Source organism: Sander vitreus, chromosome 10 (assembly GCF_031162955.1).
Source record: "Sander vitreus isolate 19-12246 chromosome 10, sanVit1, whole genome shotgun sequence".
Lineage (NCBI taxonomy): Eukaryota > Metazoa > Chordata > Actinopteri > Perciformes > Percidae > Sander > Sander vitreus.
In genome coordinates, this window is record NC_135864.1 from 31,081,753 (window position 1) to 31,192,620 (window position 110,868).

The 110,868-nt window shown below is 41.7% G+C and overlaps 3 protein-coding genes across 5 annotated transcripts; all 3 read left to right on the top strand.

Annotated features, from left to right (window-relative positions):
* The first annotated feature begins 17,628 nt into the window (after positions 1–17,628).
* On the top strand, positions 17,629–54,282 carry LOC144524681 (matrix-remodeling-associated protein 5). 3 transcript variants are annotated; one of them, XM_078261113.1, is made up of 18 exons: positions 17,629–18,168; positions 21,090–21,233; positions 26,899–27,024; positions 28,037–28,173; positions 33,468–33,597; positions 35,882–36,120; positions 36,454–36,605; positions 38,844–42,044; positions 42,243–42,493; positions 43,899–44,205; positions 44,327–44,527; positions 45,097–45,615; positions 45,753–45,924; positions 47,267–47,533; positions 47,660–47,786; positions 48,801–48,881; positions 50,969–52,115; positions 52,688–54,282. In XM_078261113.1, the coding sequence occupies exons 3-18, from the start codon at positions 26,938–26,940 to the stop codon at positions 53,239–53,241; spliced, it is 7,572 nt and encodes a 2,523-aa protein (XP_078117239.1). In that variant the 5' UTR covers positions 17,629–18,168; positions 21,090–21,233; positions 26,899–26,937; the 3' UTR covers positions 53,242–54,282. The 3 variants fall into 3 exon arrangements, with proteins under 3 accessions (XP_078117239.1, XP_078117240.1, XP_078117238.1); XM_078261114.1 differs by lacking the exon at positions 21,090–21,233 and having other exon boundaries at positions 42,243–42,322; positions 42,398–42,493; XM_078261112.1 differs by lacking the exon at positions 21,090–21,233.
* A 1,113-nt stretch (positions 54,283–55,395) lies between these two features.
* On the top strand, positions 55,396–79,643 carry rab33a (RAB33A, member RAS oncogene family). The gene is made up of 5 exons (XM_078261115.1): positions 55,396–55,541; positions 57,733–58,310; positions 70,234–70,374; positions 72,293–72,373; positions 73,313–79,643. The coding sequence occupies exons 2-5, from the start codon at positions 57,924–57,926 to the stop codon at positions 73,535–73,537; spliced, it is 834 nt and encodes a 277-aa protein (XP_078117241.1). The 5' UTR covers positions 55,396–55,541; positions 57,733–57,923; the 3' UTR covers positions 73,538–79,643.
* A 2,432-nt stretch (positions 79,644–82,075) lies between these two features.
* Positions 82,076–109,457, top strand: fmr1 (fragile X messenger ribonucleoprotein 1). Its single transcript, XM_078261116.1, has 15 exons — positions 82,076–82,518; positions 89,961–90,013; positions 90,120–90,213; positions 91,639–91,710; positions 94,530–94,678; positions 95,449–95,542; positions 95,752–95,868; positions 97,380–97,550; positions 97,990–98,068; positions 98,201–98,328; positions 98,570–98,656; positions 99,876–100,128; positions 100,973–101,179; positions 101,798–101,877; positions 107,275–109,457. The coding sequence occupies exons 1-15, from the start codon at positions 82,468–82,470 to the stop codon at positions 107,467–107,469; spliced, it is 1,830 nt and encodes a 609-aa protein (XP_078117242.1). The 5' UTR covers positions 82,076–82,467; the 3' UTR covers positions 107,470–109,457.
* Positions 109,458–110,868: the final 1,411 nt, after the last annotated feature.

A 110,868-nucleotide genomic window follows, 5' to 3' on the forward strand; every position in this document is an offset into this window, starting at 1 on the left:
CAGATTCAGAATTTAGTCACAAAATTTCACAATTAAAATGTGGCGTAATCACAGTGCCTCATGGACTGATGGCGGTGCACCATGCGCCACCCAATCCGGCTCGTTATGAGAGCCTATATCAGCAAAAATCTTCCTTAAGTCAACCACCTGAACCGGACCAAGTACAGAGACAGACTCCGTCAGCCGTCTCTGGAATGTGAGTGTGTGCTGCGTCAGAGAGGGGGCGGAAGAAAAGGTTGAAGGCAATGAAAATAAAGTTTTTGTTCAACTACATGTTTAGTGTTGTCTTGTCTTTTTCGTCAACGATATTACATGTTGATATCGCCACAGTCAGCATTTAAAGCAACACCAAAGATTATTTTGTACGTTAAAATAATGTTTCCAAAATAGTTTCAGTGGTTCATCAACTCGTAACAGGGTGAACGGCACTTCTGCATTCGCTTTGCGGCCCTCTATCGGCTGTAACCGCACTGTGCAAGTTTGCCAGATCGGGTAGCGGATCTGTAGTTCAAATGAGACATAAGAAACTACAATGGACAATTCCGCTTCCAACCTGTAGGGGGACCGAAGAGGAAAAGTGCTCTAGTGTTGCTTTAATGACAGCGATGCTGTCTCGTCTCGTCATATCGTTAACAAATGTATCACTGCAGCAGAGGTGTTCATTTCCAAACAGGCTTAGTGGCTTGACGGTTAACGTTAAAGTAGGGATTTGATCTGTGGGGGTATTTTGCCGACGATAATGTTATTAGCCTTATAAATTAGCAGCACGCTAAAAACAACCGGACCGAGGGTGAGCATAGATAGAGGGTGAGTCTGAGTGAAAAGGAAAAAGTGGTGAATTTACAGCTTACAGAAACTTAATACGATATAGTGTCTATACGATTTAGTGTCTATACAATAGTGTCGGTAAAAATGGCTTTTTATTTAGCTTCCTCTTAGCAAAATGTTGAGTGAATTTAAGCTAGACCTTTATTGTGAAGGGTATACATGGAACAGACAGAGATAGGGCAGCACTTTTCTTTTTTTTTCCCGCTGTAGTTTAGTTTTTATTCAGTTTTATATCGAATGGTGTCCAAACTGCTTCAAATTCCAAACCCCAAGTTCACTGGGTACCCAGGAAACCAAATGTGAAGTAGATTGGATGAAAAGCTCATGAGATATTTCAAAGACAGACGCACACACAGACACACACATACATACAGAGGTTCCCCGATAAGAGAGATGAAAAACAGACCCTTTTTGAGGTTATTTTAACACATGATGTAGCCTAACACCCACTTTACCCACTTCCAGGGTCCATGGAGAAGGGAAAACTATAACTCCAGCAACACTTGTACAACCATAGACTGTAAATATAGCACAACTTTGTTAGTCCAATGCGTCACAGCTTGTGGCCTTTATCAGGCTCATTGGATAAAGTTGTTGTGCATACTTACAAGAGTTACAGTACAGAGTTAAAGAGTTTAACAATAGGGCTAAATCACACACTGTAACATATCCACTAAAAACAACTGGGGGCAACCCTTAAGGGTTTGAAAGACAGCATCAGTATTGTGTTAAAAGTTTCCTAATTAGTTTTAAAAAACAAATACTGATACACTGCTGCACAAAACAAAAAGCCAAACGGCCTCAGCTTTGGTTTTCCCGAAACACCTTCAGACCCAGTCAAATCTGTTGCCACCCCCTAACAAAATACACAAAGGAGGGTTTAATGCTGAAATTCTTTGTCAGAAGCCTAGAAAATAAATCTTTTCATTGGTAACCAAATGGATATCCAAACAAATTGCTTGCGCTTATCTGTGATTGACAGCAGCAAAAAACACAGTGCAGGTGAAGAACGGGATTTGTGCTGGCAGTGTCCACTTGTGGATTTAAGTGTGGATCATGTCTACCTTCAAGCTATTATCAAAGGATTATTCATAATAGAATAGCACGTCACTGCAGGTTAAGGTGAAAATAACTTGAACATGAGTTGCCTGTGTGTTACGATATTTATTTTAAACACCTGTTCAATCTCAGACAATCTTCAAACAAGAGATGGATGGAGATTTTCCAGGTCATACAATGAGAGGAACCAGACTTCAGCTGTTAGAGAGTGAGAAGCTTCAGAAATTCACTATGGGGCTGCAACTACAGCTTATTTTCTATAATTTTGTCGGTTATTTCCCTTTTTAAATATTCATCTTTAGTCTAGAAAATGGTGTCCATCATAATTTTACATAACAAAGGCAATATCTTCTTCTACATCTTAAAACCCAAATATTTACAATGATATAAAACACAATGAAGCAATTGGTCCCTATATTTGAGAAGAGAACGTTTGGCATTATTGCATGATTAATAACTATGTTGTCTGACGTAGACCTCTTCTCAGGGCTACATGGGCGTGATTGAATTTCCTTCACCTTAATGTTCATTTTCTTGCACCTAGGGCGGGGCAACTTGCACATTTATCATTCTTATTAGTACATAGTTTGGCAACTTTATGGAAATGGAGCTTGAATTAGCAAATACTGTAGGTGAAACAACTGTGTGGGTGTGCAGAGCCTTTCATTATTTTAATTGAATAATTCAATTTAATTACAACAATTAAAGTATTTACAGAATTGAGTTGTTTTAATGAAATAATTAAAGGCCTTATATTGCACCCAAAGTCATAACCTTTAGTGTGCTTGTGTAAGCACAATCAGCAGCAGCTATGAGGTTTTGATGATTTACATTCTTGTTTAATGTATTCATTATGCTTCATTTTGTGCATTTTAATTTAATGTATTCTTTGTTTGCATTCCCAGGAAGAGCACGGACATTCCTACTGCCAAATAAATTATATTCAGTTTTGGCAATGTTCAGTAATAATTTGTTCATTTCCACCCAGTGATGGTATGTAACTCATCTCTACTGTTTGTAAAGCACAGAGTAGAGTCATCCGCATATATAAGTATAGTCGGATAAAATGCAAAGATTACACTAGGCATACCGCGTTTTTTCGGGCCCCCTCCAAATGAATAATTTTTTATTTGGTCAATAAATAAGAGTGCCACATGATTATAATGCTAATTTGTTTATCGGTATTTTAATGCATCTAATTTAGGCTTGCTTTGCTGCACCCGAAAACATCCCTGAAAAGTGGTACTTAACTGTTATGGCTAGCTAACAAATGGGACCGGAAACACATTTTACCGCAATTGAGCACATTTTTTTTTTACTTTAGTCAAACAGTATAATACTATAATAAATTATATGGCCTACAAATATACAAGTTTAGATGAAGCGTTAGATTGGGGGGGGGAAAAAACCTTGATATTTTGACTTTTCCCTCTTACTGGGCCCCCTGTTGGCAATTGGGCCCTAGAATGCTTAGAGCCAGGCCTAGATATAAGTATAGGGTTAGGTCGGGTTTGGCAATATGGTATACAGTATACTGTCAGGCCATTATGGGCAATGTTGCAAAAACAGTGAGCAGGTGTACTTCATGGTAATATTGAATTGTATATGATTTTCTTTTATCAATCTGATACGGTACCTTTTAAAAAAAAAAGTTTCATACTATAGCCATTGTAATTGCTAATCCCATGATGGAGGATTGGATCCATATCGACCATACTTTTGCATGTTACCAGATATTGGTTATGTGAAGCTCTCCTGTATTATTAGAGGATCCAACAATACATAATGAAATGGTTATCTGAACTGAATTCATGACACAACTTTGATATTGACGCAAGAAAAAAAATGATTACGTCCTCCATGGAAATTAAAGTTTGAGCCCCTGTGTGTGTGTGTGTGTGTGTGTGTGTGTGTGTGTGTGTGTGTGTGTGTGTGAGAGATGGGGACTAGAGTCTGAGACTCGGACTCGAGTCGCATTTAAGTCGCACACACAGCTGACTTCAGACTTGACTCGGACTCGAGCTTCGAGACTCGTCAACAACATGTTTTCATGCAATTATTGCTTTTTAAATCAAAATCTATTCATGTATTTCTATTTTCTTTTATTGGTGCATATACGTTGGGGAAACGTATGACGAGCTGCATGTCCCCTGCCCTTTGCTATAATGTGCAACGTAACGCATGCGCCTATGTGCGCGCACTCACATCTCAAAAAATGCATTGACGATGGCGACACCAAGTCCTCCCGGAGTTGTGCCTTTTCTCATTAGTTTTGCTTTCAATTACTTGGTAAACAGAGGCAGTAAGCCAACAGCTACATGCAAGCTGTGTGGCACCAAGTTAAATGATGCCGAATCAACAACGTCGAACTTCATCAGGCTTCTCAAAACGCACCCAGATAGGTCAGTCACTCACACACTAAGAAAGTGAAACGTTACATTTAGCATATATCGTCACAGGTAACAAGCTAACCATCGCAAAGTTTTGTGCTAATGCTGGGAACAGTCACATTGTATCTTTATAGTTAGTAGTTGCTGAGGCTCAGACATCCATGGCGCACAGGAGGCGGGACGCACAGATCCATCTCCCCAGGAACAAACGCTGTGCCGGGTGGGCAAACTCATGTGATGCGTAATTGATCCCGTGGATGATTTGTAGGCTATTAAGTGAACAAGGTGTACCCGGTCCACCAAACACTGGGCCGTCTTGACTGTCTTAATTCTGCACATATTTCTGTTACTGTAGTCCTATTTACTATTTCATTATTTCATCCATGAGTGGCACAGCGGATCCGTGCACACTGTCACCTGCCGTGGAGACGCTGGCCTCACTAACCTCTCCTCCTCTGAGTCGGGTCTCCCTCGCGCTGGACTCAGTTTCACTGAGCATACTAACACTTAGAAAATAAATAAATTGCAGTAGATCAGTGAGTTTAAACTGCTTATTGTGCGTAATTTGGACTGACACTGAGATGCATGTTGTTCTGTAACTGGTGTGGCGCTGCCACTATTCTCTTGATTTCCACTTCGACATTAGATTTTTTTGAGTGAAAGAGACGTTCCATTTAGCATATATCACCACAGGTAACAAGCTAACCATCGCAAAGTGTTGTGCTAATGCTGGGAACATGCACATTGTATCTTTATAGTTGTATCCATATGATGTGACAGACTTAGGTTAATATTTCACCAGGTCCGAGGTCTAGAGGGATGTGTTAAGTAGACCCCATAAAGTTATCCTACAACTGATTTTGATACTGTACTGTCTGGATGGTAGCTACAGGACATGATTTGAATTCATAAGATTTAACAATACAGTGTTAGGGACAGATCAGATGGCCAGAGACTTGAGACTTGACTTGGACTCGTGGCAAAAGACTTGAGACTTGACTTGTACTTGCAACAAATGACTTGTGAACATCTCTGGTGTGTGTGTGTGTGTGTTGGAGAGGCTGGCATAAATCGTGCACAGAGCAACACTGCCTCGCCTTCGCTCTACTTTGTGTTGGCTTGTCGGCTGATTTACTTTGGAATGTCTGATCTGGTAGATCTGACTCTCTCTCTCTCTCTCTGTCTCTCTGTCTCTCTGTCTCTGTCTCTCTGTCTCTGTCTCTCTCTCTCTCTCTCTCTCTGTCTGTGTCTCTCTCTGTCTCTCTGTCTCTCTCTCTCTCTCTCTCTCTCTCTCTGTCTGTGTCTCTCTCTCTCTGTCTCTCTCTCTCTCTCTCTCTCTCTCTCTGTGTCTCTCTCTGTCTGTGTCTCTCTCTCTCTCTCTCTCTCTCTCTCTGTGTCTCTCTCTCTCTCTCTCTCTCTCTCTCTCTCTCTCTGCCCCATGTTTCTCTGCCTGCAGCTAAATGGCAGATCTTACCTGGATTGAATGGTTTATGTGTTCCTGATGTTAGGTTCAACAGGTTTTTTTTTCGTCTTTTTTTCTGTGGCCATCAGGCATCAGATCATGCTCACTTCTTTAAGAATGTATACATTTTATTCATTTCACACAACAAATCAAGCCCTTGATATTGTGAAACTGAGAGCGCAGCTTGTTGTGTTCAATGTCACCTCATCTTTGAGCCTTTACCACAAAATGTGGAAAGCTCCAGAGTTTTCTTGAGTTTTTATTTTGTCTATTTCCAACATTATGAATGAACCTTTAAGCTCTGCTTAAAGGTCGTTATATTTATTTGTTTTTTTTACCAATACCAAAAAGTATACAGATGTTTGTTTGTTTTTTCAAAAGGAGCAGATAAGGCAACAAATTATCACTTGGATCTGTTTCTTCATGCTAGAAGACGACAGTAAACAATTTCTCCTTTCTAGAGGACAGTAAACCTTAAGGGAAAAGAATATATTAATATAACTAATATGAATAAATAAAAAATAAGAAACTGATTTTATTTTTACTCCCAATTCCTTGTGTGAAATAAAGACAGGCCAAGAAATCAGTCTGCATTTTTTAAGCATTCCTCCGAGCAGGCTTGTTAGTCCACTACAGCAAATGATATGCACTGTGTTGTGTAATAAAGGCCAGTTTTACGCCGTGACCCAGCAAATTGTTGACTCACAAAAAAACACCCACATCAAGGATCTTTGTATCGAATCCTATATGGACTCTGAAGCGACCAATCAATAGCGATTTGACTGATTCTCCAAAGCCTAACTTGTGCTAGCAGTACTTTGCTTCTAACTTATCATTGATCCTGTAGAGTAGACTGTCAGAAACTCTGTCTTGCACATTTTATAATTCAATAACAGCGTACCTGATGCAGCACACAGGTGTGTGTGTGTGTGTGTGTGTGTGTGTGTGTGTGCTTAACTATATTTGTGGGGTCTGCACAGCTTTGTGGGGCCAAAATGCTGGACCCCACAAGTTTAAAGGTCTGTTTGAGGGTTAAGACTTGGTTTTAGGATTAGGGTTAGAATGAGGTTCTGGTTAGGGTGAGGGTAAGGGTTAAGGTTAGGCATTTAGTTGTGATGGTTAAGGTTAGGGTAAGGGGCTAGGGAATGCGTTATGTCAATGGCGGGTCCCCACAAAGATAGTGACACAAACCTGTGTGGGTGTGTGTATAGACTCAGTCCTTGCTGCAGCGCCCCCCCTCACCCCGTCTCCTTTCTTGTTATCAACTGCAACCCAAAATGTGATCTTTGAAAAAAACACAGAAACAGCAGTGTGCAACTTAAATTGTGGACTGTGAACACTAGAATAGGTTTTTGTGTGACTATAGGGAGGAATTAAATTGACTGAAGAAGACAAGCTGCTAATACTTTGAGGAATATCACGGGCATGAGTAACATCGAGCTTTATGAAACAAAGGGTAACCTGTTGAAGCAGGCAGAGCTGACAGTTGTTTGGACGTGATCACCAATCTAGAGAAACTGTCAGGAGAATTTTTAATAAAAGGATATATCTTTTATTTATCAGATCTTGCCTTTATGTAATTGCTTGTGAACTATGCACACGTTATGATACCTGATCAGCTTACAAACAAGCAGTTTGTCTCGTCATATGAGCTCTTCTCGAATGGGACCTGGCTTTTCAGGGTACAAAAGGTATGCTGAAGAAATGTCAACTAGATATTGTTTAAAAATGTTTTAATTGTGATGGATGTACCGTAAAGTCCGCATGGTACAGAAATGTCCCACACAGTGACCTAATGCTTTGTGTCATTTCCACATAATGCTAATAATCAGATTTTGATAGATTATTAGCAAATATCTGAAAGGTTTTAACCTTCATAAAATCAGAGATTGAGCCAATTACAAAGTTGTCTTTAGGCACATGGGTGGATTCATTTTTACAGCTGACTCATGTAATTTGCCATCGCCATCATTTTCAAGGGCTTGTTTGGCCATGAGTGGAGACACATCGTCTATCTTTATATACTGTCTATGACTTCAACACGACAGCATTAGTTTTTAGGGGGGAAAAACTGTATTTACAAGCTTTTTCCACAGTTTTCATTCGCATCTTGCGATTCGACTGCTATCAAGTGGGAGCCATTGGACAGCCGCAGAAAAATTGAGGCCATTCACGTCCGACAGCAGAGACGGATATATATATATATATAACAGTCTGTTCATCATGTGACCAAGTTCCATACTTAGGTCATGTGATGACAACTGAGTAAACTCCATGTGCTGAAGAAGACAAGAGATTTATTTGGTTAAATTACCATTTCTGTTGTCAAGAATGAATTGAAATATCAATAATACCAGTTGAAAACTTGTATTTGCTGACCTCCAGTGGTTTAACATGTTAAATTGCTGCAGTGATGTAGAGGTGTACTCACTGACTGTATAATATTAATGGACAGAGCATGTGTGACGTCACCCATTGGTTTGCGGAGAACTGCTATGAGTCGTCGAGTTTGCCGTTGCGGATGTGACGATTTTAGACGTGAGGGGGGGAGCCATAGACTGTTGGGTGGTATCCGACTGTGACGTTACCTGAGAGTTGGCAACGCTGCTTACACTCTACGTTACACACTTTCACTGGCAATCTGGATGCAACTGCTGCTGAGAGCTAGCCTACATAATTCGAGGTAAGATTTAGCTTCGCTAGGTTTTAAATATATCTTTGTCCAATAGCTATATTACATATAAGACAGGCCGCGGACTGTCATTGACATCATAGCCGCGCCCTGAAACCTTAGCGTCGATTTTAAAATCGACGAGACCATAATTCAAAAAATGAACATCATTCTGCATTTGTCAAGGGTAGATGTAGATGAGTAGTCCTGAGCAGGTGGAAACACTCAGAATGAGTCGGAGATGAAGTTGAAGAGATGGGATTTTTATTATTTCATTCCCAATTAAGGCCACGGAGGCAAAATAGTGACACAAAAATTAACAAAATTATGGAAAGCAAAAAATATATTTTCAAAAAAATAAAGTAAATTGACTTGGGAGTCAAAACAATCACAGAATATTAACAATTGTTCACTAGTTGACCTTAAATCAAGTCATCACTCTGAGGACATCCAACAGACTTACGTCCTACTCCCTCAAGTATTCCGACAGCTCTCCCTTTTCAGAGCAAATACAACTGCTACTCTTTATAGCCTGAAGCCCGCCCCTCAAATTGGAACATACCAACACAATACAATGCAGGGGTGGCTCAGGTGAATAGACAGTAAAAGGCTCAAAACGGTCAAAATGAATACATCTATCAGGCTAGACATTTACCGAAGATTATTTACATGATTCAGAAAACATTTCACAAAGCCACAAGATAACTTGACGGCTAATAAAATAATGACTTCAAAATTACGGTTCACTTCCTGTTATCCCGGAAGTCCCAACCTCATTTAAACCTGAGGATTGCGGCAAACTTTCCCTTATAACAAAGAGCGCACATGCTGGTAAGACAAAGGTCCTGTTACCCTCTATTAGCTTTTAAACTCAATAAACAGACACTAAATAACAAAGACATACGGGTTGCGTGATTATTCTAACTCGACATGTTTGTGAAATAAACTGTATGGTTTTGAAACAATAGAGAATGATGTATTGATGGATGTTGCTATAGCATTTAAATCACAGCAGAATTAGATGTTAAATATGTTAAAATTTGTTATGCAAGAAAACTACGGGATTCCTATGTGGAATTAGATGAATGAATGGCTATGTTTAACGAAACGTATGAACCCAGTATGATAAGTAACAGAGCATATTGACACGCTAACAAAACATATACCGGCAACATTTACACTCAGTCTTTGAGAGAAAATAAGTAGCGCGTCGCTACGGTGGCGGCAGCCATGCGCCCCGTCACAGTATTGCAGAAGACTTAAAACTAGCGATTGAGAGCATAAATTCATTATGAAAATGGTTACTGAGGTAATAAATCAAGTGAGAAGTGGGTCACTTTCTCATAGAGTTCTACAGAAACTGACCTCCTTTTGCAACCGCACGTGTCGCCCCCAGCTGGAATTGAGGCAGAATGCAGGTTTAAGGCACTTCCGCATTTGCAGTACTGAACCGGATGCTTTGTCCATTACAGTAATATTTACAGTCTATAGGTGTACTCCAGGGCGTGCCAGTACACTGTGACATCACTGTTGGGCGTGGCTAAAGGTGCTACATACCACAGTTATGATCACACCGACAACAGACTTTACATTTTCAACCAGACAGGGCAGGGCATGTTGTTAAAGCTGAGGTAGGCTTTTTTTGTTTTGCTGTCATTTGGCAAAAGAATTGATAAAATCCTTTTAGCATGTTGTGGTTCAAGTAGTCTAAGATAAAAATAGACTTCTGCACCTCCTCCTGGCTCTGTTTTTTAGGCTTTAGAGAATCTAGCCCGTGACGAGAGACTTTGGCCAATCACAGGTCATTTTTAGAGAGAGAGCATTCCTACTGGCTGTTCTACAAATGCACGTCCCTTCAGATGGTGAAAGTCTGATTCAATGGTCGAAAATCCTGCAGAAAGCATTATTCCAGCATTGGCAACAGCTGCCTTCACTGCAAAGCAACCTAAACACAGGGAGATGGACTTATCAAAAAGACATTAAAAGCAATAAAACGTGCTAAAGGATCACAGCTGCGGCTAAACCTCACTGCTTAGGCATAGATGGTTTGGAACCGAGATACCCAAGCTCAGTGTAATTTCCTATACCTGCGTCATGTGGGCCCGCCACTGCCATGCCTCTTTAGTAGACTAGTGGCAGGTCCTGAGTGTTTTGATTCCAATGGGAGAAGTGAATGTGAACACAGACTATGAGCTATTCTTTCGCCCCATAGTCACCGTTGTAAATACTGGACCCGTTGGTCACAAGCCACATATCTCCAGAACATCAGCGATATGGGTTTCACCTGCAGGGAGTATGCACACTCAATCACATCTATGCATTGACCTTAAGTTGTATTTTTAGTTTGATTTGTAGAAGTTGTGACTTTTCACAGTCATCTTTCTCAAATGTAGTTCTGTTTCCCTTAAAAAGCAGAAACCTGAGCTCTTGGAAACAATAGTTATACCCTGCAAATGGAGAACATTAATGTTTTATGGTCCATCGGTTGATAGAATCTTGGCTCAGTAACGGAGCGAGCGAATGAGAAGACAGACAGTGCGTGACAAGAGCTTGCGAGAAATAGCTGAGAAACATACAGGTGCTTCAGGTCCTTCTGTCTCGCTGCTGACAAATCAACACAGCTGGGCTGGATAATCCATTGGAAGTACTGGGAGGATGGTGGACATCAGAGGCCCCATAAAGACAGTATTAGAGAGAAAGAAGAGGAGGAAACCCTTGAGAACACAAACACGCCATCATGTATCATCTGTAATCTGTGGACTGACATATTTTCAGTGGCAGCTTTCAAGTTAAGATCGGGTATCACGCTTGCAGCTTTCTCTGTGAACCTTAAAGAACCCCGGAATTATGTTTGATTTATAGCCATATGGCAAGTGAGGTCCAAGATGTTGATATTGATTAAAGTATTTTGTTGAAGTATTTATGGAGTGATGATATTCTGCATGACAAAATGTGATCATATGCACTTTTTGTAGGAAGTTTGGATTTTAAAGAATTAAATTCCATGCACGTACTAAGCATGAGTTTTTCATCTTGGTTGAAGCTTTGCCATTAAAGGACAAATCCGGCAGCAAAATGAACCTATGGGTTAATAACACGTGTACCGAGTCGACCGTTTTCTGGGATATGACGAACGACGTGCAACCAGTAACCAGTAACATAGCTCAAGCACGGTGTTCGTCGTTCAATTGGCCGTGACTGTTTTCCCAAGATGGTGCCCGCCTGTATACGTGAACGGCACTGTCTTTATAAACTATCTGTTTAATAAACTGTCTGTACACTTAGAAAGTTCTCAATGCTTCGGTTTACATGTAGGGACCCTCATCATGCTACCGTGGAAGTGTGGTGCTATTTTGAGCCTCGTCAGTGGTATAGAAATAGTGATTTCTTTTTACTTTACCCTTGCCCCAACGACTAGCTTTATAAGCTAATTAGCAATAAAAACGTTCGATTAGCATGAAAACATATCCCAGAGAACAGTCCAGAGAACAAAATCCAGTGAAATGAAAATAATGTAGGAGGTCTAAGTTATATATCTTTTTTTTAAATCTCCATTGTATCAAACCCCATTTTTGATACTGATTTCGATTTTTTTCTACAATGGTCATTCAGTGCATTTGAACCTGCCACTCTAAACAGTAGGTTTTTTGTCGTTATTGGCGGTGGCTGCTTTTCCTGTCCGCAATCAATAGGTCGTGCCCACCAGACGACAACACGGGCATACTGGGCAGGTGCCAACACACAGACTTTATTTGAACTTTTATATTATAACCTTAAGTATTCTGTATCAACATTTGCAGGATAATTGCGCCGGATGACCCTCACCTTCTGCTCTCTGTCTTTTGCCGTTCTCAAAATCCATTTGCTTCGGGAACCAACAAGCTACAAATTGAAAATGGCAACAACAACAAAAATATTTTTTCGTGCAATAAGGCAAGCCTGCTCAGTTCTTTCGGGGAATGATTGTAAAGATTTACAACTCTCTAACTGGGACGTTGTGGGACCGATTGGTGGGGATTTGCTATGGACAAAATACACACGGCGATACACTAGTAAGAGCAAATTACGTTTAACCATGTTTCCAGCTCATTTAAATAGCTCACGTTACTGTATTGTGTGAACAGTTAACTTCATTTAGTATTGTATGTGGCGTTTTCTTTTGAGGGGTGCAAATTTTCCACCAAATCTGATCTCTGCAGGGTAAATCCAGACAGATAGCTAGACTATCTGTAGAATCTGCAGACTGATCTCATTAAGTGGCGTATGTATGACACGCCAATTCATATGCCATTTTGGCGTGTTATTAAGATGCATAATCGCTTTTTAGCGTGTTTATCAGCGCCGTTTGGCCTCCATTGACCTATATTACAATGTGAATTATCGCTGTAACAAGTAGTATGAAAGGATGGAAGAGGTTGGTTGGGGTGGTGGATGGGTAAAACACAGAATTTTCACCCAGGAGAGCTGGGATTGTGTCCCGCGTGTGGCGTTTAATAAAGCCTTCCCCAATGTTCTTTTCCTAAACCCAACCGTTTGTTTTCCTAAGCGTGTGACGTTGGTCACCGTCGTTTCTTTGTCGTTTTTTTGTGTTACTAAAGCCTTTCCCAATGTTCTTTTCCTAAACCCAACCTTTTTTTGTTTTTTTTTACATGCGTGACGTTGTTCTCGCTATAGCATGGCACGTTCTTGCGATAACATGCAGCGTGTATGTTTATATCCGCTGTATACAGCGTAGACATACACGCGGATAGCTCAAAATGCGTACAGATAACACGCCACGTTGGAATCTGAGTGTTCTGTTGCACGACTAAAACAACATTTGAACATACACATGTTCCACCAAAACAAGTTCTTTCCCGAGGCTATTTTGCAGTGGCACCGTGGCTCCGCTCGGCGCTTAGCACCGCCCAAGACGAAGTAGTCACGCATACTAATTGGAAGAAATTGACGGACCCTGTGGTGTGTCATGGAGAAAAGAAAAAAAATAATTTGTATGTGTTAGTAATTCATGCTCTTAATTTAATAACTGGTGCACATAAAAATGATCTGTCTGATGTCATGTCTATGGGGGTATTTTAGAGGGGGTTTCTGCTTTCCATGAGAGAGACAAAGTAAGTTAACAATCAACACAGGTTTAGTGCCAGAGCTGGATATTGCTACATCAGAGCGCCATCAGTTGAATCAAGAAATCGGTTGAGCCACAGTCAACAAGTGTCTAATCCACTGGTTAATATTTGGAATGAAGCCTCTCCTGCACTAAAGCCACTCAAAATAAACTAGAGAGGTCCTTTTCAAAGGGGATAGGCTTTGAAATCTGCTTATCCGCCTACAGGACTGCAATAGACGGTAAAGAGAAACAAAGAGAGAGAGCAGGCAGATTATAGAAATATGGAGCTGGAGAGATTAAGTAGAGAGAAAGACTGTATGATAAAGTTTGGGACCCACGGGGAGAGATTTAAAAGGAACGACCTACATCACAGGCAGGTTAAGACAGAATAATATAACTGTTCCCTGAACTTTTAGCTCAGGGTCACAATAAAGTAAATTCAAATATACACTTAGGCCGATAACCAGTGGCAGATAGAGAACGTGGTAAATGGCTGAGCTGAGCAGGATCTATCTGTCTATCTGTCTATCTATCTATCTGTCTGTCTATGCTTTGTGCTATATGTGTGTGTGTGTGTGTGTGTGTGCGCGCGTGCGTGCGTGCGATTGCTTGCAACTGTATTAGAAAAATGTGGCACAAGAATGCCAGTGAGATTTGGCCCATGGAACTGGCATCACTCGCCATCATTACTGTGATGATTGAAGTGTGTGTGTGTGTGTGTGTGTGTGTGTACAATAGTGTTGGATACCAGAAAAGTGCAAAGGGAAAGTGCTGAGTGATGTCAAAGTGTGGTTGTCTCCTGTTTGAGACAACTAAGGATTAGAAAAGAATGAAAGAATTCATGTAGTAAAGCTGGCACACGTCTGATGAAAAACGTCACTCGATCCAAATGCATCATTTTTTCATCTAAATATAGTGAGCCCTCTTTTGGTATGAATGCCTTTCTATTCTGTCGAGATGTCGAGTTACATCTTGTATTCAATCTGACATTGTGTTCATGTGCCATTTAGTTTATTAGAAACGTGCCAAATTAAGAGTTGTTAGTTCTTGAAATCGCTTGTCGCTATTTTTAGCACATTTATGGTCACTATCTTTCAGGCTCTGGTACAGGAAGATGATGTTCTCCTTCTTAATCAACTAAACTAAATCTATAAAGCTCTGTTTGGCTCTGTTGTCTTTCCAACCAGGGAAACGGCAGTTAATGGCCACACCTAATGTTAAATAACATTGCAGACGTGGGCAGCGAGATCTGGAACCAGGCAATCATGATAGATGAATCACCTCGAAAAAAATACTTCTGTCCTTTTGTGGGTGTCATTTTATTACAATGGTGGAATTTTTTAACAAAGCTCTTCAGCTGCTGTTGTAATGGTGACAAAGAATCATTACTCCTCAGAAAATACAAACTACTAGCAATTAATAATGTGAGCATATACCAGACTTGTTCATGTATAAATATGTGTACCTATCTCATGGCATTCCTAGCGCTTTTCCCGAATTTTCCACAAAATGATTCTTCACTCATACATGAACATTCACTCATATTCCACTAGACACTCTAAGTACTTTTACAGTACAGAGGATCATCTCTTTGGAACAACCTACTTCCATCACTACAATCGACATCAACATTTTTGTTATTTAAAGGTCCAATGTGTAGGAATTTCTCCCATCTAGCGTTGAGATCACATATCGCAATCGACTCTCTCGCCCCACGCAATTCAAAGTACGTATTACAGCTACGGTAGCCTTTCACGCTTGGGCGAAGAAGAAGACTCCTGCTCCTGAAATTTGGATTTTGAATACGTGTGGTCCTCCATGTTTTTCTTCTTCAAACTTGCCGGGGCCGGGAAGCTACGATACCCATTAGCAGCATTAGCAGCAGCTGTGAGTTTATCATGTGACAGCGAAAACGCGAAAGGCGGAGCAGTATATCCTGTATGTCCCTTACCGGCTAACGTATTTCAAGATGGAGCATGAATATGGAGCGTCTACCCCAGTTCATGCGAATGCAAATGTCATATTTGGAAGTGATGGTGGTGGTAGATATTCATGAAAAAGTTTGTGAACGAGCAACACAGAGTTTGATAATGAACAACTAAACACGTTACACACTGGACCTTTTTAAAAAGATCCAAAAATAACTTGAATTAGCAGGATTTCCTTGTAATGCATTTCAACTTCTATGTAAATTCTGCATTTCTATCTTTTTATATTACTGCTTAGCCTTAAAACCTTTTAAAGTATGACTATATTTAATAGGGGCGGTATCTTCATTTTAGCTTCTAAGTTGTCCTGCACAATGTTCAAATCTTTTCCTACATTTTTTTTGTGTCTTTTTATAGAAAAGCACATAAAAAAATACAAAAAAAACCTATTTTGGTATAGTCCACTGTTTGAAATATGGCTGAAAACATGTCAAATAAAGGAATCATTGGAAAACGATCCATTTTAAACACAAACACATGGGGAATAAACCCACAAACTGAACAACTGAACTGAACAAAAACTCTAAAACCTACCATGGAAACAAACAACCCGGGCTCACACCAGTTCGTGAAATGGTCACGTTATTTTGATTCATTGAGTCGTGTACAGATCACGGTTTTCTCGTTTATTTCGTGTACAGGTCACGAGTTTCGAACGTGACCATTTCACGAACTGCCATGACACTGGGCTGCTCTGGTGGGACGCAACAACGGGAAATGAAACGCCACACGCCGGCCACAACAACAGGACGGTTATGGTTAGGAAAAGAAGAATGGGGAAAGGAACCGTAACACGCAGGAGACGCCGACAACAACGGGACGGTTGTGGTTAGGAAGAGAATAACGCGGAAAGGAACTGCAACACGCGGGACGCAATCCCAGGTCTCCGGGGTGAAAGTCCTGTGTTGTTTGACCCATCCACCCCTCTGACCAACCTCCCTGCGCGGATTTTCAGCTTCTCAATACTACTCGCTACCGTAATCGTTCTGTGATCACCAAATATGCTTCCCATTGAAATACATTACTTTAAAATTCGTTCTCACCACACGAAGATAACGACATGAACGTGTCCTGTACACGAATCAATAGATTCAATAACGTGACCATTTCACGAACTGCCGTGAGACAGGACTGAGACAAACCAGTGTGAGACAAATGCAGTTAGATAGTGATAAACTGGTGGAATTAACTAATGTAATTGAAATACTCAAATGTACTTCTGGTGGAGGTTTGCTCCTCTCTACTGAAGCATTACATATTCATTATTCGTATCTTCTCAGGTTTAGTTAATTTTCCCCCCGAACAACTATATTAAATTTGTCGTCCAATATGGCGATGACGTGGGAACAAAAAGAAGAGAAAAAAACAAACCAAACAAAAAAACATATACCAACAGGCTTTTGATAAATGTTTGACAAGCCTTGGCTTGTGTACCACACATGAATGGCTTCATCTCTTTTTTTTCCTCTGACTGAAGTAAACTAAATAAAAGTTGGCGCATTAACAAAAGAGCTCTGTTCCAAAAACCTATTCATATAGATTTGTTTAGAGTTTGACTCCGGCAACAAATGAGCAGGTCTGCGACTTTAAGTGTTCCCAAATGTGAGCAATAAGATCAAACCTATTACACAGTCGACATGCAAAATGACTAAGACTCGTATTTAGCCGTTCCGTGCCACCAGTCATGTTATGAAAAGCCCAGACTTTACATTTCTACATGACAAAAAAACAGTTTTCAACCCTGTAAACTGCTATCAACACAGACAAAGTATGGTGCTACGGTGTTTCAACGCTGGAGGTATTATGTATAGTATCAGGGCTTAAAAGACAAATGGACTGTGAAGATCTTCCCATCCTGTTGGATTCACTGTAGATGTTAATGAGGGCAGCTCACATGAATGATACTGACTGCCTGCCAACTTTTTGCAAAGTACGCGTCAGTGTATGTAGCTCCCGGCACCTGGCTCCATATCTACAGTATAGGCAGATTATTATAATTGGCTAATCTGTATTCAAACACCGAAATGTATCTCAAGAGAGGAGGAGGGAGGTGGAGGGTGCTGGAAAGGTGAAAAGCGTGTGAAGAGAAAAACAGGCAGAGAGAGGAAAGAGAGAGAGAGAGAGAGAGAGAGAGAGAGAGGACACAAACACAGAGCAGTGAGAAAGTAAGAAAACAGTGAAAAGGAAAGTGATAATGTTTCCACCAGGATCGCCTGTGTGAAATGGAAGTCAAGAGTCTCAAAGAGGGAGAGGAGATGAATGGAGGGGGTAAAGGAAGGAGCGTAGGTGTAAAAAGGGGATGGAGAAGCAGCATTCCTGACCGCACACTTACAGAACGGGACGAGAACGAGGGAAAGAAGTTAATCTGAAATCCAGATGCTTTACGGACCAACAGAGGGTCAAAACACACACACACACACACACACACACATACAAAGTGCTCCATCCCTTCTCCTGCTCTCTTTCACAGACCTCGAGACCTCAGTGGCTTTACAAGTCAGCAAACATCCACAGGACCAAAGCATCAACTGAATACTTTTTTACGCCTGTTTTTCTTGTAAAACTGTAACTTTCCAGCCTGCAGTGAAAACTAAAGGACTTGTTTTGGGATCTATTTTGTACTTACAACTGTTTATTCTTTCCCCTTCTGGAGGCATTTCCAGGTGAGTCTCTTGTGGTCTCTATAATGAGAATGTGTTAAATGCTCCCAGATGTAAAAGTAACTTTAACAGAGGCTGTTGTTTGAATTAAGGTTTACGTTTTCTGTGCAGATCTGTGATTTTTAAAACCGAGATGCTCATTTAAAAAACAAACAAAAAAAAACTCACATGTTGCAACCTCCCGAATGTAGGTAGATAGACTGAGTCATTATCGAGAGTTAACTGACAGATGTTGATGTATGGCTGGTGATGACTAATTGTCCTCATTAAAAAGTGTCAGTTAAATTATGTAAGGTCGTCTAATGAGTGTCAAAAGGTTGCAATAGTGACAGTTTTAGAGCCATAGATGTCTTTGCAACATCGAGGAATGCCATCCTGCTTTGAAATGTGATTTCAGACTGTGTGGTTGGTGTCCCAGTAACTCTGTTGATTGACTTGTGTTCAGTAGAATTAGGAGAACAGTCCAGTGCTGTTTATTTAGTGCTGTCTTTGTCCTATTGGGAAAACTGTGAAAATAGAGCTGTTTTCAAAAGCTCTTGTACTTTTCTGATCTAAATGAAACCTATTTTGCCCACCGCAAAAAGGCTGCACAAAATTCTGATATTATGTTCATAGAGCATCTGAAAATGCAAATATTTATGTTATATACTGTGCAACACATAAATCTCTGTCAAGCACAGCGTATTGCTGGGAAAGTTTGTTTACTTTAACCAGGTCTCTTGGCGATGGGCATTTCAGTCATATTGGTACCATTGAGCACTTCAGGCAAACAGACGCTCTGTATAAATACTCTTAAGTATTTACTAGCTACATGCAGCTTTGTTTTAAGGGGCCAAACTTTCAGTTATAATAAGCTACAGGCAAAAGAGAGCTTGCCCGACTTTGCCTAGACAGTACAAAGTATTTTAGATTTACTTAAAAGCCACCTGAGCCATGCTAAAACTTTGAGAGATTTACAGCCAATACTTTGAGAAAGGAATTCTCAAAGGAATCTGCCCATTAAAAAGGTTAGGTGATTAATTTACATCCAGGTCAGAGTATTTTGTTTCTTATCCCATGTAGTCGGTGTAAGTGAAAACAAAGAAAGGACATTTGTTACATATTTTTACCTTTACAGTTTTTATAACGTCCATAAATAAAATAGACTTCTAAAACCAAATTGGACTCTTATTTACCCTCAGAAGTCTCTAAAGAATATGAAAAAGTAATGTCGCTATACCATAAACTAGACGTGGAATAAAGTGAGTCATAAAGTAAATAAAGTGTAACTCCTCTGAATATTATAAACATAAATATTCCAAAAATGTCTGTCAATCATAAAACATAGCTGTTCAACAAGGTTGATATTCGATAGCAGTCTTATGTTGAAAGAGATTTCTGAATGAGTATATATGGGCAGCACATTATATTACAGACTTGCATGCAAACATATGGGAATCATATTGTAGTCTTCTCTTGACATGTGTTATCTTGAATAGAGCAGCTGTGACTTGGCTGGCAGTCAGCTTAATGCTTTGGACATAAAGCTGTATTGGCCTCACTCAGACATTCTTAAAGGAATGCAGCATGTATTAAAGAGACTGCTTGGGCTTTTGATCAGGTTTTATTGATTTTTAATCTGGTTTTATTGATTAAGTATAGACACCAAAAATTGCCAAGAGTGGTTGGTAGATAATTGACTGGTGGTGCTGCGTGCCGGCGCCATATTGGCTTAACATGGTAATGTTTTTCTTTACTGCAATTATTATTCCGGTTACAATGTGTTTTAGGCTGTGAGATATAGTATGTCTTGCTCGTGATAGGAACTGTATAGTTGACTCTTAGTTCCGCTCCTACTTATGTGCTAGCATAATCAATTCAAAACAGCTAAGTTCAAGCAGTCAAAAAACCTACCCAAAGCTCTTTATATTGTGGTAAAGTCTGTCTATTAGATCATAGCTTTATATTTAGTTATAGTTCTATGTTCTGGACTACAAGTTCAGTATATTCGTTTAAGGCAGAGATCTTCAATAGGGGGTCCTGGAACCCGATGGGGTCCTCAAAGTCACTGCAGGGGGGCCTCCAAAGTTATTGTCAAATTCATAAATTAAAATGTTTTAACACAATTCTAACATATTATTAGCAATTATAAACTCACTGATGATAGGCTTACTGGTCTATATGTAAGGTAGTCTCTAAGATAGCCACCCACAAATACAGTTAATCATAAAGATTCAATGTGCCACATGTATGTGTAACATTAAAATCATGCCAAGAATTATTATTTGAATAGCTTAGTATTCTATGCAAAAAAGGTATGTATAAAGGCTTTAGGCTGCCCGACATGTTATTGTAGGCCCAGTTTAATATGCAACTTCATTTTATACAATATATGTAGTATATATCTTGGCTTAAAAAAACGTTGAAGACCCCTGGTCTAATGTATAGTACGGCCTTTGCTGTTTCTGCCCATCGTTCATTCAATTATTTTTTGCTTCCTTCCCTTTCTCTTCGTGATAGCATGACGTTTACTCCTTGCATAGTTCAGTCACTGCACATGTTTAAAAGTACAACACAGAATAATTGGATGATAGTAAGATGGAAAGAAAGCCCATATGGAAAGAAACAAAGGAGTGAAGGATGAATTGCGGCAGGACTTAAGGAGTATAGGCGCCATGTACCAGTGAGCATATGACTTTGATAAGAAGGAGGTCGGACAGTGTAGTGCTTTGGCTCTTTCTCTGGAAGTACTTTATCTCTGTCTGGAAGAGTATGGGAGGAGTAAGTGAATTGTACAGGAAAACCCTTTTCTCATCTCCTCATCTGTTTTCTCTTTATATTCTGCTGTCTTCTCCTCTGTCATACCTCTCTTCCCTTCCTTTCCTCTCTCTGTCCCACCGTTTTTTTTACCTTTTCCTCTCATTTCCTTTCCTGTGTCTCCAAAGTGCTAACACTGGAGTGCTGGTAAAGCCATTAGTGGAGAGCAGGAGCAGAGAACCAACTGGCTGACAGCGTTTACCTGTGATCAGCATAACCCTTGATACAGGAGGCTGACTGAATGGACACCTTTATTGCTCTGTAAAGTCAAGGTAAGAGCTGTTGCAGCAACAGTCTTACCTGAGACATATTATAAGTGAGGGTCGCTGAACAGCTGTGTGTAACACCTTATAAAATGCATCCAATATCCTTTTAACATGTTGTTTAAGTTATAGAACTGATGACCACATTTACACAGACAATGTGGGACATTCATTGTGCGCCATTGGTATAGCCCAATGTCAGATACATGGCTTTTTAACAATGTTAAGCTTGAGTTTTTATGATCTTGGAAACAAGGTGGCAAAGTAATTATAGACCTGAAGCCACACGTTCATGCTCTTGTGACACAAAGCATCCCTCCTGCTGCTGGAGTATCATTGACCACAACAATGAGCTTCTGTTCTGTAGTTGATCCTGACCTATGATCCCCCTGTGGAGGAAGCAAGAGGAGAGAGGCTTTCCCGCTGTGGATCCATAAATATTAATCATATTGGTTGTTAAAGCGTAACTCTCGCCAAAATGCAACCTAGCGTCTTTTTGTGAATGTACCCGAGTCAAACTTTCGTTTAAATGCATATTTAGGATGGAATCGCCACTTTTAAGATTTACCGTATTTTCGTTATTTGGTCAAATGGCCTTTTGAATGGGAGTGCTAGGGGCACTTTTATGCTAGCCTCAAAATAGCTATTTTTAAAACACTAAGAAGGCTCGACACAACATGAGACTTTGCTCGAAGTATCACCAGGGGCTCTACACTTTAACGAAAGCATTGACAACATTGTTTGTGTACCCAGAGTTTACTAAAAAAGGTTTTGAACAACTCACCGTAGGTCTTGTTGTTTCCGGCCGTAGCCATTTTATCAGTCAAAAACAATCGATTTCCGAATGCAACATAACAGGGAGGAGAGTAAAGATGGAAAGCTCCTAAAGCTTAGTTCCATATAAATGCACGGATTATTTCTTGTTTTGTCGTTATTGAAAAACAATATTGACCTCGTAGTTGAAAAAGGAGCCTCATATGGAGTTCGTTCGTTCCCATTCGGATATCGACTCGTTTTGACTGCCGAGGTGGCAGCGGCCGGAAGCAACAAGACCTACGGTGGGTTGTTCTAAACCTTTCTTTTTAGTAAACTCTGGGTACACAAACAATGATGTATATGTTTTCGTTAAAGTGTAGAGCCCCTGGTGATACTTCGAGCAAAGTTTCATGTTGTGTCGAGCCTTCTTAGTGTTTTAAAAATAGCTATTTTGAGGCTAGCATAAAAGTGCCCCTAGCACTCCCATTCAAAAGGCCATTTGACCAAAAAACGAAAATACGGTAAATCTTAAAAGTGGAGATTCCGTCCTAAATATGCTTTTAAACTAAAGTTTGACTCGGGTACATTCACAAAAAGACCCTAGGTTGCATTTTGGCGAGAGTTACGCTTTAATGCACATACACGCAGTGAGTGCTCATAATTTGAGCGGGAAAGTTCGTTTTTGACATTGTACATAGCAGTTTGACAAAACAAACTTAAATTAAAGCTGCACTCATTTATATTTTAGATTAACAATGGTTCAAATGACTGTTTGTGAAAGGTTTTGCTCATAGTGACGAACCAACGGAGAATTATCATCCGACTACAGTTCCCCTCAGCTCTACTGAGCTTTTAAGTTTTTCAGCTCACTGTTTTGGTTTACCAGTAGACAGTAGTACTATATAGTGCCCAGCACGAAATGTCAGTCTGACAAAGTTGACTACTAGCTAACATTTGGATAGCGATTAGCGGATTAAAAAAAACCCAGATATGTTTCTCCGGAGTTGATGGAGACCAATAACAGAGCTAAAAAGAGAGTAAATATTAAACTGGAAGGTTATAATGAGACAATGTTGTGTTTACTGCATGTTTCCACTGCCCCCAACTGGCCAAATCAGTTAATGGAGGTTAGCTTTTTTTCAAATGAAAAGCTCAAGAAAAACTAGTAGATGGACCTTAAATTAACATTGTCAAATTTTAGGAATGATAGTGTCCCTCGGTTGGTCCTCTACTTTGGAACAGACTGAAATATCTCAACTGTCTCCATAAAGATTTGCCAATTGTTACAATGCTAAGCTATCCTAGGCTTGTTGAACACAAGTAACATCAATACCCATGTTTTCTTTTCCATGCATGATGCATTTAACGTGAGAGTGAGACCTAAAGAGGCCTGGATGAGTGTATACTTTCCTACCTAAGAGGGATTGTGCTGTGTTAAACTGACTCACCCTGCCGGTGTTTCAATTTGCGCTCCTGAGCCAGGCCGTCTTGAGCGACCTCCGCTCCGGGTCTGCTTTCCAGCGTCCTTCAAAAGTTGTGTTGTGGTAATCAAGAAGCAAGACTTTATGTCCGACTTAGGGTGAACAGTCATTATTTTGGTGACTTTTGTCATGACCGAAAGAACAAGATCCAGGGTACAAGCGCGAAATGGGTTTCCTCAGGAGGGTAGCTGGCGTCTCCCTAGAGATAGGGTGAGGCTCAGTTATCCGTGAGGAGCTCGAGATAGAGACCGCTGCTAGCCTTGCATCGAGAGCCAGTTGAGGTGGTTCGGGCATCTGGTAAGGATGCTCATCCTGGGCGCTCCCTAGGGAGGTGTTCCAGGCACGTCCAGCTGGGAGGAGGACTCGGGGGAGACCCAGGACTAGGTGGAGGGATTATATCTCTAACCTGGCCTGGGAACGCCTCGGGATCCCCAGCCGGAGCTGGTTAATGTGGCCCGGAAAGGAAGTTTGGGGTCCCCTGCTGGAGCTGCTGCCCCGCGACCCGACCCCAGATAAGCGGATGAAGATGGATGGATGGATGGATGGATTGGTGACTTTTCATCTAGTGCCATCATCAGGTCAAAATTGTAATTTGTCCAACACTACAATCTGACAAATGTTGCTAACATGCTAAACTAAGATGGTTAACATGGTGAACATTACAGTCGCTATTTGCATGTTAGCAAGCCTCGCAAAGCTACTAGCGTGGCTGTAGACTCTTAGTCTTGTTGTAACCCAAACAATGTAAAAAACAGTAGGCTAAATAGAATTCCCATTCACTCTGAAATCATCACATCTTCATTTTGCAAAGCCAACATGGTGTGTGTGTGTGTGTGTGTGTGTGTGTGTGTGTGTGTGTGTGTGTGTGTGTGTGTGTGTGTGTGATAATGAATATCAATAGCACATCGTGATCCAGGTCAAACTGGCACTTTCCTTCTGTCTTTCTGCCACAGATGTCAAACGCATGCACACACACACACACACACACACACACACACACACACACACACACACACACACACACACACACACACAGCTGTTAGGTGAATTATCCCCTCTGCAAGGAGAGAACACAGAGAAAGAAGAGGAAACCAGAAACCCCAAACTGGCCTCTAATGACTTCAAAATATGTATGTATGTGTGTGTGTTGTTTGGTTCTACCTGTGAATGCTTGTCTTTCTCTCCCTCCACCCATTCCTCTCTCCCCTCTGAGTTTGGTAACTGTGTGTGTGTGTGTGTGTGTGTGTGTGTGTGTATAATGTCATGAAAGGAGCAGGTTAACATTTAAATCAACATAGTGAGTGCCAAACCACCTGGGGGTGTGTGTGTGTGTGTGTGTGTGTGTGTGTGTGTGTGTGTGTGTGTGTGTGTGTGTGTGTGTGTGTGTAATTGGTATGTAATGTCATGAAAGGAGCATGTTAACATTTAAATTAACATAGTGAGTGCCAAATCACCTGGCACTGTAGAAAACCACAACTGCCAATGTTAAGTGGTTATTTTCCACTCTTGTGTTGTGTTGGATTCTAAAGTATGAGTTTGTGCTACCAGAGTGTGACTTTGCGTAATTAGTCCTCAGTGCTGACAGATGATGTGTCTATTTTTTGTGTCTTCAACTAAACATATATTCCTTTGGACAAGATTATGTTGGATAAAAGAAGATTTACACTCTGCTGAGTCCCCCCCAAGTAAAAGTGTAGTGAAGACGGGCCCAGATCTCTCCTTTTCCCTTGCTCTTCCTCTCCTCTCCTGTTCACTCTGTATCACTCACTGTGTGTGCAGTAGCAAGTTCAGACCAAAGATTCCCGATGTGATGAATCCTGCAGCTACTTGCAACGCTGTTTACACCAATGAGACGAGACAAGACGGTGTATCATCTTCATATTAATTGACTCTTTGTACTTAGCTGTCTAACTTTCGACTTTTGTGTTGTTTCTAAATATGAATGTGGATAACGTGAGCGATAGTGAGATGCTTGCTAGAGTTGCGTTTCGAGTGAGAAATCTGCAAAAATGTTTTATTTCTCTGATTTACTGCTTTGTTTTAATGCCGCCAGGCGCTCTCTCTCTCTTCAGTCACTCTCTACCTCGCTCGTCCACAATCGTTAGGTGTGCACGCGGGCGCTTGTTGAGCCTCTGTCTCTGCCTTTTCCAGCTGACAGTTTGTGAAGTATAAATAAAACATATTATTATTTGGGGTAGCTTAGGAACATTTTGGGGTAGCTTTGGCTTTTATACAAGCTAATGGACGTTAATATTAGAGCTGGCCTGTTAGGTTACGTTACAAGGCTCGTAAACATTGGCTGCGCTGTTTCTTACCTTGCTCTACGTTGACTTTACTAGTTCCAGCTTCACCGTTACCACCTTTTTTTTTTTAAATATTTGTTTAGAAAATCTCTAAGGCCTCTATTTTCTTCTTCTCTTCTTCTCTTTTCTTTCCTTTTCTGAGCACTGGACTTGTGCTGACCCGACATTTTAAGCGTACTGAACTTCAAAACAAATGATAACATCAAATTTTGATCAGTGGCCAAACCACAACCACAATTTTTGTGTTGTTGTATCACATTTCTTTCTTTCTTTCTTTATTTTTTTCCTCATCTTACATTTGCAGCTTGGGCATGTGTAAAGTGGTTATTGATTGTTCTGCATTTTGTTACTCCTTATGTAAATTTTCTCTTTCATTGTGTCTAATCTAAGCAAAAAAATAAATCTAGGAGTTAGTTATTGCCGTTTGAAGAACTCATCTGGTGTCAAAAGATGAAGTATCAGCTGAATATATATGTGTATACAATAAGGGCCCCATGTTTGTGAATGTGGAACTCTTTTAATATAGGTAATATCTAAAGATATTAACTTGCAAAATACTAACAGGAACAGAAGAAATATGAACAATGGCTCACATGACTACTTATAAGTGAAAGGGGTCACTGGGTTAGACTGGCCACTCTATTTGAAATGGTCTAGAACCGACACTGTATAAAGGTAGCTAGTTGGAGCATTTAGCAGCTGGTCAGATATTTCCCTCAAGAGATGTTGGAGACCAAAAAAACATGCAAATGAATTTAGCTCTATATCCGCTGGATGTGTAAACCTAATTTTAACTTTACATTTTTGACTGTATTGCCCCATCCACCTGTCCATCCAAAAACTGCTTCTCCTGATCAGGGTTACGAGGGGCTGGAGCCCATCTCATTATGCAGTGGTTAACAGGTATAGTAGAGTAGACCTTGCACAGGTTGCTAGTGGGTCACATCCTGTACCATCATCATCTACTGTGCACATGGATCAATAGCAATATGACTATACTGAGTCAGTCGACCATCGGGTACATTAAAAAATACAATCCACTACTTCAGCCATGAAATAAATCCTATCTATGTTACAGTATGTTTAATTTTTGTTGACAAATGTACATCTAAATCACTTCATCCCCTCCTGCAGGTGTTTCAATGACGTAAACGGTCAGAAGGCCATTCAGTCATGGCGCTGTGGTGGTGCGCCAACATCTTCTGCAGGTTGGCTGCAGCGTGGTTTCCCCTGCTCTTCTCATCACTGCTATGGCAAACGGTAATATATATACATAAATGTATACATTGATTTGAATATATCTTGATGGAACTGGGCACAGGAGAGCACAATGTTAAAGGAGAATTCCGGTCAATTTCAACACATAGCTCTGTTGTTTGGAAATTTGGAGTGCTGGAAGTAGCAACAAAACCGAAAACAATCGGTGCTGCCTACACCGTGTTATCCCCCTGCTAGCGTTAGCACCCAACAAGCTTAAACAGGGCAAGTTTTAAACGTGTTTTTAGCCTCTAAACATGCTCAAAATGTCATTACAAGTGCCTACCCATGTGCAGTGATTCCTTCCGAGTGAACACAGTGAATCTGACTGCAGTAGATGTGACAGAAAGGCATACAAGTTGTGTTAATCCAGCCAGTGCTCATACCTCTGTTTATTTCCTGTTTTCCGGTCAAGTCCACACTAGTCGATTGTCGAACTCATAATAATATATATCAATATTCCAGTCAAATTTGCTGCGTTCCCTCGGAAGGAATCGCTGCACATGGGTAGGCACTTGTAATGACATTTCGAGCATGTTTAGAGGCTAAAAACACGTTTAAAACTTGCCCTGTTTCAGCCTCCTGGGTGCTAACGCTAGCAGGGGGATAACACGGTGTAGGCAGCACCGATTGTTTTCATTTTTCTCGCTACTGACAGCACTCCAAATGTCCAAAAAACAGAGCTACTTGTTGAAATCGACCGGAATTCTCCTTTAATACACCTGGTGTATTTTATGTAAGCCCCAAGTCGATTCCCTTCACTTAATATTGATCTCTGTCCAAACTGTCTGTCAGTGCCTACACAGGTCTGAACTTATTTGTTTGCTTCTCCTTCTCATCTTTTCTGAATTTCTGAATTTGCCTCTGCTGCTCACTGCTTTCTCATACCTTCCCTCATTCATCTTCTCTGCTCGCTTTCATTTCATTCCTACCCTTCTCCATTCGATTGCTTTCTGTTGTTAACCATTCCTCTCATCCTATTGGCCCTTTCTTCTTCCTCCTCTCCTCTCTGTAGATCTCCCCCATACATGCCATCCCATCCTGCCCCCGGAGCTGTAGCTGTCCCGGCGTCAAAGAGGTCCACTGTACGTTCAGACACCTCACCACCATACCAAAAACCTTTCCTAAAAACACAGAGAGACTCAACCTCGGGTAAGACTCAATCACTTGCACACTGAAGCATTGAGACATTGTCGTCAATGGCAGCCCATGGGGAAGAAAACCAAACCCTCTACAGGAAGTAGTGCGGAATGTGGAGTAGGTGATTTTTCAGAGAAGTGTTTTCTTAGGCTAACCAATATCCAACACTGCCTCTAATAACTCACAAACCAAAATGCTGAGGCAAGGGCTTTTTAGTTGTTGAGGCTGTTCTTTTGTATGCCATGGATCCAACAGAGGAATTACTCTCTTGCCTTGAAGGGTGGGATCATGAAAACATATTGCTGCTTGCCATCGGTTTATCATACGTTAACCTTCCTTAAGAACAAAAGGAGCCAGTTTTACACCAGAGAGAGCATTCTCATCAATGAGCGAAATAGCACTTAGCCCATGGTACATTTAATTTGACAACATCTGCTTTAAACACAGAAGATAAGGGCTTAGCACCAGCATTTGCTGAACTGACTCTGGAGGTGATAAATCTCTGGATCACTTCCATGTGGACAGAGCTTTCACTGCCCTCCAGCACAGCGGAAAAATAGCCCAGCCACTGTTTTGTATATAACAAACTGCCTTGTCTAATAATTGGCCCCAAACAATACATATTTACATGGCAAACTACTTGGCAAGCACGGCCAGAGCTACAGCATTGTTCACAGAAGGCGTTCCCATTCGCATGTGGGGCTCTATTGTGGGAACAGCAATCACTGCATTTCAGCTGCATTGCATTTGGGCTTTAGCTCTCCAGCTCTTCATGACTGGATAGAATACTGTGATGTAATAAAGCATTTGAGTTGGTAAAAAGCTACGATGCGTTGCCAAGCTACAGTCCATAGGAGGTAAACTGTCTCCATATACAGCACAGTGGGAACAGTAATGTGGGAGCTATTAGTAATTTCTAGATCATCTCTTGTTCTTGAACTACAACAGAATGCTATACTGTTTTTATAAAGCCAGCATTACACCGCTGGGACTACATTAGGAAAGGTTTGGCAACAGCAAGCGTTTAGAATTAGAATTAAATTACAACACCACCTTCAGGTCCAATTGAATAAAGAAATAGATTCCTACAACTATAGAGCCTTCTCGCATTTGTTTTATGGATCTGATCTTAAGACATATTGCAGAGTGGAAAGGAAACCCATACAGCACATGTAAACAGACACATGGCATATATCATTGCACCACATAATAAAAAAGTTATAAAATGGACACTACATGATTTCCACATGGCAGCAAGTGAGAGGCTGATTCCACATTTCTATCCACTACAGAACAGCAACTGTATACAGCAGGCCTATCAAGCTTTGGATGTCTCTACTTTGAAGCAGTGTGGGGTTGTAGTAAAAAGTTACTCCATAAAGGATATGGAGGATGGCGTCTTTTTTTTTAGCCTGTCAAAAACCATAAACACAAGAGAAAAAGTGTAAGGAATGGAAAAAAAGAATGTTTGTCTCAGGCACGCTGGAAGTGCACTCAGCCTTGCAGCCAATTTTGTCCAGTTGCCACTCGCAGTATTGCAACAGAAAATTCCCCTGCGGCCCAAAAAGCATTTTTTCCCATAGGCCATCATTGTAAAACTATTGACAGGAAACCTCAAAATGCAAACAAGGTTGATTAAGACTCCTTCTGTTATGACTTTTTAATCCATGGACTTTTTATATTTGAAAAACTTCCCTTGAGCCGAGAAAAGTGATAAAAAACCTGTAACGTTACTACAATGTAAAGTCTGTGGGCCGAGCGGGAACTCGTGGTCAGGAACTAGTGGCCGTATACCACAGAAGTAAACCCGGAAGCTTCCGAACTTTTTGCCGTATGCACCAGGCGAGCAACTCCATTGAACTTAATAGGCGCCATTTTGGGATCTGGTATCCAGTTATTAGTTTACATCCATGATTTGTCTGCTCTAACGTAAGCTACAAACATTAGCATATCCAGCTAACTGCTAACTAGCTTATTATCTGCAGTAGTAAAGCTAACCAAGGGTTACTTCATACTACATTATTTTGTGGAGTTATGTTAAAGAAAACCATTAATGGTTCAATTCCCCATACGGACCAAAGTACGTTGTTGGACTGGTAGCTGGAGAGGTGCCAGTTCACCCCCTGGGCACTGCCAAGGTGCTCTTGAGCAAGGCACCGAACCCCCAACTGCTCGGGGCACCTGTCCATCGACAACTGCAGCCCCCTCACTCTGACATCTCTCCATTTGTGCATGTATAGGTACTGAGCGTGTGTGTGTGTATTTCAGGCCTGTGTATAATGTGTATTCTAACAGAGTGAAAACATTGTACTTTCCCTTGCAGGATTAATAAAGTATACATTATTATTATTATTATTATTATTATTATTATTATTAAAGTGCCCATATTATGCTATATTTAGCTACAGAGTGAGACATCTCACTTCTGTACCATCTTTGTTGGGATTCGCACATGCACAGTAGCTAGGTAAGGATCACATCAGCTAGCTAGCTGTTTCTCCAACTTCGGTCAGTACAAGGCAGGATTAGCCGGGAGACTTCTTCTAAACGAGGGCGCACTTCCAACTTTGCGTGGAATACCTGTAGAACAGGGACATGTAGGTAGTTCTTTTGTAGATTATGGTGAACTTGTGTGTGTTGTAGCAGTGTTTTGCCATTGAGAACGAGCTAACCGCAAGCATGCTAGCAATTAGCCCCTTTCGGCTAGTGACGTAGAAAGCCGTGCAGATTTTGAACAGCTCACCCGAAGACTGAAGGCAGGACACATTCAGAAACCGTATCTCACTCAAAACAGCATGGATGGGTTTTTTTTCAAAGTTTGTATGCATGTGGAAGCACCAGAGACACCAAATAACACCCCAAATACCAGAAAAAGTGATTTTTCTTTTTCATAATATGGGCACTTTAAAGGGACAGTTCACCCCAAAATCTAAAGTACATATTTTTCCTCCTCCCTGTAGTGCTAATTATCAGAGATTGTTTAGGTGTGCGTGCTCTAGTGTTGGAGATATCTGTCGTTTGTGACAACTTGGCACGCATAGCAACAGTAACTAAGAGGGGTGAGGCTTAGGGAACAGTCAATTACAAAACTGAACACACTGCTGTCACTGCTACTTACCCTCATTGATTTTAAATGTTTGATGTTTCACTTGTGTATGTATATTTCTAATTCCCTATTGTTTTCTGATGGTTATTATTTGTCTGGGGTAGAAGGCGGTGTCTGTTATAATGGGAACAAAGGGAATTTCTCAAGGACACTTCTCAAGGACATTTGGAAGGGGATCAAACCTTTAAGTAACTAACAGGCTCTTACTTTCTAAACATGAGACCACCCTGCTAACTGGGGTCCAGACCAGGGGGATTTAGTCTCTAATTCAAAACTGTTGGTATATGTTCACACCAGGCATGTTTGGAGTGTGTTATTTACAGTCTGGGGCCTGTGTTCCTTTTAGTTTGGAGCAATGGGCTTTGAATTTAAAAATAAACTGCTCTAATAAATGCAGGCATCCATAAGCTTTCAAAAGAACTGCTGTGCTGATTGTTCAGTGGCGTGGAGGATGGTATGGACCACCTAAGCACCTGACATAGTATTTCTTCTTATGGAAAACGGTCAACATACAAGTCTGCCATGATTAAAGCTGTAATCAAATAAACGTTTTCTAGGGATCTCTAATTGCAGGTTCTGTCCCATTGGGAGTGCATGTAATATTTGGTTGCCATGTCTAATTCACTTGGCTGCTGAAACTTACAATTTACATACAGAAGTGCAACAAAGGAAACTGGACTGACAACAATAAAGTAAAGGTAGTTTTACAGTTACAGCCTTGGTACACTTCAAGCTAAGTGCCTGGCATGCTTGTCTAACAGCTTCTGAAACCCCCCTGCACTTTTCACCATGTCTGACTTTGGAGTGCTGTGTCCAAATGTTTGTGTACCATGTGTACCATGAAATGTATTCTGCAAAAGCTTGCAACTACTGTATGCTGATGAAATGCAAAATTGTTATGGTATAAAAGCAAAGCACAAACACTGCCAGGGTTCGAAGTTCAGTTAACATTAAAAATTGAGCGTCAGCGTCAGTTCTGGCAGGCCAAGTAGTCAAGACGCTGCTAACCGCTATTGGCCAACAACACGGCCGCACATCAGCTGTTCAACTCCCCTCGCTGCTAAATGACTACTTAAAGCTGCTTTAGTTTGCTCCTAACTGCTCGCTGCTCACATCTCTGCTACCCACCTCCTCCCCAGCTCCACCTTGTCGTGTATAACGTAACATACGCTTCTATGTCATCGTTGCTGCTCTGTTCATATGGGGGAATAGTTTAGTTCTCTCAGTCTTAAACTGTGTGAGCGTCCCCTAATGTTGCTGCTGCTGTCAGGGGACTCCTCTGAACAGAGCCATACCGCCAAATTTAATTCGTAATTTATTCAATAAAATTTCTAAAAGCATTTTTATTGTCTGCATTGTTCTTGACTTAATGGACCTAACAGAACTATGTGCATCATGGTACTGAAAGACAATCTAAAAAACGCAGAATCTCCCTTATGTGTTCAATAGGGCAGGGATAACTGCTCCCAGGGATACTGGTGTTTTGCACACTGACAACAGGATTAGTAGACTGTCAGACAATACGGTCCTGATTCCTGTTCTTGGAAGGCCTGACTAACTCTCATACACTGAAACCTGTCAAATGCTGTTGGCCCCTGTCAATAGATAAGGCATTTACTGCTCTATACTGTACTTTGCAATCAGTCTGACTCTTGAAATGTCTGCTGTAATGTGCTGAAACCTGAAGACTTCAAGGAAGGTTTTTCTAATATTTATTTGTATTTTGATTGCTGATATAATTATCTACTGGGGCGATATGCACATAGACCCTTGCTGCTGTGTTACGTTAATGTTTACAAGAGGACAAACCTAATAAGAAATACTGAATTTCTAAACGCACGCTGGGCGAATGCCTACTGTACATTGAGGCTAACAAGAAGGTTGTGAAGTAGATGCAGCATGGTAATATTGGTGTGTGTGTGTGTGTGTGTGTGTGTGTGTGTGTTTCCTCTGGCTAATGATGAAATAACTGTGGGTCAAAGGTTGCCTGAGGTTTAGCTGTGATCCCTCTTTCCTTCTTTTCATCCATTCGTTCCAGATCTTTTTCCCCCTCGTCATTTGAAAGGTCACATTGCCCAGACACACACGCAAGCACTGACTGTTAACTAATATTAGTTTCCTATCCCTCTGACCCGCCTTATGACCCTCTCTTACTCTTTCATCCCAGTAACTGGTTCTGTTTCTCTTCTCTCTCTAACAGTTATAACAGCCTGACGGAGTTGGACGGGTCAGAATTCAGGTCACTGCGGCAACTGGAAATGCTCATGTTGCACGGCAACGACATAAGCACAGTCCACCCTGGGGCGTTTTACAACCTGAGGTCACTACAGGTAGGGTTTGTTTGTGTGTGTGTGTATTCTGGTAATAATATATTATTAAAACTTAACTTCTCGAAATGTCTCTTTAAAATCAGACAGACTTCTAATTCTTTACTAATTGTAGTGAAAGCCATTTCAAATATAACCTACTGAATTCATGAACCCAAATGGATCTAGGAGCAAGTGAACCTGCACTAAGGACTGAAATATCAAACTTAATTCTTAATCATGGCTCATCATTAAGAATTAATTCTTAATTCTTAATCATGGCTCATCATTAAGAATTAAGTCCCATAAGTTATTAGAGTTAATTCTGCGAGAACCTGGGTTTTCTCCTACATTCTGTTCAGGTCCAAACAGATGCAAGTCAACTGTTAAATACAAAGGGTTGTTGATGTGGGGTCTTTGATCTGTTATCTGGAGCAACTTGTAGCCAAAGCATATGTAAAAGTAGCGAACCACGCTGGGGCTGGCTAACACCACAGTGCATGTACAAACCGAGCCAAATCAAATCTCCCCAACCAAAGCCCCATTTAAGCCAATAATTAGTGGTGCTTTGATTGCTTAACTAAAAACGCAGTGTGTCTTGTTGGCTCCAGATGTGCTCAATCAGAACCTAAATGTGCATTGTAAACAGACTGAAGATCTATGCCAATGCATCAGAATTGGATGTGAAGCAGTAGCAGTTAGGGTTGGGGTTGAGCTTATACCGTATAAAGTATGGACTTAGTCTCCGTGACCTCACCCATGTTTCTGAAGAGCCAAAATTGAAGCTTAGTGTGGGCGGCTTCGGGTGGCTCCGGTCGTCACCATCTTGGCAGTGCCTGGCGTTAAAAAATGGGCAAAGAGGTGGAACGTGGGTGGAGCTGAGGCGAATGAAGCCTCCAGTCTATGCTCACCTCTTGTGACGGCAGCCCACCTGTCACTCAAAGCGGAACGCCCTTAATTAGAATTAGAGACCAAAATACCATGCCGTAAACATGTTTAATTCTGCTGTAAAGTTGGCCATTTTAACATGGGGGTCTATAGGGAATAGTCCCTTTCCGACCGGAGGGATTTTTGCAGTTCCTAGAACATAACGTTCCTAGAACCCTTCTTTTCTCGCGTTCCGACTGGACCAATTTGGGGATTATTAAGTTCCTCTGACCACAGTTCCTGTAACTCTATCAGCTCCTACTTCAGGGCAGGGTCTTTCCCTTTTCCCTTTTCCGCATTTTTTTAATATTGTATTGACTTCACTGTTTAGCATGCCTTCTACTTTTGTAAACAGGTCTTAAGTTTATCTTTGCACTCGAAAGTTTGCAGTGTTGTGTTTTACTTTGATATCAATAAAAGATTTAATAGAAAAGTGGGTTACTACACTTATTTGTACATGCACACATGAAGGTAGGCCTACCTGCTTGATTAAAAAGAGCAGCAGCAGGTTAAATGGCTGTGGTATCATAACAAGATATTGTGCTGGTTAGATGGCTGGTCTTTTGTGTTCACACAGCCATCTAATCACACCTGTTGACATTCTTGTGAAATGTTTGTGTTATCATAAAAGGTCTACACTGGCATTCAGACAACTTTGTCTGAACTCCCTTACCCCTCCTACCAGTTCCTATGGCCACTTGGCCAGTGCGAATGCAAATGGAAAAAACGGTTTTGGGGGAGAGTAGTTAGTAGAACTGTTTAGAAGTGGACTGTTCCTATAACTACGTTCCTGTAACCACTTGGTCGGAAAGAGGCTATTGACTCTCTTTTGGAGCCAGCCTCAATTCCGCATTGGCTTTATTTTTCAGCACCAGAGGTAGATGTTGGGGTTGAGTCACTGAGTTATTGGAGGAACAAATGTCCCCAAAGAACTCTCATTCTCATATAATGAGGATGAGATGCATGAGATGCAACTGATACAGTTTCTAAATGAAAATCTCACCTAGTGCACTTTTTAAAAAAAAATCATCATAATCACTTTATTACAATATATCTAACAGAATTAATAAATCTGAAGGTTCTACATGCTGCCAAACCCACTGAGAACGTGCTGCCTTCTCTGTAGCTCTGCACATCTATAAGCCACTATTAGTTACTTTTAGCTCATTTTATCCTGAGGCAGCCATTTCCAGCAAACACGCTTAGACAAGTCGGTGTACACTACCTGTCAAGCATGAACAATCAAAGACACAAAAAACAAGCAGCTGAATGAAACTTCATCTATCAAGCTAAAGATAACAATATTTTTTAAGGAGTTGGTGAATTTAAAGAGAGCTAGATGGCTGCTGAATATGGACTTACATTCTAATTTTTTCCCCAGATCTTGAAGTTGAGTTACAACAAGCTCACATCGGTGAACCCTGGTCTGTTGGAGGGCCTTGTTGGTTTGATCCGTCTCCATCTGGACCACAACCTCATTGACTTTATAGAGCCGTACTCCTTCTCTGGCCTGACCTCCCTAAAACTCCTGCAGCTGGAGGGGAACCTGCTCAAAGAGATCCACCCTCATACCTTCATAACGGTGTCACTGCTAGGAAGCTTTTGGACCTCTGGACTCAAGTAAGAAAAGAAAAAAAGACAGGGGATATTTCTCTTATTTTATTTGTTTAATGGGAGGTAAATATAACTTGGAAAGAATGTGAAGGATAGCTTTAAAACCACCACCAAGAGGAAGTTGCTTTGCTTACAGAATTAATGGAGTTTGTATGTCCAACAAGAGAGTCCCCTCCTGTTAAGACACATACAGTATACAGAGTTGCTATACCTGTACCTCATACCTTTTGGAAATGATAGCATATTTGTTCCGCTGTCTTCTGCATGGTGCATGCAAGGATAGGCGTCATCCCAGTGTCACCAATAGGTGAAGGAACTGATATCATGTTTTTGTCTCAGACACTTACACCTGTCAGACAATCTGTTGGAGCAGCTTCCTGCTGTAGCACTGAAGACAGCTCCCAGGCTTGAGCTCCTCTCTCTGCATGGTAACCCCTGGACCTGTGACTGTCAGCTCCACTGGTTAATAGAATGGAGCTCCACACACGAAGGTAAGGACGCATACGTAATTAGTCCAATCATATTTTCTCACATTAAAACACTATTCCCTACTTCTTCACTTCTTTGGCACCAAAAGGTTTCATCTAAACCGGATGACAAACGACTAAACGACTATGTTAAAGGATAATTCCGGTGCAAAATAAACCTAGGGGTTAATAACATATGTGTACCGAGTCGACCGTTCTCTGGGATATGTTTTCATGCTAATCGAATGTGTCTCTAGCTTGAAACAAGATACCGCAAACCGCTGATTAGCTTATAAAGCTAGTTGTCGGGGCAGAGGGTAAAGTAAAAAGAAATCTCTATTTCTATACCACTAACAAGGCTCAAAATAGCACCACACTTCAACGGTAGCATAACGAGGCAAACGACAAATGCCGTGCAACCAGTAACCAGTAACATAGCTCAAGCACGGCGTTCGTCGTTCGACTGGTCGTGACTGTTTTCCCAAGATGGCGCCTGCCTGTATACGCGAACGGTACTGTCTTTATACTACCAACTATCTGTTTAATAAACTGTATGTACACTTACAAAGTTCTCAATGCTTCGGTTTACATGTACGGAGCCTCATTATGCTACCGTGGAAATAGCGATTTACCCTCTGCCCCGACGACTAGCTTCATAAGCTAATCAGCGGTTTGCGGTATCTTGTTTCAAGCTAGAGACACATTCGATTAGCATGAAAACATATCCCAGAGAACGGTCGACTCGGTACACATATGTTATTAACCCCTAGGTTCACTTTGCGCCGGAATTGTCCTTTAAGGTTCGTAGGGGCGTGAAAAATTTAGAGCTGCATTAATCTATTTGTTGGCCTCCTTGGCGAAAGAGAACAAGCTTAAAACATAACATTGTCTCCAACAACTCCTGAGTGAAATGTCTGGGTCTTTAGCTGTTAAATGCTCCACTTGAAACTTGTTATCAAACCGTTACTTATACTTCACACATCCAGCACTTACAGAGCAACATTATCATTCATTCAGAGTTGTGTTTCTGACCAACAGCAAATATTCACTCTCTTTTAACTCTGTTTTTGGTTTTGACCAACTCCTGAAGGAAATATCTGGCTTTTTAGCTTCTAAACGCTGCACTATTTTCACCAGCTAGTCTCTATCTGTGTCTGCGTTCTGTTTAGTGCTTAATGGGTAGTGTGGTTTTAGAGCTGTTTCACTCGAAACAGCTGCTTGCTGCAGCTAAAAAAAAAACTTCATTAGAGTGGTGAGAGTGAACCAAAACAGTAAAGCTGTGGCTAAACAATGAGCTGAAACTCACTAAAAAGTTTAGGAGAGAGAGAGAGAGAAGGCCACAGGTCGGATTCAAACCCGGGCCGCTGCAAAGGACTCAGCCTACATGGGGCGCACACTCTACTGGGTGAGCTAGAGGCCGCCCCGACACATTGCTCTTATTAGGAATAAAAAAAAAATATAGCCACTTTAAGGATCAATATCTGTCACAATATAACTGGAGAATGTAGATCAAGACACTGAGCCCCATGACTGATTAGCTCCTGCCAAGGCAAAAACGTATAAATATTAACCTTTAAATTAACAATTTGTAAATTAGTCATCTTAGTGCAAGGCAAACAACTTAATACCTGGTTGTGACTTATTCCTACATTATTAATATATGCACAGAAAGAAAAATGTCTCTGGGCTTCAGACGTGTGTTTTTAACCAGAAACAGAGCATAGTACTGGCAGAAAATGTCGCAGGCCTGCCACCCAGCTTCTGCACGACATATGAAGGACACAGCTTCTCTCAATAAATTGACTGTATTTGATCCACATTCATGTAGAACATCAATTAAACTGTTTACAATTTCTTTATCCCTCTTTTTCAGTCAATATTTTTCATGACACATGCTTTTTCTCATTTGTCATTGCTTTGTTACGTTTAACCAGTTCCATATGCTAGCTGTTTGTATCAACACAACTGTTATTATATCACTGTTTTCTGAAAATAGCGGTCTGTGACTGCCAGAATTAGTGGATGCATGAACCTTCACTGAACTCAAACTGAAGAGATAAAATTGTATCGGCAGTTTTTCAAACCCCTATAATCCCAGATTCATGTTTTATTCTTCACCTTTTCCCCCTTCTTTTCCTTTCTCCCATCTTAATTTGTTCCTGACTTTTTCCCTCACAACTGCCGCTTCCCTCCCCCCTATTTTCCATCGTTCCTTCTTCTCCTGCCTTTTTATCTCGTCTACTCTCCCCCTCTTTCTCCCAGGCGTAATAAAGTGCAAGAAGGAACGTGGCTCCAGTGACACTTGCCCCCTGTGCTCCTCTCCTCAACCCCTGAATGGGAGCCTTTTGCTAGAACAGACTCCAGACAAGCTCACCTGTGAGCGGCCATCTCTTCGCTCCACCCTCAAACAGTGGGACAATCCTGTGTGGGCTGAATCTGAAGCAGAGCCTGACCTCCCGTACACACGGGACTTTGAAAAGCCTTTGGGCCATCTGACTTTTGTTCTCTCTGACAGCCATGGAAACAGTGCTCATGTGGCGTGTGACGTGCGACACCCTGAAGACAGTTCACCCATGACTTGGAAAGGAAATCCACATTCACCTGGGGAGTTGTCTGTCAATGTGTCACTGGTGACTGTCCTGGAGTGTGAGATTGATCGGGAGACGTTGCAAAATCTATGGCAATTGGTCGCATATTACTATGAAAGCCCTGCTATTTTGGAGAGGGGTCAGCAGAGAGGAAATGCAAGTGGAGTAACCTATCAATATGTCCAAGCCGTAAATGAAAATTCCCCATATTTCACAGAATTAAAAGGGTATTTGGTAGCAGAACCCTCGTGGCTGCTTCAACCCAGAGTCACTTTAAGGCTCAACAGACAGCAGACAACAACCAAGAAACTGGTGATGGATTTCACTACTGTAATCACCAAGCAAGTCAACAGCCATAGAGGGACGGGAGATGACAATGACCACACCATGTCCTGGGCTCTAATTCGCAGAGGGACAGCCGGGCGGATTCAGACTGCTCTCGAGGGTTCAAAGGTTAACTTGGAGTGCAGTGTTGTCACTTCAGATCAGGAGGTGAAGGTAGAGTGGATGCTTCCAGATTTGTCCATTGTTGAAGATGCAACTGATAAAGTTAAAATTTCTGAAAGAGGAGAACTGGTGATTTTGAATGCCACACTGTCCGACTCAGGCCTTTACCACTGTATGGTCAGAACCATAGCCGGTGTGGACTTGGTGCCTCTGAGGCTCACCATCAAACAACCCTCACTCAGCCCCACCGCTTTCAATGGTCAGAAAATTGTAGTTGAAAGGGGACACTCCTTTACCCTCCCTTGTGAGGTAACCTCAGTCCTGCCCAGTCAAACTATGTGGTACCTACCTAAAAACCAAATTCTTCTCCCCACGCAACAGACAAGGCGGACAGAAGTGATGGAAAATGGGACCTTGTTTGTAAGGAGGTTAACACAAGAAGATGCAGGGGAATATACCTGCCTGACCTCAAATCTGTATGGCGTTGACATGCTATCACACATGGTGGAAGTCACAGGAGAAAAGACTTCTGATAGGTCCAAAGTACAGACTGCGCAAAAGCAGCCGATCTTGACAATTGGCGTGGAGGAAGGAGAGGGTTCAGGGGGAGATTACCAGGAAATTATACGTCCTTTTGCTACACAGTTCCCGAAGACGGTAGGAACACAACAAAAGAGTTCTAATGGCCTTTCAAAAAGGAAAAGAATCAAAGATTTCAAGAGAAAACCCAATAAATCTGTGAAGGAGTTAGATCCAAATCGTTGGGCAGAGATATTGGCTAAAGCTAATGCTAAACCAAGTGTTGCTCTGCCCACAGAGCAGTCATTACCAGAGCCTAGCACTGTAAGCATCCAAACAAGTACTTCCAAACCTACTACTACAGCTGCTTCTACAATAGCTACTACTGCTAACAACTTACCCCCTACTACCTCCCCTCCTGATATTCGTACAGAGCCAAAACATTTCCCCATCGACACAAAAGCTAAGACTGAAGCCTATTCTACAGAGAAGAAAGGGGATAGCTCAGAAACATCTGAAAGTCTGCCAGAGGTTTTACAACCACCACCTACCAGACGTACACAACCAACCTCACACAAGGTTGGTGGGATCGTAATAAAAGCAGAAGCTGTCACAGACCCCACTGCTGTTGGAACTCCTCAACCAGTCGATCAGTCAGAAAATAGGCACTCTGGAGAGGGGAGAAGGAACAACAACCTTGTTCCTGGTCAGTCAAACAGGAGAAGACCACCGTATAGACGTAGAAAACCCCCAATGAGAGCCCGACCGCACGGACAGCCCTTCTACCATTCATCAAACAAGCTCCAAACAACTGTTCCCCCAACAACAACAACAACCACCACACCAACAACAACAATGACCATACCAACAACAACGATGACCACAACTACTACTACTACTACTACTACTACTACTACTACTACTACTATGATAACAACACCTGTTCCAACCACAGTGGGAAACCATGAAACCATATCTGCCGAGTATCAGACTGAGGAAGATGAAGGCGAATACTATGAAGAATATAACTACAAGGATAGTGGTACTTTGGATGCCAAGGAAGATTTAAACGGTGAAACCCTGCATACCACTCATGATCTTGACAGTAGCCTTACCAATTTTCCATCAGCTAGAGAAAAGGATGTAGGTAGCTCTCCACCTAATCCAAAGACGATTGTCACTCCAAAGATAGATAGTACGCCTCATCCAACTGATAGGACTGTCGAAGAGAAGGAGACAGACACCGTAAACCTAAAGGAGTCTGAGAAACAGAGGGTGAAGATAGGAACACAAACTGAAGAAAAGGGCAAGGACAATACAAATCTGGCAAGAGAGAGTGAGGTAAAAACAGCAATGGAAAGGCAAGAAACAGACAACATAGACACAGAAGGCATTGAGAAAGATACAGAGAAATCTGAAAGGGAGTGGGCTACACAGAGCTACAATACGCGGGATAGCATCCGCTTAACCACACAAAATAGACCAAAACCTAACACTCAACCTTTACCAGAACAAAATGCACCAACCCAAGCACGAACTTCATCTTCCAAGATCATTACCTCACATTCAACAAGAGGCAGAACAAGAGAAGAAGTCACACAGAAAGAGCATAAAGACATAAACAAGGCAAAAGCGAAGCCTGAGATCCACAGTTTCCCTATAATCGAGCCGGTTCACCCCTGGCTCCATCAGAACAAACAGGCGGGAGGGCAAACTACTACTTCCAGGACGACACAGACAAACCAAGACAGAAATACAAGAAGACGGGGGGAAGTGAATCCAGGCAGACATTCCCAACCTCCCAGAGTCCCCCCGACCTCCCACTGGACTTCACACCACCATCACCATCAATACTACCCCCTCTACCCTTCCTGGCCAGGTCAAAGGGCATTTCCTTATCCAAGGCAAGGTAAATACAGCTGCTGTGTAATGATTTCTTTTTGAAATTAGAGTGTGATGACCAAATGTGAAAAAAAGTTTAAGAGATAAAGGATAAAAAACAAGATGATTTTATGGACTTGACTTGCCAATATACTCAAAAAGGCAATATTATGTTGGCTTAATCCTGTTTGGAATGCATGGATGTATATTTGCTCTCTGGTCCTAGGTCCTGGGTCACACCCTGTCCCCCACCCCTGGGCTCAAAGCCCGGTTGTCACCAACCGACCAGAGATCACAGCTGAAACGGTGAAGCCCACACCTACATTTTCTGGAACAACAGGGAACTCCAAAGTTACACTCTCTAATCCCTATTTGTCACAGCACCATCACCATCATCTTCAAAATCATCATGTGGATGGCAGGACCCAAACCAGAGACCAACTGTTTCTATCAAGGCTGAGGAACAGATACAGACAGGTATGAGGACAGGTGGTGTTGCGGATTTGTGCAGAATGCCATCATTATAATTGTGTATCTAAATGCTCATGAAGTGCTTTAAAAACACAAAGTGAGTGAGCAACATTCCGCTTGCTTAGAAACACAACTGCTAATGATGACCATGATTATCAATCATCTCTCAGAAATGGGATTTAATTCCAGGTGAATGGGTTATGGAGCCCCTTTTACACTCCTTTTCAGAATTATATTTTTACTCTTGGGGTCTACTAGAAGAGGTTTACATGCTTTGATGTTCAAAAAACATTTTGTTTTTCATACTGCCCATTGCTGCAGCTCCTCTGCCTAAAACACAATAGGCTTGTTCGAGATGAGCTGCGCCTCGCCTGTAAAGTGGACGAGAGCAGGCGGGAGCAGCTGGGGGCGGAGACAAAAAGCTGCGGTCAAGTCAGACAGTTTCCAGCCGATTCCAGCAGCCTTCAGGCTGAACAGGAAGTCACAGAAGCACTCACATCCTGATAGGTCTTATTCCGATTTATTACAATTTTATCAGACCCATATATCAGCTTGTACTCAGTCTCCAGTTGTTTTTATGATAGAGTGTCAAAATGCTCTACATGCGATCTGTTGCTGATGTTAATAAACAATAGACTGTAGATGATCTGTAATCTGAACGGATTGAGTCTTCTAAACTTCTAAACATCACTATCAGCCACACGACATGTGTTCTGTACAGAAAAAAAACTTTAAATCAGACAAATAGCAGTTAAAATCCCTTCAATTCAAAAACAATAAAAGGTTTATATAAAACGTCGTCATGTTGAGTCGATTCTGAACCAATCGGCGTTTCCCAGCGTGCCCTGGGTCCACCTGGGTCTTGCAGTCGGTGGAAAAAAACTGCGCTGCCTGCGTCTCAAACCTGCGGCCGCCTTGATCTCGTGAGGTTACCGTTGCCCACGTGTGCATGACATCAGAGCAAGTCGGGATCAAGTCGGACACAAATCTAACCAGCATGCATTGGGCGGCGATCGCCGGTGATTGATTTTGCGCAGACCTGGATCATCTCGAACAAGCCTTCTGTCTGAACTCTTGGCCCGCCTTCCCGAAAAGCCCAGTCTGCTCTGATTGGTCAGCTGGCCCACTCTGTTGGGATTGGTCAACCAAATCCAAACAAGCCACTGGACGGGCTGTGCTTGCTCAGGCAGCACATATGAAAAAATGGGCTGGCATTCTCAATCAGTGACATCACTAGTTGAGGACTTTCAAACAGGAGAGAAAGCTCCATTTGGAGTGAAATGTGTTTTTTGTACTTTTATACCTTCGCGTATTACATACACACAAAAATAACACACTTAAAGAAGGGAAAAATTCAAATAATCATTATAGGGAGTCTTTCATACTACTAATATCATTTTGATTTTTCCAGGCGCAGCTTGATCGCATTGCTCAGTTAGGGAGGATGGTGACACCCAAACCTCGCACTAGCTACCACAATCCTCCATCTCCCGTCACGCCTGAACCCAACCCTCCATCTCCACATAGACCCTACATCCCCAGACCAGCAGCACCCACTGCTTTCTACACTTACACCCTGCAACCACCGAACCCTGCTAAACCTTCATCATCATCATCATCATCATCATCATCATCATTCTTTGGTTTCATCACGACCCCTCGTCCTCACCACCCCACCACCCCTGGGGTCCTGCACGGAGGTCGGTGGCCTGTTGGAGGTAGATATACACACTATTGAAGAGATATGGGCAATGTATCTATAAAATGAGCAGTATATTTTAATATATTTGAGTCAGTGATAGTGATATTATTTGGTGTTGTTTGAATGTGTCTTTGTAGCAGGACGTATCAGCTCTCGGCGGCCCACTGCTGCTCCCCCTTTCCCATGGGTGTTGGCAGCTGGAAGTGATGGGCTGAAGCCCCGTATTACCACGGTGACCGCAGCTAGTGTGTCAGTACTGGCGGAGAGTGATGTGTTCCTGCCCTGCAAAGCAACAGGGAATCCTGAACCTAACATCGCATGGACCAAAGTCTCCACAGGTAAGAGGGACAGAGGTAAAAAAGAGAGAGACATGGAAGGGATAAGGACATGAAGCTAATAACAGAAAGGAACATGTAGGAAAATCCCCAGTTGCTTTCAGCTCATTCACCTTACTGGCCCTGGGTCAGACCAGGTCCAAGTTGGTCCTCTCTCACGTGTGGCCGCGCGCAGCAGATACGTTATCTATTACGTGTAACGTAGGTAGGCTACAGGTTACGTAGGTAGGGGAATAACTTTCAGCTCATCAGACGCTTCCTAAAAATAAAGATTGTTCACGAGTCCAGCATCTCCAGTCCGAGTCAAGTCTGAAGTCTTTTGAGGATGAGTCTCAAGTCAAGTTTCAAGTCACTGTGTGTGTGACTTAAGTGCGACTGGATTCCGAGTCCAAACTCGAGTCCCCATCTCTGGGTCAGACCTGCCTGCCGCTGTGTCTGTTTTAATGCTGTAACTGGGGAACGCCAGAAACAGACAATTTTCAAATGTGGCATAATCAGTCATGAGAATCATGATTTGATGAATTGAAATATCTCCCACTATTGTCTCTTTACCCTTTCTGTTCCCCTCTCAGGTGCCACCATCCCAGCCAACACCAAGCATGGTTCCCGTTTTGAAGTCTTCAGAAATGGAACTTTTGTTATAAAAAACATCCAGCTTCAGGATAGAGGCCAGTACCTCTGCACAGCCCATAACAGCCTTGGATCAGATCGCATGGTCATCACCTTAGCTGTCCAGACTGAGGCACCCAGGATCCAGCCGCCCAAGTCCACAGAGATAGCAGTCTACTTAGGGAAAAGCGTGACTCTTGACTGCTTCGCTTCGGGAAAACCAACTGCCCAAATTTCCTGGATTCTTCCGGACAGGACATTTGTACGTGAAGTCGGGACTGTTCACACTCCCCTTTCTCCGATGTCTCTGCTTCAAAATGGAACCCTTCATATTCACTCCCTCAATTTCTCCAGCAAAGGGGACTATAAATGTATTGCAAGCAACGCAGCGGGTGCTGATACAATCACTTATCATCTCCATGTGGCAGCTCTGCCTCCAACCATCAGCGAAGAAGCAATGGATACTGTGATCATTCAGCCAGGTATAGTACAGAACTGTAACATCCCTAAACCTCTCATAACAGAAAGTTTTTCTCATGAAACGGCTGGTAAACAAAGACAATAGAGTGTTTGCAATGTCAGAAATAGTAATCTAACTAATACAATCCCATTTAACCAGGCAGGAGTGTGTATGTCCACTGCTCTGTGAAGGGCGAACCAGTGCCTGCTCTGAAATGGGCGCTCCCAGCAGGGGTCCATGTTAAGCCATCACAGTTTCTTGGACGCAGGCTGTTTGTCTTTCCCAATGGGACACTGTATATGAAGAATGTTTCACCAGCTGATGCTGGGGGGTATGAGATTTGCATTTATTTAAGTCTGTTTTTGTATGATTCAGCCTTTCTGTTTATGCACTGGTCAAATGTCCAGTTGAATATATATATATATATATATATATATATATATATATATATATATATATATATATATATATATATATATATAAAATATTTTAGTTGACCTACCTAGCTAAATCCAAATGTGTTCTTAATCACTTAAAGGGCCCATGGCATGAAAATGTCACTTTATGAGGTTTTTTAGAAATGGTGATAGGTGTAAACCGAGCCCTGGGTATCCTGCTCTGCCTTTGAGAAAATGAAAGCTCAGATGGGCCGATCTGGACTCTTCCCTTTATGACATCATAAGGGGAAAGGTTACCTCCCCTTTCTCTGCTTTAACCGCCCAGAGAATTTGGCCCGCCCATGAGAAAGAGAGAGAAGTCATGGCTTGCAAACAAGCGAAGCATGGCAGTTGGTCAAGGCCACACCCCCAACCTCCATTTTGCCCCCCCTCTCTCCTCCTCAATAGCATTTAAAGCTAGAGACACAGAAATGGCACATCCTAAGTAAAGCGCATGGGTGGGACTGGCTCTAGTGGCTGTAATTCTCCACCAAGGCTGAATTTCGGGAAAGAGACCTCAGATACAGTATTAGGGGACCACTAAGGTCTATATAAAAGAGACTTCAGATACAGTATTAGGGGACCACTAAGGCCTATATAAAAGAGACTTCAGATACAGTATTAGGGGACCACTAAGGCCTATATAAAAGAGACTTTAGATACAGTATTAGGGGACCACTAAGGTCTATATAAAAGAGACTTCAGATACAGTATTAGGGGACCACTAAGGCCTATATAAAAGAGACTTCAGATACAGTATTAGGGGACCACTAAGGCCTATATAAAAGAGACTTTAGATACAGTATTAGGGGACCACTAAGGCCTATATAAAAGAGACTTTAGATACAGTATTAGGGGACCACTAAGGCCTATATAAAAGCATCCAAAAAGCAGCATGTCATAGGACCTTTAAATAATCCTCTCAATTTAGGTTTGATTTCCCTTTGAAGCTTTATGGGTGAGAGTTAGTCCAATACTTTTTTTTTTTACATAACACTTGCGAAACTAATGGCATTTCCATCAGCCTCAGAAAACTGCATACTTGTAATTGGGACCTACCAAATGTACATTTTCAACTTCTGACTTTGAATGGCATGCAGCAATAGCTAAGGACAGTGGAGGTGTTGTTAGCTGCATTTAAAGTCAGAAGTTGTGTACCTTCCTTATCTGGCCGTTTAAAATAGTTTTCTCTGACTGTTGATCTGAGCTCTTAAGCTGCTGTCGATCCTTCCACAGGTACGAGTGTTTGGCCATTAATACTGTGGGCATTGCCAAAAGAACTGTTCAGCTGGAAGTGAGGGAAGATTCCCCCTCCTTCCCCCGCCAGCCTCCTCCCCCTCTTCCCGTCCCTCCAACCCACCACCATGGTGTGCCATCCCGACAGCACTCTGTCTCAGCTATGTATGGGTCCGCTGTCTACCTCCACTGTCCAGAGTCTACCGGATCCACAAGAGGGACCATCTGGCAGCTACCCTCCAAGACCATCATGGAACATCGATACAGGTAACTTACTTTTTTTTAAATGTAGGAATCAGTACAATACTGGCCATTTTATAAATACATTAAAAGGTTTTAATTCCTGTTAAACTTCACTGAGTGCTTTAATCTCAACCTCATTTCTCTCCCCAGTCCAGAGAGACCAATTAAAGTTTTCCGTAATGGGACTCTGAGGATTCTTCAGCTAACGGAGCTAGATGGTGGAAATTATGTGTGTGTCTTTCAGCGGCCAAATGGGGAGGACATGGAGCTTTTCCAGGTATGAACAGGACAGATAAGGACTTAAGGCAGGCAGGCCTTTCGCTGCCAACTCTTTTCTATTAGTCTTCCTTTCATTTCTGGTTAAGGACACTTTTTGTTCATTAAGAATCCCTGCCTAGTTAATAAGTATCAAAGTCTCTGTTTTAAAGACGTCTAACATGTCTTTATACCTAAGTTTCAGAATCAAAGATGTGGTTTGTCCTCACAGTCAAGAAAAGGTATGGGGTGTATGGGGTTGCAAAAGCTATATTTTCCAAGCTTTCACTAAAACTTTTTTTAAAGGGCCCATGGCATGAAAATGTCACTTTATGAGGTTTTTTAACATTAATATGAGTGCCCCCAGCCTGCCTATGGTCCCCTAGAAATGGCGATAGGTGTAAACCGAGCCCTGGGTATCCTGCTCTGCCTTTGAGAAAATGAAAGCTCAGATGGGCCGATCTGGAATCTTCCCTTTATGACGTCATAAGGGGAAAGGTTACCTCCCCTTTCTCTGCTTTGCCCGCCCAGAGAATTTGGCCCACCCATGAGAAAGAGAGACATCATGGCTTGCAAACAAGCGAAACATGGCAGTTGGTCAAGACCACACCCCCACTCTCCATCTTGCCCCCCCTCTCTCCTCCTCAATAGCATTTGAAGCTACAGACACAGAAATGGCACATCCAAAAGGAAAGCTCATTGTGGGACTGGCTCTAGTGGCTGTAATTCTGCACCAAGGCTGAATTTCTGGAAAGAGACTTCAGATACAGTATTAGGGGACCACTAAGGCCTATATAAAAGAGACTTCAGATACAGTATTAGGGGACCACTAAGGCCTATATAAAAAAGACTTCAGATACAGTATTAGGGGACCACTAAGGTCTATATAAAAGAGACTTCAGATACAGTATTAGGGGACCACTAAGGCCTATATAAAAGAGACTTCAGATACAGTATTATATAAAAGCATCCAAAAAGCAGCATGTCATAGGACCTTTAATGTATTTGCTCATATTTCTTTACGTATTTGCTTTAGGTGGAGGTGGTAATGACCCCTCCCAGAATCGAACATGTGAGGACTGCACAGACCAGGGTCACCTTTGGAGAAAATTTCCAGGTAGGTTTGGGGCACTAGCTCAAAGTTGATTTAAAGTAGGATAGGCTGGGTCAGACATTGTGGGCACCTTTTCACATTACCTGTTTTTTCTAGTATATTGTATTTATTTTTCTAAATGATTTTATACTTACAAATACATTTTACGTTATAAGACATTAGGGTCTGATTTCCCTGGACTAGAGCATCTTAAAGCAGTATTAACTGCTTTTTTTTGCCACTTGGGGGCAGTACACACAACATTAACTCATTAAGCGCCTTATAAAGTTAGTATGGCAAAAGTATTAGCAAACAGGTGCCTATGACACATCCAGCAGATAGAACATTATCATCCATTTGGAGTTTCTGTCCACCTATGAATGTAAGTTTAATATTCACCCCCCTTTTTATAATAATAATTTAAAAAAAGAATAATCGCTGAACGCAGAGATGTTCACAAGTCATTTTTTGGAAGTCCAAGTCAAGTCTCAAGTCTTTGAGGGGCAAGTTCAAGTCAAGTCTCAAGTCTTTTGCCATCTGATCTGTCCCTGTATTGTTAAATCTTATGAATTCAAATCATGTCCTGTAGCTACCATCCAGACAGTACAGTATCAAAATCAGTTGTAGGATAACTTTATGGGGTCTACTTAACACATCCCTCTAGCCCTCTGACCTGGTGAAATATTAACCTAAGTCTGTCACATCATATGGATACAACTATAAAGATACAATGTGCATGTTCCCAGCATTAGCACAACACTTTGCGATGGTTAGCTTGTTACCTGTGGTGATATATGCTAAATGGAACGTCTCTTTCACTCAAAAAAATCTAATGTCGAAGTGGAAATCAAGAGAATAGTGGCAGTGCCACACCAGTTACAGAACAACATGCATCTCAGTGTCAGTCTAAATTACGCACAATAAGCAGTTTAAACTCACTGATCTACTGCAATTTATTTATTTTCTAAGTGTTAGTATGCTCAGTGAAACTGAGTCCAGCGCGAGGGAGACCCGACTCAGAGGAGGAGAGCTTAGTGAGGCCAGCGTCTCCACGGCAGGTGACAGTGTGCACGGATCCGCTGTGCCACTCATGGATGAAATAATGAAATAGTAAATAGGACTACAGTAACAGAAATATGTGCAGAATTAAGACAGTCCAGACGGCCCAGTGTCTGGTGGACCGGGTACACCTTGTTCACTTAATAGCCTACAAATCATCCACGGGATCAATTACGCATCACATGAGTTTGCCCACCCGGCACAGCGTTTGTTCCTGGGGAGATGGATCCGTGCGTCCCGCCTCCTGTGCGCCATGGATGTCTGAGCCTCAGCAACTACTAACTATAAAGATACAATGTGCCTGTTCCCAGCATTAGCACAAAACTTTGCGATGGTTAGCTTGTTACCTGTGACGATATATGCTAAATGTAACGTTTCACTTTCTTAGTATGTGAGTGACTGACCTATCTGGGTGCGTTTTGAGAAGCCTGATGAAGTTCGACGTTGTTGATTCGGCATCATTTAACTTGGTGCCACACAGCTTGCATGTAGCTGTTGGCTTACTGCCTCTGTTTACCAAGTAATTGAAAGCAAAACTAATGAGAAAAGGCACAACTCCGGGAGGACTTGGTGTCGCCATCGTCAATGTATTTCTACGTGTGCGCACATAAGGCATAACGCATGCGTTACGTTGCACATTATAGCAAAGGGCAGGGGACATGCAGCTCGTCATACGTTTCCCCAACGTATATGCGCCAATAAAAGAAAATAGAAATACATGAATACATTTAGATTTAAAAAGCAATAATTGCATGAAAACATGTTGTTGACGAGTCTCGAAGCTCGAGTCTGAAGTCTTTTGGGTCGAGTCGCAAGTCAAGTCTGAAGTTTTTTGGTCGAGTCCGAGTCAAGTCTGAAGTCAGCTGTTTGTGCGACTTAAGTGCGACTCGAGTCCGAGTCTCAGGCTCGAGTCCCCATCTCTGGCTGAACGTTATAATTTAAAAAACACACCTAACCAATAAGATCTTTACTCAGAAATGGGCCTAGATTCATCCTTACACTTATTTTTCTCCCTCATCCAGTTATCCTCCTTTCTTTGTTTCCTTTTTTAGGTGGACTGTGTTGCAACAGGCCTCCCTGATCCAGAAGTTACCTGGAGTCTCCCAGATGGAACTTTAATCAACAACGCCCTGCAATCGGACGACAGTGGCCTTCGCAACCGCCGCTATGTTATTTTTGGCAATGGAACTTTACTTCTCCAGCAAATGGGCAAAAGAGACGAGGGCGACTACACCTGTTATGCCAAGAACAAACTGGGCAAGGACGAAAGAAAAGTGAGCGTCAAAGTGGGACCGAATGCTCCAAAGATTAGATTAAAATCCCAATCACTGGTTACAGTAAAGTTAGGAGGATCAGCTAAATTGAGTTGTCAGGCAACAGGTGAACCTACACCAAGAATTATGTGGATCTCACCAAGAAATGATGTGATATCAGTGTCATCTGACAAATTTCAGATCATGGACGATGGGATGTTAGTGGTGAAAAAAGTAATACTGGCTGACGAAGGGAAATATGCATGTGTGGCGCGAAATTCTGCTGGTGACGATGTTAAAAACATGAAACTTGAAGCTGAACTCCAGGAACCCTTTATCAATGGCATGAAAGGGATGAGCACCACAAGGGTTATGGCTGTTTCCTACCAAACAGCGCTCCTGGATTGCAGAGTGGAAGGAAAACCTGAACCAAGAGTCTGGTGGGTTACTCCTTATGGCCACTCGCTCCCAACATCCTACCTAGGTGGTCGCTTCCAAGTCCACCGGAACGGTAGCTTGGAGCTGAGAGGGGTGAGGAAAACAGATGAAGGGAGGTACAAGTGTCTGGCTAAAAACAACCTGGGTGAATCCTCACTTTTGGTTGAATTAGACGTGGCATCAATAGCCGAGAAACCAAGTTTTGCCGTTCCCAATATTGAAATCTTACCAATAAAGCAAGACGGTGAGGCAATAATCCTGGAGTGCCCCGCTCGTGGCAAGCCGAACCCAGAGTTTACATGGGTTCTACCCAACGGGACGATGCTAACGCCTGGTGTTAGACTCCAACGCTTCACGCATCATCTGGGTAACGGAAATCTACAGATCTCTCAACCAGTTGCAAGTGATAAGGGAGTGTACCGGTGTCTAGCAAAAAATGTGGCAGGACAAGCAGAGAAACGTTATGCGCTGGAGGCGGGCAGAAAGCCACTGATCAGAGGATCTACAGGTATGTTTTTTCATCTCAAATTAATGAAGCAAAAGTCTTCCTAGTTTCGTCAATAAAGAGTCTAGAGGCAATAGTTTGCTCTGTTCCAAAGGTTGGTAAACTTTTTCCCTTGGTTCGGTTTCTTCTCACAGAGAAAAACATTCAAATAAAACAAAACGCATCACTAAAAGTCAGGTGAGAACATTCACTCCGCTCAATGATTCAATGTGTTTTGGGCCAGAGTGAGAAGGTCCTAAAAAGATCCGGTTGAAGGCCCTATCTTCCCAAATATCGATAACAACCAACCGCTCCAGAATTATTTTATGACTGGACCAAGACCACTTCCTCTAAAAGGTCTTGGAGCTCTTGTTTTGGTCCACACCCAAGAAAGATTTCTGTATTCAGATCTGCCCAAACTAATCGTACCAAGGGGGAAACCAAACTACAGTCTAATTTAACCCGACCAAACGCAGGTTTGAAAATATATGAAGAATCAATGGGAGATCTGGCCATATTGCTTTACTTGTATTGTATTTTTTGTTGTATCATTTTTGCAGGAAATTGACTTACTGTTAATAATTTTACTTCTCCAGGTGGGATGAAGATCACTTACGGCCTCAATCTCAACTTGCCCTGCACTGTGGATGGCTGGCCGCAGGCATCAATCACATGGACCCTACCTAATGGTCTTGTTTTGGACAAACCTCAGACAATTGGCCGGATAGTTTTTTTTGCCAATGGGACACTCCAACTCAGGCAGGTCGCCACCTTTGACAAAGGAACATACATCTGTAAAGCCTCCAACTCGTTTGGCTCCTCAACACTATCCTACCCAGTTGCAGTGATGGTTTTCCCACCACGTATCACTAATACGCTGACCTCAATTACAAGAGTCAACCGGGGATCACCGGTGAAGTTAAATTGTGTTGCAACTGGTATTCCCAAGCCGGATATCTCATGGACGTTGCCTGGGCGCACAACGCTGGTTCCACATAATCGCTTCACCGTGCAGGGAGGAATTCACATGACAGAGGAGGGCAGTCTGGTCATTCAGAACCCTATGCTCATGAACTCTGGCATTTACAAATGCAATGCTAAAAACGCACTCGGAACAGACTTTAAATCTACTTACCTACAAGTGGTCTGAGTGACATTTAAAATAATTCAATTGGGAAAATGTCACAGCAGAATTAAGACTGGAAGAGGATTTTTCATGATTTTAATATTTTGCGTAATATAGATGCTCCGGAGAGAGACCTTAAACTTGACTTGAGACACCTTGCAAAGCAGTTTCCACTGAACAATGACATTTTGAAATGTGGACTTCACAGATAGCGTTCACCTTTGTGATTTTTGAACCACATTTTAATTGTTTTATGGCGCAAGTGTTGCAGAAGTCTAGATTTCGGGCCTTAAAATTAGAATTAATTATTATTAATTAATTAATAATAGAATTATTACTTGTCAAAGTGCCGTTTTAACTCACTGCTCAAAGCTTTGCCTTTCCAGCTTTACCCTGTAAGTAATTTCACATTCCCCATAAGACAATATCATTTGTAAAAAATGTACCTCACACTACAATTTTACTTTAAAAGTGCCCTGCCACACGTATTTTATTACTTTGTAGTAATGTCTGAAGTTCTACCATGGACTCTAACATTTTTTGCGGTTACCTCGTTTCAAGCCATTCTAGCGTGGTATAGAAAGCCTGCAGGAAGACTCGGCTCGATTTGTGCCAGTTCTCATTAATATTCAACGAGCTAAGCTGCTTGACTCTGATTGGCTAACAGCTAGCCAATGAGAGCCTGGCTATCAGCATCCTTTACCCAGCGCAACTGGGCGAGCTCATGAATAGTAATGAGCTCAGGCAACACCACTTCAGACCGACCAGCTTTTGTAATTGGCCTGATTTCTCCGCTTATTTCTTTTCAGTGGCTAGAGCTGACAGAGGAGGTAGCAGTTCATTTTCACATTCACGACATAACACAAACACACATGGACCTAACATATTATGTCAAAACGGTTTTGTGTGGCAGGGCACCTTTAACATACAACAACAACAACGTTTGTTCTGCAACTGAAATAACTTAACTCTTCTCTCTTAGGGTTGAGGTATCTAAATGTATTAAGTACCCCCTATATGATTATTATTGTCTATGTGCTGGTAGAATTACAATTTACTGGGATTTCAGATAATATTCAGTTGCTCACACAAAATGTCACAACCTTTCAATTCTTCAACAAAGCAGTAATGAGTAGTTGAGTGTCATAATTCCTGAAGGTGGATATATCATCAAATATTCTACTCATGTGCTTAAAAACCATATTTTCTGAACTTTTAGTGAGCAGTGATTCTTGTCTGCAAGTATACAAATACCCCCTATTGCTGCTCTACAGTGTGTATCAGCAAATAAATTACTGTATGTATCAATGTCATTTATTCATGTTCATAATGGTGGGAAAGTATAAAACGTATAAATGGCTCATAATATCTATGTCGTGAGCTTACAATAGCTATTAACAGTTGAGGGGCATACAAAACGAAGTTGCACATAACAAGAAATATGTAAGTATGTAATTTATAAGTAAAAAAATAAAACATACAGGTATTTATTCTTGTCAGTCAATTGTCTCATTTTTACTGTGTTAAAACAACAAAGCCTTGCCTAATTCAGTTGACATGATCAGTATTTACAAATGTACAGGCTCGGCTGCTAACACCAGCCAACCACCATTAAAAATTGTCTGGCTCAATCAACTCATTCTAATAGAATTGCTGCACTGACTGGATTTGTTCAAGATCACAGTGCTCACAAGTCTGAAATGATTTGAGTTGCTACTATGCTTGCATGCAGCGCACACACACGTTTGTAGTACAACAACCACATGAAAGTGTGAAACCACAACATTGTTTTGGTGTGTACGCGTGCATCCAAATGTGTGTATGTACTGTATGTAAATGCATTCTATATTTCACTGTTGGTTTGTGTTCCCCAGAATGTGTCCCACTGAGCCTTGCTTCCAGACAAACAGATCTTTGACTGAGAAAGAAGGGAGCTTTGTCAGACACAGCATTGGGACTGTTCGACACAGCGCCGAGTGTGTGTGTTGTGTGTGTGTGTTGTGCGTGTGTGAGAAAGAGATTATGTGTGTCTCTTTGAGAGACAGTGTGTATGTCTGTGAGGACGAGATTGTGTCTGTGTGTGAGGGATTGTTCGACACAGTGAGCGGCGTGTGTGTGTGAGACATTGACTTAGAGAGGGAAAACAGGATTGTTTGGTATTTCTGTCTGCAGTCTGAAATCAACAGACGGGGAGTGTGTGTGCACGTGCATGCTGCATGTGTGCACAAGAGTGTGCGTTTCGTGTTGTTGTATTTTTTGCTGTTGTTAGTCAAAATGGAAGAAAAGCAGCTCGAACACAGCAGCACTTTGCGCAGCTTCAGACGGTGAGTAATCCTGATTTCCTTTCTTTCTTGCATTTTTGTGTCATACCTGCAAAAATCAGCTTTTCAAACATCATGAAAAAGCTGTCTGATTCCACCTGAAAATTTGAGCTATCTCCCATAATATGATGATATTAACGTAATAGATGGAACCTGCACCAATGAAAGAGTGGAAGCTAATTGTAAGCATGCCATTTAGATACTGACCACAAGGAGAAACATTGGGGGGAAAAAACTGCAGGGAAGGAAGCTGTCAAATGCTACGGTTGTAATAATATTTATTAGCCGTCAATTGGTCAACAATATTGGTCCAGACTGAAATATCTCAACAATCTATTGGATGGATTGCCACAAAATGTTGTACTGATATCCACAGTTAACCCTATTGACGGTTGTGACCCTTTCACTTTTCCTCTAGTTAGAGGAGGTTGACATTTTTGTTTTGCAGTCTCGACAACTATTGGATGGATTGCAGTGATTTTGTGCAGACATTAATGATCATCAGGTCAAAATATTCAATTAGTCCAATACTTTGACATTCCCATCAGCATCAGCTGTACTTTGTGTTTAGTAAAGGTTTAAGGGTTGTGCTAACATGCTAATCTACAATGTTGTAAACATCATACTTGTTACCTAGGACGTGATGTGTTGAGCCCCCTGAACGGTTATTTTACCAGCTTTCATATATTTTGAGGGGGATAAATCTACCTATCTATCTAAGTTCATTTTCAGTTTTGACCCGGATGGACAACAAGTTCATGGTAGACTGGAAAACAACACAAGCAATAAAGGCAATGAATACACAATGTTGTGTGCTTTAATGGTATTCTTTGTACCTTGCTGGAGAGACTAAGCAGGCCTCCTGGTGACACGGAATTCCTTTGCATCACGCCCACGTTGGTTTATGGAATGTGATAATATGACCAGCTGATCAGATCACATGACTAGATAGTGTGGGAAAATCTGTTTCACTTTCTCTCTCTGTGTTAAAACCAATCACATGGGCTACCTGGGTAGCTCACCTGGTAGAGCGTGCGTCCATATATAGAGGATGCAGCAGCCGTGGGTTTGACTCCGACCTGCGGCCCTTTGCTGCATGTCATTCCCTATCTTTCTCCCCTTTCATGACTTCAGCTGTCCTATAAAATAAAGGCCTAAAATGCCCCCCAAAACAATCACGTGTTTTTATTATCAGTAATTCAGCTGTATTATATATAAAACTTTGGAGGAAATGTTTTTAGTATATTATCTGGAATCAGAATCTTCTATTGACAGGTAATTATAAAGCTTTCAGGAACATCAGTCCAGAACTACTGACGCATCAGTTTGCGCCAATATTAGATGCCCAATATTCGGCCGAATCCGAAGCTGAATCCTGGATTCGGGTGCATCCCTACTTTTGACGCAGTTAGGTTAAGGAAAAGGCCGTGGGTGGGCTTACGTTTTCCATGAACTGCGGGACAAGAACGGGACGGTTGGGTTCTGGAAAAGAAGAAAGCGACGGTTGGAGTTTTACTGTTGTAGCTGGTTGAGGTGGAGTAGGTTGTGATAATAATAATAAAAAACTTCTGTAGTTCTGCTACACAAATGTGAATTCATTTGTTGGCCTCTAATCTTTTGTTTTGTTTCATTCGATCGTGTAAATAAAACCATCTAAGAACTCTGGGAAGAGAAATCATTCTTCGGTAGAACTGCGAACAACTCATGGACATCTGAAATGTGACAAGGGGCCCCAACAAAACAGAAAACTACTGGTTTAATCTTCAACAATGTGTTGTGTTTTACAAAAACATGCTTCTTTTTTTTTTTTTTTAAATGTAAAAATCTAAATCTGAAAGTAACTAGTAACTACAGCTGTCAGCTAAATATAGTGGAGTAGAGTACAAAATATCTCTCTGAAATGTACTGTAGTGGAATAGAAGTAAAAAGTAGCGTCAAATAGTAGCGTTAAGTGTAACACTTAAGTTAAATGCACAAATAAATGCACTTAGGTTATTTTTCACCACTAGCCTACTAGTGTGACTCAAGTGTTCAAATAGTGACTTAATGGGTTTTTATGGTAAAAAAATATAAACTTTATTATTTTTCTTGTTTTATTGATTCAGCATCTTACTGCCTAGGCTACTTTTCACTAGGACAAATCAAACGTATTGTCTATAACCCCTGATTGTCGTACAATGCCTCTCCCTTTAAGGCCACTCAGCTGCTGAAGGAGAGCGGCGTTGGTATTGTTGCATCTCTGGTCTCCTCCTTCCTTCCTTCCTTCCTTCCTTCCTCCTCCTCCTCCTTCCCCCTCCCTTCACTCATCCACCCATCCGTCCATCCGTCCACTCCCTCTCCTCTCCACACACGCACACCGATTTTCGCATCGCCTCCTCCGGCACAATGACCAACGATTCTCCGGAGGAGGAGACCCGAGCTCCGCGCGGCGGCGGAGGAGAAGGAGGAGGAGGAGGAGGGAAAGGAATCACACGAAGGAACCCAGCGGACGACAATGTGACCATCCTGACATCCTCCATGGATTTCCAAAGAGCCGGCCGGAGCCGAGCCAGCAGCAGCAGCAACAACGATGCCGCCTCGAGCATCACATCCTCCCTGGAGCTGAGCATCCAGACGCGGATCTTTAAGATCATCGTCATCGGGGACTCCAATGTGGGGAAGACGTGCCTCACCTTCCGCTTCACCGGGGGGAGCTTCCCCGACAAGACCGAGGCCACCATCGGCGTGGATTTCAGGGAGAAGGCGGTGGAGATCGAAGGGGAGACTATCAAGGTAAGCAACACAGGGGCTGGATGTTGATCCCTGGTGTTTCCTCACTCCCTCACACACCCCCACCCCTCCTCCTCCTCCTCCTTTCTTTTTGTTGATCAGCTGCAGCTCAAAGTCTGCCAGTGGATCGCTGACACAGGGCCTTCTTTTTATCTCACAAATGTAGGTATCTTTTAGACTAGGCTACATTTTGGAGAAATGTACCACATTTTGAGATATAGTCTTTGTGTGTCCTTGTACCTAAAGGAAGAAAACAAAACAATGACTATATGTATGGCCCAATGGCTATTTGGGGGACATATTTCTACGGAGAAACTATGTGTTTACAGGTTTGGCAATAGGTGTTTCAGTGTTTTTTATTTGTTAATTAAATTGTTAATTAAATCTTAGCTGATACAGGAAAATGTGTTGCATGGCAAACAATTAAATCCTTTCAGATCTAGTCTAATCCTGACTAGATCTGGAAGGATTAGCGGATTAAATCTAACTTTTTAAGTTTTCAAGCAAAAGTTCGAACATTACCTGGTTCTAGTTTGTCAATCATGAGGATTTGCTGCCTTTCTTCGTGTTATATGATTATAAAGTGAATATGTTTGGATTTAACAGCAATTTGAAGACGTCCGCTCGGACTCAGGGAGACTGTGATGGCAATTTTCACTATTTTTACACATTTTTAATAACTTTATAACTTAACGTAACTTCATAATCAAGTAATAGAGGAGATTAGGCAGCCGAATCAAGAATAAAAAATAAATTGTAGTTGGAGCCCTAATTATAGAGCCCGTGTCCAGCTTTAACATCCCTGATTTATTCCGTTTTAGAATTAAAATGAAAAGGTGTAGCTATAAGCCGCAGGGTTACATTTTCTTAGGCGACATTTACATTGCTACATTTTGGGTTTAAGAACAAATATCTTCTGTTATGTCTACACCTCTCATTCACACCGCGCTGGCGTTTCAGAGCCCCTAAACCGGAGAAATTTGAAATCACTTCTGACCCCGTTTTGGTTTGGAATCTGCAGGGTTGTGTTTCAGTCTCAGCGACCGCAAACGGAAACCTTGGGCAACGTTAACACTGATGCCAACGTTTCGCCGCCTGATTGGGTCTTATCGGTCATGGCGTCCCGTTCTCTGAGACTAAGCTACTAACGTTACCATGGCAACTACCAGCAACGGGAGGAGTATACATGCAACCTCCTGTTTACACCGGCCCGCACATGCCCAGTATACGAGAATGTTGATGAGCTATGCGGTTTAGGCTTGTTAGTTTAAACAGAGAATATGCTGCGTTCCAGACAAAATTATTTGCCCGTAAGTTACGACTTCAAGTCACGACTCGCGACTTGGTAGCGTTCCAGGCAAAGTCACGAGCTGGCTAGTTAAACATTGTGCCGTTGGCAGGGTTCAGGTTAGGCTACCTAACGTTAACGTTAGCTAGCGGTTACCTAACGTTGACGTTAGCTAGCGCTAGCTAATGCTAGCGATTTCTTGTCCGCAACATATTTTGGTCTTCATTTAATAAACATAACCTGTAGTAGTACACAAGCGTATGTGTATTGTTTTGATTACAATGTGCGGAAATACTTTACGTTGCCTATTTATGTCTCTTTATTTCTATTTCTGTTAATCACCGGCGTCTGTACAGCATCAACAGGGGTCGCCATTGTTGTTTATGTGTGTGTGACGTCAAAAACTGTAACTGGGAGTACAACCATCTGGTACGAGTTCACGGGTAGTAAGTTACGGGTTTGACTGCCGTTCCAGGGTACTTTCACGGGTAGAAGGTTGTGAAAATACGGGTTACGGGTTGCCTGGAACGCAGCATTAGTTCTTCTACTGGAGCTAAAAACACTTGTGTGCACAGAGATCGCTTTTGGCTCAAAACTCCGCTTAAAAACCAAAACGTAGCAATGTCAATGTAGCCTTAAGTTTGCTAACAATTCACTCTTTCAAACCCTTAAATAAAATCAGCCATCTAATGTTGGATTTTAGTGTATCACATATCATATCAGTCACAACAAATTGTACACAAGTACACCCAACAGCATTAGAAATGTAATGGTATCCTGGTAAATTTGTAGCAATGCTAATTGGCAGATGTAGTGACATCATTTTAAAGTTGTAGTTCGTAGTTTCTGTCGCCCCCCCCATTAGGAACACTGAGTAATGACGACAACACTGCCGGCGCATCCACATGATACAAGCGCGCACCACCCCCCGCCCCTTCTCCACACAGTTGCTAGTAGCGTTTATCCCGTCAAATCAACACAGGAGGACACGCAGGATTAAAGAAAGCATGATGGACTCTTCAGAAGAGATAATTATCTCGTAGATTTTTTGTTCTCTTCGTCTCCGAAACTGCTGAAGGCTGCCGTTGTCCTTTCTCAGCGGCGACGTAAAACGCATCAATCGAGCTTCTGCGTGCGAATGTCGCCGGACTACGCTATTTTGTAAACAGCCGTACTGAGAAATACAGAGAGAGTTGTGCGGAGCTGATAGGCTTCATTAGCTTTGTATCAACTCATTTGGCAATGGCTTGAATGTAACGGACGTTCATTTATATAACTAGTTGCGCGCTGTAGCTTTAAGTAACAGTATAATACCAGACTAGTTCAAATATGTGGACAAATAATAGTAGTCAAAATTTTAGTTTTCATCAGTGGTCGAGTTACGTGGGAGCCAGAGGGAGCCGAGCTCCCACAGAGTGAGGACTGGCTCCCATGAAAGCAACAAAGTCAAAAATCTGAGGGGGTCTCTCACATCTGAAGGTGTCTGCCATATGTGGCATTGTAATTTAATCTTAAACAACGCTCATTATCCATCCCTGTGCGGTCCCTTACCATTAAAGACGTTAAATTAAAATATAAAATATAGGCTACTACGGGACGTAGACCTGAGCCTACCCTACGCTCACGAACGCAGCATGACTGCACTTCACCACCACACCACTAGGCTATGTGAGCAAACCGCATAGGCTACGATCGCTTTGCCAGCACTCGCAAGTCCGAAGAAGTCACCTTGCTTTTAGATTAATGTGCTTTTGAGGTAAATACCACCAATACATCTTAAATAAATAAATCTGTAGCTATCCTCTGCCATTCAGAGCTCTGGAAAAGTTCCCAGATATTTTGATACACCTGTCAGCAATACAATGCAATCTCTGATGGCGGAATATTCAGTGAATAGGATTCCCGACAACATCGCAGTGCAAATTCCAAAATTGTTCGTCTATTTATTTCCACGGTTCAACACACGAGACGACTGAACACCCAGGTGTTGTTATCACTACGTGCTCATTATAAAAAATACTAGAACATAGTTTGGCTGTGCAATGGCTTTATTCATTTCTGCCAGTCAGTGCATGTTCCCTGTGTAGAAGTTAAAGACTACATGCATTATTGTGTTTGACACTGAGGATATCTGAGACGGTGGTCCGGTTCAAATGAGTTACGTTTTATTTCATTGTGAAATTGAGAATGACCCTCAGACTAAATCGTTTAGTCTATTTCTTTGTATTGCGAAATTGAAATGAAATATGGACTATTACAATCAATAATATGTTGAAATGAATTAAAAGGACTCCATTTCTGTAAAAAAAATAAAAAATAAATCTCTGTCTGTTGTGGGAGTGCGTCAAGATAATAGCCTAAGCCTACCGTGCGCATATACTGCGCAAAAGCGCCTAGACTATTTAATTGTATAGCCTTGTTAGGCTATGTGCAGTGTGTGCCAACTTTTTTTTATGAGATAGAGAGACCCCCTTTAAAGACAAAAAGATAATTCGAGCACTGATTTTCATACATTGAACATCTTTATTCATTCATTTGGATGACCTGTGACCAAATATTAGGCTTTTTATTGAGATCTCTTCTTCTGTTGGGTAGTGTACATACCTTCCCCTTCCTCACTTAGTTACCGGTTAGTGTGTGTGCAACCTCTACATCACACGCACACACACGCGCGCGCACACACACACACACACACACACACACACACACACACACACACACACACACACCCTTCCCCATTTTCTGTCTCAGTACACCAGTCTGCAACCTCCAGATGCCCCCTAATGCTGACTCACAAACACTGTGTATACTACACCCATTAGGTCAGCGTGTCTGAATCATTGATATTCTCTTCAAAACGCATACACCTACAGTATGATCAGCAGTGTGAGAAAGTGTAAATGTATTTTTCATATGTTAATGTAACTAAACCTTTACACCTGCACTTTACCAAGTTTACCGTTTTCTTCACCATTAGCATCCGGCGAGGTTTCTGCCCTCAAAGCTGGCTGAATATTGGTAGAGTACAGCAAGACAGGGCAGTAAGTAAGAGTGTAAATCACACGTTTTATCACGATAAGATATATTGATTCTTTGAACCATGATACAATATTTACTGATAGCACAAAGTCTGTCATTGATTCAATTCAGGGGCCTGCGGCCGATACGAGAGGATACATAAGCCCATTTAACACAATCAGTTACATTTGTATATATTTACAAAAAACAGCTAAAATATAATTTTTTTATTTCATTACTAAACTCTTCCAGACAATTCAATTAAAAACAAACTACTCTTTTTGAATTCTGGGAATTTCAAAATAAAGGCGCATCTTAAAGATGACGATGTGATTTGTGAAAAAAGCAGAGGGGGGGGGGGGGAATGTTTTTTTGTTGTTATCATGCACAACAAAACAAAACATGCAAGAATGAAATCCCCCTTTCAATACCATGGATATAGAGCCACTCGGCAGGTCATACCAAAACAGATATTTATGCACTCCAATGGAAAATAATCCCAAAATAAGAGCACAACGTGTTGTCAACATAAAACACAGCGCTTTCAAGCTGGAGAGCAGAGTCATTTCGCGGCCGAAAACAAAATACTTTCACCGAGGAAACGCTTGTTCGTTCCTCATGGAGTGTTTTAAAGGACAAATCCGGCGCAAAATGAACCTAGGGGTTAATAACACGTGTACCGAGTCGACCGTCTGGGATATTGTTATGGTTTTGGTGTTTTGTCTTGTCTTATTGTAGTCTGTTTTACTGTCATTTTGGTAGCCTGGTTTTCTGTCATGTCTTGTTTCCTTCTGTTTGTGTGATTTTCGGTCTTGTCTTGTTTTATGTTCTGTTTCCTGTTTTATTTTGACAGTCTGTTCTCTGTCTTGTCTTGTCTAGTTTTACTCCCTGTGTTTTCCCGCTCTTGTGATTGCCTGATGTTTTCCACCTGTTTCCCAGCCCTTGTGTCACCTACCTCTTGTTACCTCGTTACCCTCCGTATTTAGTCTTTGTGTTCCCCTTGTCCTGTGTCAGGTCATTGTTTGTGTTTGGTCAAGTCAGTTTGTGTGTTTGCGGCGCTTCTGGACTTTGTCAGCGTGTCAGTTTCCCCAACCCTGTTCACTCCTGTCCTCTTGTCTGTGTGTTTTTGGTCAGTAGTTTCTGTTTCTGTATTTCCTTTGTCTTATATATTCTGTTCTTTTGTTGCTTCACTTTGGACACTGGTTTTTGCCTGCTGGATTTTTGGACTCCTTTTGTTGCATAGACTCTGTTTAAATAAATCCTCGAGCTCTAACCTGCTGCCTGCCTACCTGCCTCTTCTCTGCATTTTGGGTCCACTGTTCTATGCTCACATAACAGATGTTTTTATGCTTATCGAATGTGACCAGTTTTAGCGCAAACCGCTAATTAGCTTAGTCTAGTTAGTCGTTGGGGCACGGGTAAAGTAAAAAGAAATTGCTATTTCTATACCACTAACAAGGCTGAAAATAACACCACACTTCCACAGTAGCATAATAAGGGTCCGAACAGTACAGTTTTTATCTTTCTATATGTCTTTTTAATAAACTGTCTGTACACTTAAGTTGTCAATGCTTCGGTTTCCATGTAGGGACCCTCATTATGCTACAGTGGAAGTGTGGTGCTATGTTGAGCCTTGTACCCGTGCCCCGACGACTAGCGTTACAAGCTAATTAGCGGTTTGCGCTAAAACTGGTCCCATTCGATTAACATAAACATATCCCAGGGAACGGTCGACTAGGTACACGTGTTATTAACACCTAGGTTCATTTTGTGCAGGATTTGTCCTTTAACCACGATCTTTTTCCTAAACTTAACATTCTATTTTGTGTCTAAACGTCAATGTCATCGCTGCTTTTTCTGGCTAAACTCCACTACCGTGGCCCCTGAAAGGACCGTCATCTGGCGGTGCCTGTACCTGGCTTAAAGTCACCTATTAGCCTATTTATCATTCTATGGCACTATCGACTGTTCACGTTACAGTGCTTTACTTAGTTTAAAATACTTTGATTTAAGGTATATAATGTTCTATTGGTGAAGTAGCATTGATCACTTTGAGGAGATGATACATTTTGTCTCCACCGTGGATAAAAATAATTCAGCAGAGGCAGGGATATGTAGACCAGAGAGGGGGAAATCACACACATGGCCCCCCCCCCACTGGCAAATCGCACCTTGACGACATGTATCGATATTTTCACTTTGTATATTTTATTTTTATTTTATTGGTTTATTTGATAGGGACCATGCATATTTATGAACATTGTTGTATGAAAACACCATGTAAATATGCCATAATTAGTAAAAAAAGCCACTGTTTTTAAGATATTTTAATTCAATCCTCAACGATCCAGTATTATATTGGATCCAATATAATATTGGATTGTTGAGGATTGAATCTGTCAATCCAGATTAATGAATCGTTATCTAGATTAAGCCTGTTCAAGTGATTAACTCTTGTGCTGTAGTTGCTGTAAGTACAGTACAGGCATTGTCTTCAGATTCTTCTTAACACTCCTTTAAAATATTTTTTTCTCCTATCCTTGGTAATGTTTTTTGACATGCTAAAGGAGGGCAATATACAGTTTTTCTCTTCTGCTTGTCATTTTGATTCAGAGCTACAGTGAATTTCTTAAAGCCTTAGTTGCGTAACTTTTTGATATTTATAATCGTCAATGACATTCAAGCCATTGCCAAATGAGTTGCTACAAAGCTAATTAAGACCTCATCACATCAGCGCCACAGAACTCCGTCTGTATTTCTCAGTATGGCTGTGTTCATAAGATTGTGTCGTCCGGTGACTTTCCCGTGCAGAAACTTGAGTGAAGATAATTACCTCCATGTGTTTGTTTTTTTTTTTTAATTCTCAGTGTCCTCCTTTGGCTACTAGAAACTGCATCGAGGAGGGATGGGGGCGCATGCGCGATCACGGAAGGCTTGTATCATGTGGGCGCGCCTACAGTGTTGTTGTCATTACTTAGAATTCCTCATGGGGGAGACAGAAACTACGCACTATAGCTTTAATGCCTACAGGTCTTATTTTTTTATTTTTTTACATTACATGTCATTTAGCTGACGCTTTTATCCAAAGTGACTTACAATTGCTATATATGTCAGAGGTTGCACGCCTCTGGAGCAACTAGGGGTTAAGTGTCTTGCTCAGGGACACAACATTTTGTTGTGGATATTTACTGCACAGTCCCCAGAGGATGATTCCTCATGCTTTGGTGACCTATGGCCCTTTAATGCAGGACACAATTCCGCGTGCACAGAAGAATTATCAGAAACGGACTCTGTCAATCCAATTGTCACATTTATTCCAACAAGGAAACGTTCAGTGTATGGAAACAGCTAGTGTATGACCCACTGTAGCGGCGGTCGGAACGCCCCCAGTTTGGAGAAGCAGACAGGAGTACCGACACGGAAGCTAAGCAATGTACTGCTGTGGACGGGGGCAGCAGCTAAACGTATTTTAGCCCCCTGAAAAAAGGCCCACCTAAAAAAAAAAACTATCAGTTTTAGGGCTGGATCCGAATATATGAATATTCGAATATTTGTTCGATGGGTAGGTATTCGATTTTCAATTTTGGGATTCGAATATGCATTGTTTTTTTTAAACGTGCATGCAGTTTTTTGTTGGTATTAAGCCGTTAGACGCTGGCTAATTTATGCAGTCGTCCATCTCAGCCAAGAACGGAGAAATGTTTCAAGAGAGCGGTCCAATGTTTTTAGACGTCTGTATGGTTAAAGTTAAACTGTTGCAGCCTGGTGTTTTCAGGCAATTTGGCTGAGCATTCATTCACAAACACTGCACTTGATCAGACAGCCCTTTCTGACGGGGGAACTAGCCTTCTTTTGAAGCTGTTATCTGTGCTTCAAAGTCACCAGACTAGGGTTGTGCCGATGGACGATGGAGAGCCACCATGGATGTATTAAGAGAACGGGAGAGCCACCATCGTGATGCCATGCCACGCCCCCCACCCTGTCAGACACACACTAATCCTAGTCGCGGGCGCTGGGCGGGAAATTGACAACTGCGTTGGTCTTAAACTAGCCATGCAATAATGTCTATTTACCAAGGGGCTAAGCGTCTGTCAACAACCCATAGATCCTATGGCGCCATTTTGATGCTAACAAGCACTCCCTTTCATTCATTTTTGACGTCACTTTGACAGCGAATAACTTTACATCTGAAGCGTTTAAAGACTCTATTTGTCCATTGTTCATGTCTAAAGAAACACGACAATGTATAAAAGCCTCCATTACCTTGTACCTCACCTTATGGCTCCATAGCAGGCATTTTTGTGAAACTAGGCTAACGATTGTCATAACCAAGCGACTTACTGTCGCATAGTAGAGGAATTACCGTGTAGTACAGGAGAAGCTTGCGGACAGTTTGGACTTACATTAGCTGTTTAAGTTTAATTACTAATGTTAACTAGCATTTTAGTTAGCAATAATTAGCCTGTGCCTATGTTATCTCCTTACATATACCTACGCTCTCCGTCTCTGCTAGATTGGGAATGATTGAGATTTCTCTTGGCACAGCTACCAGAAGACTTCCAACTTTCAGACAGGTTGCTCACGTCACATCTACGTCGGCTCTCTCAGTTGGAGGCTGCTCAGTAACGCTCGGCGCTCACCGGAAAAGTGCTTCTAATATCCTTCGCTGGTCTCCGTCCAGAGCAACGGGATCTGTTGGTCCAGTTTATATACTGTCTATGCTATTTACAGAGGTCATTTAAATGTGTGTCTGATTGTATCTATGTTAACTGTTAGCCCATAGTAGTAGAAAAAAAAGTGCTTACCCCCCCGACGAAGATATCATCGTCCATCGCGATGTTTTACTGTAAACATCGTCAACTGCTAATTTAGGGGACATCGCCCAACCCTACACCAGACTCCGTTGACAAAAACGGTCATTTTACCTCACAGGACACAGGAGTTTCTTGTCTACCGCTGCCTCGATCAGTTAGTTAGTGTTATTGTGTGACTTTGGTGAATCCGAACTAACCCTTTACAACGCTTCTCCAAACTGGGGGCATACCGACCGCCATCTACTGTAGGTAATTCATAGACTATGAATGAGTACCTTATACAACCCCACTTCAAACAAATCCTAACTATCTGTGTTGGTTATTCTCGTTAAAACGTCCATGTTGTAGGACGTACACTGCAGCTTCAAGGGCTGCTAACAGCAAGCTGGAGTACTCTATGTATTTAGAGATGACACTTTCGATTAAAGGGTTTATTTTTATCTCGTCATTTAATTTGTGTCAATTTGAGAACTGAAGCTTTACAAGCAGGCAGGTGTTCCAGACCCAGCAGGATCATTTATTGAATGTATTGCCCGAGCTGAGACAGGAAACTAAAATCCTGTGTGTTAACGTGTCATGTCATCCAGATGGTGATTTCATGACCTCTACAGTGGACTCTCTCCTTTTCCAAACTAAACTACTTCAGTGGCGCAGTAGGGCTTTTAAAAAGGTTCTGAACCAACAACTCAAAATTTCACTCACAGTTTATGTATAACAGGATAAATATAAAATAAAAAAAAATCTTAAAACTTAACTGCAGATCTAGCTGGGGGACTCCTTTTCCTCTCCAGTCATCCAGGTGAATAAAAGTAGCTCACAGATTTGCTCGACAAATGTTATAGGCTGCAGAGGACTACAAATAGCAGAGGGCTAAGTATAGAAGTAAGGTGTCAAAATAATGGTAATGATTCTCAAGTTTGAGATCCATAGCTATTGACAGACAGATTCCTGTTCACATGCAGAGATTTAACAATGATTTTATCTAAATTTTGACTTTTTTGCTACTGATAAATGATAAATAACAGAATATTGATTTAAACTGGTGGCTTTAAAAGGCATTTACACTGAATTTTGTTGCGAGTTTGGCTCCATGATCACAAAAACAGTGTAATCGAGAAACTTATTTTGCACATTACATTTTGCAAACTGTTATTGTGTCTTGTGTTCTGAATGGAAAAGTTTTCACCGTTGATTTAACTGTTTCACTGTTGTAAGTTCAATAAATGCAACATTTCTTCCAAAAATCAATAAGTTATCGTGATTTAAATATTGATTATGATTTTTTTCCATAATTGAACAGCCCTGCTGACGAGAGGTATATAAAGTATATAGAAAATGCTTGTTATCAATTCTATTAGATCTATTTTGTGCTCTCAAATATGGGGCACACAGTGTTCAACAAAGAGCAAGCTTTGGTGTTAGCAGCTGTATTAAATGCAGCATTCAACATCTGATGCTAAATAGCCGGGCTTGTCCTTTTCAAATGTTAATAGCAGATAACTGGCGCTTTTTCACCACAGGCCTGGGTTGAGTGTTGAGACGTCCATGTTGATGTACTAAGTGCTACTGATAACACAGACATTCAGCAAGCAGTAAATTCGAGCACAATATACAGCCTGGTAGATGTGACCGAGCATGAGCTATAAGTAATATTTACTCTGTCTGCATTTCTGACATGGCTGAATTTAATTTTTTAGGTGAAACCAATATCAGTTCTTCTCTGCGGGGGATAAAGCTCACTTCCTTTTTGTCCCTCTGGTTAAATCCGAACCATGAAATGCTGAAATTAGGAAATGGCATGGCTGTAGAGTAGCTCCACATGCTGCACAGGTGTACTAGCTGAGGCATACGGCTGGAATCTGACAGTACAATACCAGCTGTGGGATGCATCACTGGAAGCAAATGCTAGTATATTTAGCTAGATGAGTTAGCTGGTGAGTCGTCTTGGGATCTGACTCAAGTTCCCCAAAATATGAAGTAAACTGAGAATAAGCAGTGGAAAAATGCAGTTACTTATTTGACATTGTTGACCAGGTAGTGGATAACATTTCAAACATTTGATAAACGTGACCAGCCAGCCTGTATCCATTGAGGCTGTGGGTCCAAACGTAGTGTTTTATTTTGGTTTCAAACCCATTGGGTGCCATTGGGAGTGTGCCACTACATTTAATTTTGGCATACATCAAATGCCCTATACAGCACAGAGACCCGCCTGAGGCGTCGTAATGATTCAGCAGAAAAGCCCATGGTGCTATAGAGCAGTGCTCTCTTAAGACATTATAGCCAGGAATATCTTAGCACTATTTCCTGTTGACATGGTACAGTGCCATGTACCGGTTCTTGGAAGCTCTTATAGGCTTAGACAACGCAACCCCAGATTCATATTTGTCCTTGTCTTTTAGTTTACTGAGATTAATAAAAGATGTATATGTAATAAGCTTGGATGTCTGGATTCCGTAGTCTTGCATTGCCAGATCTGTAAGCCCTGTAGAGTAAAGTCTGGCCACACCACACATACATTCTAGGATAGGAAAAACTGCTGTTGTTTCCTGAAGTGAACAGAGTTTGAGAACGGCAACACACAGAGAGCAGAAGCGGAGAGGCATAGATGCCAGGCTTTATAACTGGAAAAGTACTTCTTTTGATCCAGACTAGGATTCTGTAACTCTGCCAGCTGTTGTTTCTCTGATATTCAAATCTAGAACGGTTCATGGTTTATGTCTAGCACCAAAATACAGCTCGTACGTAGATATTCACTTTTCCTCAGTCATATCAAAACACAGTCTGATGTTGTGTACCTCCACAGGTGCAGGTATGGGACACAGCAGGCCAGGAGCGCTTTCGTAAATCCATGGTGGAACACTACTACCGCAACGTCCACGCAGTGGTCTTTGTGTATGACGTCACCAAGATGACTTCCTTCCGCAACCTACAGACATGGATAGAGGTTGGTAACTGGCTCTGTACGTTGCAGAACAATCATCAGCATCACTCCAGTTGCCAGTGCTCCCACTGGTTCGACCCCAAGACTATTTTATTAGGCTGACACTGTGATGTTTCGTGTCGCAAAGTGTGGTTTGCATCTCTAATGCTGCTACAATTTTAACCACTGCTGTGAGCATGCCAACAAAGAGGTGCACTGTGGCTTCACTTAGAAAATGAATTATCCAAAGTGGTTTGTGTAGTTGTGTAAGTAGGAAAAACCTTTCCAATGTGTGCTAAAATCCTGCTACTACTATTCCAACTTCCATGTCTGCCATTACCTCTACTGGCACTGTGGCTACTCTTCATTCTAATAATAATTAACAGTCAGTCTTTAGTCACTACACGATGCATCAGTAGTAGAAATAGTAATAAAATGACTACTCGTTGTGTTAGTAGTAATTGATAGTTATACTATTATTGCAAGTAGTTGAATCAGTGGTAGTAGCAATAGTGGTATAAAAGTTAGTAGAAGTCATTGCACAGGACAAGTATTACCTGGGGACCTCTAGTAATTTGAAATAATTACGGAGGTCATCATTTGTAAAATGCCACCGCAAATGACCTACCATATGTCGCCAAACACAGAATTTGTGTGATAATATTTTCCACCGGACTGCGCTGCGAGCAATCGCTGCCATCCAAGTCAATACTTGATAATTCACCAGCCGTGTGCTGCTATATGCCTATGTTCCCACAGCCCTATGTTCCCACATTTCAAAGATTCTTTCCAAAATTAGGCCCTAGGTTGCCACAGTTCCCACATTTCTAAGATTTTTTTTCCAACTTTAGGCCCTATGTTCCCACATTTCCTTTTTCATAAATTTGTATTAGATTGTATCCCTCTAACCCCTGACCCTAAAACATGTTGTGGGAGTGTAGGGCTTAAATTGAAGGGAAATGTAGGCACACAAGACCTCATTTTAAGAAGAATCTTAGAAATGTGGGACCATTGGGCTGTGGGAACATAGGACTGACCCCCTATTTTCACGCAAGCCACCGTTCGGAAGCCGGGCAGGAAGTGAAACGGCGAGAGAATCCAGTCAGTTTACCAAACCCCCCCCCCCCCCATTATATCATATACATCTCCTCTAGACATCACAAATCCTTTTTATCAGGACAAAGCCAGAAATGAGAAGAGAGGCATGATGTTGAATTGCTGGAGTGGAAGATAGATGCTTGATAAACACGTGATTATTCTTTCAAGTACTCAAGTAGAGTACAATGAAATCTGTGAGTCAGGCAGGCAAAAAGGCCTGGAGGAACTTTATCAGAAGCAGATGCTAAAAAGGGTTGAATCTATCCTGTCAGATAGTAGGCCTACTCATCCCTTACGGGCTGAATTTCAGATGTTGCCATCCGGATCACGCTTTATACTCCCAAAACTCAGAACCAACAGATATAAACACTCTATTAACCATAGATAATGTATTGACTTACTATTTATTGATTGTTTACTGTTTTTAAATTTGCCTGCAAGGTAGGCAATCTCTGCATTGTGTGTAGGATTGTGTGTGATTTGTATTATACTATCTGCTGCATAACAAATTGCCCCACTGGGGGACAAATGAAGTAACTTGAACTTGAGACGCTCTGCGAGACGCTCCTGGTGTGGTATGGCGCATGACAGAGGACGGAACAAAGACGCGCCTGGTGGAAAATCTGGGTTAGTCCTGTGCGAATCGGTATTACCACTATATGCACTATGCAGCCATTTGCCACCGGCACTTGATTTGGCCAAGTGGGACATATAGTACTGTAGCTGTCATACATTCTAATTACAGACGATAACGCTTTTTTTCCACTTAGTTGCTCATATTAATGGTCACAAATCGCATGAACATGGCCACAGTTTACAAAGTTTCTATTCTGTTGTGTTCCAGGAGTGTAATGGCCACCGGGTCTCAGCATCAGTACCTCGAGTCCTGGTGGGAAACAAGTGTGACCTCGTGGAGCACATACAGGTGAGTGTACCCAAGCGAGGACCACAGCACAATATAATGCTTTATTTACCTTCTTAGATTTAATTAGGGTTTCCAACCATGGGCGGAGCTAGAAGACCCCCGAAATATGATTGCCCCACTTCCCCCCCACCATTGGGCTAGAGTGCTGTCAATCTGACAATTGTGATTTCCATTGGATCAGAGTGCTGTCACTTGGCTGCCTGTAATGACAATTTTTTCCAGCCCTTGTCACATGACCAATTGCTGTTTCCATGGTGACTATCCGAAATTCGGATATTATGGAACCGGCACTGGAAGAATGTTGGGCCGCAGCAGCTCCAGCAGGGAACCCCAAACTTCCCTTTCCCGAGCCACATTAACCGGCTCCGACTGGGGGGGATCCCGAGGCGTTTCCAGGCCAGGTTGGAGATATAATCCCTCCACCTAGTCCTGGGTCTTCCCGAGGCCTCCTCACAATGTAATTCTGCAAAATAAAACATCACATTCATTATTAATTATGAATGTGATGTTTTATTTAGCGGAATTACATTGGTTTGTTCTATCCTATCCAATATTTCCTATATTTATGAGTGGATTTTCTATGCTGTATTCTGATAAATTGATAAACTGATTATTGGTTACCCCCCCCCCTGTACCACCCCACTTAACCCTTATATTGTCCTTCGTGTCATGGGGACTTGGTTAGTTTATTTACATTTTGTATTAGCCTGTCCAAACACGTTTGATCGCAGCACGGGTCTCTGGGACCCCCCCGTGCCAGTTCATGTGAAATGACATCACATAATACACGGTCACCGGGGCACCCAAAGCTCAACGCCAGGCCAATGCAAAAACATCAAATAAACTGAACGGGTCCCGGGGACCCGAAGGACAACACAAGGGTTAAAAAAAATCCTGGAATCGCCCCTGTTTCCAACCAAACATTTTGTGCTCTCCCAGGTGCCCTCCAACATGGCGTTGAAGTTTGCCGACTCCCACAACATGCTGCTGTTTGAGACGTCGGCCAAGGACCCGAGGGAGAGTCAGAACGTCGACTCCATCTTCATGTCGATCGCCTGCCGCCTGAAGGCCCAGAAATCCCTGCTCTACAGAGACGTGGAGAGAGAGGACGGGAGAGTCCGACTCACACAAGAGACTGAAACAAAGAGTAGTTGTCCTTGTTGAGGAAAAGGAGGAGTGGGAGGCATAATGGAAGGGGGAGAGAGAAGAATAACTGTACATGTGGAGAAAAAGAGGAGAGGGAGGAGAGGGAGGATGGGAGAGTGAGGCTAAAAAGAAGAGTCTTTTAAATTACATGCAACTTTTCTGGTTTTGGAGGAGGAATGAGGGTGACACTAAGAGCAATGTGTTTCAAGGAAGAGGATGGAGGAGGATAGGGTGGAGAGAGGGTGCTGAAGATAGAGAGAAAAGAGGACAAAGGGATTCATTAACCATTCAGAAATGAGTCAATGTTGCCTTTTAGACTACAGCATAGCGTAGAACTTCTTCCATCTTTTCAAATATAGACTGAAACTGAGTGAATATACTTTCAGCGTGCCCAGTGCACGAGACACAAGAGATGGGTCATTTGGGGATTTACAACAGTCTTGATGCAAGTGCTGTTTATGACAGCCATTACTAACAGCAACATACTGAGGCAACATATTTGAACATATCTCATTTTTGTTGCCTTGTCCTGATTGATTTTCATCCACATCCTAGCTGAAAGCAGTATTTCACAACCTATGTCCACTGCCTTAAAAAAAAAAAAAAAAAGCTGCCTCTGTCTTGGTTTTAAGAACTCAGTCAGGCAAAAATAGCATAGAGGTTTCAAGCGGTTTAACCTACTCGATGATGACCGAATGACTCTTTTTGTCTCAGAATTTTCCATATCTATATGAGTCAATCCTTCAAGAGCAGGACAGTTGACTTCAAATCACTGTGAGATCATGAATACAGGGGATGGGTGGGGGAAACACTTCCTAGACAAACGTAATGTGGATAAAATATGGGGCAAAAAAAAATACCAGGTTAGCTCGAAGGACCTATTCAGGAAGACCTTGACAACAAGGTTTCCTGAAGAAAAAAAATGGAGCATCTAGAGGTTGTCAGGCAGCGTGTCACATATTGATTTAGAGGCTGTAAAAGATCCTCTTACCCTTATGCAGGAGAAATGCACTCCGTCATCTAGCATCTAATCCTGACGTAAACATATCCCCTCTATGCTAACCTTCTGCCACAGTGGCTTATCCAGCTTTCTCTTTGTGTGCAAATGCAAAAAACACCCAGTTCTTTTGGGTGACTTCAAGATAGCAAGTACAGCAGGCTATTATCATGAACCATTCGTAGATATAGTTACTAAAAGTAATGCACCGTAATTCGTATGTATTCCGTAGATGTATCGCTGTGTGCACCACAGTAACTGCCGCTGTGTAAGACTGCTCTAGTCCGCGTAGGGGGGAAGTTGGGGTGGATGGGTGGTCATAAAAAACATGGCTTTCAAGCGGGGGAGCGGAATTCGTGTCCTGGGGAAGACACACAGGACTTTCACCCACGAAACACGCGTTTGTGTCCTTGAAGGGACCATTTTAAAATCTTAAAATGGTATCTCGTCGTTTTGGTGCCTAAACTTAACTGTCCCCGCCGCACGACGGTCCCTTTTTGTCGACTAAACTTGACTGCAACGGCCTCTGAAATGACCGGGCACCTCGCGATGACCGGTACCCGCCTCCCCAGTAATCTTTTCTTGGCCAAATGTAACTGTGAAGACTGCTAAACTTAACTGCCGTGTGACCGGTCGTCACGTGACTGGCCGGCGGTCGCCTAATTCCGTAGGATAGCATACGAATTGGTGTGCATACGTTTTCTGTACGATATCGCAGGAACCCGTCCATTAGAATGCTGACATTCGCAGCAATTCAAAATATTCTGTAATGCACTTTTTTTTCAAAGTAAAAACCTTCTTTCTGTCTTAGATGATGTGCTCTCCACATCAATATCACTGCCTCCAGTCTCAGAGGGGACAGGAAACACGACAGAAAACTGTGACCCCCTGTATACATAATGGATATATTTATACTGCTACACATCCTGAGCCTGGGTGTGCGGTATGAGTGGACTTTTCAGCCTGGTGTCTGTATAAGGGAACGAGTCCAGGTGTGTTCGAGCCATGGATGATATACAGGCTGCATGAAACACTGTAGTAAGCCATATTTATTATTAACCCTACACAGAGATGCTTTGCATTGAGATAGCTCCCAGCTGGGTTGTGGATGGACGAACACACTGTACATAACTCAGAGTTGGAGCTAATAATAAGGCATCAATCCACGCGCCTGACTGTGGCGCTGTCACTTTGATATAGCAGCACACTTGCCATATCTTACCCTATTTTAACATTGTAGCCTACTTTTGCAATCCTATAAATATATTTGGATGCCATATGTAAAAGAAAATCAGATCAGCGAACATTTCAGACCGGTGTTCCCTCCAAGCTGACAGTCCTAATTGATGGTGTCCTAATTAATTCACCTCACTGTTTTAAACACTGCAAATTCAAATTAAATCCATACAGCTATTGTCTGAGTTGTATCAGGTTTTGTATGATTTTTGACTGAACATATTTGTATCAGACGCGGCAGGATTAAGCAGCCGTTACAGGTGAATGAAATAGCATTACTGTAAAAAAACAAAAACAAAAAAAAAACAAGCAGGAAACGCTCTATTCATTCTAATTGTACAGGCAAATCTGTGACATGCAACCCAGAGCCATAGGTTCAACAAAAGATGGGCAAACGAACACACAGACACTAGGATAACATCCATTTAACCATTTTCTAAACTGCTTATTCTGTTCAGGGTTGTGGGCGCCTGGATCATCACATTAGTACATGAGAGGAGGGGTACACCCTACAACTGTTTATCTCTTAACAACTACCTGTGGCTGTTTACCATTAGGTCAGCATAATCGGGCTAATTTAGTCGCTGTAATACATGTGAGACGACTGTACTAGCCTAATTAGAGGAAAAACATGTTGTGGAAAAAAGAAGAATGTGCCTGCATTTCCTTCATAAACTTACCAGACCTGAATAAACTAGCATTTGACTTGGTTTCAAATGACTGAAAAGGAAAAGGGAAGGCATAATTAAGTTAGCCTAATCCCTTATCACTCATCATGGTTATGAATTTCACATATTACGTTAAGCTCTCTCTTCATTTTCTTTTTCAAACATTTGAAATCATAACCACTTTGTGTTTCACGGAAGAGGATTAGGGCCACGTGAACATTTTATTTCAGTTCTGAGTCTAAACTCAGAGTTCTGACTTTATTCTCAGAATTCTGAGCTTTAAACGCATGTGGCCCTAATCCTCTTCCGTAGTATTTTATCCAGGTCTAAAAGTTAAGAATAAATATGTACAGTATGTTTGCTTGCCTTCCCTTTTCCCTATACATAGTACATTTTATTTGTTATATTGTGCCGGGTTTTTATTGCAGTTAATTTGCAACATGACATCATGACTTCGCGTAAACATACACGCCCACTTTCTTATGCCAAGTGGCGTGTTATCTGTACGCATTTTGAGCTATCCGCGTGTATGTCTACGCTGTATACAGCGGACGTAAACATACACGCCACTTGGCGTGTTATCGCGAGACAGCGACGGTTGAGTTTAGGAAACGTGACACGCGGGACACGATCCCTGGACTCCTGGGTGAAAGTCCTGTGTCCTGCGAGATGTTACCCATCCGCCACCGTGACTGCCCTCCCGATGCGGATTTTCGCCCTTTCATACTACTCGCTACGGCGTCAATACAAACGCAATCGCAAGGTAATGTAAGTCAAAGGAGGCCAAACGGCGTTGATAAACGCGCTAAAAAGCGAGTATGCGTCTTGATAACACGCCAATAATGGCATACGGATTGGCGTGCCATGCATACGCCACTTCATGAGATCAATTTGTAATTTGCGTCTTTTTAATAGCCGTGTTTGCTCATAAAGGGTCAGATCTTGTCAGATAAGGGCACAGTCGCTTGAGTTGTTCAGAGTCCGAGAGATGAGACGATTAGTCGATCGACAGAAAATGAATCTGCAACTACTTTGATAATTGATTCATTCAAGTGATATTTTTTTGAGCAAAAACGCCAAAACTTCATCTGGTTTCAGAATCTCAAATGCGAATATTTGCTGGTTTCCTCTGTCTTATATGACAGTAAACAGAATATCTTTGGGTTTTGGACTGTTGGTCGGGCCAACCAAGACATCTGACTAAGTCAACTTGGGCCTTGCAAGTTGTTGTTCTTTTTTGGCAGAATAATTAATACTGAAAATAAGTGCAGTCCTACAGGGTACAACACATCAGCAGGGTTCCCCTCACTCAGGGAACGTGGCCATATGCCTTCAGGTAACTATTATATGCGTTACCTTAACGCATATAATAATGCTGGTGCAGGTTAGCTTATTAGCTAGCTATTTTCAGCATTCAATTAAACTGTCAGCCTGCAGCTGTTCTGTCATTTTAAGATCATGTCAACATTTTTACCCCCCAGTAGAAATAATATTTACTAATGTATGTGGGGACATTCCCTTTCCCCTCCACAGAAGGAGCTCTATGTTGTCACATTACAAGCTCAAAAGTGCAAACAAAGAAAAAAAAAATGTGTGATGCTTAAATGATATACTTGAAATTACAATATACATAATACCCTGTTTCTCCTCATGTGAGGAGTGCCCACAAAGACAAAATGAATAACCGTAGATGCGGGGTGTGGCCCATAGAGAATGGGGGTGTGGTCCATAGAGAATGGGGGTGTGGTCCATACAGAATTGGGTTGTGGCCCACACAGAATGGGGGTGTCGTCCATAGAGAATGGGGGTGTGGTCCATAGAGAATGGAGTTGTGGTCCTTAGAGAATGGGGTTGTGGCCCACACAGAATGGGGGTGTGGTCCATAGAGAATGGGGGTGTAGTCCTTAGAGAATGGGGGTGGAGCCCATAGAGATTAGGCTCGTTGGAGATGTGCCAGGCCTGTGCACAATCGATCACCTGCAGTAGCCGCCCAATGCATGCTGGGTAGATTTGTGTCCGACTCGATTCCGACTTGCTCTGACATCATGCACACGGGGGCAACGATAACCTCACGAGATCAAGGCGGCCGCAGGTTTGAGACGCAGGCAGCGCGGTTGCATTCCACCAACTGCAAGACCCAGGTGGACCCAGGGCATGCTGGGAAACGCCTGGCTCTCAGCTGATCTAACAGCTGATTGGCTCAGAATCGATTCAACATGACGACGTTTTATATAACTTTCTGACCGTTGGCAGAAAAGGCAGTCGGACTGATCAGTCGGCTCCCCGAGGTCCAAAAAGTGCCTCAGAACACACCGAAACGACGCCGACTTGAGCGTGTAAAACAGCAGGCGGCGCTAATTTGTATTGTCGCCCAAAAAATGAAAACCGGCAGCTGATTGGACGAACGCGTCACATGGGTCTGGTTTCTCCGGAAATTCAGAGCCAGACTGTCATGGCAGCTTGTTCAGAATACGATCTCATATTGTACTAAAATAGTTCACCCAAACGTGTTTCTGAAAAAATTTTAAGCGAGAAATAGGCCGCGCAGTTGCTGAATCTGTCTTCATTGCAGATTGACAAAGGTCAGTTTAAAAGATTTTCGTCAGATTTTGAGAGACTCTAGTCACGCTCATTCCGCTCCTCGTTTCCGGGTTAGCACTCCACCAATCAGATTTGTCATGAAGTCCGACTGCCCGCCCTCCGACGCAACGTGTCAGGTCGGCCAAGATGAAGGCCGACAGCTCCTCGGACGGACGACGGCACGGAACACACGGAACAGACTCCAGTCACTGACCTCGCCAGACTGTCCGACGGCCGATTATCTGGTTGGTGTGTCACCACCTTTACAGGCGAGGCTCAGTTCATCTCAAAACGAGCCTAGTGCCTATGTACAGGATCCAGAACTTTGTGCTATACGCCCCTTGCAAATCCTTAAAGTGTGCAGTACATACTACCTAGTCAAAACTCCTGAAACTTTTGAGATTAAAAGTCAAAAAACCAAGTTACTCCTTTAACAAAAGCCTTAACAGTGGTGTTACTTGATTTAGGATTGTCATCATTTTATATTTGTTCAATCTGAGATGACAATGTTTTCTTTGTCTGTGAGTTTGTTATTGTTTAGGACTGTATCAGGTTTTGCCTTCTACTATATGTTTCATATGTAACATTGTCGTTGTTACAATCTCACAAAGGGACTTCTGATAAAACTGCTGAAAAAGCTTCACTTGACTCTGATGCTCGTTCTTTGGAGACCAGTTCATTTTTTCTACACTAAACTTTTCTCTGAATGCTTAAACTTACAGTAGGTCAGCTTTTGAGATGATGTGACCCCCTAAGTATTAACGTGATGACGTTTTTTTTTTTTACTAATATGTCTGTTTTGGCCATGTGTCCTGACTAAGGTATTTATTGTTAGACCCTGTTTCCCTCCCACACACAGGAACTTCATGTGATGATGATGATGATGTCCTATTTTTCATTCTCTTTCTCTCTGTCCTGTATCTTATTTCACCCTTCATTTGTCACCCTGTTTCTACTGAACTGAACTTAAAGGTCCCATGGCATGAAAATTTCACTTTATGAGGTTTTTTTAACCCTTGTGTTGTCCTAGGGTCAAATTAGACCCATTTTCAAAGTTTTTATATATCACAAATATGGGTTTCTCATAACCAAATTGCCCAAAAATAACATGGATGCATGATGTACGTTGTATGGAACCCAATTAACAATCTTCGCAGGTACAATTAATGATTACTTTCATTGAATTTGGGGTGTTTTATTCAATTTTGTAGCATTTGAATTTTTTTTTTTTAAATGGTTTCAAAACAGTGTCAAGAATAAAGTTTGACATAAAACAGTCTGTTATTCACTCAACATCCTCTGATCTTAACTATTAGTAGCATAATTCCTGCTTTTTTTTAAACAAAAATAATAGGTATGTCATTTAAATTAGGTTTAATGACCATTAATTTTAAAAAGCGTTGAGAAAAGTGACAAAAATGTGTGTGTGAAGTGTCCAAAAACATTGGAAAAAGTGCCAAAAAAAAGTTCATTTTCAATTTTGACCTGGAAGGACAACACATTCATGGTGTGCGGGAGGACAACACAAGGGTTAGCCTAACATTAATGAGTTCCCCCAGCCTGCCTATGGTCCCCCAGTGGCTAGAAATGGTGATATATCGGTATAAACCAAGCCCTGGGTATCCTGCTCTGCCTTTGAGAAAATGAAAGCTCAGATGGGCCGATCTGGAATCTTCCCTTTATGACGTCATAAGGGGAAAGGTTACCTCCCCTTTCTCTGCTTTAACCGCCCAGAGAATTTGGCCCGCCCATGAGAGAGAGAGAGACATCATGGCTTGAAAACAAGTGAAGCATGACAGTTGGTCAAGGCCACACCCCCACCCTCCACCTTGCCCCCCCTCTCTCCTCCTCAATAGCATTTAAAGCTACAGACAAAGAAATGGCACATCCTAAAGAAAGCTCATTGTGGGACTGGCTCTAGTGGCTGTAATTCTGCACCAAGGCTGAATTATGGTAAAGAGACTTCAGATACAGTATTAGGGGACCACTAAGGCCTATATAAAAGAGACTTCAGATACAGTATTAGGGGACCACTAAGGCCTATATAAAAGAGACTTCAGATACAGTATTAGGGGACCACTAAGGCCTATATAAAAGAGACTTCAGATACAGTATTAGGGGACCACTAAGGTCTATATAAAAGAGACTTCAGATACAGTATTAGGGGACCACTAAGGCCTATATAAAAGAGACTTCAGATACAGTATTAGGGGACCACTAAGGCCTATATAAAAGCATCCAAAAAGCAGCATGTCATAGGTCCTTTAAATTCTATTTCTGTAATATTTCTATAGTTTATCCCTTAAGTATTTATTTCTATGCCTGTCTCAGTGCTTCTATATTCAGTGACCCATAATACTTTCATTTTCCTTCTCCTTCTTTGCCTTATATATCACGCTTCAGAGCATCAGTCTGTCCGCTGGTCTGTCTCCACTTTTCCCTCTCTGTCTCCAAACATGTGGCTTGTGGCTGTTCCTTGTCTTTGGCTAGAAAATTCAATTCTCAAAATATCCTGTGTCCAATAATGGATATAGCAGACGAGTGCTGCTGAATGATGAGAGTGTGACAAGATCAGAGAGGTAAACCCTTTTATTTAATTATCTTAGCAGCAAATGTGGGGGTTTTGAGGCCTGTTAGAAATGTAGTAATGTTGAGATATTCCAGAAAGGCCTTTTGTGTGGGGGAACAATTCTTGGAGTGGATGATATGGTTTGGCAAGTCAGCTATCAAGAGACAACTGATCGGAAACAGACCACAAGTGATTTTAATACCAAAAAGTTGTGAAGAATGCAGAGAATATAAACAAACAAAGAAATAAGTTAGATATAGCCAGATAACTTTTAGATAAAAAATGTTTCCACTGCCTTAGAGCCAATGATTGGGCTGGAATAATAGGCTATTATCTGTTTTGATTTGTGTTGGGAAATAGGATAAGGTTCATTGCGGGATAAAGACAATGGTCATTTATATTTAAGATGAATTACCCGGATATGTGAAATAGACATTTCTATGTATTACCTGTGGAGAGCAGCAATAGGCTTAGATGTGTGTAACCAGCCTCAGATTTCAGTAGAGGAAGAACGCGGAGACGTCACATTGGAGAGATGCAACCAGCAGTAGCTGCTTCACCACTAATCACACATTAACATAACTAGCTAGTACAAGCTAACATAGCCTGCTACATAATTCGCCTGTGAAATATCATACATCCGGAATTGCAAATCTGCAAGAAACAAACGAAATATCCATAAACGGTGGTAAACGGAAAACAACATAACGGCCATACACAGTTATCGTGGCTTCTTCTTGCATCCAACTGACAGGCTATTTTGGCAAGCTAGCGAAGCCAACGATAGCAAACTCTGCTTTGGCTAGCGACAGGCTAGCCAGCTAGCTAGCTAGCTAGCTACTAACGTCGCTAACGGTAGTAACGTTAAGCTAGCTAGCGAGCTGTAGTGACTTGCGTCATGGATGAACTAGTCGTGGAAGTGAGGGGAACAAGTGGGGCCTTTTATAAGGTAAGTTAATGACGTCCGTTGAGCTTTTCATGTCAGTTACAACACCAAGCACACACGTTAGGCTCACTAACATGAAATTGTCGTTAGCGAAGAGACCTGCTTGTATCTCCGGGCCTCAGTGCTTCACTCCAGCCTCCACTGGGACGTAGAAAATCTGTAAACAAAGCTAACGCGAAGATGGTGCTGTAACCTCAATGTTGTTAGCTAAATGTGTGTTATTGGTGATAATGAGGTTGCTACACCAATGTAATTGTTGTAGTGATAATGTTAACGTACATTTAATCTTATGTTATCTGTAAAGTGATGGAACGGGGTTGGTTACAGAGGCACAAGTGCCAACGTTAACCGCTAACGTTAACTTCATTTAGGATAACGGCAGCGAACTGCTTTGCCAATATTTTCCCCTAGTAGGCAGGTAAGTTAGCTTTTCTTTTATTAAGGTCGCTGATAGTTTGGGGTTAAGACAAGAGTCAACAAGTAGCTAGCTAACGTTAGGAATACCAGTTATTTAGAGGGTTAACGTTATGCATTGACTCTTTGACCATATTAACGTATAACGTTACCGCGGTTACCACAGACTAAGGAGCTTGTCTTTTGCAAGGCAGTGGTTGAGAGCCTTGCTCATGGATCCTTGGGCAGATATTTACATACAAGGTGTTGATCCTGTTATCAGTGTTTGTCAGTGTGTGGAATAATTACTTGAATCATTTAGGTTAGTAACAAAATCCGTACCACAATGGATGAAGAAAAAAGCAGTTACAAGTAAAACGTTAAACGTGAAAAGTTTTGCTGAGGGATGAAAACCTTGTATTTCCTGTTTGGGGGATTGTCATCCTTTAAGAATGGTTGAAGAGACATGGGAGAAACAAGGAGATCAGGCAAATGTAACTAGCAGAGTAAAAGAAGAAAGGTGGTAACATGCTGAAAACACCATCTCTCAGCGAATGACTTGAACTGTGATTGATTGCATGTATTGTCACTGTAGACGCGTTGTTGCTGCCAAACTAATGTAAGGAATATGAATGGAATGAATGTGCAGTACAACCATCAGAAAGCATTTTGAGATATGAGTGTTAAGTGGTCCTGCAAGCCATCCCGTGTTGCACTGTACTGCACTGTAGCAATGTTCATTATGGAACCTCATGCTGCATTTAATGCCAGCTGAACTGTTTGCACTGTATAAAGAATTCAAGCACTTCACTGAAGCAAAAATCCTGAATTGGACATTTATACATGTCAGTCCTGTCTGAAAAAAGTATATACTTTTGGATTTCCCTTGGGTTTAAGTCAGAGGTGGCACCATCAACAGCGGATGTACTTTTGTCTCTTAGGTGGGTGTGGCACTGGCCAAACGTATCACTTTATAGATGCGAACTGTGATTTCTGGCTTACAGTTTTATTATTTGGCAGGCGCTCTTATCAAATGATAGCACTAAAAGACAATTGGCACATTTTCAGAAGATTAAAAGGATCCACAAAATGCACTTTTGTTCATCACCACTTAGAATGAAAGGCAGACTTTGCCAGAGTTGGCCAGGTACTTAGACTCGCACTGCCATTTTGTTTTCACTAAATTCTACAGTATTTGAATTTCTGAAAGAAATCGCCGATGTGGGCTGTGATGCGGAGGTGCATTCACAAGCATTGAGTCAGTCTCTGATTATGTTCATTGAAACGTTAAAGGCTCTCTTAATATAGTTCTGATAGGGAGTGTGTAGTATAGTAGACTACATTAGCTAGATACGTAACTTGGACTATGGTTCATGTCCTAATAAATAGGATATATGTTGGTATGCAGTGTAAATGGAATGTATAAGTCACTCAATTCCTAAATATGGTAAAATCTCCACCATGTACTGTAGCTGTAGCAATACAGAGGTGTGTTTCTCTCACTTGGTGAGAAAAGGACTTTGATGCCTGGGTCCAGGATGCTAATCCCAGAAGTGGTCAAATTGGCACAAGTTTGTTCAGGATTTAATAGACCCCAAAACATGTTTTTTTTGTTGTTGTTGTAGAAGTAGTAGTTGTAATAGCGTTTGTTGATTAACAGAAATGGTTTGAACCTGAAAGCAGTTGTTTAGGACTATTAGAGCTGGGCAATATATCGATATAATATCGACATCGTGATATGAGACTAGATATCGTCTTAGATTTGAGAAGTGTTGTCCTTTCCTGGTTTTAAAGGCTGCATTACAGTGAAGTTTTGTCATTTTCTGAACTTACCAGGCTGTTCTATTATTTGCTTCCATTTAGCCATTATATCCACATTACTGATGATTATTTATGAAAAATCTCATTGTTTAAATATTTTGTGAAAGCACCAATAGTCAACACTACAATATTGTTGCGGTATCGATATCAGGGTGGTATATTGGATATTTTGATATTTGGTCAAAAATATCGTGATATTTGATTTTCTCCATATCGCCCAGCCCTAAGGACTATTACTTTTTATGTGACAGAAGCCCTACTAGTATTACCTAGGGGTGGGAATCACTAGAGGTCTCACGGTACGATAGCATCACAAATTATACTTATGTAATTATACGATATTATTGCGATTTTAAACATATTGCAATATGCTGTGATATATTGCAATTTATTACCTTTTTTTACAACTTCAAATTTTTCCCCATTTCAAATTATGTCCCCAAAAGAAAACTTTTTGAACATCTTTTAAAGATAATTTTTTGGGGCATTTTCGGCCTTTGTTTTTGACAGGACGGATGAAGACATGAAAGGGGAGAGAGAGAGGGGGGGATGGCATGCAGCAAAGGGCCGCAGGTCGGAGTCGAGCCCGGGCCCGCTGCGTCGAGGAGTAAACCTCTGTATATGGGCGCCTGCTCTACCAACTGAGCTATCTGGGCGCCTGTGAACATCTGTTTTAAAAATGCCTTTCTCTGTTTGTTCATCTCACGTCAATTTTATTGCTGCAAAATGGGATTGTCAGGCAGACAAACTAACTACACATATGTAATAATAGATGGATACTTGACGCATGTGTATCGATACAGTATTGCCACTTAAAATATATTGCGATACTAGGGGTGTTACAAAACACCTCGGCTCACGAGATTGGGTTCACGAAGACGAGACAAGATTTTAAACACTATTTTAAAGAAAACTTAAATGATGAAATATGACTGGAAAAATAGTCTTTGATTCAATCGAAAGTCACAAAATGAAAAATGAGCACCGTGAAAGGCTTTGCCACAAACTCAAATGGCTTCTCTCCTGTATAGCTAACCTCTTCAGACCTAATAACTGCGGCGTCCCTCCCAACAACCTATTAATCCCCAAAAAATATTCATTTATTACACTTACACTTTTATTCTTGTATTTGTATTTTATTCTTTTTTTAGCCTGTTTTATTTTCATGACCGTTTTTAATTGCTCTTTAATGTTTTATGTAAAGCACTTTAAATTGCCTTGTTGCTGAACGGTGCTGTAGAAATAATGTTGCCTTGCCTGTACAACCTCAGCCTGTCTGTCTTGTGCCTGACAGTCAGTCACCAGGGCAATAGAGAACACCAGTCTGTCTCGGAAGTGTAACATTAACTGCACAGTGATCTCGCTGTTATATTGCAGCAAACGCTGTCTGTGTGAAGTTTTGAAAAGTGTAAGCACACTTGTGTCTGCTTTACCAGCAGCTCACTGCGACTGTGTTAGGAAACTGCGGAGGCAATGTAACTTTCGCTCCGTCTGCGCGCGCGTGTGTGTGTGTGTGTGTGTGTGTGTGTGTGTGTGTGTATTTGTGTGTTTGTGTCGGAGCTGAGCCCCGCTCTCTGTGAAAGATGCAGAGAGCGCTTCTCTGTCCTCTTCTCGGTAGTACCGACGTCATTCTGTAATACCGACAGCTAGCGTTTAAAATAGTTACTGCAGTGCAAATTCAGAATACTGGAGAGAGTCGTCTCCCCCGGCCCCCTCCTCCCCAGACTCGAAGTTCACGGAGGTTGCCAGGCTGAGACCGCAGCATCCACAACAATGTTGCTAGACGCTCGTCTCACATAGCCAGACATTACTCCACAGCACAGCGCAGTAGCTAACGTTAGATGCTGGCTATATTGATAGTCATAAAAGCCCGTGCTCACGCGGAGCTCTGTACCCAACTCGGCTTAGAATTACGGTAGGAATCGCTAAAAACGCAACAACCTCGCCGTCCTCTCCACCCGACGGACAGACACACTTCCTAGGCTTAGAATTACGGTAGGAACCGCTAAAAATTCAATTCAGTTCAATTTTATTTATAGTATCAAATCATAACAAGAGTTATCTCAAGGCACTTTACATATAGAGTAGGTCTAGACCACACTCTATAATTTACAAAGACCCAACAATTCCAGTAATTCCCCCAAGAGCAAGCAAAAATAACACTAAAACACTAAAAACTCACAGTCCTCTCTTCCTGATTTATAGCCCCGGTTATGGCTGCAGCCGCTGAACAGGCTACACGTTGTAAACAGCCGTGGCCCGCTTGCCTGTTCCTCCGGTAACGTTAGCTAGCAGTTAGCATGGCGGCGTTAGCCGGGACCAGTTGGGATCACTTTACTGGCTGTGTCTCAATTGTTTTTGTGGGTAACCATCTCGGATACTCTAGCTAGCTATATAATTCAATGTGACTACACCAATATTGAACTTACATAAAATGCCCCGTCCCTTGTAGCTGTGGTAAATTAGCCTGAAGCTAATGCTTACGTTCATGAGGAAATTAGCCAACTCGGCGTCCTTTTTGAGCTCTAAGCTGTCTCCAGCTTTCAAATACATCTGTAATATTTACCCGGGGGTTCTCTGGTCACGCAACTGTTAGAAACATGGCAGTTTGTTTTTTAAGGTCGGGTAGAATCTATCTCCGTTGATCCTGTTCGTTTGTTTGTTGCTTTCATGGCTGTACTAACGTTACAGCTGTAGCGCGCGCTTGGTTTACGTTTTTACAGGTATATCTGGCAACCCGGCCTGGCTGTCAAACTGGGCAGTTGATAACAACACACAGGCCAAAACACAGAGGAGGAGGAGGAGGAGGAGGAGAGGAGAAAATACTGGCATTAGCATAGTTGTCAGAAAAGATAGTATTTCAACTTAGCATGTTTCCTTAATATCTGATGACGCATTGGGGTCATTTTTGGATTCATTACAGTAAATATATTATACATTGGATCTTTAAATTGAAACCAAGAAGCCATTATATTCCTAAACCATCTACCTTACCTGTGTATACTTGTTTACATTTCCTTTTTTTAATGTTTTCACAAAATAGGCCAGGTGAACATGGTTTGTAAACTCGGAACGTCTTTGACCAACTTGACAGTTCAAGTAGTCATAGTCCCGTAAGGAGTTTTGTACAGGCTTGTCACAGGTCAATGAAGTCATAATGCAATAGGAAAGCTTTCCCTGAATCACTGGGGATTTAGAGAATCTCTCCTTTTGGAAGCTTATGCTTCATTTCATCCATTACTTACTGTTAGCTAGCGAGGCTAATGCAACCCATAGTCTAGGCTCTCTTTCGCTCTCTTTTCCTTCTAGGCAATGCATGTCCTACTTGCAATGCTTGACACACATGGACACAGACTGTGTGTACAACCAGAGAGGGAAAGAGCCGAACCTGAATCAAGCCCAAAGAGAAGAATTTGGGCTGTTTTGGGCTTGGGTCAGGCTTTGGTAGCTGTAACCCTTTTATATTCATGATGCCAGTATAAAGCTGTATTGACTATTAGGGGTGGGGGGAAAAAATCGATACAGCATAGTATCGCAATCTTTTCCGTGGCAATACTGTATTGATACACAGATGCCAAGTATCAATCTATTATTATTATTATTATTATTATTATTAGGGCTGAAACGATTCCTCGAGCAACTCCAATAATTCCATTGCTGAAAATCCTCGATGCAAAATGATTTGCCTCGAAGCTTCGTTTAATCATCGCTCGCGGTGTTTCCGCACGGATGATTATTACTGTCGCACACCGGCGCTAACGCTGCTGGCGACACATGCCATGAAGACTGACGGCAGCGTAAATAGTGAGGGGTTAAGAGAAGAGACAGGCTGGAGAAGACGACAGAAAGTGTCCAGAGTTTGGAATCGGTTAAAACGAAAACTCTGTACAGTGTGTCTACTGCAAAATCAAATTAGCTTACCACAATAATAGCACGACGTCAGTGCTTCAGCATCTCAACATTTACAACTCAAACATCCATTCCACGAAGCGGACCCGAGAAAAGTAAATCACAGAGTCGTATGGACGATGAAACTACAACTACCAAAAACAAAGGCAAGAAAATACGTAGTGCTGACCACAGTTTGATCTAAAGAGCCTCCTTGTTGACTACCCCGTCGGAAAAACAGCTGATTGTTGCGCACCATTCTCTCTCACTCTCTCTCTTCACGGAGAAACAGCTGATCAACGATCTACTAGCATAAGTGTGTGACATTGTAATCGAATAGGCCTATATAAATGAAAATGGGTTGAGTGTAACAAATATTTACATATAGGCCTATACAGATCAGTCTCAGGGTGAAACCTGTAGCTCTGAAAGTTAAGTTGCACAATTTAAGGTAATATTTATGTTGGCTATGTTTTAATGTATGTTTTTTTTTTTTTTTAAAACAATGTAATATGGCACTTAAATGCACTTCATATGTTTAGTTTTTTGAGAGATGATATTGTAAGCAATGTAGGAAATAAAAATGTAGCTTTTTCTGAAAATCAAACCAAACTATTGTATATTATTGCTCTTCAATAAAACAAAAGTATTTCTTATCCGATTAATTGATGTAATAATCGGTAGAATACTCGATTACTAATATAATTGATAGCTGCAGCCCTAATTATTAGATATGTGTTGGTCAGTTTGTCTGCTTGACAATCCCATTTTGCAGCAATAAAATTGAAGGGAGATGAACAAACAGAGAAATGTATTTATTCATTGTATTTATTTTATATAAATGTATTTGTATTTATATAAAACACAAGTTGACAGAGTTTCCTTTTGGGGACATAATTTGAAATTGGGAAAAAAAATAGAAGTTGGAAAAAGGTAATGAATTGCAATATATCGCAGAATAGTCTCGGTAACTAGAGCAGATGTAAGTAACGTCGCTCGCAAAAACAATATTTGATTATTTAAATGAAATGTGCTGGTTTGACCACGGAGATGCAAGAAATATGCACTAGTCCAGAACACAGGCCCTTCTTCCTGTGTTTCCTTTCTTGCTCCCGCCCCCAGACACAGCCGACCAATGAGAGGAGTGAACGTTCTTGCGTGGTTTTGTAACGAAGCATTTTTTTAGTACGCTTGGATTTTTCCAGGTGTGAAACAGGAGGGGAAATCGCTCCAAGTTTACAAACTGATTCGGACCAAAGCAAACAAACTATAGGTGTGAAAACTCCCTCAACCCCTGGCTATTCTAACTTGTGTAACTAACTCTAACTCTGTGATTCTTGTAGGCCTTTGTGAAGGATGTTCACGAAGGATCGGTCACTGTGGCATTTGAAAACAAGTGAGTAATGCGCGCACACACAACAACAACATAAAACACACTGTAAAATGTAACCTTTTACCAGTGATGAAATTCACAACTTGTTGTATGCGTCCCTTTGTCCCAGTTGGCAGCCAGAGCGTCAAATCCCCTTCCAGGATGTTCGTTTTCCTCCCCCAACAGGACTCTGCAAGGAGATAAATGAGAGCGATGAAGTCGAGGTGGGACTGATGATTCAGTACTTTCAGAACTGTTTCAGAAAATTAATATTACCATCAGATGTGGTTATATAGAAAGCAGATCCAGTCTAGTCAGAGTGCAAGAGAAGAAGTGCAGTAGAATAAAGGTCTGCTGTGTAGGTCAGAGTCTAAAGGCTCCTTGTTTTTCATTTTTTGTGATTTTCACGTAAAAATATGTGGTATTGGAAGTAAGCAGTTGATGAACTTCATTCATGATTTTTGATGAATAAATTGCTGTATTAGTTTTTGTTAAATTACAAATAAGAAAAAAAGCTACGAGCTAGAGCTGTAATGGTGAAAACATTTTTGAGTAATTTAATGTTGCTCTTCCTCCAAAACCATCAGAGAAACTACATGTGTTCACTTCATAATGCTTAAATACGAATAAATCATTCTTTGCCTTGTTATGGGTTTATACAGTGCTGCTCATGAGTATTGGAACCCCCGCCTACAGTTGACTAAAAAGAGGAATAAAAAAATCAACTAATCTTAATACCTTAATTGAAAAAATGAGGAAAAATCCAACCTTTGAGAACACCAATTTTCTTTGTGAATGAATAATGTATCGTAAATAAATAAATGTTCTTCCTTAAAATACAGGGGGCATAAGTATGGGAAGTAAGTCTATGGGAGTTTTATTTTGAAAGGCCAGTTATTTCATGGATCCAGGATACTATGCATCCTGATAAAGTTCCCTTAGCCTTTGGAGAGAGATTGGCATGGTTCTATTTCAGTTAGCCTAATAGCTGGTTTAATTTGCATTGAGAGATGATCTTATGGGAAGTACCCCATGCCAATCTCTAGGTATGGTGAAGGGTATGTGATGATGTGGGGGGGCTATTTTAATTCCAAAGGCCAAAGGAACTTTATCAGGATGCATAGTGTCCTGGATCCATGAAATAACTGGCCTTTCAAAATAAAACTCTGCCTGCCTCTATGGGAATTTAACATAGGGGTGTACTTACTTATGCCCCCTGTATTTTAAGGAAGAACATTTATTTATTTACGATACATTATTCATTCACAAAGAAAATGTGTGTTCTCAAAGGTTGGATTTTTCCAAATTATTTTCAATTAAGGCATTAAGATCAATTTCCAAAAGATGCTTTTTTTTATTCCTCTTTTTAGGCAACTTTAGCATGGGTTCCAATACTCATGAGCAGCACTGTACAGCCTCAGAAGTCCTTAGTGCTAAAAGTCACCTTTTAAAAAGATTGAATAAGAAATGAGCCTACATCAGTTTATGTCTGCATTCAATTTGTGTGTTTGCATTCTCTGTGCCAGCTGTCGTTATCGTAAACATCTCAGGTTTGAGTGGAAAGCTTGGTCAAATGTGTGTGTGTGTGTGTGTGTGTGTGGGTGTGTGTGTGTGTGCGTGCGTGCGTGCGTGTGTGTGCGCATTGCCAGGTATATTCCAGGGCTAATGACAAGGAGCCATGTGGATGGTGGCTGGCCAAGGTTCGCATGGTCAAAGGAGAGGTAGGGCTCAGACCGCAGTCTTTCGAAGTCTGGGTTACATTACCATTGTACAATGTAGGGCTGGGTATCAAGATACAAGTCGAATCAAAACAGCAGCAAGTAGCGTGTGGTGCTGTGCGGCGCGTGATGGCTTGGTTTAGTAATAAACTAGTCAAACAAATGTTTATTAACTATTTATTGAAAACAATGACTGCAACATGACTACTGAAACTAGAAGATGATACAGATACGGAAGTAGTGTAGCCTTTGACGATCTTTGTCATTTAAATCTGGTTGGTTTGTCATAAATTTTACGCTTCAGCAGATAAAACACCTTATTACCCAGAGCCCAAATGTTATATGTATTAACAATCTAATAAGTTACATGTTATTATAAATCACAACACTGTGCGCACGGCATGTCTTCTACTAATTCCTGTTAATTCATATTACACTAAGGCTATCCAAAGGTAATTCTTGTTCAATTTCTTAGTTATAGATCATTTTTTTTAAGTGTTAGGATCCTTATAATCATGCTGTTTTGTACTATAATGTTACATGTGTCCTGTTGCACTCAAGATCTCATCTGAACAGATGTGTCATTCAAAAAAAACTCTGAATTGTAGTGTAAAACTTTTAAAGCCAACTTAATACAATGTCGGGTTTTATTTGGCCTCGAGTCCATAAGTACAGTTAATGGATACGGGCACGGAGACAAAGAACTAATAGGGCTCGGTTAGAAGCGATGAGCTCCGGTTAGCCGTTAGCTCCAGTTAACGTTCGGGCGCTTTCACAGCAGTGTGGCTGTGGTGTTTTTACCATTTTATTTTTATTTTATCAGTACAGTTAATCCCACGGGAGGCCACAACACTATAAGCAACGTGCTACTACGAACGATAGCCTCTGAGCCTGAAGTGAATCGTTGGCACTGTCACACACGTGACTTCAGAGGGGAGGGGCTGGAGGCCGCTGGTCTGTGTGTACTAGAAAAATACATCGTTGATTGGAAAAATCAATGTCATTCAGATTTTATCTACCTGGGCGGGTCACAATCTACCTGGGTTGGGCGTAGAGCTGGGCAATATATCGATGTTATATCAATATTGTGATATGAGACTAGATTAAAAAAAATAAAATAAAAAAAGATATATATATATATACACACAGTCATGTGAACAAATTAGGACACCCATGCTAAAGTTGACTAAAAAGAGGAATAAAAAAAATCATCTTTAGGAAATTGATCTTAATGCCTTAATCAAAAAAATGATGAAAAATCCAACCTTTAAGGACACCAATTTTCTTTGTGAATGAATAATGTATTGTAAATAAATAAATGTCTTAATTCCCATAGAGGCAGGCACTATGCATCCTGATAAAGTTCCCTTGGCCTTTGGAATTAAAATAGCCCCACATCATCACATACCCTTCACCATACCTAGAGACTGGCATGGTTTTATTTCAGTTAGCCTAATAGCTGGTTTGATTTGCGTTGAGAGATGATTTTATGGAAAGTACCCCATGCCAGTCTCTAGGTATGGTGAAGGGTATGTGATGATGTGGGGGGGGCTATTTTAATTCCAAAGGCCAAGGGAACTTTATCAGGATGCATAGTATCCTGGATCCATGAAATAACTGGCCTTTCAAAATAAAAACTCTGCCTGCCTCTATGGGAATTTAACATAGGGGTGTACTTACTTATGCCCCCTGTATTTTAAGGAAGAACATTTATTTATTTACGATACATTATTCATTCACAAAGACAGTTGGTGTCCTTAAAGGTTGGATTTTTCATCATTTTTTTGATTAAGGCATTCAGATCAATTTCCTAAAGATGATTTTGTTATTCCTCTTTTTAGTCAGCTTTAGCATGGGTGTCCTAATTTGTTCACCTGACTGTATGTCATAGATTTTGGATATCGTAATATGGCATAAGTGTTGTCTTTTACTTGTTTTGAAGGCTGCATAACCGGCAATTTCCACTGGATGCAGAACGTCTGCGGAACGGCTGCGTGCTCCGCCGTCCGTCAGTACCCAACAGGTCCGATTTGTTGCGGCACGGCTGCGGCCATGACTGACCGCTGTAGTCACGAGGACCCACGAGATCTCGCAAATTCACGTAGAATAGAACCACAAAACCAACAATAGTTTGTTTCCATCCAGAGGAGTAGAGGGGAAACAACTCTGTGCTGTGTTTTCAAAGTGTAGTGCAGGGAAATATGATCCGCCGTGAGCACGGTGGATTTTATTTTGACAATTAACCAGATTTTTATTTTGTTTCTGTGCTCGACTTCCTGTCCCGTCAAAAATAGAAGCTCTGCGTATCTGCTCCGGAGGGCTGCGGACCGCCGGAGCTGGGACACAGTAGGGACGCAGACGTTCCGCAGTCAGTGGAAATACACACATTGACTTTAATGGAAATCTAATGACTCCGTCGACGTTCCGGAGACGTTCCGCATCCAGTGGAAATTGCCGGTTACAGTAAAGTGATGTTGCAACTGTTCTGTTATTTGCCTTTACCCACTTAGTCATTATATCCACATTACTGATGATTATTTATCAAAAATCTCATTGTGTAAATATTTTGTGGAAGCACCAAATGAAGCATAAGTGAATAAGCCCATGCTAAAGTAGACTAAAAAGAGGAATTAAAAATCATCAAATTGATCTGAATAATATATCGTAAATAAATAAATGTTCTTCCTTAAAATACAGGGGGCATAAAGTACACTGCTATGTTAAATTCCCATAGAGGCAGGCAGAGTTTTCCAACGTTGACATTCTGCTTGTCGGTGTGCAAAATTGGAACTGACATTATCCTTGTCTTTATGTTTCTCTAGTTTTACGTAATAGAGTACGCTGCATGTGACGCTACATTAAATGAGATAGTGACACTGGAGCGGTTACGGCCTGTCAACCCCAATAAACCAGCCACCAAAACCACCTTCATCAAGATCCGACTGGATGTACCGGAGGATCTCCGACAGATGTAAGTTTGATATGAGCTCTATATGGCCCGTACATTAAATACACCTCAGGACATGCAAGTAACCTTTTGGGTTAGCTACATTCCAACAGGGTTTGTACTTAGAAATGGAGCCCTGTATTGACTGTGCAAGTTGAAAGTAAAGCAAAATGGAAGAGAAGGAGAAGCAAAAACACCAGAACATTTCAAAGTTTGGCATTTCAGTTTAATAAAAGCGATTACGCTTTTGCACTAGTTGCTGGGCCATGGTAGCATTAAATTGCTGTTTTTTTTTAGTTTTTTTTTAGCAAAGGCCAGTCCGTAAGCTTAGCGTTAACAAAGGTATTAGCCAAGTGACAGTTGCCTACACGGCTCAGTACCTTGTCAGGAGGATGCAACTTTGAAACCTGCTGATGTGTAGCTGCATCTGTCAGAGAACCACAGTCCCAGTGTGTTTGTAAGTGACACAATGTTAATGCCAGTAGACAGCAGTGGTATATGCCACCAATACAACACTCAAGGTGTGAGCCCCATTCCTGTAGGTTTTATTATTTTATTTATAGGTAAAACCTGCGTATGTAAAAAATTAAACCCTTATTAGCCTTTAATAAATGGCTGTGGTTGGGCTACATATGCACGTTTGTATTAGGCTCTGAAAAGACAAAACATGTATCATTAGAAGGCTACAGTAGCACAGTGTCTCAACTTTGGTTATGTGCTCACAGGCCCCTAAATAGTCAGTAGAGATTACTGAATTATTGGCATGAATTATTTGTGTAACTCTGTGTTGACAGGTGCTCCAAGGAATCAGCACACAAAGACTTTAAAAAGGCTGTGGGAGCTTTCAATGTCACCTACGACTCAGAGAAAAAGCAGCTGGTCATTTTGGTTTGTTAAACACATTTTCTTTTTTTTTCTTTTTTTAACTTAAGAACATAAAGGTAAAAGTTTACATCGCTACTTGGCACAACGACCATCGCTTAAATGACTTTTCAATTATGATTTCAAACAATATCACATCATTTAGTAGATGACCTCCATCAGTAACATATTCCAAAGCCAGTGTGTGAATTTGATTGCTTTGATTTTTCTCGCAGTCTGTGAATGAGGTCACAACAAAGCGGGCCAATATGATGAGCGACATGCACTTCAGGAGCCTCCGCACCAAACTGTCACTCATGCTGAGGAACGAAGAGGCCAACAGACAACTGGAGGTAGACGCGCACACACACACACACACACACACACACACACACACACACACACACACACACACACACACAAACAAAATGAGGATTACTGACAACTGCAACTTTAAGTGTGTGTGTGTGTGTGTGTGTATAATATGATCATTTTGCAGTTAAAAATGATTATGGGTTTATAAAAGGATTGTCCATCAGGAATCCCTTGACTCCTACTCAGAGGTTAAATTCATATTTTTTTTCGTCATTGAAGGAATAGTTTTAACAATGACGGAAAAATGTAAAGGCCGCCAAACATTTTGACAGATTAGAATACTCTACCTTAACTTTGAGTACTGTTTGTAACCGGTGACGACAACATTATGTCCACTTCACCTGTCTCTCCTCTGCTCTGGAAAGAGGGATTGGTGCTGTGGAGAATGAAGGACAACCAAGCAATACTGATAACCTACATATTTACCTGTTTAGTCACAATGGCCACAGTGTTTTTAGTGGCTTCCGCTGTCACTTATGTATTAACTTTTTCTGTTTATCTTGATAATAAAGATGAATGAATGAAAATCCTTATCGTAAAACTAAAATGAAACTGGCAGATAATTAGGGGTGGAACAGTACACAGAAGTCACGGTTCGGTTCAGACATCACGGTTCGGTACAACGGAGGGAGAAGCAAAACGAAAATGCAGAAGGCAATTTTTTTTATTGTGCATGTCTCAGGCTGTCCACTGAGCTAGCTGTAACAGCTTGAAGTGTATAAAGTAAGATGCAAACAGTAAACAATAAGTACCCTGCATCATCTCCATACTCCATCTGTAACTTGTGTGATATGGGAGACAAGCGCTGCTCTCATATGTGAAATGCACAGAGCAGGGATGTTAAAAGAGCAGCTTCGGTTCCACAGAGCAGTTGGCGAGTTTTGGTGTTAGCTTCATACGCTAAAGGCGGAGCTAACAGCTAATAGCGGAGCTAACAGCTAACGGCGAAGCTAACAGCTAACAGCGGAGCTAACAGCGGAGCTAACAGCGGAGCTAACGGGCATGGAGGCCATTTGTGCTCGAGGCGAGAAGGGATACAGCTACGTCCGTGTTTGGTTGTATATGGAAGGGACTAGTTTGCTTCGTGTGGACTCACTAGACCGACTGACTCGACATGTAGGCGGAGCTTGGGAGCTTCAGAGCTAAGAGCAGGGCTACAGATTAGGTGTCCCTAAAGAACCGCATGTCTAACAGTAGTTCCACATTACATTAATTAATTTGCACGCAAGTTTTATTTATTTTTATACCACGTATTCTCACGTATCATGTACCGAACCGAGACGCCTGTACTGTTTCGGTTCAATACGAATACATGTACTGTTCAACCCCTACAGATAATACATTGTGACGTAATTTTTAAGACCCTCTCCGCCAAAGTGGAACGACGGCACGACAAAGTCTAACGCAACCACTGGTCCTATTTACTCTGTTGTGGCAGTTGTTTTTGTTCACGTTTTTCCCGTTTGTCCCTCTGGTTATGTTTCTACAGAGTTCCAGGCAGCTGGCGTCGCGGTTTCACGAACAGTTTGTGGTTCGGGATGATCTAATGGGTCTGGCCATCGGGACTCACGGCGCCAACATTCAGCAAGCACGCAAAGTCCCGGGAGTCACTAACATAGACCTGGACGAGGAGACGTGCACCTTTCACATATACGGAGAGGTAGGATGGTGAACTGATGTGTCCATCTTGTGTCTGGAGTTACTAGTACAGACCCGAGTGTTGAGAGGTTTACTTTCCATATGGAAACAAGTTTCAAAGCTTTTTGTTATTCATGTTAAAGGCAGGGTTGGTAATGTTGAAAAGCTAGCAAGATTTGGAAGTAGCATCTCCTCGGGGCTCCGTCTAACCCCTCCCCCTTCCCTCGGGGCTCCCAACCCCACACAGACGTGCACGAGCACCGCTGCGTCGCTGCTTCAGAGCAGAGCGGAGAAAGCGCCGCAATTTTACTTATGTCTGTCGCAAAGACCATTTCAAACCATATATAAAAAGCGTATATTGAAAGTAGTTACCATCCCTGCCTTTAACTATAAACTTGAGTGAGGCAAGGAAGTGACAGAAGTTACAGTTGTGTTTGTTTTATGCCTGTTGTTTTTCTCAGGACCAGGACGCTGTCCGTATAGCGAGGAGTTTCCTGGAGTTCTCTGAAGATGTCATCAAAGTTCCCCGGAACTTAGTAGGTGAGAAAAATCACTCAACTGAAACAATGCGGTTAGTCATGCGCCAGCTTTAATCTATTGGCGAATAAACCAGACTATTGAACTTTAAAGTCCTGGCAGACTGTGACTGATGATATTTTTGCCCTTTTACAGGGAAGGTGATTGGCAAAAACGGCAAACTGATCCAGGAAGTGGTTGATAAGTCTGGGGTGGTTCGGGTTCGCATTGAGCCTGAGAATGACAAAAAGCCCTCAGCAGTCGCAGCGGCAGCAGCAGACGATGTCAGTGGGAAAGAAAAGAGCAACACCTCTGCCTACTTAACAGCACAACAAACAGCCAACGGCTTCTTTTAATAACTGTATACTGAAGTCGAGCTCAGCCCTCATCCCCCTAAATCATCGACCTCTGATTCCAATAATGAATATATATCTTTACCACTGCTAGTATGCATCATTTGAGGACCGATCAAATGCAAAGCAAGAGAATTTCATCTTTCTTTAACCTTCTGATCCTCTCTCACAGGGACTGGTGCCATTTGTATTTGTGGGGACCAAGGAAAGCATCTCCAATGCTACAGTACTGCTGGACTATCACCTCAACTACCTTAAGGTGCATATAATCACCAGTAATGACAACATCCTGTGTCAGGTGTTGTCATTTTAGACCAGCCCCTTTCACTGTGAACTAACACGTCACTGTGATTGCTTTAACATAAGGTGTGGTTTGTCTCCGTGCTTGTTTTGCTTTCTGCTGAAGTTATCACAGTAATAGATTAAAGGCAAGGCAACTTTATTTATATAGCACATTTCAGCACAGGGCAACTCAAAGTGCTTTACATAAAACATTAAAAAGCAAAGAGCAAGATAGGAAATGAAAAAATAAATACAAATATTGACAAATACAAATATAATACAAGATAAAATACAAGAATAAAATTCACAGTTCAGTATGAAATTAATACGAGATAAAATACAACAATACAATTAACAGTTCAATATAAAAATTAAGAATAGGCAACATCAACAAGAAAGGTCCTCGGCCTTAATTGAAAAGTGCTGAGAGTCGCAGCGACCTGCAACTTTCTGGAAGTTTGGTCCAAATATATGGAGCGTAAAAACTAAACGCTGCTTCCCCCTGTTTAGTTCTGGCTCTGGGGACAACAAGCAGACCTGACCCAGACGACCTGAGAGGTCTGGGTGGTTCATAGTGCACTAACGGATCATAAATATATTTTGGCCCTAAGCCATTTAGGGATTTATATACCAGCAGAAGTATTTTGAAGTCTGTTCTTTGAGGCACAGGAAGCCAGTGTAAAGACTTGAGAACTGGAGTAACGTAAGCCATTTCTCACCAGTGTGATGTGAAAATGGAGTGCGGGAATGGCGAAAATCCGTTACATTGAAATAAAAATAGCATACTGATTTTGGCCCACCTTATTATCCAAAAGCCACTTGCTCCAAATACTGAAGGTCTGTATACAGAACAAAAAATCTCCCAGCTTATTAATATGACATGAATGACATTTTAACTGGAAGATTCTGGCTCATAAAATTGATGTAACACAATCAGCTGATGGTTTACATTACATTAAATTTAGCTGCTGCTTTTATCCAAAGGGACTTCCAGTCACACACCGATGCTGCGGTGTTAAAAGTTTACCAAAAAAAGCATTAACATAGACTTATGTTGATAAACTTGTTACCCCGGTACACGCTGGCAGGCTTTCCACTACACAGAGACATGACTAAAAGCAGGCTTTAAGTGTGCATGTAAACATACTAATTGTCTTTTTTTGAATTTTTTTTGAATTTATTCTTCATATACACAGGAGGTGGATCAGCTTCGTCTGGAGCGTCTCCAGATCGACGAGCAGCTGAGACAGATAGGAGGCGGAGGGGGGGGAGGAGGAGGGACGGGGCCCCGAGCCCTCAAAGACAAAACCTACGTGTTCGATAATGGCATGGGCCTGGGCATGGGGAGAGGAGCAGGGGGAGGTGGAGGAGGAGGAGGCAAGCCCTACGGCGGAGGGGGAGGAAGAGGTGGCAGAGGGCGAAGAGGAGGAGGTGCAGCTTTCGCCTCAGGTACAATGAAATGATGATACTAGAGATGGTCCGATACCAGTTTTTGCTTCCCGATACCGATTCCGAAACCTGAACTTGCGTATCGGCCGATACAGAATACCGATCCGATACCTGTTTGTCATATATGTTGTTATGTTTTAACAGCTGTATACTACTATCTCTGTATGGATGTGATATGATTTCTATCTTTGTTGTCGGTCTGGCTCAGGTTAAACTCTTTGTGAAACATGAACAATGAACGCCCCAGAACGTTCTTTTATTCTCCAGTTTGACAGTCGGCTATAACGGAAAAACAACATAAATAAACTACTTTAACGTAGATTTTCTTTAGGGCTTTATTACGTGGTATCGGATCGGTGCATGAACTCCAGTACTTCCCGATACCAGCGTTTTAGGCGGTATCGGAGCCGATACTGATGCTGGTATCGGTATCGGAACATCTCTAGATGATACACCACAAGGGAATTCTTTGAAACCTGTTTAAATTGATTATATTTACATCGTCTTTTTCCAATACTGTGCTTGTACACAAACAAAACATAAACTTAATTATCTGAAGCGTTGATATAAAATACTCAAGTGCTTGGCAATTCCAACTCTGAGTATAAGTGCTCTCATTGGTTCGGATGTCAAAGGCACGACAACTAAGCAAAAGAGCTGATTCTCTGGCTTAGATTGAGGTTATTTTCAGCCATGTTTGATAAAAGGTAAAACAGTGGTCCCACCTTTTATGCTAAAATGAGTGTTTCTGGTATTTCAATGGAAAGTACAAGAAACATCCAGCTAGTACAAGGCTATAAGTACTGAATAGAGACTCTCTACAAAACATTTAATGAAACTCCAGGCACCAACTCGGAGGCATCCAACGCGTCAGAGACGGAGTCCGACCACAAAGACGAGCTCAGTGATTGGTCGCTGGCCCCCACCGAGGAGCTGATGACAGGAGGCGGGACCCTGCCCAGACGGACAGACGGGAGGAGGAGAGCAGGCGGAGGAGGGCTGCGTGGACGAGGGGGGAGAGGAAGAGGAGGAGGAGGAGGGGGGTATAAAGGTATGCAGTAATTATCGTTGGCTGTCATTGATCTTTTTTTGCAGCAATCTCATGCAGGATTTTCCTCAGGAGAGAAGAGAGGAGTCAAGTCTTTACAAAGGAAAAGCTTGATCAACTTCTCTCAACCAGTTCTACAGCTGCTTATGTTTTTCTGTCGTTTGACTGGAGGTAAAACTCATTTTGAAGGTAATGAATTGAGATTATTAAAAAACGAGAAAGATGGAGACAGAAATGAGTGTGTAGTGAAGTGAAATAAATACCATGAGAGGCTTTTCATTGAATTATATCCTGAAGAATGAATCCAGTAATGAGATCCCTGCAGTGTCCCTTCACTTATAAATTCTCCTTTTGAGTGGTTTTTCAAATTTATATTGGGGAAAAAAAGGAGTTTCCCCTGACATAAATCTAATTATGACACAGATTTAACCCTATTTGTTAAGCTGCTGCCTGCCAGCAAGCTGTTGCCTCAGACTGCAGGGGAACATGACTGTGACATAGTCAGTGGTTGTTTTCCTTTTAGTTTGTTTCACCTATATATATATTCTCCTCCCGTGAGTGTGTTGGGAACGAGGATGACCGCTGTAAGTTGAGACTCAGGATTTTTCTGTCCTGGTTTAGGTGATGACATGCAGTGGAGCGAGCCAAGACCTCGTCATGTCAGAGATCCCAAGACAAGAGCGCAGGAAGACACTCTACAGGTAACAATCACACACATTCACCTCTAACACGAAAAATGATTTAAAACGCCCATAAACATCTTTTTTTTTCAGATCTGTGCATTTATTTGTGTCTCGGGAGTAGTGAATCAGTCCAAACTGGCCAAAAATTCTGACACATATTTGGTCCTACTTTTAGAACTAAGAATGAACACGTGCATGTTTCTCCTTCTTTCTTAAACCAGGAAATGACTTCTATCTCAGGCATTTAGTATAGATCCAGAGAAGATGGCCTGTCAGGTAGAAACAATCCATAAAAGGAGAGATGATTTGGAGCACTTGATGACCGTGAGCTTATTAAAAGATAAAAAAATGTTGTGCATGACTTTGTGCGAGATATTACCGGACAAAACATGCCATCTCTTCTCTGTAGTAATTAATCAAACTTTGCTCGTACAGCACCTCAAGGATGGCGCACAAGGGATGAGAGTGTACTAAAACCTTTATTTGAACATGTTCCCCTGCATTAATTGCTTACTGATGATAAGGGATATCTGCAAAGCCACAGTACACAGGCCGCAGAACTGCGATACCATTTTTTCCTTCCCGATACCTGAACTTGCATATGTGCCTATACCGAGTACCGATCCAATACCAGTTTGTTAAAAACAAATATATTAGGGGTGTGCATCTCTCCCTTATAAGACGATTTGATACGTATCTACTGTAGATACATGGGCTACGATACATTTCAGGGACGTACATTTTAATGTGGAACAATTCAGTTCGATTCGATGTTGAAACGATTCGGTGCGATACGATGAGATAACGATTCAGTCTGACAGATACAGTTAATATTTGTTTCATTTACACACATTATAAATTAAAATAAACCAATTCTATAAAAGAAGCATTGCCTACCTTCAAATAAGTACATATTTTGTAAAAGGGACGAGGAAATAATGAAGCCAGGACATGCTCATATATACACCGTAACTTCAACTTAATTAGCTAGCCACTGATAACCAAATCACATCAGCTCCATATTAAATGAAACCGCCTCCTCGCTGCTGTTATCTTAGAGACAGTAACTCAAACATAGGTCCATGTTACACAGTCATTGTGAGCACTCCAATAATAATCATATACAGTATTACGTGAGTACACATCTGAGCACAACAATACTGTTGTGAGCGTTAGCATGCGGCTGCAGACTTTTATGCTAATGTAACTGAACATCTTAGAACATATAAATGTCAATATAAACTTAACATACCCAAACTCATATCTATATATATATATATATATTTATAACAGTCTACTCACAGACCGCAGCTAGTACAATTTACAATATCCACGATGTATTCCTCTCAGCTACTTTCACCGCTAACTCCAAAAGCTTTTTTTAGCAGTCTGCACAAACAAAGGCACTGATTGGCTGATTCCCGCCATCCTGAACATGAATGACCAAGTCCTTAATCACACAAATGGTGAGGCTTTTGTCTCCCTTGCAAACAAACACACACACGTCTCTATCAACAGCATTGCGCACACTGGAACAGCTTCATTGGATTGACAGCAAAGCTTCAGTCAACCGATTCGTAACCGGGCCATCGGTCGAATCTTGGTCCATTTAGACCAATGCAGGGGTCAGTGTATCGATGTAGCAGATCTGTGATAACACAACCGGATAAAGACTCGTATGGGTGAATCTTTACACCCCTAAAATATATACAGCTGTATACCACTAACCCTGTATGGATGTGATATGATTGCTGTCATTGTTGTATGGCCTGGCTCAGGTTAATCCCTTTGTAAAACATGAACAAATACATACAGAGAATGAATGCCATAGAACTTACTTTTATTATCTAGTTTGACAGTCATAACTGAAAAAGAACATGAATAAATAAATCTAGTAATGAAGAAAAAAAAAACACTTGGAAAAGCAACACTAGAGCACTTTTCCTCTTCGGTCCCCTTACAGGTTGGAAGCAGAATTGTCCATTACTGCTGTCGTAATGTCTCATTATGTCTCATTCGAACTACAGATCCGCTACCCGATCTGGCAAACTTGCATGATGTAATGTAATGGACAATTCCGCTTCCAACCTGTAGGGGCACCGAAGCGGGAAAAGTTCTCTAGTGTTGCTTTAAAGGAGCTGTACTCGAAATACAAAAAAAAAAAAAAAAGTGGTCTGATATTTCCTCCACTTGGCTCTCACAGACCGTTCTCCAACTGGTCAAATTCTGACGGTTTGTCACGGCCCTCAGCCTCTGATACCATGGCACACTTGACCGGCTATCAAAACAAAGAACAATTTTTATCTGCAACTGTGTATTCAAACACAAAATGAACACGCTTAAAGTAATGTACAGTGTGTTTATGGCCAGGCAAAGCAGCTTATATGTTTTCATAGAAGCGGTATACACTCTGCTGTCACATCTCTATCTCTCTCACCCAAGTGAGGGAACGTTTAATGTTAAATAGGCAAATAAATCAATGCACAGGCTGTTTAGTAATATCCCTCCAGGTGTGGTCCTGAAATAAAAACCTGAGTCCTGTTTGTCTGAGACCGGGGCAAGACGGGGGGAAAATGAGTGCTACAACGCTGACCGGGGGTTTCAACCCTACTCAGCAGACAGGAAGTGATTGTACGCCGGGTTGAGACTGTAAACAAAGACAGGAGAAGGACGGAGGGCTTAGGGCTAGGCTAAAGCTAACTCCTTATTGGCTATTAATACGCAACATTTTCCTTGCCAATGTACAGTCTCTGGTGGTCAAAATGGATGAACTGCGGCTGTGGATCACAACTCATTAATGGGTTATTGACTGCAACAGCATGATTTTCACAGAAACAACATGGCGTTCCCTATTGAGCTAAAGGGACGCTACGTCCTCCAGTCTCATGCAGATCAGTCTTCTTCTTCTTTTATAGACTTGGTCGGCATTACTGGGAACGCCCACTGAAACGTCATTTCCGTTCATGCCGTGAGGGAAAACAAACCATTCGAATTAATGAGCGTAGACCTAGTTAGCGGTTGTCATATTTACGATAGTTTTTTTGCTTGGTACAATGCCCGAAAAGTTGCTGTGTGGCGTTCTGCACCTTTAATAAGTCAAAAAAATGCTGATCTTAAGTTGTATATACTGCCGAATAGACGGACGGAGCAGGTGTTGTCTTGCTGCAACTCAGGTCTGATGGAGCTTTTTTTTTTAGGGCAGTAACCCTCCAAAATGGCTTCACATCACAACAAAATAAACGAACGTGGCTCCCTGATATTTTGTGATGTAAAACCACTCCCACAAAGCCACTGGTGAAAGAATTGTGAGCCTCCAGGGACCTGTAATTCTTTTTGTTGCTCTGCGGGTAGATGGTGGTCATAGCACAGTGGATATAACACATGCCTTTGGTGTGGGCGATCTGGGTTCAATTCCCACTGCGATACATCAACCACTGTGTCCCTGAGCAAGTTAACCCCAATTTGCTCCAGAGGCGTGCGACCTCTGACATATATAGCAATTGTCGCTTTGGATAAAAGCGTCAGCTATATTACATGTTATGTCATTTAGCTGACGCTTTTATCCAAAGCGACTTACAATTGCTATATATGTCAGAGGTTGCACGCCTCTGGAGCACCTAGGGGCTAAGTGTCTTGCTCAGGGACACATTTGTTGATGTATCGCAGTGGGAATTGAACCTGGATCTCCCACACCAAAGGCATGTTTCATATCTACTGCGCCATCACCACTAATGTCGCTGCTACAGTCGAAACTGTAACAGTTACACGGAATGTATTCATTTAACACGCTAAGACATACCAGTCTTTAATGTTGCTTTAATGAACGTGGGATAACAGTAGACTGTTTGATGACCCTGGGATAGCGTTACTGATAATACAGCCAGATTGAATCCTCTAAGATTAGCTAACGGTTAACATTAGCTGTCTCTTACCTGGAGACTCAGTCAGGTAACGTTGGGTCGTTTGTCCAGTCACTTATAATGTACGGACAATCCGACGCAATATGGCTGTTTTTTTTTGTTGTTTTTTTTATCTATCTTGCTCTGTCAAGCAGCAAAAGTGCTTTTGAGTAGGCCATACTGGGTTAACGCTGTGTTATACACTCAGGGGGAAATATTTTAGTTATATGGTAGGGGAAAGAACGTTGAAAAAATTATTTTTGGACGTTGCGAATCGATTCAGAATCTTCCCAACAGACGTCCCAACACCACTAGACACTACGTTAACGTGCATACACAGACTTGCATACTCGCTGATACTCGATTCCGCATTTAAGGCATTTTCAGAACAACTCTACCTTTTTCCCAGGTCAAATGCTGGTGTTCAACTTAAGTATAAGACATTTAAATATTTATAAAAAGTTATATAATTTTAGAGATCGTAACGGATTTTCCCCACCTGTAAGGCCCCATAAGTTATCTGGTGGGCTCAGAAAATAAAGAAAACGGTTCACGAAGCTTAATTTGGCCAGCAATAACAATATGTCATTAGAATTTCTAGTTTGGGGCTCTCAATGTCTTAAGAGCGATGTCTCATACAGGGCCCTGTCTTGCACTCGGCGCAGCGCAAAGCTTTGCTAGTTTAAGACCGACGCAGTTGTCAATTTTCCCGTCCAGCGCCCGCGTCGTTTAAATAGCAAATGCACCTGCGCCCATGGGCGTGCTGGTCTTACAGGGAGGTGTGTTCAGGTGCCTTCTGGGCGTATTGCTATCTTGAGGCAGCGGGAAGTGATCGCGCCATTGACCAACAGAAACCTGGTCTAAAGTCAATAGCGCAGCATTTCATTGTTATTTTAATGTCTGCTTCACCTCGTGGAGTTTTGGGGGCATAGTGCTCGTGCCATATATGATCAGTTTCTTCTCCTGAAAATCTCTCCTCCCTGCTTAGCAAATCCTCCATCATAATAGCAATGCGCCAAGGTCCAAACGCGCCTGGCTTTTAAAGGGAATGGGAGATTGCCATTGCAATCTGATTGGTTTATTGCATGTTACGCCCAAAACACACCTATGATTAATTAAGACGCTAAGTACAACCCTTTTGAACCCGGCGCACGGACCCTTTTTTCCGCCGTTAAACTAGCAAAAGTGGATTGGTACACGCCAATAACGCACCTGCGCCGGGCGCTTCACGCCGTGCGCTTAGATCGTTAAAATAGGGCCCTTACTCTCTGGAGCTGTCTGTCTCCCACGCTGAAAGTCAGAGTAGGAAGCTGTTAATAAAAATCTCTGTCCTACTCTGAAGTTGAGTATATTTAGTCCTAGCTTAACTTTCTGCTGATTCCTAGGAGACCCTTGATAAAAATGGGCCCAGGTCTCATCCAGTATGCCATTTCATCAGCGAACATGCATTCGATTTCCCTTCCACTTGTAGCTGTGAAGTGTGGAACCAGACTGTGCTCATTTCCTTTACCCACAGATCCGTGTGGACGGGAACGAGCGCAGCGTGCAGCACTCCTCGGGGGGGCGAGGAGGAGGGCCTTCCTCATCCCAGGGCGGCGTCGGTGCCGGCGGCGAGGGCCCATCTCGCCATTACCATCCGAGACCCATCAGAGACCGAGGGATGAAGAAGGACAAACAGGACGCTCCTCTGCTGGTGAACGGAGTGTCGTAGATACACCACTGGAGGACCGTCTCACTTAGACACACACACTCACACACACACACGCGCACACACACACACACACACACACACACACAGGCAACTCGTCATAAACATCGTAGAATCTCTCTCGCTTTTTCTGTCTCTGTCTTTGTCAAACACACGAATACACATATTTCATCAGCATGGAAGAGTTTACCGTAGTGGAGTCCTAGACCAGAGACGACCTGGTATCTGCTGGTCTGCTCTGTTGACGTCTGTTGAGTGTACTGGTCTGGTTTATTCCTGACTCTTCAGGGATCTCCTGTTCTTCTCTGGAGTGACAAATAAAAGAAACCGTACTTTTTGGACATTAAGGAAAAGAAGAGGAGGGATTTGACTAAAGCTCATCTCTCACAGAGGCATTAACCCCAAACATGCTCCCCTACACATCAAAGGCAAATCATTGTTTGCCTGTTTTTTTTGGGTTTTTTTTTAATAAACAAAATTGGATGATTTCCTTTTTTTCCCTACTGCCCTGTTTGGACTTTCTCACACCAGAACAAATCAAGGGAATAATTGGTTGACATGGACACACTGAAATATGAAATATGTGTTCCCTCCCTCCTGCTGTACGCTTTAAACATATTTTTACTGCAGATGTTTATTGTAGAGAAGATCTGACAGCACAGTTTTAGAGGGGTGGCTGCAGTGTTTCCCACTGGTTGAGAATTCATTTTTGGTGGTCTAAAAGCTCCAAAACCCAACACTTGGGAGTCAGCTGCAACACAGCATTGCGTTTATAATATACTGTAACTATACTGTGTAGAGGAGTCATTTAGCGTCTTTCCGGTGCATCTCCACAGAGACTTTTGAACTTCATTCTATAATACAAGATCTTTTTACACATATGAGGAAAAATGCAGAGCTTTTCAGGCTGGGAGAATGTGTTTGAAGAGGGCACTTTGTTTTGGGATAGTCATTTGAACCCTGGTCCCCATTTTGACAAGTCAAAACCTGCCTTTGGGATCGGCAAAGTGGAGAGGAGTTGAAAGTGTCCCATGTTTTCGGATGAAATGCGAACAGGCATGCATGGGCAACGCAATTGCCAAGAATGCTTACCTCGTCGTTTGAAGTCATCTGTGTTTCGTTTCCTCTTGCTAAGATGATGTAAAATTCATTCAGTCTCTTTGGACTGTCAGACCAAGCACGAATTCAACAAGGTATTAGACGTACCGATGGGGAAACATAAATCTGAGGCACTCTGATGCAAATGTTAAATAGCTTAACTCCTAAGAGTCTTCAACAGGGTACAACATGTCATGCACTGCTGTTATTTTTCAAATGAATTATCTGTCAAAATGGAAAAATGACTAGGCCAACAGTGGCTCGGAATCCACATTAAAAGCAAGACGCGAGCTTTTAACGCGGATCTCGCGTCCATAGTAAGCGCTACTGAAGCGTTCAGTCCATTCGGTCCGCACCGCTCTGTTCGGCCATCTTTAAGCGCCGAACCATCTGTCTGTCAGCGGCAGCTTCTGAGACGCTGTTAGGACAGCTACTGGCCACACTGTCCAACTGTCAATTGTTCCCAGCAGCATTGGATGATTGATAATTCTCCCAATACTCCTTTATCTCATAGACCTGTTTACACATCCTGTACCAGACTGGTGAGAGCCTTTTCAACCTCAACAGTGGGATATTTCACAGAGCGGGCTTAGGCTGTAAGCCAGGCTTACTTTGCTTAGTTCCTCACTCACATTTAACAAAGCACTCTTGGAGGATGCCAGTGAAATAATTACGGTTCTTTTTGCTTTCAGACAAACCTGGTTAGGTTGCAGGATTAAGGCGGCAACATCGTGAATGTAGAACCTGATCACATGAGCTTTTCTTTAATTTATGAAAACCTTTGTATTTAACCTTTTTTGTTTCGCAGTTAGAAAACCTGTTTGAAGTGTTACTGTAGAAGAAACGACGTTTCATTGATACCCTGACAAAATAAAAATTTGCTGTAAGTTTTATTCTTCCTGGTTTTCCAACTTATTCTGGGCCTGCCCCTCTGACTTAAACATGTTTGTGTATTACTCTTATTTAATTTTTGTTATTTCCTGTTGGCTGCATTTTGTAAATTGTAGGGAGGAGAGAATCTGAATTCTAACTTCGATACAACAAATTGTAATCTTCCTATACCACAAAATCAGGTCTTGTTTCGCAACCATGAAGGGTGCAATGTATTTTTTACATACATGATTTGAATTGTGCAACTTCTTGCTTTTAAAAATGCAGGACTGCGCATGCCACCCGACAGATTTAAAGCCACAGTGAAGTTTAGTGAAAGCGCTCTGAGCTAAGAGCACACATTCTGGTTCAATTGAAGCAAGATATTCATCCACAAGTTCAGTTTTCTAAGCCTCCTTTGTGAAATCCCCGTTCTGGATAAAGAGCAAAGGGTGTCTGGTCAGTGTTCTGCCACTTCTCTAGCTCATAATGAGGCTTCTTTTAATCTTAGTGCCTTGAATTTATGCTCCTCAATTTCTGTGAATTTGGCCCATTCTGAGAAGCACCTGAATATGTTTTATACTGTCTGTTAAACCCAGTGTAACACCCCTTCTGTTTTTTTTAGGGTACACATGTTTCTTGCATGTTTCAAACTGTTTTAGGGAGGCACACTGGTGTAAGATGGCCTCTACTGTTTCTGGCCATTCATTTTGTCCCATAACATAACAGTTCCAGTTTTTTAAAAAAAATCTTTGCTTCAAACTTGTCTGGCTCGTGCTCGAACTCTGTGACACACCGACGCATACTAAAAAAAGAAAAGGAAAAAAAAAAAGTCATGTCATCAAAAGCGACTTTATTTAGACAGTGCAGGTGAACAAAACAATGTGTTAACGTCAGGCTCTCATCTTGAGGTGCTCCAACCTGCTGTTCGCTTGACACCTCAGTTACTGACTTCATAAACGTTTGGCATGGAAATATCCTTTTGGCATCATCGTCATCACCATAAAAATAAATAGAGAAGAATGTAGGTGGCAAGAAGGCCTTTAAAGATCATGTACATTCTTAGTTGCCCCAAATTGTACCCTAAATTCAAACTGACTGCAGTAACTTAGATGGGCTAATGTTAAAAGTATTTGTGGATTTATGATTGAAGGGACATTCATAATAGCATTAGTATGAATTAAGAAAAAAAAAACTGTTTAAATGTGAGAAAGTCACTGTAAAACAAAACAAAGCAACAAAGTTTCTCTGTACATTTGTAGGCTTTTTCGACATTTCATGAAAATACTGCATCATAAAACTATCCTTGTTTTAACAGCTGTTATAGCCAGCACAACATTTGGACCAGCAGATTAGCTGTGATCTTTAGCTTTACTGTTGCTATGTGTAAATGTTGAGGAATCAAGTTCTTAACAAGTAAAATCTACTCTCTTA

Bases quoted from the DNA above. Each gene is read 5' to 3' on its own strand.
- LOC144524681 (XM_078261113.1), top strand. From the start codon at position 26,938: ATGGCGCTGTGGTGGTGCGCCAACATCTTCTGCAGGTTGGCTGCAGCG. The intron at 28,174-33,467 runs GTAAGACTCAAT...TCTCTCTAACAG, and splicing joins ACAGAGAGACTCAACCTCGG to TTATAACAGCCTGACGGAGT. The intron at 47,787-48,800 runs GTATGAACAGGA...TATTTGCTTTAG, and splicing joins AGGACATGGAGCTTTTCCAG to GTGGAGGTGGTAATGACCCC.
- rab33a (XM_078261115.1), top strand. From the start codon at position 57,924: ATGACCAACGATTCTCCGGAGGAGGAGACCCGAGCTCCGCGCGGCGGC. The intron at 70,375-72,292 runs GTTGGTAACTGG...GTTGTGTTCCAG, and splicing joins ACCTACAGACATGGATAGAG to GAGTGTAATGGCCACCGGGT. The intron at 72,374-73,312 runs GTGAGTGTACCC...GTGCTCTCCCAG, and splicing joins ACCTCGTGGAGCACATACAG to GTGCCCTCCAACATGGCGTT.
- fmr1 (XM_078261116.1), top strand. From the start codon at position 82,468: ATGGATGAACTAGTCGTGGAAGTGAGGGGAACAAGTGGGGCCTTTTAT. The intron at 98,069-98,200 runs GTGAGAAAAATC...GCCCTTTTACAG, and splicing joins AGTTCCCCGGAACTTAGTAG to GGAAGGTGATTGGCAAAAAC. The intron at 101,878-107,274 runs GTAACAATCACA...CTTTACCCACAG, and splicing joins CGCAGGAAGACACTCTACAG to ATCCGTGTGGACGGGAACGA.